Source organism: Colias croceus, chromosome 8, assembly GCF_905220415.1.
Source record: "Colias croceus chromosome 8, ilColCroc2.1".
Lineage (NCBI taxonomy): Eukaryota > Metazoa > Arthropoda > Insecta > Lepidoptera > Pieridae > Colias > Colias croceus.
The window spans coordinates 3,183,643-3,305,538 of NC_059544.1; the positions used below are offsets into that span (position 1 = coordinate 3,183,643).

General features: G+C 32.0%; 5 protein-coding genes across 5 annotated transcripts; 4 read left to right on the forward strand and 1 right to left on the reverse strand.

The window, feature by feature from the left end:
- Positions 1–35,764: 35,764 nt before the first annotated feature.
- Positions 35,765–40,393, forward strand: LOC123693651 (the record flags this gene model as incomplete). Its single annotated transcript, XM_045638836.1, has 2 exons — positions 35,765–37,148; positions 40,200–40,393. Coding segments are annotated over 2 exons (1,578 nt in total), but the record flags the coding sequence as incomplete, so codon positions are not given.
- Positions 40,394–45,604: 5,211 nt separating this feature from the next.
- LOC123693850 (ATP-binding cassette subfamily G member 4-like) lies at positions 45,605–91,437 on the forward strand. The gene is made up of 11 exons (XM_045639090.1): positions 45,605–45,939; positions 74,335–74,452; positions 74,849–75,038; positions 80,042–80,187; positions 82,853–83,012; positions 84,960–85,147; positions 85,740–85,893; positions 86,801–86,969; positions 88,380–88,480; positions 89,607–89,762; positions 90,961–91,437. Exons 1-11 carry the CDS (start codon positions 45,717–45,719, stop codon positions 91,348–91,350), a joined length of 1,995 nt encoding a protein of 664 aa, XP_045495046.1. The 5' UTR covers positions 45,605–45,716; the 3' UTR covers positions 91,351–91,437.
- A 9,697-nt stretch (positions 91,438–101,134) lies between these two features.
- On the reverse strand, positions 101,135–103,064 carry LOC123693935 (malate dehydrogenase, cytoplasmic). Its single transcript, XM_045639206.1, has 2 exons — positions 102,779–103,064; positions 101,135–102,330 (listed from the first exon to the last, which is right to left on the reverse strand). Exons 1-2 carry the CDS (start codon positions 102,779–102,781, stop codon positions 101,341–101,343), a joined length of 993 nt encoding a protein of 330 aa, XP_045495162.1. The 5' UTR covers positions 102,782–103,064; the 3' UTR covers positions 101,135–101,340.
- A 2,139-nt stretch (positions 103,065–105,203) lies between these two features.
- LOC123693620 (leucine-rich PPR motif-containing protein, mitochondrial) lies at positions 105,204–111,266 on the forward strand. Its single transcript, XM_045638804.1, has 9 exons — positions 105,204–105,478; positions 105,566–105,753; positions 106,028–106,226; positions 106,439–106,757; positions 106,835–108,385; positions 108,479–108,715; positions 109,153–109,299; positions 109,424–110,129; positions 110,393–111,266. Exons 1-9 carry the CDS (start codon positions 105,345–105,347, stop codon positions 110,821–110,823), a joined length of 3,912 nt encoding a protein of 1,303 aa, XP_045494760.1. The 5' UTR covers positions 105,204–105,344; the 3' UTR covers positions 110,824–111,266.
- A 651-nt stretch (positions 111,267–111,917) lies between these two features.
- On the forward strand, positions 111,918–120,919 carry LOC123693653. The gene is made up of 16 exons (XM_045638838.1): positions 111,918–112,151; positions 112,226–112,353; positions 112,562–112,610; positions 112,752–112,854; positions 113,172–113,249; positions 114,148–114,382; positions 114,695–114,736; positions 114,810–114,864; positions 115,340–115,442; positions 116,020–116,145; positions 116,554–116,718; positions 117,031–117,258; positions 117,547–117,628; positions 118,336–118,570; positions 119,910–120,064; positions 120,641–120,919. Exons 1-16 carry the CDS (start codon positions 112,021–112,023, stop codon positions 120,733–120,735), a joined length of 2,010 nt encoding a protein of 669 aa, XP_045494794.1. The 5' UTR covers positions 111,918–112,020; the 3' UTR covers positions 120,736–120,919.
- Positions 120,920–121,896: the final 977 nt, after the last annotated feature.

Genomic DNA, 121,896 nt, shown 5'->3' on the forward strand with positions numbered 1-121,896 from the left:
TAAAATTAAAAATAAAATTATATTTATTTGCCAAAAGAGGGTTATTAAAATGAGTACAGATTACGACAGCGGACCCCGCACTAGGCACAGCCTGTCTCGCGGGGCCATAAAACGATTATACAATAAAAATGGAGGTTCACATAGGGTCCAACACGTATAATACATTAATACAATGCAACTTTGAACATCAGTACGGTATGGTCACTTAAAATAATACTAATAATACATAATAAAAGTTATATGCTTATTTACACAATTGTACAGTTAAAGTATTCTTAGAATCTGTTCTGTCTGCTTATAGTCTTTGGACACTAGAATGCTTATCAATTTAGATTTAATATTGAGTAATGTGTATTGCCGGAAGTTAACAAGTTTACTGAATTTGTTATACAAGTATGGGAACATAAAATTTTGAAAACGTTTGGAAAAGAAACATTTGGTCAATGGGGTTGGTGCTCTTAATAGCCGTTTCGATGTATTGGAGTAAAAGTTAGATTTTAAGAGTTTTTTGTGCATTGAGATGATTGCATGTAAAATATAAAGTCCTCTAACATTTAAAACATTAGCATCCCTGTAGAGAGACACTGTAGGATAGATTGGGGGCTTTCGCAGCATAACTTTTAAAATGGAACGGTGAGCTCTCTCTAGTTTGATAATAACCGAGGCTGAGGCGGCTCCCCATACAGAAATGCAGTAGGTTATTAATGATTGACATAATACCTTATATATGGTCATAAGTTGGTGTTTATCGACTTTGGTTCTGAGAGTTTTCATTATATAAATCAGGCGTCTTGTTCGAGTTGACATGGCGTTAATATGCTCATTAAAGGTGAGTTTTTCGTCCAGTATAACACCAAGGTATTTTATAGAATCTGACCTGGTAATTTGATCACAATTACAGCTGCTGCCACGGCTATCGTGGTGAGTAGATTTACCGCACATGTGAATGAAAAATTTTGGGAGAGATTTAGGAGCTGTTGCCCTGGTTTTATGAAAGCATAGAAATTTCGTCTTGGTAGCATTGAGGGAGAGGAGATTATTATTAAGCCACAACATAATTTGGGACATACCTTTTTGGCTTTTATGAAAAACTTCAGCCCAGCTTGGGCCATGAAATAAAATCGCAGTATCGTCTGCATAACATATAATATTTGCATCGGTAGGAGGGAGAGAAATGAGATCGTTTAAGTATATTAGGACGAGGATCGGTCCGAGAATGCTCCCTTGGGGAACACCAAACGTGACGCGATCTGGCGAACTAATGTACGAGTTAATTCTCACACGCTGCGTTCTTCCCTGAAGGTAGCTTCTGAACCAATCCAGTGCACATCCTCTTATACCAACACCTTCCAATTTCCTAATCAAGATTGGAACTGAGACGGTGTCGAAGGCCTTACTCAAATCAAGAAATACTCCAACACATACCTGCCCGCTGTCTAGGGAAGAGCTTATTGTGTTCACTAACTCAGAGACGGCATTTTCAGTAGATTTTCCTTTACGGAAGCCATACTGATGCCCAGCTAGGAGGTTATGTGATTCCAGAAAAGAGACCAATCTTTTGTTTACACATCTTTCCAAAATTTTGGAAAAACTAGGAAGTAGAGAGATTGGTCTAAAATTACTAGGTTCCGAAGCGGGACCAGATTTATGTATCGGGGTAATAATTGAAGATTTCCATACCTCCGGGAAAACACCTGATGACATGCTGAGATTAATGATTGATGTCAAGGGTAACAATATGCAGCTCGCTATCTTTTTTATAAAATCATTATTTATATTGTCGTATCCAGGTGCGCTATTTCTACAAAGACCATTAATGATGTCCAGGACTTCTTTTTCGTCCGTAGGGTTCAAAAAGAACGAGTCAACCGGAGAATTCGATGGAATGAAGTTTGAAGCAAGAGATTCTTCTGTGGTATTCAATTGATTTAGCTTTGAAGTAGCAAGATTTTGACCGATATTTGAAAAATAATTGTTGCAAATGTTTACCGATTCAAGAGGATCGGTTTTGATATTTAAAAGGCCAGAAGAACAAGTTTTTGAGCTATTTAAATGTGCTATGCGTTTTATGGCTTCCCAGTAAGGTCGGGGGTTATTTTTATTTTCAGAAAGTGTTTTGCTGTCGAATTCATCTTTGAGACGTCGCAAGAGAGAGATGTAAAAGTTTCTGTAGCGTGAGAAAATTCGCTTTTTTATGGGGTTTTCGGGGTCCTTTCGCAATTCGGAATGTAATTTGTCTTTGTGCCTACCACATCGGATTAAACCTGGAGTCATCCAGGGCTTTAGAGTGTTTTTAGAACGGCTGATTATGTTCATACTAGAGTGTTTTCCTATGATGTCGGTAATATTCGTCATGAAAGTTTCGGCTGCAACTGATGCTGAATTGCAATTAAGGACCTGACTCCAATCCACCAGAAGAAGATCTTGCTTCACGGCGTCTATATTTATTTTTTTATGAATGCGTTTCGAGTTCGAGATTTTATGTTTACTGTTACTAATCCCCAACATAACAAGATCGTGGTCGGTATCATCTGATTTACAAACTATTGGGATTTTATCGAGTTGAGTTTTAGTGAATATATGGTCGAGACATGTTTTATTGTGAGTAGGGACGTTGATATCACTTTCATAACCTAGTTCAGCCATGATACAAAGATATTCAGAAGAAGTATCTTGTGTTTGTGATGTGGGGAGTATATCAATATTTATGTCTCCGGTGAAGATGTGACAAGGAAAGTTTTTTTGACAACGTAAGGTTTGAGATAAAGATTGAAGGAAAAGGTTTGGATTTAAAGAGGGTGATCTGTAAACCGCAAGGATTGAAAAGAAATCAGATATTTCAATGTATAGGTTTACACAATCGGTAATTTCGAGTTCCCTTGCTATAGCTGTTAAATTATTTTTTACGTAAATCACTATTCCGCTAGCTCTATTACTATGCTTTGACGTGTGGAACGAGTTATAGTTATTCATTTGGTTGATGATAGAATGAGGAGTCAGCCAGCACTCGGTTAGAATTATAACGTCAAATTCAATTTTGGTACGAGCCATAGTTATTAAAAAGATGTCAAAATTCTTATTAAGACTTCTTATGTTGGTTGCAATAACATTGAGGTCTGAATGAGAAAGAATATCTGTGCAGAATTCTGGTGAATCTTTAATTTGACATATTTTATTACTGGAACTATCTATGTCCTGAATAACTCGTAAGTCAATCATTATTATGTTTTTTTATAGTTAGATGAATTTGAAAAGAGAATTAAGTTCCAGCAAACCATAGAGAGATAATACATAACTAAGAATGAGATAGTACCAAAGTGTGATGCAAACAGAGACAGATTCAAGACCACCAACCATTTAAAACCCATAAACACCACGGAACAATTAAAACTAATACAGGGCTTGACACTCAACAGTGTACAAATAACAACAACAAATATAGCATTTTCACATAACCATGGAAGTGTAAATAAAGTGTCAACATTTAAGCTTACAACAGATTCAATAATCAACCAACAAAAGATTAGTACAGTAAACAAGCTCCGATTTATATCTTCATCGGCATTACAAAAATTGAGACAAAAGTATCTATACAATAAAAGACTATAAAAATTTGGATCTAGTAAAACTGTAAATAATAAATTATTGCTTTTAAGAATAATCTGTAGTAGTGTAGAATATACCATTGAATTACTAATAAAATAAACAAAAAAGAAGAATATCAAATTTAAAGTAAAAACAGGAATGTACGCATGGATTGGTTTCCTTAGAGTTATCTTACTATTTAGATTTATATTTTTAGTCTGACTTGGGAGGGCAGATCCGATGGAGGTCATCATAGGAATGAATTGGAATTGCAGGGCTCCCTGTATATTTTCGAAAATAAATAGTTCCGTTTTTGATCCAGCAATATTTGAAAGAGTGGGTAATGGCTGATTTACGCGCTTCACGAAACAACAGTCTTCTATCCCTTGTGAGCCTTTCGTTAATGTATACCCTTCTTTCTTGGCCTTGACCAATTATATCCTTGCTCACGAGATTTCTCCTTGATTTACCGGATTTTAAAAACTCGTCGCGCATTATTTTTCTTGTAAAGTGGATCGTAAGCGGTCGAGGAGCAGTAAGATCCTGGATATTGCTATCGGTCTTCTCTAGCCGTCTGCGTGTTCCAGATCTAGAAACACTGTCAAGGTCCGCCTCTGACATGTTTAGACCAATTTTATTAGCTAAGGTTAGAGCAATATGCACGGGATTTTCGTTAGGCATTTCTTCAATTCCAATCACTTCTATAGATTTTGTAAGCATGGATTGTGATTTATTATCGAGTTGTTGTTTTAGTTGGGATATAGTTATTTGGAGATCTTCGTTTTCACGATACTTGTCTTCAATAAGTTTAATTTTCACGTCTTGGCTTTCAATTTTTGCAGAAATTCCTTCTAGTTGGGCCTGGTAATTGTTCAGTGTGGTAACAACCCTTTCCAAGTCAACTTTAAAACTAGACATGGACTGACGGAGCAGTCTCATTTCTTCGGCAAGAGTTTGCATGTCAAGAGACCCAGCTGGTTGAACGGCAGCCATAGAACCAGACTGCGGGCTACTAAATTTGCTGATTTTCTTACGTTTGGTTATATTGTCCTCCACTGCATAAGTGCGCACCGGGGTTGTTGAGTTATCCCCGCCTTTTTTTAATGTAGCTTGACAATTAGGACATATAAAACGCGTCTTTTGTTCTGTTGTTAAAGCCGTAGGGCTGACGCAGAGGAGATGAAATAGTTTATCACAATTCTCTGAGGCGCAGGTTAAATAGTTTTTATCTCTGATTGCGAGAAGGCAGGCTGAGCAGTTTTTTTGAGAAGACATTATTCAGTTTTTATGACACAATATTAATTATACACTATTTTATCACGTATAAATAGATGGTTTATTTATTAATCGGTTATTATTTAGTCAAGTTATTTTACAAAAATCACTTATTAATTTGTTTTGCACGTACAGTACAGTCAGTATGCCTCACAGTGTGTAAGCACAGTCACGCGGTGAGGTCATGCGCACAAGCGGAGCGGTGAGTCATAAGCGGAGCGACTCAGCGAGTGATCGGCTTAGCAACGCGTTTAAATTATAACTTTTAACTGCACTTAGTTGATATTACTTTATTTATACTGCACTGATTTTAAGGATTGTTGTAGCACTTTAACGATTGTGATAAGTGATAACTGAGACTATGTGGGATAATTATAAACTTGCGAGTAAAAAGTAAGTTACATGAAAAAAGACTGTACGCGACGTGTGGACCGTAAGGCGCGACGGCGTTAACTCCTTACATATGCTTTTACCTATTAGCTTTCAAGTAATATTATTATATTTGGATATGTAATGAAAGTAAAAGGAAATAGCCATATTAATTACGTGTCAGAAATAATGACTAATATAAAATGGTAGGTAAGGTATTACTTATATTAGTGAATTATTGATACAAATGTGAACTAATAATGCTCATAAAATATAAGTATAATGCTTCGCGAAACAACTCCGTGTGGACCCGCCTATTGACATTTCACGTATTAAATGAAAATATAATATTAGCTCAGGATACATCGCCCATTTTTGCAAGTGACTACTATCAAGCTGATTTTCCGTTTGTAGCTTTATTTTGATGAGACACCGAATAATTTCGTGTACGAAACTCTCGATTGTGGTAGCTAACAGAGATAACAAGGATAAAATTTTTTGATTTGATGGTTCTCAAATATTTATTACGCAATTTGTAGGACAATATGTCTGTTGAATTATATAAACATTAATAATTAAGTGAAAACAAAAAAATCAGCTTGTTAGTAATCATTTATGATGACCTCGTTATCGATACACTTTGGAAAGGGGGACTCTTTGAACCAACCATAGATTTTGAAAAATATTTTTTCGAATAATTTAGGTAATTATCTTGAGATTGAACAAAAAAAAATTCAGTTAGTAATAAAATATTTGAGAACCATCAAATCAAAAATTTTTATCCTTATTATCTCTGTTAGCTACCACAATCGAGACTTTCGTACACGAAATTATTGGGCGTCTCATCAAAATAAAGCTACAAACGGAAAATTAGCTTGATAGTAGTCACTTTCAAAAATGGGCGATGTATCCTGAACTATATAATAAATGAAATAATTAGGCTGATCTTTAGTAACTTATAACTTTGATTTACTAAACTCTGTTATTTGGGCACCACCACAACCTATTTTATTAATAGAATTCTTGCAAAAAGTGCTTGGCTTATGAAAAATGTAATTGAAGCAGTATATTAGTGCACATGGTTTTATATATAGGATGGTAAATGAAACATGTTCTGATATTGTAATATGTTATGAGTATAAGGACCTTGTATATTGACATACCTAATTGGTTACGATATGGTATTAATAAAGTTTTGTAATAAACTCAACATAATACAAATGTTGTCTTATGTGTAGGTGTATCAATATTAAATAAGTCATAAACAACCTTTGACTTGATATTATTTGGAAAGTTAAGTCTTAATAATCCTATATTGAAACACAAATTTCTTGATTATAATATCGCACCTTCGGTAGAACAAGGGCATAATTGTCATAAATTGCCAAAATGACTTAAATATGCAGAAATGCTTTAAAAAGGCCCTTTCAACTGGAGGGACAAAGACATTCGTTTAATTCCTACAAAAAACAGCCAGATTGAAATAGTGGCGTTGTCATTTTGGCGCTATTTTGTTTCTCTCTTGGCGAGACAAAGTCTCATTGGTTAGTTGTGCCATCGGCGGGGACTGAGCTAGCTGTCACTTGGAGCGCTAACGTCGTTTATGTAAATATGCCCTATAATGTTTTTGATTTCTGGAACGACAAGGCCATATCTGTCACACTTATGCCTAGTTTACGATTTAAAAATTGGGAGGACAAAGTCGTTCAGACAATTGTGCCCTTGTCTGTCCAAGATTTGTTATACTCCATGGTCTTAAAAGTAACATTTTATTCCGATAATTGCTGTAGAGAGAAAAAAAACAAGTTAGTTTTTTAGAAATTTAAACGATAGGACTGCCAATCAAAATACAACAAACATACCCTCACACCCACAAATCTATCCTCAAAAACTTTCGAGTTTACTTAATAAATAATAATATTAGTAAGATATTTTATTCGTAAATAATTATTTTTCTTTTTCAAATTTGTTTATGGAATGTATTATTTTGCTGTGAACACATTGCCTATAAAATCGATCATACATAAATTAGGGGACCCAGCATAAAGCCGATGCCGTCCATTCTGGAATGTAAAACGTGCAAAAAAAGCTGGCCCAATATCAATATGCACTCCGGCAGAATACATAAGCCTTATAAAAAATGCCACGAAAAAGGAGGAATTATTTAATGTCAATGAATTGAATTATGATTCTTTCTTGTTCTGTTATCTTAATATAATATTATTCCAATTTTTAAAGCGATTCCAAAGAATTTTGCTAGGAAACATAATAGTTTCAGATTGTTGAAGATGTGTAATGGCTGATTAGTAAGTTTTGATCTCTATTTTTGTGATAAAGTACTGCGGCTTTCTAAAGTGTTTAAGAAAATAAAACATTTATACAAAAAAACACGTTATTATCATTCCAAAATTATTAACTTAAAGCTTTAGATATGGCCATATTTACAAATTAATTTTCTTGTTGGTGGAACAAGGGCACAAATGTACACCTACTTAAGAAAAAAATATTATTAAAAAAAAACTAGCAGTTTTTAATATTTGTAAACGATACACCTAAAAGAATATAGTATATAGTTTATGTCATACAAAGCAGAACAACCATAAAAAAATTATTATCATAGCTAGACCACATTAAGTACTACAAATATCTTAAAATGGCTCTCCTGTAAAATTGCAAAAACTGTAATTGTGCCCTTGTTCTACCGAAGGTGCGATATATTAATTCATAATTATAGATTTATAATAAATATTTGTTACTTTTATAAAGGATCTACGAAACAAATTACAACGATTTGAAAATGTTAAATAAAGATTTGAACTCATAGATAGTCTTTTGCATAGGTAGTCTTAGTAATAAATCCTTACGCAAATTTTAACAAAGGACGGATGAATGTCTCCTATAACACAGGTTTTTTTCCTAGCATAGGAGACATTGTTCAAAATGTCACAATAAATGTACCACATATTATAGTTATTATATTATGTAAGTTGTCTGTTGTGTTGTAACCATGTTTGATTGCAAATAAATGATTTGATTTTGATTTGATTTTTCTTCACGAACTATTCTACGCTACATGGACCACCATATTCGATAAAACACGATTTTATAGGTTTCTTTGCGGTGCTGGCAGTAAAGTAGAACTCCAATTTTGGTATTTTCAGTAAAGCTCAAGCTGTCAGCTATTTTAAAATGCTTGTCAAACAACACTTTCTTCGCAACTGTAACTCTCCTATTTTTCTCTATGTCTTCTCTATATGTATGTATAGTTAGTGGAATCATAAACTGCATTTTTATTAATTCGAACTGCGTTTTACTTTTGCGTCAATTGCTAATACATAGTCTTGTTGAAATATACGTTTAAGAATTGACAAAAAAGGAAATATCATATGATTTGATTATCACAATGTCCTTCCTGGAAATCGCTTCGGAGCCAAATCTAATCATTTTCAGGTCTTTCCTTTTATCTCTTAATGGCATTAAATTCACACTTTACGAAGCATTCATCGTCGTGATAGCAGTAATAAGAATTCTTGGAAATTTTCGATATTTCTCAACAAATTTTATTACTTGAGAGAAAATAAACAGCTTTTACTTGACATAATTAACAACAGCCACTAATGAAAGGGTCAAGACTCAAAAGTTTGGATAAATTAGATGACTTTTTGTGATTTATTTAAATGTTCTCTTCTTATCAACTTTTTTAAGTGACCCCAACATTACAGTGAACATAAAATTTATATAGTCGTCGTAATAATTTCTACCATTATTTATCTTCATAATATAGGTAGTTATATTCAATACTAGCTGCGCTCCGCGGTGTCACCCCGCGTGGCTCCGCTCCTGTTGTTCTTATAGCGTGATGAAATATAGCTTATAGCCTTCCTCGATGAATACGCTATCTAAATCACTGAAATAATTTTTCAAATCGGACCAGTAGTTCCTAAGATTAGCGCGTTCAAACAAACAAACAGATATTAGTATTTTATTCAATTTAGAACATACTAAACTACCACGTAAAACCTCCGGTTAAGAAATCTCAAACTCATGTTCGTAAATGTATACTTATTTCTACCTCTCGGAATCGGGTATTGAATGTGATCGTCACGTAGACGTTTAAATTACAACGATTTTACGAAGAAAAATACATTTCAGGGTGAGAAGAAGTAGGTATATTATATGAAAATATTGCTTATTTGTAAGCATAAATTTAAGATATAGGTACGTGCCTTAAAAATTGATATCATTAACACTTAAAATTTTACAAAGTAAGTACGATTCCATTAAAAACAAACTAGTTAGGTAATAATATACACGATTTTGTTATACGTTTGACGCATTCATTCTGTAGCGTTTCATCACAAAAATATATATATAGAGAAATTCTAAAGCATGATTGATTTATAGACATTTGTAATTCAATGTAAGCGGAACGGTCCAAGCGATAAACGGAAAGCAACGATTGTAATAAAGTCTGAATTATTCATATGTATTGTAACCATTGGTTTGAATAACGATAAAGATAATGTTGCTATTTTGAATATTATTGGGCTAATCTACTGTGTACAGATTGAGAGTCTGTTATGAGTTTAAAGGGGCGATATTTGTTGTTAATATAAAGGAAAAATAAAACCTAGTATGTTTCCGCTTCTTTTTCGGTACCATACAAAATAGAATTAACCCTACAGATTTAAATTGATATCTATCACCTAATAGGCCCGTGTCCAAGCAGTGGGAGCGTAATATAAGGGCTGATAATAATGGTTATTAAAATGAGTAATTTTATAGGTTTTTCTTACAGACGTTCAACTGGCCATAAATAAACAACGCTTTTAGAGCATCTGTTAGATTAAAATACTAACTAATAAAAACATGTAGGTACTTAGTAAAAAGTGGATTGAACGCCACACCTTTTACGCTACACCACTGCGCCGTTCCTTAACAAGTAACTCAACGATACTTCAAGCAATATTGCAGGTAAATTGCCATAAAATTATAATAAAGCGCTGAATAATAAAGAACAAAACGTAACAAATTAAGGATATAAAAGTTTTGTTTGTGCTAACAACTGTTTTCCGCATGAACGAGCGGCGCGGTTTGCGCTCGCCTTGTGAATATCAATTACTGGCAAACGTTTCCTATATTAAATTCACTGTGTATTAACAAAGACCGAATTTTCATTACAGCAGCTAAGTTATTGCCCGCCAATTTTTATAGTTTAATTTTGGCAATATATTGTGAGGAATGAAAAATAGAGACAGGAATTATTAATTATGACAGGATTTTAAATGTATACTTCTTATAAGTGTATACTATTCCAAGAGTTGGTATAATTAACAGCCACATTTTGTCGTAATCCTTATAAATAAATCAAAACCACATAAAATTTCTAAATATCCATAGTAGCTTGCTGAAGGAGCATTCTGTTAATATTTTCTGTATTCATTGGTCTGTCTTGTTAAATGTACACAATTCATAACATAACAAGTGCTAGGATAACGATTCATGAGCACATATTGTTATAAATACATGGACATAAAAATAGAACTATATTTTCTCCTCGACGCTGAAGAGTTCATATAGTTTGCAATTTAAATCTTGACGCGAACGAGGAATGTTATTAATATTGCTTGCTCTTTTATGTCCATATAAAACATATTTGTTCCATTCTAATATTTTTTTTTAATTACATTTAGTTCTACAAAGTGACTCCCTCTTGAGGTTTATAATATTATGTTAATTAAAATCAAAGATACAAACAAGTTCCTATACTTAATAGTAAAAACTGTAGTTACAAACTTTAAAAGCAGTACCTAGATAGTAATATACCTAATGGACAACCAATTATATCAATAAATGTCATTAAAGTACATAGAATCTACAGTATTCGAAAGCCTCTTTTTAACGAAACGACAATTCCTTGTAGATATCCTGGCTATGAAGCAATTAAGTCGTTCACAGCTTCTGTGTTAAACGAGAACCAATCTGAAATTCTTGGAAATCCAACGACATCGCCATTGTATAAAGATATTCAGAAACGTCTTGAATTTTATTATTTATGATTTAAGACATTGCTTTTCTCGTAGATTACGTTTTTAGATTACAGGCGTTACCCGGATATTGCCAATTATAATGCTCCCTATCCGATTCAAAAGCTTATCTGCTAATCCTCTATTAGTTGTTAAATTTTTTCTTAGTAATTTTATACACGTGTTTATTTGTTGCGATGGTAAAAGTACCTATACTGTTTTATACTGGTTTTCAAATCGGTGGTAATCGTTAAAACTGTAATGACGATTCAAAAGTGCTTCAAGAAGAAGTCTTATTGAATAAACAAATGTTTGAGTTTGAGTTTAGCGTGTAATGTTAAGTTTTTACGTTATTGTAACGTTAGAAAACAATTAAAATATATGGTACAAACTCGAACAAATTAGGAACAATAACACGAATCGAACATATTTCATCAATTAATACAAAGCTATTTGCGCCAGTTTCGCTTGATTTAATTTCATTTTGAAATATTGAATTTTTTATTTTATGAACAGCTGTAATATGAAACTTAATAAACGGCGTAGAATTTTTGAATAACTTATAGCCTTTCATATAATGTAGTTCTGGGTCGAATTCATTTAGTTTGCACGTTTGAGAGAAATTTATAAACTATAGAAAAAATTTGCAGGATGTTTAATTAAACTGTAACTATTATTTACAGTCAGTATTGTGACGAAGTAAGAAATTGATGAAAATCCTTGTAACTCAATTTTCAGAGCCGGACCGGAATACGAATGACAGCGAAACAATGACTCGACAAGCTCAATTGATTACTCAATGCGGATTTCGTGATAATGGAAATTAAATACTGGCCGAAAAATAAATTATTTCAATCGCTTTTTAAATTTGTATGTTAATCCGCTGTTAGTCGTTGAAATCCGTGTGTCTTATGTCGTAATAATCGAGTTAAATCCTTGTGAAATTGTAAATGGACGCGTATAATATTCCAATATTATTTTAGATTCTGAATAAACAAAACAAAACCTAATTTTCGTCTCCTGTTTAAAAATAAACTAATAAAAGACTTGGAGGAAGTATAAAAAAACTTCCTCCGAGTCTTTTTTCTTTTGAAATCGGGACTGGTTTCCTTTCAGCTTTATGAAATATTGAATCCAAACACACAACACATAATTTTTCTAAAAAGCACTTGCAAACAAAATCGAACCATAAATCCCAATACTTTGCTATACGGAATCTGTCGCTGTGTTAACCAAACATCAAATAATATCACAATGTACGGCCACACAGGGCTCTATTGTAACAATTAGCGCGCTCCAAACCATTATACCCACTATTCTGAATTAACTCCAGTCCATTGTGCACTGAGCTAAAACAAACACTATAAATCTTTGATATGATAATTATTGAAACTGTCCGTACATGCGTATCGATGTTTATGTGTGCTTTATTTTGGATTCCTAATAAAATTGTATACAAATTATGAATTAATATTGTATACAACATATGAGGCAGTATTATTAAAGTCACGTAATAAGGTTTTACAGCAAATTTAAGTACTCACAAAGTGGTTTACTTTTTGGCTTCATATAGTGCATTAAAATACTGCCCTGAATTTTTCACATAAGCGTACATCTATACAAAAGTATGACAACAAACAGCAAGAATGAATAAAAAATAATATTTGTGAACAACAACAACGTCAATTTATATTCGCTTCACTTTCATGTTGCATCATTTTTCAAACTCCCCATTTCACTCTTTCATCTCAGTTCAAACGGAGGAAAACAACCAATCTTTATGAAATTAAAAACATTGGATCGAAACGAATCTTTGTTCTTTTTAACTTGGAATTATTACTATTGGATTTGTCTTATATTTTCGATACCCTACATAATATTGTAAACGTTAATGAAACAGCAAATCGGCATGTGCTTAACATCGCTGTTATGAAGCTGAAAACGTTGATTAAAGCCAATCGCAATTTAATCTTTCGCTTTAATCATTAACTGTAATTACTGGAACTTACAATATTCTACATACACTGCGGTTCCATCGACTGTGACGTCACCTTATTTTCTAGATAGCAATTCAAATATAGGCGGTTGTTAAGCTAACGTGAACTTAGGTTATGATGACGTCTTAAAGCAGTACTACTTCTAGTGTGGAAAAATGACAGCGCTACATAGTTCGTCTAGCGTCTTCACACTCTTACACTAGAAATAATACTGCTTTAAGACGTCATGGTAACCCTCCAGAACTCAACGTGTGGTGAGATTAAGGCTCTTCGCTAAATGAGTGTTAGCTTGAATAGGATAAACTGGAAATTGGAGCGCTAACGTCTTAAAACGCTCTGAATTTTATTACCTTCTTACGACGTTACTGTTAAGCCTGTATTAAGACTTCGGATAATTAAAATTGTAAATACCGAAGAGAAACTTAGCTTTGTTTCCATTGTTTTAATAAATAAATGAATTCTGAAAGGATGAGTATATGCAAGGCTGTTTGATTTTTGATGTGGCAAAAGCTATTCTTATAGTGTTATTTGTTGTTTTTATTTACCTTTAAATTGTATCGCTGACCTTAAAAGAATTCCATTCACAATAAAGCTGATATTTTATTGAATAATATTTGGATTACATGTACCAAATTATGAAATTAATTTACCACCCGTACCACCATTATCATATTAATGTTTTCAGCGGAATTTAATAAAATTATCATTTATGAAGGAAAGGCAATATAAATTTTGTATTCAGTATGGAAAATAGGGAAACTGCACACAAATAAATCCCTCACATCATTTACATCCGCTAATTAAAAATGAATTTTAAATGAACATACGGGTCAAGCACAAAATGATAACGTTGAATATTTTACGGCGTAATATCTGGGATTATGTCAATTCTTGCAAATGTAGTCCTCGGCACCGTTCGCCTGCTTAATTTCAGTGACAGACGAAATTTATCTCAATATTGTTATATCATTCATATATTAAACCTTATAATCTGAGCCCATAAATATAAAGGCCTATCTGATTACGGAATGCTGGGTCGAACCCTAGCCAATAAAGTACCATATGAAATATTATTTCTACTAATCTGAATCGTTAATAGAAGTTCTGCAAATATTTTTTATTCGTCCTCTTTACTTCGCGTAATTATAACATCGTTAATGGAATACAATCTTGGAATAGTTATGAATATTAGATTACCCTTTCAATTAAGTAGAAGTACGAATAGGGCCTGACTTTAGTCAGGCTTATAAGCCAAAGCAAATTTTGAAATTAAATCATCGTAATAAATATGAATTAAAGATAGATAGTTATTTCAGCTACTAAACAGACTTTGCTAAAATTTAGTATGCAGACAAAACATGAAATAATTTGGCTTTGACTTTAGGTTTTCACCCGTTTTCGCGTGGGCGATAGCGTGGGCGTGGACGAAAACTCGATTATGGATGAGACTTATATTTTCATCCAAGTTGAGAATCAATTAATCAAAACTATTAAAGCATGTCTACCGTCTAGTCAATTTAAAAATCCATCCCAGATTTAGAAATTATTTTTGTACCTAAAAAAACATATTTTCGTTCGCCTTAATTAATGATCTTATCCTTTGAGATAGAATTACTTTTCTTTAAATAAATCTTTAAGGTGTTGCAATAAAAAATTAATTAGTTACTGAAAACAAAAATAAAAATTCTTATCTTTAGAAGCTTTTTTGCTTATTTATTTTATAAATAAAATAATATAATATCAGGTAAAAATCCGACAGAGCAATTAAGAAGAATGTCACTTGCCGGATTTTAACTCGGCTACAGACTGACAAAAGGCGCATCAGAAGCAACACATAATAACTCAAAATATGGGTTATGTTTTTCATTCTGACACAGGTTCTACAAGAAACAATAAATTGACCATTTAGGTACATTAAATTATTGAACATATAGAGGTATATACGAATCATCGACCATCATTACAAAAGAATAAATGGACACGTGACTATATTGCAGTGCAAATTGCATATCGATATTGCCCCTAGTACAATTCAAGCACACCAAGATAAGTCCTATAGTTTAATAGGGTGCTAAATTGTTTAAACTGCAATGTATACGGTAAATTTAAGACGAAGCCACTGCGGAGCGGCCGAAAACATAAAAGTCCGTTCAAATATCGCATATCTATTCCTCGAAGGGAAACGTTCATGATAAGATCTTTTATTTATGTTCCACTGAGTTTGCAGAAGACACTTTGGTCGCAGAATGCGCCCCTATTTCGGTTTCCTTAGTGCAAATAGAATGGGCCTGTTAGCTTCTACGCTTTCAAGAAAATCTATTTTCACACTTAGGTTAGGTAATTGAAATATTTAACGGAACGCGCTTAGAGAGAATGACGATGTTTCTTTTCTTTGTATCAGATTATTGCAATTCTATCTGTACTTTTACACGATTGTTATTTTTCAGTAATGTTTGCTTACCGCAATTTTGAACTTGAATTAATTATTATGATGAAAACAGAAAAACACATCTTGTGATTATTTTAAACTAGCTTTCCGCCCGTGGCTTCGCCCGCGTTTTCAAAGAAAAACCCGTTCCCGTAGGATTTCCGGGATTTTTTTTTTTTTTTTTTACAGTACAATAGGGGAGCGCTTGGCCACGATCTCGCCTGATGGTAAGCTGAGATGTGGCCTAAGATGGAGCGCGCTGCCCTAGAATGTACCTGTTCACTCTCCTCTTGAAGACCTCCATATTGTACTCGTCGGGGAACACAGACTCAGGAAGCATGTTCCAGTCCCTCGCGGTTCGAATGAAGAATGTCGATCCGAACCGCTTTGTTCGGGTACATGGAACGTCCACCATATGGCGATGCCTAGAGTCTGTGCGCCTCGACGATCGATGGAAAAACGGGGATGGCGGAATTAAATCGTGCAATTCCGCAGCGCACTCACCAAAGTGTATCCGATAAAAAACCGCTAAACTGGCCACTCTGCGGCGATGAGCGAGGCTCTGGAGTTTTTTGCCTACTAGCTCATCGTCGTTTATTAGCCTCTTGGCGCGCCTCTCTATCGCCTCAAGCGCCTCCAGCTGGTACTTGGCAGAACCATCCCAGAGGTGAGAGCAGTATTCAATACACGAACGGACCTGGGCTTGATAGAGATTGAGCAACTGTCCCGGACTGAAATACTGCCTCACCTTCGCCAGTATACCGAGCTTTTTTGAGGCTACTTGGGCTTTTGATTCAATGTATGAACCAAAATTGAGAGTAGGCGTCAAGGTGATACCAAGAAGCTCGAGGTGGTCAGTTATCGGTATGGATACACTTTGGAAGGACGGAGTCAGGTTGAATGGACTCCGTTTAGCGGTGAATAGACACGCCTGGGTCTTGGTCGCATTGAACTTGACCAGATTGGCTTCGCCCCACTCGGAGACTGCCTGTAAGGACAAGTTCATGCGTTCGACCATCGCCTCCCGTAGAGACTGGATTTGTGCCGAACTGGCTCTCGCGTTGGATGCGTATCTCTCCACAACAGTGCTATCGTCTGCGTACCCATAGATACCGGGTTTCAGCAGATCATACATATATCAGATATCAGATAAAACTTATCCTATGTCCTTTCTCGGGTATCAAAATATCTCTATACCAAATTTCATACAAATTGGTTCAGTAGTTAAGGCGTGATTGAGTAACAGACAGACAGACAGACAGAGTTACTTTCGCATTTATAATATTAGTATGGATTTATTTCAACCAAAATAGGTGCAGAATCCAATAAGCGTCGAATAGGGTGAACATTACAAATTGATTTTTATGTACATACAAAGTTTTTTATGATACATCAAGCATATTATTACTTTGAAACTCTTAATTAACATCGATTGACAAAAACCTTAAATCAAATACCTAACTATATAAATGGACACAAAATAGAATTTTGAAATATAACAATACGACAATTAGTTAAAATTTTCTGGCTTTATTAACGTAGCGCTACGCTGCAATTTAGAAATCTAGTTGAATTTAGGAATGCTATACATGTAGCTGATCAAAGACAATTAATATACACGTATAATAAAAAGGAAATTTGTTAATTTGTAGTATAATTTGTAATTTTAATTTCTAGAATATGACATATTACCATAACTCTGTATTAGAAGACACGGATAGGTAATTATACTAATCTTTTCTATCCTTAAATCTTAACGAGCTTCAAGTTGTAAGAAAGCAACAAATTTTAAAAACGAAGGAACGAACTTCAACTTCGTTGTAACTTGCAAAATTGTATTGTAATCATAAAGTATATAAAATTATTTTTTTTTTCTTATCATCGTTTCATGCAGTCATCTCTCACTATTTAATTGACGCTCGTAGCCCAGATTACTGAGAAGAATTCCAATAAAGCCACACATTCTCTAACAATAACGATAATCGACTTTTAAGCGCATAGTGTGCACACAGCTTAAACTAAAAGTTTCATACATTCGGCAATAGAGAGCACTGGATGAATAGAAAAGTTTAAGCGTGGACCGCTTGATTGCGTTCACCCGGAGTCTGGTAAACAAAGTTGATTAATTTTTACCACGCTTACATTTCGAACTTTATTATGTGCCTATTGAAAATTCATCGCTGGTACACTACGGTCTGGTCATAAATTTAAAAAACGTAAAAATGAATAGGTATATAGTTACTCTGTTCAATTTTAAAAAAGTTTTATTTTTTTTTTCCTTGCATTTGATTATTAAGAATTCTAATATTTTTTTTACATGGTGGCAAATAAAAAATTTTCTATCCAAGAAAGTAAAGAAATTGCTAGATGCAAACGACATCATAAGAGTTCTGGTTTTAAATGTCTGAAGGTACTCTAATGAGAAATAATTACCCTTAATGAGCTTTTAAAGTGGCATGATATAACAGTTTTACACTATCACAGATTAAATGCGGACACAGATGAATAAAATGTAGAGAATTTAGTTGTTGGTGTTATTTTTATAAATATGCATATAAGTATCAATTTTGTTTATAATTTTAATAATGTAAATATGTGGGATTTATTTAAAACGTAATTTCAAGAGACTTCAATCTCATGCCGTAACATTAACAAGTAGCTGCCAGCTGGCTTATGCCCTCTTCAGTGTTGAAAATGCAAAAATAAAATGTTAAATAATATTTTAAAATTGAAACATATTATTTATTTCAAAATGGTTTTTAAATACCATATTATGTGTAGAATGATAAAGTTAAAACTCACAAACTTATAAACTTCTCCTCATCTATACTAATATTATAAAGCTGAAGAGTTGGTTTGTTTGATCGCGCTAATCTCAGGAACTACTGGTCTGATTTGAAAAATTATTTCGGTGTTAGATAGCCCACTTATCGAGGAAGACTAGGCTTTATAATCATCACGCTAAGACCAACAGGAGTGGAGCAATACGGGTGTAACCGCGGCGCACAGCTAGTTGATAATAAATCTAGATTTATTGTAACACTAGATTATTTCTAAAGTTTACAATACATTTACTTAAAATTCCGAAGTGCATCAGTCATATAGAGTAATGTTATATCCCTAGCATAAATACATTGGTCGCTTATTTACTGTACAATAGATACAATGAGTAGGTATTATGGTCCATATTTGCTCAGTTACCAGGTTGACACTGTACGGTAAATATGGGTTTTAACCGAAGGCACCTTTATTTCGCGTTGAATGTTAAAATTATGTATGAGCTTGATATATAACTTGTACAATTACATCATTTTACTTCGTGGAAAGATTAAATTCAAGTGTAACGTAAGTTTCTGAGAATTTCATCCCCTGTGTTTATTTAAATTAAACCTTGTTTACACCGTGATCATAAATAACGTGAAATATGTTTTTTCGTTAATCAATCGAAAATAAATAAACATAAAATATGGAGATAAAGATTGGTGTTTATATTATCTATAAATTAATCTAATATTGTAATACTTAATATATTTTCTTTGTCCGTTTGAGTGTTCACTAAAACTTATAGTCTATGTAACAACGTCATATTGCTATATTTAGCTGATTATCTACAAAAATAGTATTATAGACATCCACATGAGTGTAGGCGCAGGCACTAATCGAAATTTATAATCGACCGTGGCTTTAAACAATAATATTATCCAGTTTTATATCATAGTCACTAATCTCATTCATAATTAAATTCCATTATTCTGTAATACAACAGCTCTTAAAATCAGTGGTTTCCGTACCTACGCTGTAATGAAATCCAACCTAGCTTGATTTACGAGGTCTAGGGTACCTAACATACTATAATGCAACGCTTACCATATTCTGTTAGTATTAATTTATCTCAAAAGACGTGATATTATATAAAGATAAAAGGTGTATGATTTTTATTCCTGCAGCTTTCAGTGTAGGTACCTACTCCTCAAAATAATGTTTATAGGGAACTCAATATTTCAAAACTCAACCGCAACACCGCAAACAAAATATGCAAAACACAGTCTGGGAAATGACAATAAAAACTTTCGCCAAGGAATATTGTGTTCATTTGAGTTGACTCGCTTTGTTCGTCACGTTGAAACAATATAATTAAATTTTAGCTTAATAAGAGCATTCTCTCGTTAGGAAAAGATTTTTGAGGGCATTTCATTAAAACAAACCGACACATTTTACAATTTCCTTCATTACAAGACACTCGCTTTGTCAAATCTTAAACGTAACGAACAAAGGTAAACTCCGATAAACATGGAGCGCTAAGAAAATTAAACACAATTACGTAAACCGTATCTCATCTTAAAAGCTATACGTGTCGACAAATTTCCCTCGAAAATACATTTACGGGGAAACCTTGGAGGTGTTATATAATCTGTATATGAAAGTAAATAAAGATAAGATTGTTTCTAAAGACAATACCGCCACGGTTAATGGAGGTTCACAATACGCAGAGTATAATCTGTTGGACTAATAAAGGAGCCTTGTATAAATAAACTTGGAGCACATAATCGCAAGCACCCTTTGGAAGTAATTTCATATTTCACACGCTATAGTGGCCTTAGACCTTTCGGGTGTTAAACTATTGGGAAGAGTAGTTTACCTGTAACTTTGAGATAAACTCTATTTTGTTAACGACTTCATTTTGATACTAAGATATTGCTTATCCACATTACTCTTTGGTTTATGTTGTAACGTGATTTTCTATACATTTCATTTTGCTCTGTATTTATAGCTAGTGAAACGGCAATGATTTAATTATAGGTAGGTAATATATCTTTCAGCTAAGCTTTTTCTATTATATTCTTCAGCTTGACTCCTATGTCGTATGTTTTATCATTATGGTCTACACCTCCTCTTTCATACATCTCAAATCAAGATTTTTATCATTTTTTAACCGATCACTGAAAGACATGTAATTCACGGCACTATAAAGTCGACAGTAATTCATTAAGGCCATGTACAAAGTCAAATAGCTAGACCGCTTCCCAGTTCTTGTTAAAAAAGTACCGAATCGCTAGTTGAGATTGCCACTGTGCACTCAGATCAGATTAAAGCTGAACCGTAACTGCATACTGGATATGGCTGTAGTTATTAAAACTCAGCTCCAATTCCATTTGGTTAAGAGCAATTCTGGTAGACTTTCTTACGTAATTACTCATTACGTTGAAAATGTTCTGCCGCTCTTCGTGTTTTTTTTTAGATTTAAGTACTTAATGTATAAAATGAATTATTATATGTTCGCAGATGCACAATAAGATTGTTCACAAAAGCTTCAGAAATAATAAAAAACATAATTAAGAATACGAATGCAACATTACTCACATACCATAATACATTTACCGATAAATGCTCACCAATTTTAAAACCACCAACAATAAAAATTTATTTTCATATTACGATGAAGAAAACAAAGCTCTCATTTACCTCTCATAAAACTGTCCTATCTAAAGGATGTTTCCGTTTTCACGGTATTTACTTACGGGACGGCAGCCTTCCGTGAAAGTGATCTTACCCGTATACACTCATCGCATCAATCTGTTTCTAAGAGCGGTTCTATCGGTTTATAATGAACAATATCTAATTTGCTACAATATTACTTTGTAGTGGATTTTCTATGGATCTAATTTGCCGTGGTAACACAGTTTTGTGAAGCCTTTCATCTGTAAGATAGTGTCGAATTGAGAGTACAATTAACTATGGAGTGTTTAGAGAAAATCTTAGTTGCTGTGAATATTATTTTTACGGAACAGTTTGGCAGAAAGCGTTCTAGAAAATATTGATAAATAATGAAATAATTTTTTTTTAGAAATAGGACTCGCTTACATCCAATTACAGATCAGTATTATAACGTAAAATATAGTAACCCATTTTCATAGTTCTTTAGAAGTTACTTTTGAAATTCATTTTTATAATATACGATGTGCTCTCTCATTAGCACTAGTTTATTTTATTTTTTTTTTCATATATCGGTTCCATTCATTAACGAACCGTATTATGTTTAGTAATTAAAAATAAATTCTCCGACTTATTATAAAATACATCATTCCTATTTACTTTCAATTCATTAATTATGAAAAGAGTTGTTTTAATTAATTGCGCAACGTGTTGCCTTTAAATTCGTATTATACTAGCGGTCCGCCCCGGCTTCGCCCGTGGTACATATTAACGTTTTCTCTACATAAGAACCATCCTCGTACTTCAAGGAATATAATAAAAAAAGAATTATCGAAATCGGTTCAGCCGTTCTCGAGTTATGGAATTACAACGAAAAGTGGCATTGATTTTTATATATTAGAAGACGTATTATATTACGATTTTGACGTAGAAACCGCAAACATCCACTCGGTATATAATATTAAATTAAAGAGAAACGAGCCTTAAGATGTTGACATTAGATGTTACATTCTTATTCCATAGTTATTAAAATTTAATTGCCTCGATTATTTAACATAGGTACCTAATATATTTTGTATTCACGACATTAGATGCTTTAATAATAATTAATGTATCTTGAGTATGCTGGGTTGAGGTTTAAAAGTACTTATACTATTGAATATGACTTAATGAGACTTAAAAACATAAAGACGATGCTGCAATTCTGTAATAGAAGAAGCGGTCCTATTTTGACTTTTTGTAAAATCTGTGTCATTTTTATCTTCAGAATATGCAACAACTAAAATACTTCTGTTTCATTAATAAATTGCTACAGAAAATCTAGCACTCTTCTTATTACTCATAAAATATTACAAAACGCCACATTACATAATACCACACAAAATAAAATAAAAATATTTTGCCTAAATTTCCTAGGTAGCCTAATACGATTACTCTGATCGAAGAAGCTGTCGGAAAAAGGATTAAAAAAAAATAAAGCTTGTCGACGTAACGCTCTAGAACCGTTACCACGTTAATATCACTTAACTCAGTTTGTTGTTCAACTTTTTAAATATTAAACCTAATACAGAATGAAGAATGAAAGCAATAAGTAGTAACTCTCGTTTAGATACGGTCTCGTATGTCATTTTTATGACTGCCTACATTATAAGTATTTTTTCATTATACACGCGTAGGTAGCAATGAAATATTCTTATTGAACTTTTTATCTCATCTTTTTAGATAGTAAACAATAAACACCGCCTACTCATCTGTCATTGGATTACAAGATAAGCAGGATTTAGAGCTTCGAGCTGTAACGAAATTTAAAATGAAAAGGTAATTGTAATTTCATATTTTATCACCCCACACTTCAAAAGAACAACAGCAGCAAATTTCAGAAATATGAAAGGATTCATATTTTATTTATTTCGATCTGTCATTTGTTCAAAATATCGAAATAATAATGTATTAACATACACTTCCTTCTAAGCAGTCTCCTTTCGGATTAATCATCTTATGTGGATGTCAAAATATGCAACAAAAAGCTTTGAAAATGTTACGAATTATGTAGAGAAAAATACGTACAAAATCCTAGCCTCGATTGTAAATAATGGGATGAATAATATTAAGTTTTATAGCTTTTTTAACATTACAATTTTTTTCATTTAAAGATGTGAAATGGAAATGTGGACTATGGAATGATACATCAGTTATTTTTGTTTGGGGCCTCAACTACTTTTAAACCGGCCCTGTACTGTTTTGCTCTTAGTCGATAATCTGCTAAGCGCCGACACAAATTAGATGATATTTCACTTTTACCGTTAATAAGAGCAAAAACATAATGAAATTAACTGGAAAGATTATGATTTATTAGTTGTGGTAGATAATAGTGTTGTATACACAATCGTGGAAGTTGCACATAACACATAATATAATACATTATAATAGAGTTATAGTTTTTAGGCACGTTTTTATCATTTGAATGAAAGAGAAAACTCAACAACTGATTTCAAACATTCTATCATCAGTAGAATAGGTACTAGAAAAGCAACGTACTTTATTTTACCGATCGCTCAAAATTATACAAAATATTTTAATTATAACATAATATTATTATGTAAATATTGTTTTACCATTCACCCGATCAAGAGCATTCGTTGTGTACGAATATTTGCACGCAAGTGACTCGGGTTACCACGGGTTTCAGCCCCCCTAGCCAAGTGGCTTTCTGTTAGCGTAGCGTTCAATAGAATAGACTACGAATGTATGAGATTGACGTAAGCTGTAGATACGTTATCTACAGCTTACGTCAATCTCAACAGATCGCTAACAGAAAGCCACTTGGCTAGGGGGGCAGTTGTTGATATTTTACTGTCTTGCAGCTTTTACGAATAATACTTAGGTAATAAACATATCTACTTATAAAGTTTTATCCTTACTTCTAAATGATTCTTACCTCTTCCAGTCTTCTTAAGCTTCAAATCTCAAGTCCTCAGAGAAAACGTAGATGATATCCGTTATCGAATAACCTAGAACACAAGTTACAACGCAACAGATGCGGTGACCGTAAACAAGGCTCTTTATCGCGCCTCCGCTCGCCCAAACTAAGCCATTATTATTGAAGACGAACCCACCCGTCCTATCAGCTGTATTAAATTTTATAACTCCATTATATATTTAGATAGAATGTGTATCTTTTGAATTGTCTTTCGTTTAGAGATAACTATTACGAATCACCTAGTTAGTTTTGATAATGTTGAATAGAATACGTTATTGTTAGTTATTTTGAAACACAATAGCTATGTATAGCTTAATTTAAATACAAAAAAAACTATTTAATGATATTGATTATAAAGCTTCATCTTTATTTAATTTCCTTCTGATTTTAAATGGGAAACCATACCTATTCACTACTAAAGAAAATTCTATTCACTAAATTTTTATTTTAGTCCTTTTAGTCACAATAGGTTAATAATTTTCAATTACGTAGTTATAAGTCAAAGTTAAGAACATGTTTGGCATAATTATTTTTCCTAATGGAAGAAATATCTCAGAGCAAAGCGTAAACCGTAACAGCTTATTACAAGTACAAGATCCGAGTAACAGCAGTGACTTCTGAACAGTCGTGACTTCGAGAATAATCTGAAGATTTAAACGCAATATTTCTTAGCAAACTGCGGTCGAAATTAATTTCTGTTGCAAACCTTGAACAAAATGTACAAAAACTTTAAGACTACATTCGAAGGGAAATGACTCGGTTATTTTAATTTGAATTCAAAATGGCGCTTTAGGGGTAGTCTCTAATCAAGCTGCAACGTTGGAGTTAACTGTACAATGTACATGTACATTCGCGGCAAAAAGCCTGTTCAATATTCCTCTATATTTTTTTTTTTTTTTTTTTTTTCATTTATATAGCATTATTTTATTTACTACCTACTTTACTACATACAACAATTAACTAGGTATACATAAATGTTTAAATTATTAAATCTTTTAAAATAAATATTATATGAAATCTTGTTTTCATTCAAAACATTTTAAGAAACTATACATATAATTATTGATTTACAAAATTTGTAATTATAAATGTGTTTTTTTCAATATTTTCAGAGTTTTTTAATGACCTTAGTTATGATTTCGTTAGTTACGATAAGAAATAATGCTTACAGTAGTCAATTACAAAGGCAAAACAAATATATTTGTATTCATGATTAGTTCGGTGCGATACGATGCAGTTGACCTAAATTGCAACATTGATACATACCCCGTAAAACATGATTTGGTGTGGTAGCGTTTAATTGTATTGACTAAACAGTACCTACCTATACTAAAGATATATCTGATTTTTAACGGTACTAAACAAGATTATTTAAAACTGAAAATTAATTCAATTAAAATACTGAGCTTGTATACTAATAAAAGATGTTTAATATTACCATCACAAACCATATTTGATAATAATTTGTCTCAAAATAAATGATTTCACTGTTAACAATAGAAGTGAATCAGTAAAACCGTTACCGGTTTTATGGCAAAGAATAGGAGTAATTCTCCAAATTGTCGCTATAAAACTTAACAAATCCCCTATGTTACGTCACTTTTACACAGCACCTAGTGAGTTAATAAACCAATTTGTCCCATGTGTTTCTTATCGAGGTAACTTTTACAACAATTGATATCAACTCGTAAACATTTCAGTGTTGTGACTAAAACTGTGAAAACTCCATGTTTTATAGTTATTGCTAAAACAACGTAACGATTGAAAGAATTTCACGTCCAATATAACTGTTTTCGCTGCGAAATACAAAGCAAATTTTTATAGAGGATAAATCAAATTTATTTCGTGACATGAAAACTACTGCAACGTTTTGTTGTATGTCTCTAATTTATTTTATTTTTTTGCAGGTCAAATGTACAGACAGCGCGACCTGATGGATAGAGTTTCAGCCAATTTTTTAGGTGTTCTCTAATCTGTTTTCACCCGAGATAATAAATAACAAAATAAAGGTAAGTAAAACAAAAAATAATAAATGGATGGTTGGTGACACAATTGACAATTATTTAATAAATTTTTACCATGTGATTTTTAAATGTTAAAAAAAATTACCCACATCCTTGATATATTCAAACTTTGTAGTACAAAGGTGCGCTTAAAGGGAACGTTCTTCAATTTTCCTGAAAGATAGCAGGTGTCAAAGCCAGAAGATCTTGTTATAAGAGTTTAAGAAGCTTCCCCGAGACAAAGGAACATTTGATTGTTATATTTTAATTAACCAAAGCTGCAGAATTAAAATTACTTCGGGGAGAAGTGGGCGGCTGTTTTGCCACAAGTGAACGAGTAAATTGCAAAATGAAGATCTTATATAGTACATTAGCTTTCAAATACGTAATTCGCTTCTGGTGCTGTATTTATTTTCTGTGTAATTTGAAAATTGGATCTCTTAAACGTATTAAAGCGAGACGATAGGTATAGTTTTTATCATGTAGACTGTAGAAAATATTCTGGTTACTTTCTTAATGCTAAACATTTAATTATTTCATATTAAATTGCCTAAATATAAAAACATAGGTAGGTATAACGAGCGGTGACTCGCTTCAATATTGAGAGCAGTATCACACACAAGTTTTCATCCACTATTTCATATTTATTTTCATGACAAACCGCCTGCGAATATCCTTCACTAAAATAATATCAATCAATGTAAAAATATTATTTAATGCATGCTTTATTTTTCTGGTTAATGACAAATTGAAACTCAACCTATGTACCTACTAGGTATGCATTATAACAAATCACAGTCTTATCACTAAATGCTATAAATGTATAAAAACGATATCTTCGAGGAATCCGGATATACAGAAAGAGATTAAACCAAAGGACACAATACTTCTACTAGTAGACTAAGTAAGATCTACCTCATTTCAGAGCTTTAGATGTGAACGTTATAGACAAAGGCAATGCAGCATTATTTTTATATTAACATTAAAACATAGGGATTATATTTAATTTTGTTAAGAAAAGATCTAATAGAAACATAAACGAAGTATTTCTACGAATAAATAATACAAGGTTAAATTATTATTTTTAATTATGATTTCAGAGCTTTTCTGAAACAGAAGTAACGTTCATTTCCAGTAGCCTCTTGACCCAAGTTATTTGAGAGCCAGCTAACATTTTTTATTACTAAACACGGTATACTGACACAGATATAAAGAAATTTTTTTTTTACAAATCACACAATGTATTATAAATTAAATATTAGGTAGATATTACTTGTTAATATAAGTTATAAATATCAATAAAAAGTGTACCAATACAGTAGTTCTATTGTTATTTAATGTAGATATCCTTTTTTGTAGGATTATATTTATTCCAATATGATATTTGGTTTTAATAAAAGATGTATATTATCCCATACAATCGATTGTCTATTATTCTAACAGAATACTTTATTACAAATTTCCCTTGAGATGTTCGCAAAAAATTTACATGAAATAATGTAAATCGAAATCAACCGGGAATAGCCGGGTAATAAAGGCAGAACTTTTTACTTTTTGTTTAACTAGTTTCTTGTTTGGTTACTAAGATATTACAATTCTAAAAGTTGTCTCCTTGATGTAGTTTTCTGTTGAGTATTGCGCACGTGGAGGGAAAATAAATGAGGCAGCATGTCAACCTGCTGTGCAAGTCAAATGTAGTTTGGAGATATGACTCTTTATGCATTTTAAAAATATGTGTATATTGTTCTATAACAGAAGTCCGCAGTTTAGCTGATATGGTAACCTGCTTATTAGCTCTGCTAATTATTTTTAACAATCTGTTGTGTTGAAGTTACACATGGGTATATTGGTGCTTACTTCAATCTCAATTTATGTAGACAATCATACGGTTTTGTATTATATTTTAGGTTATAAACTACAGAAAGCGACAAATAACGTTTCAGAAGTCCCTCAAGCATCACAAAAGATGTACCAAACATATTCCACACGCTGCGTTAAAAAATAAAGACAACACAAAATAAATTGGCTTCGTTTCTAAACTATGTTATTTTGAAACTCCACAGTCACAGTCCAATGAAGCGCAGTACAACAGATAATGCTGTTGGATTTTCATTTACAAGGTTTAAAATATCTCGAAGTCGGAAAGCTTTTGAAACGAGACACGTTGCAGTTTTGTATTGTTGAGTAGATGCTTGAGACGACGACGCTTTGTTCTCCCCAACTTTCGAGTTTCGACTGTCGTGTTTAGATACCTACAACATCTTTTGGCCTAGTTTTAAAATTGTGGGTTGCTGGAACTAGCTTAGAGTATATTAAAAGTTTGAATCGAAAGCTGAATAGTTCTGGAGGTCGGAGTGACGTAGTATATTATGGTTACTTACATGAAAAATTTAACGATCGACGGTTCTGTATTGGTAATAGGCCGTTCTTAATTGGACAAGGGAGCAATGAATTCTTAAACAGCAGCTTAATTTTGCATATAAGTTAGTATGTATATGTATGTTAACTAACTTTTATTATGACTATGCATATATTTGAAGTAAAGTAAGCGTATAACAATATGTAAAGTACAAAAGTTCTAGGAGCTGCATAAAGTTCTGCGCCTTCTATAAAGCACGGAGCAAATAACAATTGATGTAATTATCAGTGTACATATAAAATGTAGAGAATTGTATTGTAATATTGAAACAAAATGTAAGCTAATTAATGCAAAATTAAACAAAACAATTACCCCTTCGATTATTTAAGAGCAAAGTTGTTAATAAGCGATTTGAAAACTGTTTGGCTAAATACAATATTTTTTACATGAAACAGACATTTAATTTATAATTATTTACTAATATGTACATATCATTATCAAAAGCTTCGCCTAAAACCCGTATTCGTGTTGACATTTATCTCAAGGGAACTATCCCCAGGCTAAAGATGGCTTAAGTTATCTGTACTGAGCGCTTTATTTTAAAACAAAATGTTTCAGGCGAAATCTTTTTATATTACCATTTTTAAATCCATTTTCAGCCTTATAACTATCAACCCTACCTCACTCAAACGAAAATTATGAACACTGTTTTTGTATGTATTACCCTGTATCACCCAATATTTATAATAGTGCATAAATTTACCCCACATTTGCATAAAATAAAAAAGCACCTCAGGGCTGACATAAAGATAATAAATATGTCAGAAATATCAGACATCTCTAGCGATACGCGCTTATTTCCCACGAGATGTACCCGTTTGTAATTTACATAAAGTACCTAATACCATACTGTCCATGACATAAAACCACAGTTTACGACAACCCTGAATTCTTTGAAAAATCACGCACAATTTCTCACGTTTATAAAGCTGCAAATTACATTTTTTATTAGCTGAAGTCCGGGTCAATATAACCAAACTGCAAACATGTATAAGTAAATGATTCTAAGCGTAAGGATTTTTTGCTACTAGCATAAAAAATGGCTAGCTACAATTGACATTTGTTAGTGCACCTTTTTGTTACATAAGCAATTCATATTGTTTGTTTTTTCCACTTTTAGAACATAACAAAAAACATATTATGCATCGATAGTTATCTTCAATAAAAACATATTATATTTACAAACTGTTTGCTATCACCATTCACACCGTGAAGTTAAAATAAATAAGAATTATGAGCATTTAAAGTAAATGTAAAGATTTCTAATGCTGCAAGGATGAAATCAAACAACCGTTAATAAGAAATCGTGCTAAAACTTCAAGTCTCATATAGCACTATAATTTTATACTTTTAAGTCCATTTTTTATCCCTTCCTGATAATAAATCCGGTCTGAATTGTCAACAATATAAAAGACATTTTTACGTGCTTTTTCTTTTGAAAAAATGAAAGCTTTAGACTTTAACGTGAACAAAACAAATTACTGTCGTTTATTTATTTAAACAACAACGTTAGTCGTTATGAAATTATTATTTTACAAATGAATCTTTTTGCATTTTCATGGTTGTCAAGGCCAAAACTAGGCATTGCCTTTTCGGTCAAATGATGGTTTTTTATCGGTCAAATTATAGAACAATGAGCGACAACTTTGAAGCATTTGCACGTTAATTACTACCGGCTGGTTATTTCTGAATTTAGATTTGAGGCGCTTTTGATAGTTAATGGATTTATTACGTTTCAGAGGAATGATACACACGAAATATATTAATTTCATTTCTTTTAGTCGTCTGTAGCTATTTTATTTCTATAAAAATCTTGAGACTTTTTACCGTCATAATGACGAGCATCATAATATTATAATGTGTAAGTAATTCTTAATTATGGTACAACTTACGCAAAACTAAGTGCGTAAAAAATTTTATTAGATGATTTTTACAATATTTTTCACATTACTACGTTCCGCGTGTTTAATTTGATAATTTGTTCATATATTCAATTGCTTTTACGTAAGAAGTTTTTGTCTATTTGAATAGATTTATTTGGAGAATATTATAAAAGACCAAAGGCGAAAGACAAACCAAAGTTTAGCGTCCGCCATGCACTACGAATTTACAAAACTGACTTCCAAATAGAAGCCCTTTATTTATATTTTTCTTAAATTGTAAACGCATACCGGAACTTGGCAAGGCTGTTATCAGCGATTTAATAAAAATTATTAACATACTAAGTACCCATATTTGAATTACTAGCTGTTGCCCGCGACTTCGTCCGCGATTAGGTCGTTTTTCGTCATTCGTAGTTTAAAAAAAAAAACGTGACAATTTATTTTAAAATGTTCTTAATTATAGTCTCTTATAAATTTAACTACATTAAAATTGAACACTGATAAGAAAATCTTAAAATCTGAAGAAAACATGAATGAATGTGATTTAAATTCTACATTACTTAGTAGTTAGTATCAAATAATAATCTAAATTAAATGTAGATTAACAGTTTGAGCACACCATTATAGAACATGTACCTAAGTACATATTAAATTACGTTAGTTTACATAGTAACTTTACTAAAAACACGATGAATATATTTCGCGCTCGGTACCACAAACTAAGCATGTTTGTGGTACGTTGCCCGCGTCACTTGACCCCCCGCGAGTTCCTCTCCGTTGCTATGCGAAAATACATTCGTCGCCCTACTGTAGGAAAAATTGTAATACTGTGGCCTGGGCGTTATAACACGTCCAGGGAGTTCCTGAGTGCCGATATCACCATCTTGAGGAAAAGCTTCTAATGTCGATTTAAAACTGCATACACACGAATTAACCTGTTCTAAAATTGTGAAATGAGTTCAGTTTTAAATTTGAGAAATATTGATTTCTTGTACTCCACTATTCGTTGTAGTCGAATACAAAATATATTTAAACAAACTTAGGTTGGCCTTCAGGCAAAAGGGATCCTATCAAAAGGTAAACTTGACCTTGTATCTTAAAAGTAAGCATGAACAGACCTTCTGATAATTATTGAGCACCAAAGGATCATCAAAAGTACCGGTGTATCTTCAAACGAAAGCCGACTCCTTACTACACTTTAAAGCATTACAAAAAGAACATACTACGTTAATATCGCCTATACAGAAGATGATCTGTAATCAATTGTGTGAGCAAACCCACTTTTATATTTGTCAGACTACACCACCGAATTCGTAGATTGTTTACCTCATGACGAAATCTGTCTGCAGTAAGACGGGCCTCTCGCTATTCGTACGTTTCCAGAGACCGAATAGTTTCAATTCTTAATCTTTCATTAAACAAACTTATTAATCGTTCTTGTCTCATATAATTGTAATATTCGCGTCCCTACTCTAGTAATTGCTTATGCTCATGTTCATCTTCAAGAGATCGAATAATATTATGATGCACCCTATCATTTGTCAAACGGTCTTCGTATTGAGCAAAGTTTCAGATTCTCGAGATAAAATATGACTGTCGTGATCAGTAGTGAGACGTAATTCCCTCTCAGTGAGGGTTTCGGTCTCACGAGATAGCACAATATGCCGTTTGCGATCAGCTGTGAGACGTCATACCCTCTCAGTGAAGGTTTCGGTCTCACGGGATAGTAGGGGAGACCGGGTTTGGTTGTCTCACGGGTTGGTTGTCACAGCCAGCGGTCTTAATACAATGCCAACACCATCAGAAAAAAGGATTATTTTTAATTGTGAAAAAATATATTATGATTTACACTATTAACACTCTTTTAACATAAAATATAAGTCTGTGAGTGTGTTAAAATAAATCCAGCTAATTACACATCAAACTTATGTTTATAATTTGGTATACGACATAAAAATATATTAATTGTCAAGCAATAATAATACAGATAAATACTGAACATAAGTATAATAGATAATAAGTAGTATTAGTTAAAATATACTTTGACTACTTTGACTGTTAGTCAAAGTTAATTTTTACTAACAACATGTAAATGAAGAAGAAATAATAATTACCAACGAACTTACCTTTTCTATAATACTTAACACGGCACATTTTTAAAATTATCTTGCTCAACTCTACTCAAAAATTGGAGGGTTTTGTTGGAACTTTAATATGTAAAAGTTATGATATGTATATCTAAACTACGATACAACTTGCATGCGGAAATGCTCATTAAAATTGTGAATCTAAAGAATAACTAACAACATACTATTCAATTTTATTGAGCTGATGAATATCTTTTGCCTGGAAGAAATCACCGTCACCTAATAAATATAATGTGTTTTCTTATAAAACCGTTACATAATTTATTTTATCTACAATACTGAAAATGATACATTTATAAAATATAAAACATATTATGTAAAATGATTAAAAATAAATAAATGAAGCAACTACGATTCAAAGAAAACATCTTTTTCAGTGTGAAAATGCTCTTAGCAATCCTGGATGATGAACTGTATATCATGTACTCTGATCCCAGTATGGTCGGTACCTCGATAGCCATAACGATAAATATTATAATCAGATAACCTAACCCAAAGTCAAAATAAAAACATTACTTGTAAAGTTGTGAGTGCAAAATTTACGTTTCATTTGGCAATAACATTTTTTTCGGTACTAAAACGTAGTAGTTTGATATATGGTTGGCTGCCCCTCCTCTCCTTCCTGAAGAATATCCTCCAAAATTTCCCGAGATACTTCCAATGATTGAACCATTGGACGTTGGACATTAACTTCAGTCAAAAATTGACGAAGCGGATGATTACTAATTTCCACTTAATCAAATCATCAATTTTCAAGTGGTGTAGTAAAAATATCAGCAGAAATCGTCTTCCAAAGGCGATATAATTTTATGAGCATTGAATCTGTTAATAAAAAAATCTAAAGTTAACTGTAAATCTATAAAAAAAGCTACTTACAAATAAAATTTTATCAAAAACTACTGTTCCCAATGCACCTCAAAATAATAAAAGAATTCATCATTTATTATTTCATTCTAAAAGTGTAATACCTATAATACCAACAAAAAACATGAATTGCTATCATAAAAAATAAATACCTATAAGTAACAACTTACCTTTTGTGGGAACGCATGATGGTGAAAATTCACAAAACACGAAGATTGCATTTGATATTTTTGGTTTTATGGCATTCAATTGCTTTATAAATTAATAAAACTACATACTACATACTATAAAAAAAAGTCGCTTTCTCTGTCCCTATGTCTCTTTGTATGCTTAAATCTTTAAAACTTCGCAACAGATTTTGATGCAGTTCTTTTAATAGATAGATTGATTCAAGAGGAAGGTTTTAGTATATAATTTATTAGGTTTTAGACAAAGCGGACGAAGCCGCGGGCGGTAAGCTAGTAAAGGAGAATGCCCACGAGTGGTATCGGTAAAATTTGAGTTGTGTCACATGTTCGTTACGTCGATAATTCCTATTTGTATTTATAATGATCATATGTACCACTTTAGAATCTCAATTAAGCCGGGGAAAGTAAAAAAAATAAAAAGTAATTACTTTGAAATGTATGTTTTCCTTGAGTTATTTTTTTCATGGTGGCAATACTTGTTAATTAAATATTTAAAAACAAAAACGTAGCAAGCAATATCAATTATTTATGTGTTAACACATTATTTCCATATAAAAAAATAATACGTATTTTTAAAATGCAAAATACACCTAAGTATCACCATTTCACATAATAAATACTTGGAAAAGCCCCTATATAAATCATCAAATAAGCAGGGTAAATGAAATGATAATATGGTAACACTGACAACCTCGACTGATAGGTATGTGCTAAAGCTATTCAATGTTTCAAACTGTGGTTTCAAATGTTACATCGTCTAACGTTTTAACTTTTAAACTTGCTTTGCACTCAAGTTATCAACAGGGATTCTGTATTTCTTGTAATTTCATTACGGATACGATTGTGCAGTGATTGTGAAACAGAGATTCTTTAGTTATTAGTTCTGAGATATAGACTCCATTAATAGTTATAAGTTTTACCTACAAGTTCAAAATGGAAGGTTCAGTTAGTGCTTCGAGATGTATTAATTGCTCCATTCGTCTGCTGCATTTGCGCGGGCATTCATTACGAGATGTTGATGATATTATTTACAATACTCTTACAACATGGATCTCTCCGACACTGGTAAGCCGCCTTGTTGAATTTACTTTAGAAAAGTAAATATGTAAACACATATACGCCAGCTACCATTGATTAACAATATAATTTATTATTTTAACAGATTACGCGTGATTGCATAGTTTGCACTGAGTGTTTGAGCCTTACAAGATCCTTACAAGATGCACTGCCACTTGGACAGGTACCAGTCGCTTCCTTTGGGCATAGAAGTGTTTGTTTTGCATGTGGAACATCTGTACTGCGTACTCGAACAACAAGAGTACCTTTAGAAAGTGAAGAACGAAATGTCATTCTGAATTGGATATCTCCACACTTGGTATGTGGATAATATTCACTGATTTATTTTTTCATTCATAATAAAGTATTTTGATTCTGTTTAGAACTTAAAATATATACATTTATTCAGAACAATTCAATCAAATAAAACCTATCTTATAAATATCTTAATATTATCAATGTAATGTTAGATATATTATCTTAACACAATCCATTATGTATAAATAATTTAAAATTATATAATGAGTATGTACCTTATTTGATATTCAGGAAGGGTTGCAGGCCTACACTACAAGCTGTCTTAGTGTAGGCCTGCATTTCATATTATCTTTGTTAATCATCTGGTTCAATGTACATATTATTATGTTATGTCCTTGTATTTATTAGAATTTTTAATTAATTAAGATAATGATACACCCTTCGAAAAAATTGAATTGAATTGAAGATAATGATAATATGTATTTAATTTTGTTTTTATGGTGAATAAATGATTATGATTGATTGATTGACATATTTAATTAAATAATTTTACATGACAAAATATGTGTCAACGTTATAGCGTTTTATAAATATTTATAGTTACTACATACATATATTATTCTGCCTCTAGGTACCTCATCTTGATAGAGTGTGCAGAGCATGTTGGATTGCAGCTAAGAGGAACACACTACGGCATTTGCACCAGGATACAAACCGTTCAGTAGATGTTACTGAAACTCAGAATCCTTCAATGGATATACAGGTCCCAGAACCACCACCATTTCCACAAGAAGACTTGTTTCAACCCCAGAGAAGGCAAGAACAACCAAAAATAATCTCCCATACTTATAAACGTGCAGCTGTTACAACCAGGCACTGTGTATTTCCAGATTGTGAGAATGTTGAACGGTTATTGGTACCAACACTGTTAAAAGAAGAGGTTTTAAAACGCTTCAGAATTTATATTCCACAAAATGCACGAATATGTAATTTTCATTTGTATAATGATTTTTGGGATCAATTACAAGTAAACTATTCAGATTTTACTGGTACTCAGATGGACAACTTGCTAGATATGATGGAAAGAATTTCAAATAGAGACATAGATTTCAGTAATGTTAATATGATACCATCTCATTTGTGTCATTATTGGCTTGGCCTAAATGCAACTCAGTTTTATGATTTATTAAATAGTATATCACAATTACACGAAGAGGTCCCAGATGCAAGTGTAGCATTATGTATATATTTAACCAAGTTAAGAAGTGGGGACAGCAATGAGAGATTGAGTGGATTGTTCAATATGCCAAGAAGTACACTGGAACGCTACATGAATAAAACAAGAGTTATCTTGACTGAACAACTTGTGCCTCTTTATTTGGGCCTAAGTCATATGACTATTCAAGATGTTGCACAGAGGAATACATTATTACCAGAAGGTTTTTATGGAAATACCTCAATGCCCGTTGAAACAAAGCCTGCAATCACGATTTGTGATGCTACTTATGTATATGTGCAAAGTAGCAGTAATTACTTATTCCAAAAGCAGACATATAGCTTACATAAAAATACCAATTTAATGAAACCATTCATGATGGTATGTTGTGACGGACATATTTTAGACTGCTTGGGGCCTTACAAAGCTACAATGAATGATGCCACTATTATGAGTAAGGAATTTAATAGGTCAGATGGTGCTATGCAGTCATATTTCCGACGCGGAGATGTGTTTATACTTGACAGAGGATTCAGGGATGTAGTCAATGAGTTACACGGCTATGGCTATGATACTCACATGCCTGAATCCTTATTAGAAGGCCACCGCCAATTAACAACTGAACAAGCAAATCGGTCTAGATGTGTCACAATGTGCAGATGGGTGGTTGAAATTGTAAATGGTCGTTTAAAGCGTGACTATAAATTATTCAGGCAGGAATTTACTAATAGATCTGCCAGGCATCTGATGGCCGATTTTAGAATAGGTTGTACTTTAATTAATAAGTTTCATCCTGTTATTGAGGACAAAGAAGAATATTTTGAATATTTGGAACTAGCGAGGCAACGATTTAGTATGCCAAATCATTTGGCGGGCGTAGTGGAAGCTCAGAATTTAAATAGACGATATTCGGCTTTCAGAAATATCGATGAGGACCACCCTGAACTGAATGACTTTCCGAGGTTAACGATAGATGATTTGAAGAGGTTGGCTGTCGGAACGTACCAATTGAAACAGGCACGTTCATATTATGGGGAACATATAAGAACAAACGGAATATATGAAATAGGAATATGCAATATTATAGCTGACGACATACCAATTATATTGGGTGTTAATGTATATCTTCTCCGTGGCAGAATACAATCTCGCCACGTGAGTAGTCGAAAATATTTTACGTACATTTTGATGAAAAGAAATGAAACCGAATTAAATGCTATTTCAGCATACTATTGTAGTTGCGTAGTGGGCAATCGAACATTAGGTTGCTGTGCCCATGTTATGACGATTGTCTGGTACTTGAGCTGGGGTCGGCATAATAATATTGACGCACCAGCACAATACCTGGACAATATTTTTGAAGAATATGTATATGAAAGTATGTGATTCCTTAATATATATTATGTGTATTAATAAAACCATTTACACTATATTACCTTGTTTTATTATTTCTCTTCGTTCAATTATTTGAAACTAGCTTTCCGCCCGCGGCTTCGCCCGCTTTGTCTATACCTTATAAATTAAACCTTAACCTTATAAAAGCCTTTCTTGAGAACCACTCTGTCTATTATAAAAAAACTCGATTCGAACAATCGATTGCGTACCTACTTAGTTTAAAAGATTAAAACATACATAGAGACAGAGAAAGCGACTTTGTTTTATACTATGTAGTGATGTCTGTTTGCTGGTTTTCCTATTTTAAAGTCAAAAGAGAAATACATAAAAGGAATAATGTAATTTATTCATATGGCCAGAGCCGTGAGCAACAACTAGTAACACACGATTTATATTTTGAGGTTAGGTTCTTTTTTTTTAAATATCTCTGCTCTGCGGCTTATTTGCAGAAAATCTTTTATCATATCTCAAAGTCCTCATGTTAAACTACTAATTTAACTTTGTTTTATCTTGGCACAATAACTTTCATACCGATACTAAGTCCCATAGTCACTTGGGCAATCTCCTTTATAAAACACGAAGATTTTTAAAATTGTAACTAATGAACACAATCATTAGATTAACTGTAGATAATGGTGTCTAGTTTTAGTTTTTATTTTTTTAAAGTGAGGGTAATAAAAATCTACCCTCACTTTAAAAAAATGTAGTATATTTATTATTTACACGAAATATTATATCTTATAGGGAACGGAAGATATGGGTTAAAGAGTTAAATAAATAAATAACATAATTACATATATTTAAATTATTAATTTTTAACATTGTGTTCAGTAGTGTTAACATGTAAATTGATTTGATTTTTACGAAATCTCATAGATGGCGCTGTTACAAAATTAACATTATACAACTAACATTCTTTATACTATGTTTCTCTTCCCAAGTTACTTAAATGGCATAATTGTCCGTATTTATGCAAAATGGAACCACTCGACAAATTTGCTTTTTTACGTTTCTTGAAGAATACTCATTTAAAAGTGGTCTAAATTCTTATGCAAACAAGAACCACGTGATTTTTACCTTGGAAACAAGGTATACTAAAAGCAGAAAGGAACCACCAGCAACAACGAACAATACACATGAAGCAAAACCGAACCACAGCACCACGGGACTGTTTTGTTCAAACAAATAAACGATATTACTATCATGTCATTTTATACAAAACAGATCCGCACATACTTGGTACCATTATACATTACACACATTTCTATTAATAACAATTATTTTTAATACACAAAATGGAACCAGGATTCTGTGGTATGGTTATGCGTAAAATAAATTCATAATTTAATTGTAATTTTTTATTGCAAAATAAAACCACAAGCATTCGGTTCTATCATGCATAAATAAAATTTGTAAAACATTCTGAAACCCATCATCGCTTTAAGGTACCAAATGCCTTGACTTGTACAATGCTTCTCATCATAAATAACGTATTTCATTACTTAAATAGCTTAAATAGCTTAATTAACTCCAATTTTTAAAGTAAAACGTCGAATATAGGTGACATTCAGCGAAGTAGTTCGAATACCTACGTGACGACCGTTTTTTTTCTCCGCGAAGTAAGTTCTATTGTTTTTGTTTAAAATTAAATATGAAAATGTTTAGTAATAAATAAATAAGCAAGCAATTGGTAAGAAAAGCACTGGAGACGAACACCGAAGTTAAAATGAAGATACAACGGGTAAGTAGTACCTATTATTAATTTGCATTTAAGTACTTATTGAATCTGAGATGCAGGTACGCTTTATCCACTTTTGATTCATTCCCGATTGTGGAGTGATTTTACAATTTTAATTTAAATTTAAAACATTAAGTAAGTACAAGAGGAATCTTCTGTGGATTTACGTATTTTAACGACACTGCAGTTGTTGTTCACGAAGGCGAGTCGAATTAAGAGTCATTTTGTTACGATTCATTTGTCATTGTGAGATGAAACTACTAAACCCTGTTTTAAAAATAACTGTCGATGATCTAGGTATCTACCTGCTATTTTGGTAAAATACGTTTAGATTCAGATTCAGTACAGTACATTCAGCGTATATGATTATTTGTTTGATTTTAAAACTCGCGCTGCCACTGTTTTGACCGGAACAAGGCCTTGGCCCACGAAATTCAAAATTTTAACCAGTTTATTTATTTAAATTTTTGCTAGGTTTGGTCACTGTTGCATATGATTTTTAGGGTTCCGTACCCAAAGGGTAAAACGAGACCCTATTACTAAGACTCCGCTGTCCATCTGTCTGTCCCTCTGTCTCATGAGACAGAGCTAACTATCACGGTTCATGAACCGTGATAGTTAGACAGTTGAAATTTTCATAGATGATCTATTTCTGATGCCGCTGTAACAACAAATACTAAAAAACAGAATAAAATAAATATTTATATACAATAAACCGTGCCGTTTTTATAGACAATGGTAAGGAACTCTTGATTGCGCGAGTCCGACTCACACTTAGCCAGTTTTTTGTACATGGTGCATGCACCTACAACATACTTAGTCGTCTAGTAGGCATAAGGCTTTATAAGAACTAATAATATTTTGTTGTCGCCATATACCTACGTATAAAAGCCACGCGGCTTTATTGTTTTGATTTAAAGCTTTTTCTTTGTATTACAGAAGGTAACGAAGAATCTTATACGTCGATGCCTCTGGAAAATTTTTCTTCACCTTCAAGCGATATTCAGGCCATATTACATCTTATTCCACAAGATGCACAGAGTTTTTATAACGGTCTCATTAGTGATGATGCAATAGAAGACCACATAGACACGGTGGATTTTGAAATCCAATTTGATGACAACGTCGAATAAACGTCCTCTATAAGTTTTATTTTATATATTTTTTTAATTAAAGCTTTATAACGATATTATAAATACATAGTTTCATTTATATCATTAAATCCCTGGGTTGTGGTTCTTTTTTGTATAATAGAAAACCTATCAATTGATAAATGTTAAAAGGAACCACATGCACATTTTCTTAATTATCTAGAAAGTTTAAGAATTTTCAGAGCATATTTATATACACATACTTAAATAAGTAATTTATCAATGAATTTAAATAAAATAAACATTAATTTTACTTCATCTAACAGAGCTGCAAATGTTTTTGTAAATCCTTTGATATCTCAGAAGTGCGTTTTTGCTGGGTGGTTCCTTTTTGCTTAAATACGGACAATTTATAGTGTCAATCTAGATATTGTCAAACAACATTTATATATGCGTCATTTGATTATTATTAATTTCCAATATATTTAACGTGTGTTTGATTTTTATAACACTACATAGATGGCGCTGTTTCAAATTTGTCTTTATACTGCTAAGATTCATTTAACTGTTTCTCTGCCCAAATTACGTAAATGACATAGTTTTTATTTTGTAAAGCTAGATAATAGCATGGCTTACTCGAAACCAACATTTAAACATGAGTCTTTAAATTGTACGCTGTCGTAGTACACAGAATAGGTAAGAAAAATAAAGGTTCACAGCTCCTCCCCCGAAGGTGATATCATGATAATATGTATAAACTATCCTCACCCGACCTCTAAGGAATATTCATGCAAAATTTGAAGTAAATCTATGCAGTACTTTCTGAGATTAGCTCGGAAATACATACAGACAAACAGACAAACAGACAAAAATTCTAAAAACTATGTTTTTGGTTTCTATATCGATTATAGATCATGGATCAAGTATTCTTTTAAAAAAATATTCAATGTACAGTTTTGACTTTCCTACGATTTTATTATATGTATACGTATAGATACCTCCTGTGTTATAACGACAAATATTTAATTAAAGATACACGTGTATGTAATTCATAACAGATTATATTTATGAGCATTTTTTAACACAAAAGAAACGTTTAATGGTCTTTATTAAAATGTAGAAAAAAGCTGCACTGGATTCTTTGTAAGTATTTTTTATCATTTACCAAACTCTATAGGATAACTCTACCTATCAAAATAATGTAAATCTATTCCTCACACGCTCACAAACGCGAACGCCAAATGAAATGTTTATCAAAACTGTTGGGTGTAAGATGGAACCGTCCAAAACACAATTTTACGATTCATAAATTTCCCGAATGCAACTCTCAGACACAACTCAGTTACCATTTTATTGTTTGTTTGTTACAGTAATGCTGCGATCACATCTACGATAATATTATTTGGAAATAGAATAATCTGTAAAAAGTTGTCGTTCATCTTTTTTTTTGTGTATGTTTGGTTTATCTTTCCTTGGGGAGGAAGTATAAGTATTGGGAGTGAAGTATGTGCTACTTTTATTAGCATAATAAGCTTTCCGCTAGCAGAAAGAATTTATCAATTTATGACGGAAGTAAAAAAGTGCTCGTCTTTGACAAGATTCAAAGATACCAAAATCGTCGTCTTACTCCATGACGTGAAGGTACTGCCATGACGCGACCTCGGAATTTAATTCTCCACGCGCCTAAAGAAGTTTCATCTATAGATACATATAATAAATCTGTAGAAGGGTCAATTCTGTACATTGAAAATATTGAAAAAATAAATAGCAGGAGGTGTTACTGGATCGATACCAAACCCAAATATGTGATTAAAAAAATTTTTGTCTGTCTGTCTGTCTGTCTGTCTGTATGTTCAGGCATCACGTGAAAACTAACGGTTCGATTTCGATGAAACTTGGTATAATTATACCTTATTATCCTAGGCATAAAATAGGATACTTTTTATCCCGGAAAAATAATAATATAGAAAAAAAAATCTTAATTTTTCTTAATTTTTCCGCGCGGACGGAGTCGCGGGCGGAAGCTAGTCAAAAATAAATAAATATTTCCTTGAATATAAAACGTTATAGATTCGTATATATCTTATGAAATTGATTGTATTTGTTTAAAAATGCATTTATCAAACATACAATAGTTACATTGCGCAGATGTGTCGTCAGCATTGCCTTAATGGATTACATTTATATGAAAAAGTAGATATTCGGTATGATTTAAATCCGAAATGTGAAATTTCTGTATAATTTTCATATTCACGTGAAATTGTCTTCGTTTAGTGCAATATTATTTATATGAGAAATGTTTTTCCTCTTTTTTGCAGGACATTCGGCTGATTTCGATTGAGGTTTTCATCGCAATAAACTTATCAAACATATGCGATAAATCTTCATTCAAATAATATTAATTATAGGTAATTAAACCAGACGAAGCATGCATGTTATTAATTACTTAAATTGAAGAACGAAGATGTTACGAATCTGCGTGTCTTCCATAAACTTTGAGATCTTAAAACCATTAACTATAATTTAAATGTAACATTAAAATATACCTTATGGCTTATACATATAATAATTTAGAGCTGTAAATTCAAAAGTGAATTCACATCACCCTAAACTGTTTCTCAACTCGTATTCAAATTGAATTTAGGTACTCATGTATGGATTCGTATTTTTTCGCCTTTCGTTGATTTCATGATTTACGATGTTTGCCTGCTGTTACAATACTAAATCAAAAGGAATTTTCTTGAAAAAATATTTAAGCTAAGAAGTAGAAAATACAAGGCGAAAAGACCATTATATCTTATGAAAAAACGACGAAAGATTCGACTGTAGACTGTAGTCGTCAACACTTACTACTAACTAATACTTATATAATAATGCTAATAATAATTAATATGATAATGAACAAAAAAAGAGCGTGAGTGCCGAGCACACATGTCAGAATTGAAACTTCTTTGACAAGATTTCAGGCAAGATTCAAAGATACCAAAATCGTCACCTTACTCCCTTTTTTTAGTGGGGAAATCTTGCATAGTTACCCACCGGGGAAGAGGCCGTGGGTTATGTCGGATTCCTACCGACCAAAACCCCACTGTGTTCCGTCAAACCGCAATAACGACAGGGCCACGGGTATGTGTAGAATTCATACGTGACCGTCACCTTACTCCCTGACGTGACGGTATTGCCATGGCGCGTGAATTTTAATCTCAAGGCGCCAAAAAAAGTATCACTTCAAAAATAATTCTAATGAGATAGCGAGACGTATAATGAATGTATTGATTTGGTACCTAATAGAAACATCGCTGTCTTTCAAATTACACTTTGATTTACATCTTTTTAAGTAATTATCCACTTCTACTACACTATAAATACAATATAGATATTATGCAAATAAGGAAAACTGACTCTCATTTCAACCCACAGTCCAAACTACTATGTTTAGAAACTTTAAAGTTTGCAGTATACTTAATAAACTTATCAGTATTATTTTCATTAGGACACTTCGTCTGAATTGAAGCTAAATCATAATTTTGGTTAATTATTTTAATAATTTGACTGTAGGATTTCTAAAAACTGTAAGGGAAAAAAGGACGGCAAAGTTTGTCGTTTTCATATATACTTACTTAAAATTACCCGAAAATTATAATAATATAATTATAATTATAAAATTATATTATTATATTTAGAATCCAAATCCCAAGTAGCCTCAAAAAAGGTTGGAATTCTGGCGAAGGTGAGACAGTATTTCAGCCCGGGACAGTTGCTCAACCTTTATCAAACACAAGTCCGATCGTGCATGGAATACTGCTCTCACCTCTGGGACGGTTCCGCCAAGTACCAGCTGGAAGCGCTTGAGGCGATAGAGAGGCGTGCCAAGAGGCTCATAAACGATGATGAGCTAGTAGGCAAAAAACTCCAGAGCCTCACTCATCGTCGCAGAGTGGCTAGCTTATCGGTTTTTTACCGGATACACTTTGGTGAGTGCGCTGCGGAACTACACGATCTTGCTCCGCCATCCCCGTTCTTCCACCGATCGTCGAGGCGCACAGATTCTAGGCATCGCCATATGGTGGACGTTCCATGTACCCGGACTAAGCGGTTCGATTCTACATTCTTCATTCGAACCGCAAGGGACTGGAACGCGCTTCCTGATTCTGTGTTCCCCGACGAGTACGATATGGGGGTCTTCAAGCGAAGAGTGAACCGGTACCTACTAGGGAAGCGCGTACCATCTTAGACCGCATCTTAGCTTTCCATCAGGCGAGATTGTGGTCAGGCGCTTCCCTATCTAGAGTAAAAAAAAAAAACTAGGATTGTTATCGCTCGGTAAATGAAAAGGCACCAAACATTGCATTGTGGTAAGGTCAAGGCTATAATATGTTTTATATCGAGAAGATTTCCACTGATTTGAGCCATTGATTAATAATTTTTTGTCCTCCTCGTTGACGTATGATATTAATATTAATATGGGTTATAAACATAAAGATTTAATTCGGCAATTTTGTTTAAAAAATAGACAACATATTCGTTGTTATCGACGACATAGTACGACTAGCCGCCTGTCTCGACTCGACTCTCGCTTTTACCGCGTTGATCCCGAATAAAACACTAAAACAATATTCTATAGCTTATATTCATAGAAATCTAAATAACAAGACACTTAGATTACTCCCTAAAAAAGTAGGGGACAATTATATAAAAAAGACAAATAATAGATATGTACCCCATTATAACATTGACATTTGATGAACGGAGTAATAATTTAAAGTAATAAATTATTACTTCGCTCATCAAATGTCTACAATTATCATTAATACTAATTAATGTCTCATACAGCTACAAAATACAAAAAAAAATTTGCTTCCAAGAAATATAATTCCGCTACGTGATGCTAAGCACGGCCGATACAACCAGCCTATTTTAAGCTTTCAATTCAATAAGTTTTGTTGCGATTAATAAATTTACAAATCTCCTGACAATGTGTTTAAAATTTGTTTATTATTTAAAACTTTATGAAATAATTCACCAAAAAGTGGGGACAACAGATACACAGATAGTACAAAAATATACATACCTACCTACGACATTTCTTTAGTTTATAGTTTATAGTAAATTGTTAAAAAAATAAATACAATTTTCTATATTATTTTTACATAGGTAATATTTTTAAATACAAGTTGTCAACTTCCATAATTTGTTGCAATTAGTTCGGCCACCGACGTTTACGCCTCACATTTCATTCAGTGCGCGGGCAGTTTCAAAACAGGCTGCGCGTTCCTCTCACGCGCACCGATTTATCGATAGATCGATAGATCGACCGAAAATTTAAGTTTTGTGTCATGTGTTTTTAATTTAAATAATTGAAACAATGTCAAACGTACCGTTAGTTCGCCGCGCGATTGTTGGAGCTGCCTTGGCACATACTTCCCAAGATACGAGTATACCAGTAGACCAAGCCCAGGAGGATCAATGGACTCCAGCTGCTTTAGAGAGAGCTGGGTCTACTTTGAAGGCGCTAAATCGTATGGCCAAAAGACCTCCTGTGCATATATTGTTTGAAGATGTCTGTTATACTATTGGATCAAATAACGGTAAGTGGGTAGACAAATTTTTAAAATAAACGAAATTTTACCAAATCTACTGCATTTGTGGTACTTACTTGAAAAAATCGAAAACTACATAAGACAGCTTTATTAAAATCTGCTGCATTTATGCTAATGTATAAAATTTCTAAAACAATTATTTAAATGGGAGTTTGGAAACGTAACTTTGATATTATTTGAAGATGTGGTTTGATGACCAAAAATATGGAATAACCGTAATTTTAAAAATAATATAGCGGTTCACAAATTAATGATTCATGTAATAATAATAATTATACAAAAGAAAAATAACGTTTGTGTCAGTTTCTTCATAACGGTTAGGTATAAAATCAAAACCGTTGGATTTGATGTATAAAATATTATAACTACCTTAATTTTATAACCAATACCTGACCTCTCTATTTAAATATTGTAAGGTTAAATTACGATAATAGATGGAAAATTTTATGCAACCGGAATGTAGAAGATAATATATATTATTAATTAAATAATAATTAATGGACGCATTTTGGAAAATCATACAATTTTATTAAAAAGAATAATTAGAAGTTGAAGGTTGTCGCCACATGACCGATATATTTTATAAACAACGAACGAAGATTTTAAATTTCTATTTTTTGTGTGTTGATGTTAATTGGTGTTTATTTTTCATCGATGATATTTAGATGCAATAAACTATTAAGCATATAATTAAATTATAATAAAATTAAAATGATTTCGTTCAAATTTTATAAATATGTCAGTCAAAATTTGGGGAAATAAAATGAATACGATACAATTACCTATTTACTATGAAAAATCCGTACCTTCCGAATCGATAACCTCCTCCTTTTTTTGAAGTTGGTTAAATATTACTTATGTGCGATGATTGTTTTATATGCTTCTTTAGTTTTGTTTTATTTGTACACTAATGATTGCGAGTAAGTATAAAAGATATATTATATCGATGCAAACCTTACAACAAAAAACTAATAGCTTCCTAAGAAGCTGTGAACATTTTATAATTTACTAAACGGTAGAATTTCTATTTTTAAATTAATTTTTTATAGAGCACTAGCTGACCTCTGCATTCTTGATGCTATTAAAAATTGTTTAAAAACATACAAGGACAAATTTGAAACGGTTCTTTAGAGATTACTTTATCCGTTCTTCTTTCTCCATGTTATGAGATAAATTATTTTTGAAATAGGTATATTTTCTTTAATTTAGAGTGCCAAACATTTAATTACCTTTTATTCTGTGAGCTAAAATAAAACATTTAGGTATTTCGATGATTGACAGCTTATCGTCTCCGTACATCACAGCAAATTCAGGTTTCAATTATCACTAAGATCCTAGACACTGGATCTAGAGTCAAAGGCTATCAAACGCTTAGATCAACTTTGACATAAAGCTGTACTCCAACAACATAATAATGAAAAAGACATGTGACGTCAAACATTTTAGGAGATAAAAAACTTGTATGTTGATTGCAGCTTTCGTGAATAAATTAAACTGGATAACGATAATGTATACGACTTATACAACTATATTAGATTGATCCATTATACGCAAAATTGATATAAAAATTTAAAGAATCTAGAATAATGACTATAGCGAAATAAACAAAAAGGCCTCATGAATTTAAATAATAGATTCAATTTGTCACTTTGCGCCCACTGGATTATCATTAATTTTATCTAGCTATAAATAACGTGATTATAGCTATTCCAAAAAAATATTTACTACATATATAGATTAAAATACCGTTATATCGATTAAAACTTATATAAACAACTGTAAATAATTCGATCACATTTAACAACTGTAATTAATAACTGTAAATAATTCGATCTTACAAAGGATACTCTAATATTAATTACGAGAAGGAAAACAGTTTGGGATAATTCAAAATGTTTAAAATGAATCACATGTCCTAACAGGGTATATTATGGTCTTCACAGCATCAAAACTCTCAAGACGTGCAGATTAGTCCATCGGCCTAAGAAATTTCGCCCCTTCTATGGCTAATAAACGGTCTCTAACGGGCTTCAAGTTAACCCTTGTTACAAATGCCCAAGGAAAAGTTGAACACTATTGAGGACTACAATAGGATCGGGTACCTTGCTACTTGTTAGGGCTGACAATGAAATCAATGTCCTATTAAATCTTTAGCAAATATACTTTACAAGGATCCATATTATAGTGCTATGATATAATAGGTTTAGGGTTGATCACGTCGTGTAAGAATCGTCACGTTTTATGTTTCTTTAACATAAAAAGGCAGAATAAAAGGTGTCAATTTATTTATTACCTATACACCTAATATCAATAAACCATATTACACCCTATTTAAAATTCATATTTCTTGTAAAATTGTATACCTAATATTTCAGTATTGACAACCCTAACACCACTCCATATAAGTAATGAATAAAGTTTCTCCATTCACCCTTACTAACGTCATTGTTTAACTTTCCAACTTAAGGTAGCACGCATTGCTAATTTTCTTTTGATTCACCTTAGCTAAGATGTTCGAACTAAATAGAAAATAAAGTTCGAACACTTGAAGGATTTTATTTTGATATATTTAATGATCCTCATTAATTTCATATATTTTATTTCAAATGGACATAATGCTGAAATAAAGGATTCAGTATTGTTTATCTTATATTAACAATAAAATTCAAAGTTTATTTCGGCTCTGTATGGCTAAACATAAATATTAAAACAAGATTTTAGCACAAAATAATGAGACAATGATAACTATATTATTTATTTCAGCTGTAGGTAATTTCCTAAAACCACAAACGTTTTAAACTACGCCATCATCACAAAGAACAATCACAATAATTCACGATAGTGCTTTTCTAGCATTTAACAAATTCCGTTTATTGAACTAAAACAATTCTCACGTAATTTATCGTGCCATAAAGTAAGCTGTTAATTTGCACTTTCGTCCAGGAAAATAAATATTAAAACAAGGAAATGAAAGCGACTTCTTTCGTGTTTATTGTCCAACATAAAAGGAATTTTTAGCTCGAAGCGGCGATAATGATTCAAGCAATTAACGCAATGCCTATTATTTTAATTTTAAGTGGCTATTATAAGGTACATAAATAATTCAACATTTTACCCATCAATCTTGTGACTGATCGATACAACGCATCCGTGTTCCAAACAAAGCATGGATTTTTTAGCTTCATGCAAAATTATCCATTATTGTAATTGAGTTACGAAGTAAATTCGCAAGAAATTATAATATTCAATATGTATCGACTACGCGGAAGATTGTAGAACGAAAATTTTAACAAAGAAAGTCATTTCAATTAAAGTCAGCTAACCTTCATCTCTGGGAGTTCATTAAAATGCTGCGTGTTCTTTGAAATAAAACGGAAATAAAACCTGAAGTAGGTATACTTCATTTTAATGATTAAAACTAAAATATAATTATATTTTTATCGCACTGTACTTTTGGAATATGTACAACATATACCTGCTAGCTACACGATTAAAAATATTTAAAAGTATAAATAATGCAAAACATTACAATTTCAATTAAAAAATACACTTACCTCAAATATACAATACAAAACATTTTAGCTATAATATTCTATTCTCAAACCTAACAAACTTCCAGCAGCCTACAGTAGGTACATTAATTTTCAAACCAACAAAATCCATCAGATGTACAAAAATAACTATTTCCATACAAATCAAATCAAGAACGAATTAACATTTTCAGCTACACCAGATACCGAACACATTATTCGCAAAACCACAAAGCCGCAAATGAACCGCTATCAATTGTAAAAATTTAATTCGAGTTTGCTTAAACATTTTATTAAATTGAAACGCAAGCCTTTTAATACCAATGCTTTAACAATATAATAAATATTCGTGTGAACTCAAAACTAACAACTTTACGCTTTTCTTTTGTTAGTTAGATATGAGTAGGTATTATAAACGTTAACATAAACAAATTTAAACAGTGCTTTAAAACAAACTTTAATTTTACAAGTTACTGAAAGAAAAAATCATCAATAAATGTTTTATTTAAACTAAGACTTACTTGACTAACTTACCATAAGTTAGAAAAACCAAAATTTCTTCCAAGTTCCAATGCTGGACACATAAACAAAAGGATTAACGGGCAGAAAATAATAATGAAAAAAATGACATTTATCCATTCATTTATCGTCGTATTCTGACATCTATCTCGAGACCTTAAACATAATGTACGCTCACGCAAAGAAAACAATTAATCATTTATTTTTTGTTAACATTGCCATTTGTCAAAATTAATTAACAACGTCGTTACTGTTCACTGTCTTGAAAATCAAATTGCATGACTTCGTAAAAGCAAAAGGAACAGAGCAAAAGTTGCCGCTGAAAAAAATCTAAAAACGTTACCTAACGCAATAAAACCCCTATGAATGGCCATTCACGGAACCGGCGCGAGTGCTAAAATCGGTAACTACCGTCACTATTCTATCCGTGATTCGCTATTGTCAACACTGCACGCCTGTGTTCAGCGAATTTGTACAACTTCCGGACAAATTGAAGATTGCACTCGATGTATCAGAATTCAAAAACCGCATAACAACGAATGTATTATGTAGTCGCAATTGTTCAGTATTGTAAAGGAAATGTGGATATTATAATATAATTGTGGATATTATAATATGGAAGAATATTATTTTTAGAATTAGCCTGTATCAAGGTTATAATAAATAATAATCCCAATAATATCACTTTAATTCTCTCTCACTTTAGTTTTCATGTCAGCATTAAAAATACTTAAATCCCAATAATAATTTTATGTCATGAATAAAACAAACGAAAACCGTCTTATTTGTAGGATTAAAATTTTGTGAAAAATATTAGGTATATTAATTACGCCAAATATCAACTTGTTTAAGTAATTTTTATAGTTATAAGATAAAATAAATGGGTCTTTGTATTCTTTTTAATTTTTATGTAGTGAGACAAATTAATTCTGGATTATAATTAAATTATTTATTTATTTATTTCGAAGGTTAAGAACACGAGAGGTCCTAACAATTATTGTCTCTGATATTATAATTGGCTTAATTGGTTACTTTCAGTAATATTTTCAGCCTGCAGTCATCTGTTGATTTAAATGTATAGATAAATTTGATAGAAAGCGTTGAACGATGTAGGTTTATTATTGTCTGAACTCTGAAAGATTGCAAATCGAAAAAGAAAAAATATACCAGCCGAATCGAAAAACCTCCTCTTTTTTTCGTTTAAAGTCGTTAAAAATAGCTTAAAGGTTGTTTATTTTACTGTAAAATACTTTTAAAGGATGTCTATCTATTTATGTTTGGATTTTAGCTAAAAGTTTCAACGTTTAAAAAAAAACGTTTAAACATTAGGCATTGGTGAACCGATTTTGATGATTATTTTTAAGAGCTAGTTCGTTCCAGTTGGTTCCAATAAAAATTTGTCCAATTTTGACCATTACAAGAGGTTTTGTTTTTTGTTAAAAAATAATTAATAATTATTGTAAATTGTTTTATTTTTTGACATAGTTATCTTATTCAGACATAATTTAGAATTGAATTATCTCGTTCTCACGTTTTTCTATGGGAAAAAATGTAATGTATGTTTTGTTTCATATATAAATCATATTAAATAATTCAATTGTTAATCCAGATTGCAAATTAAAAAATAGGTTAATTCTTTTGTCAAATTAGCAAATATGCTTTATATGTGATGGCGTATGAATTTTTATAAAGGACAAAAGGCTTTAAATCCTTTGACTATAGTAAAAACTTCATCGAGGAATCAAATAACGTAAAACCTAAGTACCTATTATAATATTATTATCTATGGTAAAACACACCAATAAAAATCCTTAAAAATCATTCATAATTTTAAACATTTATACTGGCCATAAATATTGTTAGGTAGATACTATAAAAAAGTTAAATTTGAATTTGGAATCTGTCATTGTCATCTGTATATATATATGAATATTAATTTCATTTTCTCATTTCTTCGCGCCAATTAGTACCTACTTAGGTAGCAATTAATTATTTGTGTTAAATATTTTTGTCACAATTTTAAAATTTAAAATATAGTGGTTGCTAGAGAAAACCGGGATGAAGTCGTATAATTATACGAATTTCGAGGTAAGGGTGAACTCGAATTTATTTTTTGAACAAAATGAAAATTTATCATAGTTAAGTTGCACATTATTGCCATTGTTTTTTTTAACAAATTTCATTTATATAGTTATTTATATGGTTATTTCTGCAATTACATATCAAAGTTTGAACATAAAACAATAAATCACAGATTGATATCAAGCAATTTGATTTACTTATGCATTTATTTCAATAATCATTAAATGCGGATAATAACAAATCAAACACAGCATAATGCTACGTCTACACTATTCAAACAAATTTCATAAATTGAAAATACATATAAAGATATTATAGAGCGAAAATTATTTAAAACTTAATTTTTCAATGGCAGTGGTAAATTGACAAATACTATTCTGAATCATTGGTGTAATGACCCGAAATGCTTTTAAACTAAAAAAATTGGTTGTCTGTAAAGTCTATTTACTGACGATAGTTGAACGTGACAACGTCAGATTGTGCTTCTTTGTCGCTCGTTTCGCGCTCTCGCTCGCACTTCAAATCTCATAGAACCACAGCGAAGTAACTATTCTCTAATCTGTGACCACAGATAGAACGCCTCAGATGAGTCAGAGCGAGGTAACGCCGCATGAGTCATGTTTTTTCGTGCGTGCAGCCGGCTTTGACGTTGTCACGTCAAAGACACTCAAATATTAAGCATAATATTTGAGTGTCGCGCGTTTTTTTATTTTATTGTATTAGTTTCACTTCATTTTTACAACATTTTGCATTTTGATAACTTAGTTTCAAATAATTCTATATAGCATGATACGAAATAATATAACATATATATATTATACTGATTAACTAATTAAATATTCCCCATTAAAGAATACGATGAATTGTATTCATAAAGGAAAAATTGCAGATGCTCTCCTCTGTAAAACAAGGATGTGAAATAATTTCAGTGTAGCTCGTTGCCTTAAATATACTTCTCACATAAATATATCATAATAATACATAATATAGTAGCTCTCATCATAATATGAAATTTTTGAAATAAACTACCGCGTTAAAAACAGTGATTCTACATTTTTTTGTAACTCAGTGCTTAAGAAACATTGCATATAATAACAAAGTAATGCGATATAAATCTTACTAATTAAATTTATTGTGCATAATAACTTAGCGAATGCTTATTATAATTCTAAACCGCATAACCGCAGATCTGTTAATAAGATAGAAACGATTTATAATAACATTATTATGTTTAATCAGGAACTTTGATTTTAACTTAACGTGATAATTGGTTTGTAATTTATAATGAAATAAATTAACACGCGTGGTAAGTTATAACTTTCAACATTATCGTTATGTATTTTTTATAAACCATTTATTATAATATGTATGAATATAGACCAATTAAACGAAATTGTTAAATCTTAATTTTATATATAGAAGTGTGAAAGAAGTTTACACTCAAGTAATCTAAAAATAACTTTTCACAAAAAAGATAAAATTTCTTCTTATTTCACCTGCAAAATCTTGAATTTGAAACCGACCATTGCACATTAAAGTTCCAGGCACGTTGTAGCCTCTATCGATAACAGGTTCGCCTTGTTGATAACATAAGAAATCATTAGCTACAGGTATCGAACATTTAAGCATGACATTATTTAAACATACTCCATTAAGAAAATCCCTTTAGAATATTCTATTATGTTAAATAATCATTAAAATATTTAAAATGGAACATCGTATTAAACTTGCCGCGATAGTAGTATTCGTGGGCTAATGCCTAATTTAAATACATTTTATATTACGAACCCATATAAGGTTTTTTTATACTATATAAGAGAAATAAATATCCCTTCTAATACTAGAAAAATGCGTAATAAAATTATAATATTTTATTTGTAATTTTCTTTTTATAAATAAACGTAAATATAATAAAATAATCTTTCTCTAATTGACTAATAGCTACGTAGGTACCTATTTTAGCGTGCACTTTTAGTGTATTTATTAATTAAATGCACAATACTAAAAATATAACGTTACCAAAATATATCTCTCACGTATATTGCCCTCACAGAAACCGTATTCCTTATTGTCTAAAAAAGATTCGTCGATATACCCACGCGAACGAAATTTACGATTATTTCAAGATATTACTCGGAAACTCCAAGATAAGTAATGAAAATCCCCATTTATTTAATCAGTTTGATTTAAATTCATTAATTTATGAAATTAATATCATAATTTGACAGGCATTAAATAAAATTGATTTAAACAGAAGATACGTGAAATGCAGCACAGCTTCCAAAACACAGGTTTTACAAAAATATATTTTTTATGCAAAAAAAATAACCGGCTCAAAAGACTTGTAGTAAAAATTCTCAGCGGGCTTACCCATTGAAATTTTGAGGGCTACCACTTACCAGCTAAGATTTTGAGGGTATTGATATATTATATAAATTAATTATCTACTCATAGAATTAACATGTTATTGATTTAAACAAATAAAATTCACATAAAATATTGTTTCGTAATAGGTATAATATTGTTAAGATTTTTTTATTATTTTATTGTTATCATTTTGTTAAAGTGAAGGTAACGTTAATCACTAGCTTTTTGTCTTCTTTGACAGATCAATGTAAGCTCGCCACTGATCCGACCTTTGACTTTTGTTCCAGGCTGAAGGTCGAATACATTTGTGTCGAATTTCATAGACTCCTAATTTAATTATCCCGGAGTCATATAATTTAGACTCGTAGAATATCCAATTATTTGTTAAAACGATACAAATATTCATTATAATCTATACTTCTATACTAATATTATAAAGTTGAAGAGTTTGTTTGTTTGGACGCGCTAATCTTGGTAACTACAGGTCCGATTTGAGAAATTATTTCCGTTCAAAGACGTAACATCAAAAGGGGCTTCCAACTTTCCAAGATAGCCCTAAAGGTTCATAAGAACTGATGCCTACTTTATTAATTTGTGTCAATTTAAAGCAACCAACATACTTAATGCCTCAGCCCCCGGAATCACAGACACAATAGAAAATCTATTGATTTGTGGGTTAAATACCAACCAATGAAATAATTAACAATCCTACTCAGAAGTTCCCCACTAGGTATCTATAGAACTCGATATCAACTCGGTGCTATCAAAGCATTTCGATATTGTTCAATTCCGTTCCCGATTGATAGGATTAGGACGAGGCAGAACGTTTTTGATCTAAATTCCAAGTAAATAATGAGATCAAAGATTTACATTGAGACGTACATCAACGCAGGCTTTGTTAAAAGGGACCCTTTATACAGTTATGAGATATTTGTATTACGGCTTACATTTGACAATAAACCAAATGGAAATGTATTTATTTTTCTTAATCCCATTTTAATAATGGGTTTGCATTTTTATAAAGACCTTCCAGGGGTCGTAGCTACACTTCTTTCTTTTACTTTTATTTAAAATATAAATTATATATTTCTTAGACTAGCGGACCTGCAGCTTATTTTGTAAATAAACAAAAATCTTGTAACAGATTTAGCATTAATTAGCATTGCAGTTGTTGCCAATTTTTATATTTCACTAGCGGTTCGCCCCGGCTTCGCCCGTGGTACATGTTTACGTTTTCTCTCCATAAGAACCATCCTCGTTCTCAAGGAATATAATAAAAAAAGAATTATCGAAATCGGTTCAGCCGTTCTCGAGTTATGCGCTTACCAACACATTTTGCGATTCATTTTTATATTATAGACTAGCAGTCCGCGCCGGCTTCGCCAGTGGTACATATTTACGTTTTCTCTACATAAGAACCATTCTCATACTTCAAGGAATATAATTAAAAAAAATTAACGAAATCGGTTCCGCCGTTCTCAAGTTATGCGCTTACCAACACATTTTGGGATTCATTTTTATATTATAGACTAGCTTCCGCCCGCGACTCCGTCCGCGCGGATGTCGGTCTTCGCGTGGATGGTTTATTTCTCCATTTTGAGTAACTCTGACAATGACATCTTATAAATATCTATTATAAAGACCAAATACGGCTCGACCTTTAATAATACGCAACGTGTGTACGCGGTTCTACAGAATGTCTATGGATAAAACTGAAAAATTAAGATAATTTTTTTTCTACGTATTTTTCCAGGATAAAAAGTATCCTATTTTACGCCCAGGATAATAAGGTATAACTATACCAAGTTTCATCCAAATCGAACCGTTAGTTTTCACGTGATGTCTTCACATACAGACAGACAGACAGACAGACAGACAGACAAAAATTTTTTTAAACACATATTTGGGTTTGGTATCGATCCAGTAACACCCCCTGCTATTTATTTTTTCAATATTTTCAATGTACAGAATTGACCCTTCTACAGATTTATTATATGTATAGATTTAACGAACGATTGAACACGGAACGAAAATGCAGTTTCACGGATATTATTTAAGTAGTTTAAATTTCCTATCTTAGTTCCTGTTTTCAAATTAAATTTTAATCATTCTTATACGAAAACGTTACAAAGCCTACAAAGTTACAAACATGTCGATTGCTTTAAAATTCAAGATAAAATTTGTATTTACATAAAAATTCCAGCATTTTTACGAAACCACGCAATATTTACGTGAATACTTGTCCCAAGAAATGTTATGAATATTCAAGAAATACTTTATTTATCAGCCATTCCATTTAAATTGGTTTTACATAAAATTTATGGGTACTTTTTTATAAAACAAATCCCAGTTTCTCTTTATTTTTAATTAGGAGAATCAAATTGAACTGTTTAAATTTTTTTGTACTAACTGAGAAGTCTTGGAAGAATATTATAACATAATTTATTACTTTTTCTTTTATAGTTCTTTTTAGTACAAAATTATTCAAAATAAAATGTGTAAACTGAACCTACTTATAAGCATTGTTCTATTTGTAGATTATATCCAATGAATAATATTTGTAAAGAAATAACGAATTTGTGTGCGAATGTCAATACAATCTACGAATATCTCATATCTCAATCACATTATAACTCACGAACTTATTTTAAACAGATTTTAATGATTTTTGGTTTGTTGGATTTGTCTTCGCTTGGAATAAAATAATACCGGTATTCAAAGAAAATATATAAATAATAAGTACCAACATATTACCGTGCTAAGTTGACATGAAAAGCAACACTACACTCAAGCCAAGTACCAACCTACTACCAGTACTACTTTGAGTTTCGATATTATTCAGAATCCAATGTACAACTGTAAAGAACTGCGCTTGCAGTGTTCGCACCTCGTTAGGTATGGAAAAATTAATAAAACGTAGCTTTGCCAGTCACGGTACCGCAAGCACAAACGATTCATATATATTTACTGGAAGAGACTTTAATTCTCAATAACAAAAGCCTGTTAAAATTAGTTTTAGTATATAGCAGAATTATGTATAAATCTATGAGTTGTTTAGTAACTTTGCCATATAAGGATATTATCTAAAATCCACATAATATGAGCATCAATTTATAACTCTTCATTTCCATATATAGAGGTATAATAGGCACTGTCAACGCCTACCAGTGTATAACAATCGTATTTCGTAATATAATATTATTTATAAATATATTCTCAGAAAACTATTATTTTATAATAAAATGAAAAAAAAAATATGTGCGTGTACTAGTACACACGGAAGAAGTGAAACTTCTTTAGAACCTTATTTTTCAAAAAAAATTTACTGTAGGTAATTAGGTATGCAACTTTATACGTCGAATCACGCGTGGTAGGGATAAGAAAAAGATGGCGCGTGACAGAAAAATGTTACACTAAATTTTTTTCCAACCCCAATAAAGAAGTTTCTCTTCAATAATTCACTTCAATATTGGTTCGTAAACAGCAAAAACTCAAACTCTTGAAAAGTGCTTATTATATCTTACATTCCCAGTGGAGAACTAGAAAAAGTCTCAGTCAGCAGAATACAGAGAGATTTATATTATGTTCTCTTATTCACAAGGTATTTTTACTCAGAAAATTGTCAAATTTGTGAGACGTATCTAGTAAACCCACCTCTACGATATACACTGCCAGTATAGCTATGCAATTTGGCAGTTTGTCGGTGCAAAGGAATACAGCATATCCGAGCGCAGGGATCCATATCCGTATTCCCAACGTATCCGCGAAACGAATAAATTCCTTCCCAACGACAAATTTCCTTTTGTTATATTGTTCCAAATCAAATTTCGCTGAAATTGATATCCACTTATATAATGCACTTTATATTCTATCGTTTGTCACATTGTTTTGGCATCTTTAACGACATGGTAATATTTTTCCCTATGAATAGCTGTGTTTCTCTATCTCGTGACTGAAAGTCACATATTTATACAGTAACTAGATTACTATTAGACACACTGAATCGTCATAATATTGTTTAAACATATTATTAGTGTTGTAGATTCCTTTATTGATAAATAAGCAATGATTGTCACTCGCACGTCTGTGCGTCTGCATCCGCTAGGTTTATTGATAGAATTAAAAATAAAGGAAAAAAATATATGAAGTCAGTTATTTAATCTATATGTAAGGATTGTGTTAATTTATATCATGGATGCAAAATAAATACTAAAGGTTAAAGTATGAGGTTCCGCAAATTTGATTCCGTGAATTTTGCGGAAATTTGCATTGAAGTGTTTTGAATATTTAAAATTTTAATTCATATAAAATTTAATTGAAAATTATGAAATGTTTGCATGGAATTTATATTAATATCGTACTAGTTATTTACGCCCATATTCCTTAACTAGCTTCCGCCCGCGACTCCGTCCGCGTGTGTTCGCGGTTCTACGGAACAACGTCTATGGATAAAACTGAAAAATTAAGATTAATTTTTTTCTACGTATTTTTCCAGGATAAAAAGTATCCTATTTTACGCCCAGGATAATAAGGTATAATTATACCAAGTTTCATCGAAATCGAACCGCTAGTTTTCACGTGATGCCTTCACATACAGACAGACAGACAGACAGACAGACAGACAGACAGACAGACAGACAGACAGACAAAAATTTTTTTAATCACATATTTGGGTTTGGTATCGATCCAGTAACACCCCCTGCTATTTATTTTTTCAATATTTTCAATGTACAGAATTGACCCTTCTACAGATTTATTATATGTATAGATTTGAAAAATTGGTGAATTGGTGAATTGGTGATCCAATAAAAGAGTTTAATAAAAATTAATCATTAATGATTAATTAATCATTACCTACAGAATGTACGCTTCCTTTATAATTAATTAAATATAATTACTACATACAAGTGGTCTAAAATTGTTTTTGAAATATGTGAGGTGGATTTAGTCCAATAATGAAGATTCGCCTTAGATTCACCCTCTACGTAGATTCTAACGTCGAACAATCTAGATCTACTAGTGTTAAATCAACATAATATAACTACGTTTATAACTAGTCCATTGAAATGTTACATTTTTTAGGCCTAACCTTGCGTTTTTTAGAGGACGCAATTTTATGTTTTTGATGTGTAGGGGGGGTCAGTGAGAAGCTAAAACCAAGTTTGTGGGGTCGCCACCCTTGTCCCACGGCCGCCATCTTGAAAATAGCGGTTGAAATGGTTTTTACGATATATCTCTTAAACTATTTATCTGATAAAAAAAATTGTTAGCATTATTTGTTGCAAATTAAATTTTCTACATAAATAAAATAAAATTGCGTCCTCTAAAAAACGCAACCCCAAATGTAACTTTTCAATGGACTATACACACTTATTATTTATCATACGAATATGTATTTCTTGGAAAATATATTATTAGTGCTTCTTATCTACCATTCACGTTTTTGCTTGTTAATAAAAACTGCTTCGATTGTTGAAATGCGTGTGAAAATCATTTAATATTCATGTGAGTATTTAAAATAGACGTTATATAAGTATCACGTTTTGGCAAATGATCCTTTCGTACATATTATTAAATGTAATCGATGTTTAATTATTGTAATTTATTCATTAGATCACCCTTATTAGAATACAATAAAAATAAATACGTTACAGGCAGACGTTCTAATTTTAACCTTATCCAATGTTACGGCTAATTATTATTGTGAATGTAATTTTCATGTGAACAACTGTATTTAACTGTAAAGTAATAAATACCTACCCATAGAAATGAAAATAATAAAATTCTATCCAGTAGTAAGCGTGATAAACTGTCAGTTGACAGAGAGACAGACATAAAATCTTAATATATATAAATCTCGTGTCACAATGTTTGTCCTCAATGGACTCCTAAACCACTTAACCGATTATAATAAAATTCGCACACCATGTGCAGTTCGATCCAACTTGAGAGATAGGATAGTTTAAATCTCAAACCGTTTTAGAGAAAGCGGGCGAAGCCGCGGGCGGTAAGCTAGTATATTATAGAGATGAGGACAATTTTTTAAATATCTCGAACTGAATTTAACTTGTTACCTTTTACTATGGTGATAATAATAATTTAAAGTTTTTACAATACGTATTTTTAATTAAATTGTTCTATTGATGGTGAATTAATTTTTACGTGACGTTTTATTAGTGTTAAGGACATAGATCGATTTTATAGCATTAATTTATTACGATTTATAACATCTATATCTAAGTGTTAAAAACTATAAAAGAATAGGTAGTTCTTCCGTTTTGTATAATGTGATCGTCCCGTTATCGCATGGAGCATCAATAATTAACATAATTAGCAAATACTGTCAACCTGACCAGCCTTTTAATGAAGATTATTTTACCAGGAACAAAACAATGTTATAGTTTCATTTCACGTATACGAAATTTGGAACTAAATTATTGTTTTAGAAACAGGTTAAAAACAACTATCTATTAGTACTTTCTCGAATTAATCGTTCGATCTTCGGTTCAAAAACCACTAAATAAAACAATAACATCATACTGTATCCAATAAATAAATATATTTACAAAATAACAATCTGCAATCAGTATGCAATCGATGCACAAAAGTTCCTTAAAACTTTTTAAATGAAACCAAAATTAATCCGTAAGTTATTACAATTGTTGTAAGGTCAGTGTCGCCACGTGGACCCTACCTGTACTTTTGAGGTCATATCAAGCCATTGACCGTGGATATAAAACTGATTTTAAATAAACATTGTGATGAAATGTTTTGAGTTACAGCAATATTTTGTATGTTTAATTAATGGGCTCGCTATAACTGTCAGATCGATTTTAATTTTTAATCTAATGATGCAATATTTTCATCGTGGTATCTAAAATTTTTCCTATGATGTAAATTTAATTGGTATAAGTTCAAACATTCATACTTCAAGTGTTAGGTAATTATTCCGATTTTAATTATTTAAATTATATAATAGTTGTCTTGTAGTCCCTAAATCCTACATTTTTTAAGAATTACGACCATGTTTTAATCTAATAAAATAAAACATTTTTGTGTATAGCTTTCACATTTAGATTAATTAATTGAACATATTTTATTATTTATAATCACGTTCAACTATTGAAAGTTCCAAAAACTTAAAAAAAAATCAAAGGTAAACCAACAAGTATGTTGAAGTTATTGCGGTGGAATGGCCATGGTAACCATTTGTGTTTATTTTTATCTGAACCCCTTTATAAGGGTCGAGTCCTAAAGGTAAAACATTATATAAGTTATGATGGTTTATTTAATTATTGGGCTTAGAATCAAAGCCTTTTCCGCCTTGTGACGTTATTGAAATTATTCTCTATAAATAAACAACCAAAATTTCGTCTATATTGATATCAAACACAATCGACGCATCAATTATTATCATAATATACCTACATATATACACAACCGTTACTCTAAACGTTAGTAAAGCCGTCAGACACTAATAAACGAGAGTAAGACCCGATTTCACCAATATTTTCTAAATCAGAGATTTATTAATCGAGCTTCAAAATAAACATGTATTTTAACATCGTTGTCAACTCTTCAGGTCCCAAGAAGGAAATCTAACAGCCGTTTATCAAATCGACCTTTAACTGAGCGACTCACGAATCATTCATTCGTATTTTAAACCACCCGAAACAAAATGTCATAGTTGACAATGCCATAGTTTCGCACATTAGGGCTATTTGTTCTAGTTGTATAATAACTGTCATGTTTGGTAATTCGACTAAATCGAGATGTTCTGATACAGTACAAAATTTAATAATCATGTAGTAACTTTTACGTTTACTGGTTTATATATGTTCAAACGATTTGGTCGTTACCATGGTTACAAATGTTTGATGTTATTTGGAGATTGTTTTGTTGTGATTTTTCTTGTGTTATTTTAATTTTATTTTGAGTTGAATAAATACAATAATGTTGTAGAAAAATCGCGGTTCAATTTCACTTGGTAGAAGGTAAACTGGATCTGGTTGAAATTACGAAAAAAAATTCGGAGTCCCAAGGAAAGTGGAGAGATATCTCATACTAGAAGAGCAATTAACAAGAAAAATAAAGACAAAGATAAAAGAAAGCAGTATATTAATAGTAAATTCTTGTTCGTAATAACCTAGTATCTAGTTGTTATAACCAATTTATTGAATGATGTTGATAGGTACAATCTAAGGGTACAATAAAAATGTTTTATAAAAACACAAGTTTTATTTATTTAGGTAACTAACATGAAAAATTACATATTTCTATAACAATGTCACATTTAAATTAAATTAGGATCATCATCATCGTCAGCCCATATACGTTCTCACTGCTGGGACATGGGATTGGTAGTGCTAACTTAAATGTCGGTTTCCTCACAATGTTTTTCACCACTGAGCCATCACTACACTGCACTACAATAAGCAGTTGGTCTGTAGGTGAAACTGATTGATTCCTAAAACAGAATTTAAAATTAAGATAAGTAGGTACATTTCATAATCATGAGGAGGCCTGAGCCTTACCTGAGTAGTGGTGAAGTTTACATTTGAAGTACCTATATTGGTATTCAATACTAGATTTGACATGACTCACAGGATTATTATGGTTTAATTGAAAATAATACAGTATGTAGGAAGGAACCCTTTTATGCACATAAATATAAATATTACCTCACGAGATAGTTTTACTTACAGATCCGACGGTTATTCGAGTTTATCTTCAATTAATTGCAATACTTCCAAAACCGATTGTTTTGATAAACGAAATCTTGTACTAAAATCAACATCATCATATTCTACGAAACAATGACGACCTCTTTATAAATTCTGGGCCGTCGCGTTCGCACTATATAATCCAAATTATACAAATCATCCAACACATCTTCATTTTCAAAAATAAAATAGTATGCAGAGTCCATCTTGACAGCAAGAAAACATCAAATCATTTTTTCTAATCGCTTGTTAAAAATTTAAAGAGCCTCTATGCCAGTAATTAAATATGATGCCGTGTTAAGGAAACTAAACCTCGATTAGGTCATGGTGGGACACTCTCTTACATTGATGTCCCGTTAAAAGAGTTAACAACGTGTTAAACTAACTAACAGAGCTTGGTGAAACTGGGCCTAAATCACAAAAGTCTGCAACCTTGAACCTTTTTTGATCCTCGTTCTTTAATGAGACATTCTCGACAGACGTGACGTTGAAACATCAATATTATTACTTATATTTTCCTTTTCTCCGTTCGACAAAGACATTTTTTGTTAACGTCTTCCTTGGGCGGATATCGAAGTGTTGAATTTCATGCTGATATTGAATTTGCCTTTTGTGGAATCAATAACGCTTGATGGCGCTATTTGAGTACCGTCTCTGCACCTAAAACAGAATTTTACCAAAGCTCACACGTTACGTCATACGACACGTCACAAGACTTCAGAGGGTCGTAAACATTGTAAGCACAATATTGAATATATATCTCATATAGGTATCATTATTAATTTTAATTAGTGAAAGAGCCTCAAGATAATGTTATTCAGTTAAAGCAAGACATGCCTTCTGGTATCTTTACATTTCATTATTTATAATTATCGTGAGTTTTGCTTAGACACGTCACACGATAATTATACATATTTTATCAAAAATAATGTACCTACGCTAAGAATGTACGTCACTTATTTCTAGAATCTTCATAATTACAACTTCTTCATTATCATACATGTTTCAGTTACACAATATAAAGGTAAGTTGCTTATTTATATTTATTTCTTCAAAACACTGCTTAATTATAGCCCTTTGATTTTGTGTACGAGGAAAAGGTTAAAGTATACTAATTTATCGTTAAAAGGAGGCGCCTGCCTACGGCCTTAATGAAAATTAGTTTTGCAATTTGTTTTAGATTAGACATATCAAAACGCGTTGGAATCTATTAATTAAGGTTAAATTCCTTCTAGAACGATATTCTCAATTAAATGAAAAGGTATGTGTACTTATACCTACAATTATTGTTTATAGACATTAATTTCGTTTAACAAATTCATTTATACATTTCCATAGGTACTAGAATTAGTTTACAAATCGTTCTGATACATCAAATCTTTATGCATACTAGTTTATACAGTTTCGAATTTGTCATAATTCTGTCTAGTCTTTAAATTACAGGTTATTGAAATTATACATGCACATTAATAACCAGATCCTGAAGGGTTAGACAAGTGACTTTCGTTTAGCGTAACGTTTGATAGAATAGATTATGAATGTATAAGATTGACATAAGCTGTAGATAAATGTATCGACAGCTTACGTCAATCTCATACATTCATAATCTATTCTATCAAACGTTACGCTAATAGAAAGCCACTTGTCTAGGGGGGCAGACGCATAAACCAGCTAAAAATACATAATCGAATATTATATCATAATCGCAGCATAATAATTGATGTCAAAATATTTTACTTATAAAAATTGAAAGCATGTAGATTTCCATGCTCATAATTTGTTGTTTAACTTAAGAATCTGACCAACCGTGAACCGACACAGTTAAAAATGTTAGTACAAAAATTTGATATTTTTTAGTAACTATAGTTAGTTATATCAGTACAAAACTTCAACATCACTTTTATACCCTATAGGTTTAAAAGATCAAGATTTTTTTTACATTTTAAAAAATAAAAATAAGTGAATGTTCTAAACGAATATGTAATTGATAACGCTATCAATAGAGAGGAATATGAACTGCAGAATAGTTTTTAAATTTTTAAAAGCAACTAGACAAATATCCGGTTTATTTTCAAGTATATCTAGAAACTAGATAGACCATCGATAAATATTATACGAGTTCTTACTAATTCTATCAAACTATATTGGAATAAGTTGGTCTACTTATTTATGATTCAGTAGGAATATCGACTAATCTTCCTCCTCCCTAAATAATAAATGATAAAGTTTGTATGTTGGATTGTTTATAGTCGAGCCAATTTAATAGGCAACATTTGACGTCTATCTTTCTCTCTAATTTTATCTTCGAAGAGAGGTAACCTGCTTAAAAACATCGATTAAGGTGAATCAATCGATAGGGATTTGAAACATTTGTAAATCGAATTTATTAATTTATGATGATTTTTATTCACAAGTAATCAATGCATTCGATTCTATATGTCAGATTTCGATTTTTAGAGTAACGTCTCTGGTATTTAAAAAGAAAAAAGGTTTATTGACACAAAATTGTAGTGACGTCAGTTCTTCAATTCAGAAATTGTTTATTATGTTTAGTATGGTTTATCAGTAAAATGAAATCTTAAAATTACTTGTATCGGTCATTATTATTATAAATATGTAATCATAATTGAAAAAAGTTAAGCAAATGTGCAGTTCTAACAAAACGAAATATCATGTTATTCTATGTCGTCGTTACTAGGTTACGTTGTTGAATTTTGTTGAACTGTCAAATGTTGCCTATTAAAATGGCTCTACTATAGCATCTTTATCAATATGAATAATACCTAGCATAATAACTATGGTAATACGTGGTAATACTTAACTTCCAGGAATCATATTGACAAAAATCATTTTAGATCAAGAGCCCACGACGGCCAGACATTCCTTATTTTAGAAAAGTTGAAAGTTTCTCTGTATATGTCTCCTATACATCGTGGGCTCTTGGGTTATTTGTACATTGAAGTATCAACAATGCTTAAAGAAATATATCTCTTCTAAAAATATATTGCTGAGAAAACTTGTGTCCCCAAATGGGACATTATGTGTAGATACTTTATTGATGGATGATATAAATCATAAATCTTATGAAATAAAATGTGTAGAAAATCCCGAAACCATCAGTAAGTAGTTTTATAACTTCTAGGAAAATCCAATAACTCCTTACAAATGTAGCAATACATAACAAAAACTTCTTCCAACCAAACGCTGAAAGAAAGTGCAAAACGCCAGAGACTGGAAATCACAGTAATTTGTTAGGCGAAGTCCGCGAAACGCCAATTTCCTCTCGATATTTGTAATATCGCAAGCGTCTTACTTACGAAGTTTCGAAAAAAACAATGTAATTCCCTTGATTTTGTTCACAGCGATTGATCTCTTTTGTGATTCTTTCCTTCAATCGGCAACAATATTATTTAGATTACAAAAGTCGGAATGTTGAATGAGCGCCGCGTCGAACATTTGTAAGGAATGAGCTAGAAATCGATAAAGCGTCTCACAATTAAGTTCATTCGAATGTGGATTTTGCCAAGAAAATAATGGGAAAATTGAGATGTTCCTATTTGCAAATCCTTGAATATCAATTTGTACGTAATGACATTTCGTGGAAAAATAATGGTTTGACTTCACTGAGCAGTAGGTATTCAAATAAAAATAAACGTTTATCTTACAGATGGTAATAATGTAATGTAAATAAAGTACGAGGATACAAATACTGTAATGCTTTGACTTTACTACGTTATTCATAAGAGTCCCTCGGGTTGAATAGCCAAAATAAGGAAGAATTCACGAGTTAAAATTCGGAACCAATATCCTTGTTTTCGGAAAGAGCATTTCCAGTCACTATGCACAATGCTACGTTGCTGCTTTGTTTCAAACCAGTTAGTGCCTTATTTACTGCAGTGTAGAATGTACCGTACAAAAGTACGTCGAGAGCTGGACTAGTTTCAAAACACGTAAGTACCAGGCAGAGGATAGTTTCTGAGAAAAGTAGGAACGTGCCGATTTAGCTTTCGTATCTGTCCCAAGAGCAGCTAGATCGTAGTCAGATAATTAGGCCTTTCGGCATATTTGCTTATCTTTTCGTATATTTCGGTTACCTTTTTGGAATTTTATATTTGACAATGGTGAGGTTTATAACAATGTAGACATTTTAATTATTTCTGTGTTGTGAATTTTTCCTTTGAATATTAATTATTTTAATATAAAAGATTCGTACTTGCTGGTTAATTAAGAAATAAACAATTTATTTCATTCTAAAAGTAAAACATTGTGGACGAAAATAATCTTGTTGATGTGACAAACTAAAAAACTTAGTAACCTTTTTCTACTAAATTGATGTTGAACGCTTTGCGTTACAGCTCCGTATTCGATTCCTATTTCCTCGTTCAAGTTTGTCCTCATGCTTTTTCATACAGAGAAACAAATATAGAAATGTTTCTTGAACGAATTTTTGTCAAAAAAATGGTAAAGATCAGCTCTAAGACTAAGGATGACTTTATAAGGATGTCAACCCATAAATTGGTACGCAACCCATCCCATCCGTTTACTACCCTCTCCTATCTACAGTCCCGAATGTCACAGCGATCGTTGGAAATGTTCCTCTTTATGGTTGTTAAAATATTTTTATACTTAGATAACTTTTAATACACATAATTCAAAAATGTTAAGAAATTTCTGTTATTTTGTAGAAGTTTAAATTTATTAAATTATGATGAAGTTGCAACAAGTTAAAAGAAAATATGCCAATGTCATTATGCCGATAAAACTGATGAATTATGTTAAAAATTATAAGTCATATTTTATTATACAAATAGCATGCTTAAAAAAATAGTTGTTCTACACACGTAAATACGTAATAATGGAAAATAACGTTCGTTAAGATACTGTTCCATATAAGATGCTTAAAAGCCATGTCATCTTCAGTGACTGGCCATGACAGGTTTAAAATTGAAATGTGGGTGAGGCTAACCACAATTTAGCTTTACAATTTATACTGCATCAGAGACAATATGGTTATAGAGAAATTCGTTTTGTTAAAAAAGCTTTTGAAATTCCCACAAAAACAGTTTACGATACCTATTCTAAATGCAATCCTTAAATAAGAGTTATCCTGAAGACTGAAGTAAGGATACAAATAATATTTTTCATAACAGACCCTCTTACAAAGACATTCTTTTAAGAAAAAGATATAACATCCTTTTTATCCCCTATTTCCAAGTAAAAATCCAATACTTTATTTAAATTTTAAAATATTTCGCACCACTGGTTTTATTTCCTAAAACGATCCTAAATTTAGATACAGTAGACGCCCGATATTTACTGCCTCCGACCGCGCACAGTTGGCATAAATTGTTCTTTTAAACGACTGTCTCCTAACTGAAAAGTTTCGTTTCAAGTTTCGCTTCAATTAATATAAATTATGAATAAGCCTCAACTGCGTCTCCACGCGCGCCGGCCTGACAAATCGTTCCAACTCCCGCCGAGTTTACATTACAAAGTTATTACGCGGTCAGTAATCTTAAATATCATTCATATTCTTATTTTTCAGTTGTAGTTTATCTACTTGCCTTTCATCTCATCAACTATTTGCCCGTATTAATTTAATTCTTTTCATTAGTCAGTTCTATTGGCATTATAGTCAAGTAAATATGTACCCAACAAGAGAATAACTTCTTTACATTAAACACAGGAAACGAAACCATTGTCGTGTCTGTAAGCAGTTAAAATCATGTTCATAAATATTGGGACATAAAAGAATAAACATTATACCTATTTTCTTATCTATTATTAGCATCTAAATTGAATTTTAATTGATTAACAAATAACTCATATTATGATATGAATCGTTCTTCACCAAGTTTTCGTGTTATTAGATTGCGAATGAAAACTTTATCGAATAATATCCAATGAATTTTAGCCATAAATCAATATCGATTTTATATTATACATGTTACCCTTTTCGAAAGTATATTGCAACTTTGTAACTCGTGTATCTATCTACTTATGTAATAAAACTTAATACTTTGTCATTGGATGATTAACGATTATAGTTTCCTAGTTGTTTCATCATCTTTTAGGCGAAGAAAGTTACTAATGTAAATAATTTCATATTTGTCTTAAAATATGCGGTTAGTTCTGTTTCTTTTATTCGTTATTCTTTAGACATTATCGACATTGATCGGCAGTAACAGTTTTTTCACTTTAATTTTAGTAGAAAATCCTATAAATAGTAAATAATTCAAAAGTAATAGTATAGAATAACAAAGTGCAAATGTAATACAAATGTAATTTTTATTCTTTAGACAGGAATTAAATCATAATTTATGAACAACTCGACATTGATCGGCAGTAACAGTTTTTTCACTTAAATTTTAGTAGAAAATCCTATAAATAGTAAATAATTCAAAAGTAATAGTATAGAATAACAAAATGCAGTTTAACTTAAACATTCATTTAATTAAAAAAAATATTATTATTATTTCATTCTCTACCGCGTCTGTCTGTTCGCGATAAACTGGAAAAACTGCTGCATAGGGTGATTCTCGTAGAAGGTTGTATAAGGTATATACATATTATAATATAAGGTGTTGTTTATCGGTAATTTATAGTTCAATAAATCGCACCGCACATTTATATCCTGATATCGAGCAGGCAGTACATGTACGCAACAAGATCAATCCCATTTCCACGACGATTTGATGCAAGCAATCAATAAAACCCTTTCGCGTCTTCACTCCGGTTCCAGCGATATTCAATCTCGAGTAACGTATGTCGGAACCCTTGTTACTTTCCTTCATTTTGGGACACATTTTAAATAGCTGTGTCATTCTGCTCCGCCGAATATTTTAGTGGCTACCGACTCGCAAAGGGTTTGAATATATCGGGCCATGTGAATTCGGTGTGAGCCTTTTGAATTCCGGCATTAGTGCCACAAATGAATGGGAATGTAAACTACAGTAATGGTAGTCGCGAATTGGTTATTTACTGTACCTACTGGTGTTAAACTGAATTATGAGGAAAGTACTTCTAACTTCTTAGCATTTTAGTACGTACCTAGATAATATGTATCTTACACCTACACAAATATGTAGAAGTAGGTAACTGGAGCATTCAATGAATATACCTACTTATGACAATTATATATTTGTGGTCATTGGTTTTGCCATTGTTAAAAACTGATAATGTAGGACAAAACATTAAACACGTTCATCTCATTCCATTAACATTTGCAACGAGCAATTCTACGGTAAATGGTGCTGTATCAAAATAGGAATAAACAATATATAATTACAAAATATGCCTAGCGTATTTCATAAATTAGATTATTACTACAGATAAAAACAAAATAATGCTTGTAAATTATCAAACGCAACAGACCATAAAGGCAATTAGTCTTCATACGACAAATGACAGTGTAATTTGACTATTATAATGCGTTGAACTGCGACAGTTAAACATGATTTCCATCATGGTTGCCTGGTGATGGAGACACGATCAATTCTACCGTGCGGCAATGGGACATTACTCAACTATGACGCAAGCAAAGCCGCAGGCAAAGTGCTTATAATATATCTTAGATCAAATACCTACTATGAGCGAACGAAGTAATATCAATATATTACTTCGATCGCTCACATCTTTATCACATCTTTACAAATTAATGTTATTCTACAAATTCAAAGGATTTATAGTAAAATCCTGTTAGTTTGAAATTCCATATTATGAAATATTAAATCCTATGTTACTGAGAATTATATTCAAATATCAAGTATGCAATTGACACCTTTTGTTAAACATTAAATTTAATATATTAATTATTATTTCAGGTTATTGCTAGGTTTAAACGACTTTTGTAAATATGGGGGTAAGGAATATCGTATTATGCAGTAGGTACCTATTATTCCTTGAAGTTGATAATTGCTAAATATCAATCATAGGGAAAGTAGGGTATACTTATATTATTAAACAATATTTTATAATATTATCATAAATATTAATTCCAGTTATTTCCAGGAGCGTTTCATTTCTTCGAACAATTTTTATTTGCTATAGGTTGTTTCAGGGGAAATTTATATTGTGTACATGCAGGTAGATTAATTTTCTTCGTATTATAAGGTATGATAGTATAAGTAGTTATAAATAAGGATATGTTCACAGTCTGTAGTCCATATAAAAATTTAAAAGCTACTTTCATTAAAATTTCGTTGAAGTGGTTTATGTATATTTCTCTATCGTCCTTTACAAAGCCGGAAATACTGCTCGACAATCGACATCTCATGTTAAAAGAAGAGATGATGAAATCTTTATTCACGGAGGGCAAGTGCAGAAAAAAGGCTTCTACTTAATGTTTTATAAATGCAATGTTTTGCGTATAATTTCAAATCCTTAGAACGGATGTTGCTACAGTCCTCGACCTCATTAGAGTCATTACTGTATTGTCAAAGTCTACATTATTTCTTATTTAGTTGGATTAGATACACTCATGATACTCTCATAAATATAAACTTATTTTAAAGGTAGTCTTACTAATTTAACACTTAACAGTCTATTATGACGCTATTAAAATTGTAATCAATTTGATTGTGCAATATATGTTTCCATCTTCGTTAATGGGCAAATGAATTTAATTGATATGTTATTAATTTTCCTTGGTCTTGCAAAATTACTTAAAAAAAACCCACATTATTCTGAAAAATAATGCAATCATAAAATTGGGAATATGAGTTTTGTGTGAGTATCTAATCACCTGATTGAAAAATATTAAATATATCATTTCTTCGGTTCTTCCATATGCTTGTACAGTACTTGTATCGTGAGAGTTGTTTGTTTACATTGCGTATCGAATTTAGATTTCTTAAATATTTTGTTTTATTGAATATTAGTCGACCGGTTTTAAATATTAATTCACTTATATTTTCGTCACCCAAGACTGGTTCCTCACAAGTGCAGTCGAATTTAATACCTACCTACGTAAGTCAAATTCTAGAGCGCTCTTAACTAATTTTAATTATTATTAGTCTAGCTGTTCTTAGTAATATGCGAATGCATAATATATTAAGTTATTTTTTTTATTACTTATAATATGCTTAAATTATAATACGTGGGAAAATATCAGAGTCGGCTGAATAAATATACTAAATTGTTAATAAAATTACGTTCTTTAATTTTCTTAGACAAATTGCGTAAGAAAATCAACTTTAATGTAGTAAAAAGACTAAAGCTAGTCTGTTGGTAATAATTTCATTATCAGCTTCACCAAGTGGACCGCCTTAACTTCCTTAATATTTAAAATAAACACCACTACCGCTTCCGCTTATAATCTTGCGCTAACTTCACAACAAATGTAGTCGGACAGGATTATGTTTACAACATCAAATTTTCATGTCGAAATAATTGTACACAACAAATAAATTATTATTATTAGTTGGCCGTTAACCACTGTACTTACGTTAGCTATTAAAATAATTTAAACTGATCTTTTCTCCGGGAAAAGGTTAAAGTTCGTACCTAATTATCATTAAAGAAATGAAAGTCATTACGAATTAAATTAGGAAGAAACATAATATCCGCGATAATACCAGAGTTTCTTGTTTGAAAAATAGTGTTCCGAATTTTAATGCAAAAAATAATTATTTATGCAATACCTATACTTACATTATTGATGTGACTTCTTGAGAAAGATAAATGCAATTGAACTACGCAAATCCGTCGAAGTTTTATTATTATTATTTCCATAATTTCAGTTTTAATACACAATTAATAATATTTATTACCTACTGTTATTTATTAGCTTAGCTTATCCGTTATACGAAGCTTTTTCAAATAAATTATTTGATCATACATAGATTAATCACAAATTAAATGATTCATACTTTCTCATCATCTGCATCGATCAAGAACACCTCATAAATTTGACAACAAAATTATAAAAAAACCTTCCTCACAGAAATCGCAGTTTTATAAAATACGTGGAAAATGTCACATCCTCCCAAAGCCGGAAAAATGTACAATAATAATAGGTCATTACGACCACTAGCGTAACGAAACGTCAAATTTAATGACACAAAGTAACAACATAAGAAATTGTTATTTTATAACTGCTTATTACCTTACGCAAGAGTATCGAGAGGGAAAATCTTTTAATTAGTAGATATATCCAACAAATCTAATAATGAATTATGGAAAATAATGGAATAAACAGCGTAATGCTTATTGTTTAATTGGTTAATCCTTTGTGATTTATTTTCTTTAAACATAATGCTATAAATTTAAGGCGTCAAATAAATTTATTACCATTTTACAACTTAATGTTCGCCTTAAGTTCTATCTCTTAGATGAAAACTAAGCTATGCTGGCTTTTATTTCAAGAATATAGATGATTCTAAATACATAGGTAATCGTATGTCAAAGAGCTTCAAAGTCCAGACGATAGTTAACATTAAATTATGTTATATAGACAAGTTACAGTAGTAACGAGAAAAAAAAATATATTTCTATAACGTTCCTATTACGTCTAGAAAATATAATAATAAAACCATGAAAACATCTGTAACAACCGGCTACTGAAATGGCGGCGTTGCACTCACATATGCTTTTATCGTAACGCATTGTTAACACTCCACTTCATAAATATTTGCCAATCGTAGTTAAGCAAATATTATAGTTTGCACTGCATTAGCAGTCATTGAATATTTCCGAAGCTCGCTCTTCCGTATCAGATACGTAAACAGTTTTCTTGTGGTGTACCGAGTTATTTCACTACAAGTAATATAAATATTGCGAAAGTTTACATTTTTTAATAAATTGATGGTTTCATGGTAATTTTATAATGTGTATTTAATTTTCATGGTATACTAAGTAATTGAAATATATAAGGTTTAAAAATATTTATTGAGAAAAAATAAATTGTTTATAAATAAGTGTTGATTACTTACTTTTGCATTGATTAAAGCTATTCTATATCAGTTTATCAGTATGCTAAATCAGTAATTTAAAATACTGATTTTTTTGATGTTGAAAACCTTGATTTGAAAATGCATGACGCTTTACATCTATTTTGTAAAATTTCATGCCCATCTCACTACATTTACTTCAAACTACAGATTCAATCCATTATATACCATTTTACAAGCCTACATTCATTTTAATATCCATACTGTTTGCAGGGGAGCGGCGGATTCTGCACAACGTTTCAGGTGAATTTCGGTCTGGCGAGTTGACTTGCATTCTCGGCCCGTCCGGGGCCGGCAAGTCCACCCTACTGAACATCCTGGCTGGATACACGTATGTGCATATTTGATCATATTACTTACATTTTATCAAAGAGCTTTTGAATTACAGCTTGCGGGCGCACTGCATGGTTCACTGAGGTGAAGTCTTGATATTTGCAGATGGATCTTTAAAATGTATCAAATTACTGTATTAAAAGATATGTTTATTTGTTAGTCTCAGAACTCAGAATATTCGACAGAATTAAATGAACCAAATTTGTTAATTCACTCTATTATTTGAAAGCCTTTCGGTTCGTCTCATTTAAATTTTGTCTTGTTCTTACGATATAATATAAATGCGGTTTAGTTTTTTTTAAAACATAATCATGTTTTTATTTAAGAAAATGATAAAAAGATAATAAATACACATTTATACGTACGTCCTTTTATTACCTTTATACGTGTTTAGATCAAACGGTGTAAACGGAAGAATATCAGTGAACGGCCAAGCCCGTGAGATGCGAGTATTCAAGAAGCTAAGCAGCTACATCATGCAAGATGACTTGTTGCAGCCACGACTCACGGTGCAGGAGTCCATGAAAATAGCAGCCGATCTCAAGTTGGGAAGAGAGCTTGGTGATGCTGAGAAGGACTTAATTGTAAGCTTGTTAAATATATATTTTTTTGACGTGACAACGTCTTATAATTCGATAGATGCACGCACGAAAAAACATGACTCATGCGGCGTTACCTCGCTCTGACTCATCTGAGGCGTTCTATCTGTGGTTCTATGTAAGGCTTGAAGTGCGAGCGAGAGCGCGGAACGAGCGACAAAGAAGCACAATCGGACGTTGTCACGTTCAACTATCGTCAGTGAACCGACTTTACAGACAACCAATTTTTTTTTAATAAAAGGGGGTATTGAAAAGGGGACTCAAAGGAAATGAAGCTGTTATAATTCCCCGTCAACATAAAACAAATTCAAAACTGAGTGAATCAAATTAGAAAATAATCTGTTTTCTATGTTGAAATTTAGGGAAGCCTTCTGTAACAAGAATGTCGAATTTAAATAATTTGTATGAAATGTTTCAGGTTATTATGCCTAATAATCCTATCGGCTCATTAACACTGATCTATTCAACTAATATTTGATTATAAGCCGCATTAGATCTTCAGATCTAATTACAAATACATAGACAACAATGTAGCAGATTACTGTGTGACTGCTACAGATTGCACATATGAAAGAACAATGGTTTAATCCATAACTAAGCTTGCAATGAATGCATTGTAAATGTGACTTGGATTTGTGCATATCCGAGGTCTTCATATTAGTGGTAGTAATATATCCATCTTTTTTACATACAAGCAGACTTGTAATTAGATATCTAAATAAAATCATTAAAATATTATAATTAAAATTTACTTAATAAATTAATTTATCTATGTTATTATAGAGCTGAAGTCGGAGACTGTTTGTAAATACGATGTTCTCTAAATATTATATGTTTAGATTAATTTACCTAAAAATATCGTGTGAACTAAATACTTGTTATTTAATACTTACCAAAACTAAACTTGGCGAAGTTTACAATATGTAGATGCTATTATTTTGTTTTGCATTTCTATTTCTTTTTAGCAACTAATGTTAGGTACACTCCGAAGATTTCTGTCGTAGAGCTGTATTTTCTTACGAGCTTTCGCATAAATTTTCATTCAAATTAATACGAGCAAGGAAATAAAATAATAAAAAAGGAGCATGTTCTTTCTGTTGCTTCTTGCGACTCTCATACTCTTGTTCTCAGAAATAATATATCAAACCGGAATACAATATCTATTAGTAAACAAAATTACCCAGTTAGTTTTTAAGTTTTGTATTAATTCAACAACAACATAAATTAAAACCGACAGATTATAAACAAATCTAACCTTCCCAATGTAGGTCAATGTTAAATATTCAAAGAATCATTTGATTTTTTCCCATTCTACCTTAATATAGCATAATCAAATTTCCGTATAAGGTCAACTTAGTTAATGTAATGAATAATTGCCTTTGCCCTTAATGATTCGTCAGTCAAGAAGCAACTTGATTTTAATGATGTCTAGTAAACTTCAATAAAGTTGACCGTGATTTTGAAATCGTCAAAAATAAAGGTTATTTCGAGATGTATTTATTTTTACTGCACTTGCAATTTAATAATATATGACATAGGTAATTATTCTGTTATGTCTTTCAATTAAGGGAAACTACATAGGAGATTGTGACATTTATTATAATAATTCTTTAGAAGAGGTATTAATCTCAATAATTATAAAAACGAATAATTAAATATGGATACCTATCCATATTTAATTAGGTACCTACCTACATCAACAAAGGAATGAGGTTATAAAGAAAAATATAATTAAGGAAGGAAATAGTTCTTAAAGCCATGACGGAAATAGACTTAACAAAAAATCTTTAAATTAATTTTACAATATAATTAATAATACTGCCTAACTACCCTTACTACTACCCTTACTTTATATTATATTTAAGGGATTAATACAGGGTGATTGGGAGATGGGAGCAAAGCTTTAATGCGAAGCTAGTAAGGACAATTTAGAACCTTTTAAGCCATGCTTGTCTAGTAGACGAAGTCTGACTGGTTTTTTTTTATTATTTTTATGTCTTTTTTACAAAAAATAGCAATTATTTTACTTATTAAATCAAATGATAATTAAGTTTTTATTTATTTTATTTTATTAATAGAATGTGTGAGCAATCCCGCAAAATAAGATTTGACCCTCTGTATCATAAGGATTTTTTTTAATACATAGTTTGAACTTAATGAAAAAATAAAAAAAGAATCAAGAATATCATTTTCAGGCCTCATTTAAAAAAACCGAGTGATTGCTTGCTTCGTTCAAACCTTTTTGAAAACATACTTAATTATTCCTCTTTATTTTAAGGTATCATTTACTTGGATATCTAAATAATTATTGATATTAATCCTTCGCCTTTAAGCTTTGCACCCATCTCTCAATCACCCTGTATAAACTTTAGCGAGTTAGTTATAACTTTGGAAACAAGGATTATATCCTATTTAACTTTAAACGTGAATATGAAATATAAACGTGATACCGGGTAAGGAAACATGCATTTCGCAGGTTTTATTCATGTACAACTTTCCTGAACTAATGTAAATGCCCCTCGGTTTCTGAGACCTCTGTTTATTACGTAGAGATGGATAAGGTAGTAGATCAGTCTCGATTTATATCATAAAAATGGAAAATTTTGTGCACCACGAAGGCTTGTCAAGAACCTATCAAAAAAGTTCGACAATATGTGATATTTGCCTACCTATGCAAACAACATCGTTCGTAACAGTGGGAACAAAATATATGTGCTGATAACCTTATTATTTTTTTTCTTATTAGATGTAAAGACTTTATTATTAACACGAAATTACAGTTGTTTAAAAATAGATGTGAGTTTGTGAACCATGAACAAAATCTATTTTAAGATGTAGGTAGATACAAAATTTAATTTCATATTACTTCCTCATTTATTTTTCACATGAGTTTCTATGGAATGCTATTTTAATATAATTGTATTTCCCACAATGAACCTGTATCCCGGTCGAGGTCGGAACTCAATTCATGTCATGAACGTTGATTTGTTTTATTTACCCACTAGCTTCCGCCCGCGACTCCGTCCGAGCGGATGTCGGTCTTCGCGTGGATGGTTTATTTATCCATTTTGAGTACCTCTGACAATAACATCTTATAAATATCTATTGGACCCAATTCCCAAATACGGCTAGGCCTATAATAATACGCAACGTGTGTTGCGCGGTTCTACGGAACAACGTCTATGGATAAAACTGAAAAATTAAGATTTTTTTTCTACGTATTTTTCCAGGATAAAAAGTATCCTATTTTACGCCCAGGATAATAAGGTATAATTATACCAAGTTTCATCGAAATCGAACCGCTAGTTTTCATGTGATGCCTTCACATACAGACAGACAGACAGACAGACAGACAGACAGACAAAAATTTAATCACATATTTGGGTTTGGTATCGATCCAGTAACACCCCCTGCTATTTATTTTTTCAATATTTTCAATGTACAGAATTGACCCTTCTACAGATTTATTATATGTATAGATTTAATACCGCTTCTGGAGAATTATGGCTATACAATCAATCATTAACTGGCATGCCTACATAAATATTAATATGATAATATGCATACAATGCAATAATCGTAAACAAATTAACTTTTAACATTCTTTGCATGTTTTTAAACCTGTTGATCGAAGAGAGGCAAATAAGTAGGAGCTTATAATGTCTTTAATCAGTTGGAAAGGGAAGACAAAGTAACTACCTATAAGTCATTAAAAAACAGTGGGAGTTCTATCCGGTCGGAGAAGACCGGATTAAGAAACTTTTCTTAGGGGGTAAAACAATTTCTTATTTAAATTCTAAAAATCGAGTAAACAAACACTACAATTTTATTATTGTTTTAAGATTGTATTAAAGGTATACATGTATCAATTATATTCAGTACTTACTATTTCTACTTTAATCTGCTGGTTATTCTTATGTCTATCTAGAAAGTCTACGTTAATATACCTACCGATAGAAACGAAATTCGGAATGTTTTCTTGTTTTTTTTTTTATACAAAATATTTGAGACGAAACTTATTAATTGGTTATACTCGAATAATATCATCTGAAATTAATCAATTTTTTACTTATTTAATTAATCTATATAAATAAGTCAACAGAAGAGTTCAAATTGATGTCAACAAAACATGAACATATTTTTAGTTATTAGTCCTTGGTCAACATAATTATAATATACCTACAAGGACCAATAATATTCCAAAATAATATTTAATTTGGCCATAATAATGTTTGCAAAGTTTAAACGTTTATAAATGGGACACTACAAGTGAATGATATACAATTATTTTAATAAATGATTCCTGTATAGATAATAAATGTGTTCGTAGAATAACACTAATTGAGATTGTTTAAATGCATAGAAGATAATAATAGAGTTGTAATAATCATTATTTATGGCAAAAGTAACTATTTGAATAATGAATTATTTACCTATACATTTTTAAACAATATGAATAAATAGCAATTTTAATGGTAAAGCTAAGTATTTCTAAAACATAAACAAACAATGCTTTTTTTAAACATAAAATATGAAAGCTATTAACGATAACAGATGTACAGACAGAATGGTCAATATTGAGTATTGAGTATTATGAGTACAGGATGAAAACGCTATAAATTATTATTAGGCGCTTATTATACGACAGTCGACACAGATTATAATTAATATTAAATTGTAGACAGACTACCCATTAAAAGATTTACTACAGAAGCGCATAATATGTTGGAATGAAACGTTATTATACTCAGTCATTTTCTTTCTATAACAAAGATCAATATAATATCATCACGTTTCGAAAACTTTACAACGAGCGTGGTCACGGGGAATAAATCGCGTTTAAAAACCGTAAAAAATTTCTAAATGTACTCGCGAAAAATCAAACACTAGAAAATACAATATATCCTCAGTTCAGAATAGACCTTACAATTTACAATTACTAGGCCTAGAATGAAAAGAATCTATGAACTAAGACGTATTCTTTTCAGGTGGAAGAAATCCTACAAACGATTGGTCTATGGCAGCACCGAGATACAATGTCACAAAACCTCTCCGGGGGACAGTCGAAGAGGCTCTCAGTCGCACTGGAGCTTGTCAACAACCCGCCGATTATATTCCTGGATGAACCTACCACGTGAGTAAAACCTTGTGTGGAAAAACTGCAATATTGTGAATATGTGAAAATATTTTTGTAATGAAGTCAAAACTTTCGTACGGATGTAGAGATGATTTCGAAAACAGACCTATATGTTATAGTAAGTAGCCTTTAATAAGCTCACAGGATTATTTTACATCCTTATAATTAATTATATTTATGTACGGGATAAAATGGTGCAAATGAAGTAAGAAGAATATATACATACACGTTATATTATTCAAATTTTAATGTAAAGTCTGCTTTCTCACACACTTTTCAAGAGATTGTAATCTTAACGAGTTACAATTATTAATGTATTCCGAATCACATTAGTGTCCTTCTAGTTAATTTGTATGTGTTCTATACTTAAATAAAATAAAAATAAAGTGTTCTTAACCCTTAACACGGCAAGCCCTGAAATAATGTACCCAGATATGACCTGAATTGATTTTAGTGATAGTTATTGATTAAAAAATACTATAGTAGAGAAAAAAATAAAACAAATTTTCTGTAAGTAGGTTTTTCAGGATGTCCGTTAAAACGGCCTTTGCCAAGAACCCCATCTTCATTGCTGTCTCAAAAAACGGACAACGCTGTCATACAGCTCATAAAATAAGAATGAAAAAAATAAATATTCACATAATATAACACAATTGAAAACAATTTCAAATAGCATTTTATTGTTTTATTGTATCACAGTATTTTCACTATCTATTATAACAAAAAAATCTTCAATTTTAACTAAATACTTAACAAATGATAATTGAGCCCTCTCGAGCTCAATCACACTATTTAGTTGTGTGGAATGTTAAATAATATTTATTATTTCGTGTCAAGCAACCTTTAGTTTCATTGAATACAAATAATAATGGTTTTTTATAAATGTAAAGTGATATTTGGCCGATGATTAGGACATTTAGACGAAATGCATGTAGTTACCACGTGGCATGGGTCGAGGAACTCCCGGTTCTATTTTGTAGACCCAAGGGATTTAACTGATTTTAGATTATATTCGTCATTTTGAACTCAATTAAAAATAATTCTACATAAAATAAATTACTCTAAAGCTAGGAAATCCCATAAAAGTGATATTTTATTAAAGTACGAATCATGGCACCGTCCGTTTCTTGGGACATGCCAAATGGTTCTTAGTTACCTGTATCTACGGCACTGTCCCAAAAAACGGACCAGCTATATTTCAGATGTTTTGTCATAGAATTATTTGAATATTTCATAATCTTTAGAGCAAAAACAACAGTTTATCTCACCTGAAAGTTAAATCAATAGAAATCAAATACGGAAACTATTTCATTAAAGCTATTATTGACCAGAAACACAAACCATCACTAATTCCGGGAATCCCTAAATTCAACAGTCACTTAGCACACTAATCAAATGTTCTCTATAATTGGCATGTAGGAGAAAAATAAAGAATTGTTATCGTTCTTTCTCCAACGTAGTCAATTTTCTAGATTTTTTGGAACGTTCAAGATTTACACGGCAATAAGTACATGTACTAAAAAAGTGACAGAAAAGCTTTAAGGGTTAATACTGCTAAATATACCTACGTTTTTATAGCAGAGCTTTCAAAGCTGAATGCGGATAACTAGCAATTAGTGTAAGACCGAACGTGACGCCCATAGGTCTCTCATCGAATTACAGCAAGTAACATGTACACAATAAGATGTAATTGACTTAATCACAATCGCCGTTACGTTTTATTGCACATAAAGCCGGTGCGTGTTTGGAAAATTGAAACGTTTTTAGTGATAGTCTATTTAGATTTACGCTTGGAACCACTTGCCGGGATGATGCTGATTCTAATAGGCTAGTAGTCTTATCTAAATAATGATGCGGGTTCTGTGAGTCGTTTTGCTTTTAAAAATTTTATAATAATATAAACTTAAATTGACAAATAGGTAAGTTAGCTTGATAGGTACCTAAATCTCGTCTACGTTGTACGTGGAATAAGGTATAATATTATAAGGTTATTATTGTCTACTGTCTAGTAATAAAAGGGTGGTGTAAAATTGAATATGTAATAAAAGTTTTCAAAATTATTCTAGTGCCTAGTTTCAAGCAATACTTTTAAATCACACACAACACAAATACAGTACCTAGTCCAACACAAATGTACAGAAAAACAGCTTTCCCAATACACACTGCAAAATGTCGAATTCACTTACCACTCCTTTAAAATAGGATACCCTTTTGTCAATACAAAGATCAAAAAAGAAATTCTTGGAAGGACGCAGTGACTTTGCGATTTACGCCTCACTGAATCTACGATGCTTTTCATTTGGTTCCAGAGCGCTTTCAATACAATATTGACTAGGTACTTAGTGATGAGAATATCTAATAAACTATACCTTGTAGGTACCTATGTTATGGCTAAGCACTAAGCAGTTTGTTAGAGAACAAGACACGCACGTTCTATACAATAAAACAAGGAGTAAATTTAACAGTATTTAGTCGGTTCAATTCCCGAGTGTGCAAGCAGATTTTTGGAAATCGCCAAATTCAGTTTTCAGTACTTTCAAACATGAATGTTGTATCAATTACACGGCTACTACTTGGTTTGTTGGATATGTGTCCGCTTGGATTAGTATACCTAGTAACGTTCATTTTTCATATTATAATAAGAACCTATCTCTCTTTCTAGAGGCCTAGACATAGTATCAATCCGTCAGCTAGTGGTACTATTACGTCTCCTGTCCCGCCAAGGCCGCAGCATCATATGCACGATACACCAACCCTCCGCGTCTTTGTTCTCGTTGTTTGACCGTGTGTATGTGCTGTCTAGGGGATTATGTTGCTATCAGGTATTGTATTGTAATATATTGTTATTGTTTATATTGATGTGTGTATTAATTTATTGTACAAACTTAGTGAAGGTGAACCTTGATGATGTAGTGGCATAATTTGTACAAGTGGGGGTTTTATTGTAATCTCTACCAGGCAACCTGACTGGAAAGGAAATGTTCATACGATAGTGGATAAAAGTAAAAAAAATATACCAGCCGAATTGATAACCTCCTCCTTTTTTCTGAAGTCGGTTAAAAAATAAATTGTTAATTTTGTATAAAAGATATCGTAAAAATTGATATTGTTTACATAATACGTATTTTTCTGTAAATAAAACACAATAATATATTGTAGACGTAAAATCAAACACTGACTCTCGCTCGAAGCACTTAAATCAAACGCAGCAATTCTTTCATCAAACTTCCAACAATCTTAACTGATCACGTCTTAATTTATATGTATACAACATAAAACGTAGTTTATGACACCGAAAGCCCGTTGATTATAACCGGCCGTACTAATTAAACAAAGTTTGCAGTACCGGATGTGCTCATCAAAAAGTTTTAACCTGCGCCAAATAATTTGGTAATGAAGCTCAAACTTCCAAAGTGACAGTTTGATGTTGGTATTAGATGCCAATTTTGATCCGGGAATAAGTAATAAAAACATGTAATGTTCGTCGTCTAGTGTTTTCCCTATTCACTCTTTTTCTCTCCAAGATCGATACCATAGTAAAATGATTTTTACTACATATATCGATATTTTCATAGCAAATGCACTTTATGAATAATCTATACCCATTCGAGGAATTATTACATCTATACAATATTCCAATAATAAATTTTCTATATAATAATATAAATGCACAAAGCAAAAGCACGCGGATGAAGATTGTCTGAAGATGCCAGATCTGCGGAATCTTAACATGGCTTTGTGTCTGCAAAACTGACAGATACGCAAATTACACTGCTTTGATCCCGTGTGGATCCCGTCATTAATTCCACAGACGATAAATACTGGACCAGAACGGATGTGTACTTTAGCTTTGGTTATGAAAATGGCGATATCAATAATTATTATTTGTTAATTTTTTCAACAGAAAAAGAATAAATTAAGGACTTACGAATTCTTTAATTTGCAATCTATTGTGTGTAAGTCTTTTAATATTTTAAGAATCCCACACCTGAAATTCATAAAAGTTTCACAGCTTACTTTTTTTTTCCAAAAGCGTTTTTTAAATTGCAAACTGAAATAGTTTTGTATTGGAAAATATACTGCCTCCGAGAAACCATCATTATGCAATCTATATAGCAATGTCTTACTTTTCTTGTGGCCATACATTTAGTCGACTAGATTTTCAGCTAGTAAACAAGAAAGGATGTTTGCTGGTGAAACTTAAGAGATAAACTTAGTGATTCGCCTCGAAGCTCGCATGCGAACGATTAAACAAAGATTAGGTCCATCTTTGGTGCTTTATCCAACGGTCACTGTTTCATTGAACTTTCGAAACAGGAATTACGTGGTAACGAAATTAATTCTTTTGCCCTTCATTTATTTTACTTACTTGATATCAAAGTTAATAATGATTTAACTAATTCTACGAAAATACGTGATCTCTATAATAACCCACTTGCTAGGTATAATTCCAGCATGACACCTGACTCTTTTGCTGACAGGGGACGTCCCCTAAGAAGCCATTTTTAAGTTTATTTTCATAAACTATTTCCTTATCAATAGATATTAGTAGTAATCTTGTTTGTGGCTTTGGAAATCATTATGATATTATCGTTCATTGATCTAAGATCTTACGTTTATCTAGTTCTGAATAGATTATGATGAAATTTTTTGCAATTATGATGACCTAGCGAATGTTTCTTAAGACCTTTTGTACAACATTTGTTAGTTTTATTAATTTGTATAGAATTACTCTTATCTTTTTCGTAAATAAATAATCCCCATTGCAGGGGGCCTCGTCAATGCTAGTCCCGTATCTAGCGGAGGTCGGTCATGTGTGTCCCACCACACACAATCCCGCGGACTTCGTGCTAGAGACCCTTTGCAATGACAGGGAAGTGGCAGCAAAGATGGCGGAATTGTGCCATAATGGGAAACTTTGTAGGAGGTTGGACAGAATTACCGCTAGAGGCGGACGGTGAGTTATTTAGATGTATTACCATAAATAGTGAAGTAAAAAGTTCTCAGTTTAATTTATCTCATATATCGTGATTAGCTGAAGTTGATTCAATATGCGGATCCACACAGAGCGAACAGTTTCGCAAAATAATTGCTGCGCAAAGCAGCTTTCTATGAGACGTAGTAGGTACAGCCGAAAAAAACCTCTGTCATCTGTGTTGCCATTTTCCTTTTTTTCCGCACTGTGTGGACCTGCGGCCTGCCATATTATGTTATCATTATTATTTTATGACCATTGCTTTTTACATTATAATTCATCGTCGAAAATATTTCGAATATTTAGTACCTAATTATAGTATACGCATAATAACAAGCTAATTAATTATCTAAACTTAACTAATACCTATGAATAATTAATTATTATTAACTAATATTTCGTTAATATTTGAGTATTCAAAGTTTCGATTATAACCATTAAAACATATAAAGATATCTGAAAAAACGACACATAAAATTGTAACTAACTCGACATCTATCAGCCTTTTAAAACCTGCCCTTACGTATCAATCTACATACATCGCAACACGGTATAAGCCCCTTTTCTGTTTCAGCAAACCGGTTTTACATTCAGACGAGTCCATTCAAAGGATTTTCGTAGAACACGTCGCAAAAGAGCAGTTGCAGAGAATGGAGTTTCCGACCACGTTTTTGACCCAATTCTGGATACTGTTGAAGCGCATGTTCTTGCAGAGTAGGAGGAATTCTGTGAGTATGACTGATCGGGCTTTTTTGTAGGTACATGAATTTTTCAATTAGTTTAGGGATAAGTAACTATTTCTCGGTCAGGTTGATGACCAGCATCAATTTTTAAACTCTTTAGTCTCTACAAATAATTGAACCTAGCCCCTATATCACATAAAACATCCTGATACATTCGATTTATTAATGTACATAATTAAAAAAATAACACTGATAGGAATGAACAGAAATTCTAAATATAAGTAAAAGAATCTATCGTTTCGAAAAATGATCGTAAAAAAGTGCATTAACTTACCCCAATGTTCTAATATGCGGAAAACTTCAACATCATTACAACATGACGAATTACCATACATAAAATATTAACTTATAACATGCAACGTCGTTTACATTTATGTTAGGCTTAAACTACTTTAATACATTCTTACTTATGCAAGTTCCACGAAGGACTAACTCAAACTTGGAAAGAACTCCAACCCAAAAACTTTTCTTACAAACTGCATTAGAATATGTTAAACCTTTTAATATACTAGCTTGAACATGCAGCTTCACTCGCGTGGTAACTGCGTAGAATATATAGCCTATGTGCTAATCCAGATTATGATCTATCTGTGTACCAAGTTTATGAGCTAATTTAGCGTGAAAGACAACAAACATCCATTAATTCTTACAAACTTGAATTTCTTTTATTAAAAGGCTTAAAGTAGAATAATTCTACAAATATTATCAATGCGAAAGTTTATGAGAAGTGGGTGCAAAATATATGGATAGGTAATTTTATGCTATTTGAGGCCTGTCCGACACACTCATAATTAACAGCAATAGAAAATTGTTTATCCTATATTTATTTTTTCCTACAATATTTAGGATTTTATATTAAATCTTTTTATTAAATATTTTATTTATTTTATAGATAAGCCTCTGGATCCAATTTATCCACCACCTCACAGCAGCAGTTCTTCTCGGCGGCATTTTCTTCGGTATCGGCAATAATGGTTCCGTACCAATTGCAAATTTCAAGTTTTGCCTCAGCTGCCTTGTGTTTTTCATGTACACTTATGTCATGATTCCTATATTACTGTGTAAGTATATATTTTTTATTTTAATAGATTTCAATTTGATGTGTTGTATTTAGTTCAGGATACATCGCCCATTTTTGCAAGTGACTACTATCAAGCTAACTTTCCGTTTGTAGCTTTATTTTGATGAGACGCCCAATAATTTCGTGTACGAAAGTCTCGATTGTGGTAGCTAACAGAGATAACAAGGATAAAAATTTTTGATTTGATGGTTCTCAAATATTTATTACTAACTGAATGAATTTTTTTTTGTTCAATCTCAAGATAATTACCTAAATTATTCGAAAAAATATTTGTCCTACAAAATCTATGGTTTGTTCAAAGAGTCCCCCTTTCCAAAGTGTATCGATAACGAGGTCATCATAAATGATTACTAACAAGCTGATTTTTTTGTTTTCACTTAGTTAATGTTTATATAATTCAACAGACATATTGTCCTACAAATTGCGTAATAAATATTTGAGAACCATCAAATCAAAAAATTTTATCCTTGTTATCTCTGTTAGCTACCACAATCGAGAGTTTCGTACACGAAATTATTCGGTGTCTCATCAAAATAAAGCTACAAACGGAAAATCAGCTTGATAGTAGTCACTTGCAAAAATGGGCGATGTATCCTGAACTAATTGATTTTATAATAATATTATGTCATTGAGTCAAGAGATAGGAATATTGAAATGGTAGCTCGTCCCTTTAAATTTTTTAGAGATAATAAGTAGGTATCTCTAAAAAAATTCTCTATATTATATTTAGAGATGACGTAATATTAAATTAAAATAACACACTCAATCTATTATTCAGTATTGTATTAGTTTTTTTTTTTTTGCAAAAATACTTGTGATAAACTTTTACGACTTTACTTTTCAATTTATTTTGCTTTTTAATCAAACGCTCTATAAATAATTTGTACCGTGGTCCAGTTATTATTTTTTTCATAATGTTTGACATTATAATTATTTAATGACTGCGAGTAATATACAAAGGTCTTATTGTTATGAAAAACGACAATTTTGAAGATACAAAAGGCGGCAGTGAATTTTTTTTAGAGAAATAATCGTAAAGTAGGATTTGCAGTCGCCATATTCTTACAAAGACGGGCTTTTAGCACAAAGGCCTAAATAATAAAGCTGAGGCCAAAAGTGGGCCAATGTTTGTAAATAAAAATATTTTGATTACAATTTTTTTAAGGTTTAAATGGGAATGTTTTTTAAACTTGCGTATTTTCTTAATACACGATGCATACACCTACTTTTAGATTAACAGAAAAATGCGAACCTATTTTTTATTAAGTACCTACTTTTCCTTATTTTTAGGGAGCACTTTTGAATATTTTTAACTAGCTTTAGATTCACATTTTAATGTATTAATTACAATTTAACTAAAATTCATTTTCTTAATTGTGTTTTTTTATAGTTCCCATGGAAATGCGTATGTTGCGACGGGAATATTTCAACCGATGGTACAGTCTGAAAGCGTATTATGCTGCACTTACCATTTCATCTGTTCCAGTTATGGTAAGGGATTTTTAATATTATCACTAGGTACATAGTATAAAACTAAGTCGCTCTATATGTCTCTATGTATGCTTAAATTTTTAAACCTACGCAACGGATTTTGATGCGGTTTTTTTAATTACTAGAGTGGTTCTTGTGGAATGTTTTAGAGTATGAACTATTAGGTTTAAGTCAAAGAGTGCTAAGCCGCAGGCGGAAAGCTAGTTAATCAATAATATTTTAGTGTTAAATAATCTATACTATCTATACTTAATATTATAAAGTAATTATGTATGTATGTATGGTGTTCACGCATAAACTACTAGACCGATTTCAAAAATTCATTCACCATTAGAATGCTACATCTTCAATGAGCAACGTAGGCTAGGTTTTATCCCGGAAATCCCACGGGAACGGGAACTATGCGGGTTTTTCTTTGAAAACGCGGGCAAGGCCGCGGGGGGAAAGCTAGCTGTTAATAATATGAAGTACTTAAATGAAAGTTATTATTTTATCTTACTCTGTCAGACATATAGAGATCTGGTGGAACATAATTTGTTATGATTGCATTGTTTATCTTCAATATTACATTAAAGATAATGTGTGATTATTTAAACTGGCTGATATTTAATCATGATAACAAGCTCCACATGGAACGGATTATCTACTAAAATAATTTATATTGCTTATGTACATTAAATAGTACTGACACATATATTAATATGTACCTAATAATGTACAATGTAGAGAGTTGTCCCTAATGATCCAAAATTCAACCTCTTAACGCCAACCTGATTTTTTAATGCTAAAAAAATTTACAAAAAAATATATGAAATTATGTATAGGTGGGTAAGTATTGCGTAAATATTTTATGTTCTCATACTGACTCCTCATACTTCATACACTAAAATACACAGTTATACATATAACCAAATTACATTTTCAACAAGTTTCTTGATTGACACTTGGTTGCCTGGAAGTGATCACTTATCAGTGAATAGACCTTCTGTGTTATCCTCTTATAGCGTGTTTTTCTAATGATATTAATAACTCAGGCCCCGGAATCACAGACACAATAGAAAATCTATTGTGTCCTGGACCGATCGGGCCGCTCGGGACTCAATGAGTTAAAAATTAAATATTTCAGGTAATCCTCGGAATGCTGTTCATCATAACAAGCTACTTACTATCTGGACAACTGCTTGAATGGGACAGATTCATATTGTTCTCTATCGTTAGTCTTCTAACCGCTTTGTGTTCTGAAGGCTTGGGACTGTTGGTTGGAACTACATTTAGTGTAACGGTAAGTTATTTATTTAACTCTGAAATCTTAATATATATAAATCTCGTGTCACAATGTTCGTCCTCAATGGACTCCTAAACCACATAACCGATTATAATAAAATTCGCACACCATGTCCAGTTCGATCGAACTTGAGAGATAGGATAGTTTAAATCTCAAATCGTTTCCGAGAAAGCGGGCGAAGCCGCGGGCGGTAAGCTAGTAAATTATAGATTCAGAGAAAAATCTTAAAAATTGCATTCCACTCCGGTTTCGACTATGATACCTACTTGTAAAGCCTATGTCATTCAGGGATCACGTACTTGGATATCCAATGGTAGTTTTTTTTTTTATCGGTTAGAATCTAAATTCGAATTTAAACAAACGTACAAACTCTTCAGCTGCTGATAATGATGATTTTTGAAGTACCTACTGAGGTATATTATAAAAAGTTTTGATAGCAATCATGAAATATATATCTACTTACAAACAGTCGGGTTAAAAAACTCTTCGTGTTTTTAAAACTTAGGTACCTCATGTTGTTGGAGTATGATCCCAAATTTATCTTTTTAAAGAGGTTTCTGCTTTCTGGACCGGTGGTCCTCAAGTGAAATACTTATACGAGTGTTTGTAAAATTCTTCATGCATGAATAAAAACTTGAGTTTTACGATGACCCTTTTAATTTAAGATAGGTATATTATATAAGATAGGTAAGAAAATATATCATGATATTGTTTAAAAGCTGAAGTATTTTCAATCTCAAATCTAGATTAAAATCACTAAGAGAAAACTTCTCATTTGTAGGGTCCATTTTATAATACGAACACGTAGATAAATAGGCGGCGATAAGCTCGAAATTTATATCACCTACCTCTTCGTGCCTGCTGGGGAGAAAATTCCGCAAACAACCGAAAATAACTCAGATCTACATTTAATATATTTGTTGTATTTATTACTAAAACGTCCTAGCATCGTAATCGTAAAATAATATTTGACACCTTACCTCGTGCCGGTTATGTTCAAAGTCAACTGTAAACTCTCATTAAAACTCTGCCCAAGACTCACGAAGGCAGAGTTTTGCTTGGGACAATTTCAAAGCACAATGTTTTAAGCAACGACGTCATAAGTTTTGAGTATTTTGTACGTCAATGACATATACACATGTGTATAATAATATGTAAAAGTAAGTAAATAAATAATTTATTTTCTTATTTTCAGAATGGCTCAATAGTTGGCCCAGCAACCGTTGCACCTTTACTAGCTCTCTGTTGCTACGGGATGGGTTTCGGTCGCTTCATCGAACCAATCATGAAACTTCTCATGTCCATATCGTATTTACGATACGCGCTATCCGGTCTTTGCCTTTCCCTTTACACCAAACGGCCATTAATGGAGTGCGAAGACGAATTCTGCCTTTACGCCGACCCAAAACTATTATTACGCGACATCGGAATGGCGAACGATAACTATATCATACAAATCGTCGCTTTACTCGCGTTCACGACTTTACACAGAACGGTAGCGTATTTCGCGCTACGATATAGACTAACATCAGAATTCACTAGCAAATTCATGACGTATATAAGCAAATTTTTGAAGCACAGATAATGTATTAGTTAATTTATTATAACGGGTCTAATATGATAACGTTTTACGATGTTCGGTTATGATAACGAACGTATCGCGGAATGCGGATTTTAAGTAAGGTATTAAAGGAACGCAGAGGCGTTTTGTGTGAAAGCTTTAATTTAACAATAGATTTAACCTTGATGACTGTTTATTTCTGATACACAAGTATTGAATTATTTGTGAGAAACGACAATTATCAGAAATGTTAATTAAATGTTTACTTGCAAATTGCAATGCCCCAGAGAGGTGGTTTAAGTAAAAAGTTACCATTTTATTAAGAAATTTTTATTAAGTACCTTGGTTTAAACGGACTCTTATGGAAATGCATTCTTGCCATTTCATTACCGCATTAATTAATTTTAAGAGGTTCAATTAAGTTTAATAAAGACTCGATTTGTATGCAGCAGTCGAGGACGTCGGTCTCCTAAATTATTATTTATGTAGCCTACTGAGCGGCTGAGCCGAATATAATTTTTGAAGACTACATCTTTCAAGGTATCTATATCATCTCAAAAGAAACAAAGTTTATATTTGTTGACAATAATTATTATCATATAAGTATTATGTGACTTTGTAAACTGTAGTTTACAATAAATGCATTCTCGTAATAATATTAATCTTTGTATAGGTACTTATTATAGTCTATTGATCTATTTTGTAGAGCTTGAACAGATGCCTCAAATGGAAATGTTTAAAATTGATTACTATAATTCTGTCCCACCACATCAATATGAATGAAACTACACCTAAGTTTGACTATAAGAAAATACACCTACTATCAATAGTACTTCAGTGCATACGCTGAGTCATGATATCTGTCAGATTCGATGGAGAGTGGATTTTTTATTCGGATTATTTTCAATAAAATAAACGAGTAGGTAAATGAGCGGTGAAGTTCTAAACGTTAAATAAAAAACTCAGTAACGACCTTAAATTGCAAAATATTATGAAACTGGGCCAATATTAGAAAATTTTGGGTAATACTGAGGCGATCAGAATAAATCTTCAAGACGATAATAATTTATCTTGAGTACCTATCATTCAAGTGTCCTTGATAAATCTCATACACTTTAGCTAGGTAGTAAACTGTTTTTAAATCTTTCTTTCTTTCCATCTTTTCATTGAGATCTTTTACTCATTCTTTAAACACTTACCTAAATAATATTGTTTCGTTTTTACTAGGTACCTATGCTTTAGAATGTAAAAATGGGTTATTATTTTATGGTTTGCATGTGTAGAAATTATAAGACTTTCTTGAAGAAATCTGTTATATATTACAAGAAAGTTTTACCCATGTAGGTACCTACCTATCTACTTAAGATAACTTCTTATATATATGGTACAGTAGGTATATCTACTTACGGTATGATTTGTCATTTGATTTGAAATCACATTAGGTACCTACCTACCTAACTATATATCTGAGGCAGTGCCGGATTAGCCACGTAGCAAGAGTAGCAAATGCTACGGGCCCCGCGCCTCGGGGGGCCCCGCGGTCTAATACCTGTCTGACCGTAAAAAAATATCAATTTATAATACACGTACCGTAAAAAAAATACACGGATCTACCACGATAAACGTTGGTATCAAAATCTACAACAATAATTTAAAATTTTACCACGTTTCTACAATTGAGCGCTGGCTACACCAAAAGTTGTGTTTTACTGCTTGCACTGCGCTACACGCAAGTTGGTAGCACGGCAAAACTAACAGGGGAATCCCCTGATATTGTCATCGAACGAGCTAGTCGTAACAACCCGATCAAATAAAATAGGATTCTATCGACTATCAAACCTTAGATTACAAAATAAAAGGCAGATGGAGCATGACAATCATCCATCGCCCTTGTCAAAGAAAATACGAAATCAAAAACGAATACGAACCTCCGCCAGTGCTATAGCGATTATAGTGTCATGCAATACGTCAAAAGGGGAATGCTATTTTAGTAAAAAATATGCTGTCTTGTGATATTAAAACGCTGTAAAATTTGTTCCCGAAAACAAACAAAAAGATAAAACATCGTTTTACAGGTTCTCTGTAGATTATTTGGCTTATTTAATTTTGTATACAAATAATAATTTTACATATACGAATAACGAAGGAATACAAAACTTCAACGTATGCTGCCAGTATTTTGAAAATGAATTTGCCATTTTTATGGGTAAAACGCTAAAATGGTTAAAAGATCTTCGCGGTAGTGCTGTTGGATTTTTCGATCGTGAATGTGATTATTTGTATAGTGCAATAAAGGTCATTATAATGTCATTATAATGTCAATCATTATAAGATAATTTTAATAAGCATAATACTTTTTTTTTGTTACTTTTATATAGCTTAAAAACGTCAGAGTCGTTTTCGTTGTCGTTTTTTAATTCATTTGAACTCCGTGATGGACATGACAATCCATACTATTCCATACTTCCATACTAATATTATAAATGCGAAAGTAACTCTGTCTGTCTGTCTGTCTGTTACTCAATCACGCCTAAACTACTGAACCAATTTTTATGAAATTTGGTATGGAGATATTTTGATACCCGAGAAAGGACATAGGCTACTTTTTATCCCGGGAAAATGACGCAATCCCGAAAATCCCACGGGAACGGGAACTAATGCGGGTTTTTCTTTGACTACGCGGGCGAAGCCGCGGGCGGAAACCTAGTAAAAGTTATTATTATTCAGGAATTATATTTATTTATTATCCAGTAAAGCAGCTGACAATGTGGATGTCGTAAGGTGTCACTGAAAATCAGTGTTAAGGTATTATGCCTCAGGTATCCTGAGTGGCTTCCTTTTTTAGCGCAAGCAACCATACATAAGTTTGTTTTATATTACCTATTATTCATAATTTACAATGCTATTGTTGTGTGTTTGTGTGTATTGGAATAAATGGTTTCTTCCTTCTTTCTTTCTAAAAATAAAATGTCCCGTGTTCTAGACTAAAAACTACCGCTATCCGCATTCATATATTTTGAAAATAAAAAATAATATAGGTAATCATTGTAATTTTGAAACATTTTTTTATGTAATTTATTTAATTAAAAATTTATTCTTTATGTAACAAAAGAATTTTTACAATATTATAAAAAATTATCATATACAAATATTTATATTAAAATTAAAATTAAACCCTGACAGCTAATTTATGTAGAACGTCACTAACACCACTACCATAATAATTCAGATGATTGCAATGTCACCTCATAAATCAAAATCGGTTCAGCGGTTTATACTGCAGGGCGTGCCAAAGAAATATTATACATAGATACACTCGAAAAACATAACCCTCTTTCTTCCGTAGTCGGGGAAAAATTTGGGAAAATTTTCAATATCTGGTAACATAACATCCACACAGAAGCACCGTGTACGTACAGTTTTATTTAATACCCTTTAACTTGAGAAACTATAGCAAACGAAGGGCCTCTTGACAGAATTTGCTACAGGCCCCGCGCTGGCTTAATCCGGCACTGATCTGAGGTGCTTTTTAATAACAGAAGCCACCCATATCATACTTTATTCATGTCAATTTACTACTTACACTAATTATTCAAACTTACTATTCAATACATACAATGTAGGTATCATGTAGTAGGTACCTAGGTATACCTACATTGTATGTAGTTAGTGTACTCTCTTTAAAATAATTATTGAATCATTTTCCTATGAATGGAATATTTACCGAATCATAAATGAAAATACCGAGATAGGTATATCCACTAGAGATATATCCGAACCACGGCGAATAACGGCAACGCGATGAGCAGAGCGATGAGCAGCCGAGGAGCATAGTGTGGCCGCGACCACAGAACATTTTATATGTTCTGTGGCCGCGACATTAGACATGTGAAAGTCTCACAGAAATAGGTACCTACTTATAAGTTGTACAGTACTACAGCACAATAAAAATCATTAATAAGAAAATAATTTGAATTTTACTATTGCTAATAAGTAATAACACACATGCGCCATCAAGCGCTTGGCTTTTGACACAGACTACATTTAAAACTTGAAATTATATCACAAAATATACCTATTAATCTTTAAAAATATTGCCACATTAGGTAATTCGGCAAAATTTAAAAGAAAATTTAAAGGCGAGTTAAAAAAACCTAGAAATTACGTTTTTTTATTAGGTATTCTCTACCTCTGACAGCCCGCAGGCCGCAGTATCGCGCCTAGCCTACCCAGTTAAAAAGCTTCAAATTACATCCGGTCCCACTGTATTTTAAATTTTAATTTTTAACATCGTGTAGATTGGAGGGATAAACATTCAAACAAAGTGTCACGTTCATAATATTTAAAATATTTGAAATTTTAGCGTGCTTCTGTTTATTTTTTGTTTTAAGTTAATTTTAAAATAATCATACTTATGCTGCGTTTACAACCCTGATGAATGTAAACAATTATTTTTGATAATATTATATGTGGTACAGGTCGCGTCAAGTAAAAAGAACGCTTACAGGATGGCTGCGCATTGGCGATTTATCGGTCTATTTGGTGTTATGAGGTGGTTATAAAAATAACAAATAGGTAATTGCGAAGCCACGATTCGCGAGCCTAGTTCAAAAATAAAATAATCGGCACATAGCTTTCGTGCAAAACTCGATCCATGTGCAAACACACCCCATCACTTTCATCCAGCGTTCTTTTTACGTGACGCGTACTGTAATATATAAATGCTTACAGACTCATTATTAGAGGAATAATGTGCAGACAATCTTTCTTCTAAGTTTGGCGACTGTATGAATGTGGATATAAATTATAATTTATTTTAAAATGAATGGTGATTTGGTGAAAATAAATTTACTAAAAAACTGAATCGTTTTTTTTTTTCATTACCTTCTTTATTTAATAGAAATCCTAAGTTCCTTAGAATTAAGAAGATATATTTTTTATATTGTTAGTTAGGTACTCGCTTTACTCCCGTAACTATAATGCTTCAAGGGAAATTTCCATGAAAATGATATGTTTCACAGCTACAGCGCACTATATATATATATATATATATATATATATATATATATATATATGTTTTTAGGCCCGAAAAAGTGACATTCTTGTTTTATTGGAAATATCTAAGGAGCTTCTCTTTTTAAATGCACGAGTAGAACTCCCAGAGTTTTATTTCAAAAACACGATTTTTAAAAAAAATATTTAAAATATTGGAATTTTCGCGGCCGAATGAGCTAAATAAATTCGTATAAAAAAAATAGATACACCTTAGATTAAGGATTGGTCTCCGCGCGCGCGCTACGACTAGATAGTAGATAGTTAGATACCGATTACCGCTCCACCTAAAAACAATAGCTCCGTGAGTGCGGCAACTCAGTTCTGTAGTGTGTGTAAGGCAATTTGTAAGGACGCTAGTGTGTGTGAAGAATTGTACTGCCAGGAACACAGAACAGTAAGAACATAATAGAAGTGCGATGTGGGCGTGGCCCACGTGTCACTAGTAAGGTAAGATCACCCTAAGAGCAATTAACCTATAGAGTACTTGTATCGAGCGTATACAATTTACATATATTTGTTTCTCTCTATCTAAAGAAAACGTCGTATGAAAGAATGAGACAGCTATAGACAACAAGCTACGTTTCAACATAGTCATGGCACCATTTTTACTATAGGTACGTATTTAGATAGATAGAAGGTGATAGTGATGGGATGTGCTTCAATCGATAAAATCGTGAATGTATTTTGCATTTACGGTTTCGTGAAATAATAAATAATAAAAAAACAAAACTTATAATTTATTTCAGTTGAATACATTATTTGTTTAATCCTACGTATATAATAAATGCGAAATTGTGTGAGAAGGGATGTTACTCTTTCACTGCGGAACCGATTACAATGAAATTTTGTACATACACACATAGGTTAGGTTTTATCCCGGAAATCCCACGTGAACGGGAACTGTGCAGAATTTTCTTTAAAAACGCGGGCGGAAAGTTAGTACATTATAAAAGAAATTTTAAAACTTGAAATGTAATTTAAAATAAAGAAGGAAATGATGATAAAGTTAAAGGAGTGAGGAGAAAGGCACAGTCAGCATGAAGGAATCATGCAGCATTTTAACAAGTTAATAAAAGGACAGTCTTAATGAAAACATTTTCCTAACATCCTACTAATAAATCGAAAGTTTGTGAGGATGGATGTTTGTTACTCTTTCACGCGAATACTACTAAACCGATTACAATGAAATTTGGAAAAATTACTTTTGATCCCGTAAATCCAACAGGAATGGGAACTATGCGGGTTTTTCTTTGAAAACGCATGTATATTAAGTATGTATTTCAATAGTAGTTTCTCATCTATGAGAACTGTCATTTAATCAACCGTTTAATTTTCACATAGTTACACATTTAAAGTAGGTAACTTATGTGTAAAAAATTTCAAAATAAAAATTCACTCTCTTTAATCAAATGTATTTATTATCTACAGGAATAAAAAAAAACGTAAGCGTAAGATTGCACAATTCTTCTAGAGTATCCATCTTGATAACAAGTAGGCTCGAAATGCAGTGAACACAATATTGCAAATTGTGGCGGCGTCCAATCAACTCATGTCTCACGTTTTATACCCATTTTTTATTTAGCTCTGGAAATCTAAAACAAAATGAATTTATTAATAATCTGAAAGAGAAATTAATAAACAACAAACGAAAACTAAAACACATAGTGCAAATAAAACAACCACGTGGAATGTTTTATTTTCCTGCGGTAAAAAATTTACATCTATTATTTGCAACAACAACTACATATAAATCTGATTTATGAAACAAAATAAATAAATCTACGTTAATATGAAATAGATTTTTTGTCATAAATCGATAATATACGCTAGATGTGTTACAACACTACGGTGGTAAACAAAATGCCAAACGTGATATTATTGTGACATTTTTTAAAAATTATTTCATTATTTTATATTCCACAACCCCATAAAGTGGGTAAATGTTACAGTTACAACATAAAATTACAAAAAAGCGCTTGATAAAACCTTCAAATAGGTTTAAAACATAAATATTTATCAATTTGCTGAAAATCACTTACCGATGGAAAGATATTTTTACATTGTTTTTATCCAAAACTCCCATTCGACTAGTGATAGCCGGTTGCTAAACATACAATAGTTATTTTAGCACACTGACAAATAAAAAGAAACACTGTACACTTTATATTTTCTAAATATTTCGTTAAAAACACTTGACGCACTGAGCCCACCAGCTGGTTGGAAAACAAACTGACTGCCGGCGCGCTACGTTTGAAGACAGTGCAGATACTCTATCGCTATCTCAATCTGGCTTATGCTGTTATTGACTAAGAGTAAGTAGATTAGAAAATATGTATTTTGTTCTGTCTTAATATAAGAACTCTATAGGTTAATTGCTCTTAGAGATCACCTAACTCGCTCTCAGTTGTGCGCAGAAAAATATTCGAGTCGGTTGTCAACTGTCAAACCTTATTTCCATATTTATTCATTATTTAGAGCGTGTTGTTCGGTATTAGAGTGGAAAAATGATAGCAGACGAAATAATATCAGCAATCGAGGCATTTCATACCATCGGTAAGTCTTATTTTAATTTATTTTAAATATATTTTATGTTACAACTTCGCTTGTCGTAATTTGTCAAAAATTTATAATAATATTAAGTCAAAATGAACCTTAATCCAAAAGAAATAAGTACTAATATAGATTGAACAGCAAACAAGACTTTCTGGAATATTATTGAAATAAAATAAACAAACGAATGTCGGATTAGTGATGCATGTGGCGCATATCGACAGTATCGATACTTTAGAAAAGACAAACATTTTAAATATTAAATTTTATTCTATTTTTCCTTAGCTTTCATTTGTCCTATTTATTTATAGATTTTCGAAAGAGCCTAATTTAAAAGAGAAATGGATAATAAATGCAACGTGACGAGTTAACTGGATGCCGAACAGCAATAAGCAGTCTAACAAAGGCCACCGATACATCAAACCTACGGCAGTTCCAAGATTTAAAATAATGCATATTTTCTGTTTGTTTTGTAAATATAGATTTATACTATTCTATTCCGTTTTTTATTTAAATATAATAATATGAAAAGACGTACTTAGTAGTAATAAACATACTCCAAAATGTGACACATTATCCTGTACTCATATAATAGAAAGAAAAAAAATGCACAAAAATATATTTATTTGTGAATTATCGATAACAAGGCTGACATCCCTTAGAGCATAGCATCAGGTTAATGTCAAGTTAATGTCATTAATTTAGAGTGACACAAATTTCAACCTTATCTTTATGTGTAGAGGTTCAAAGTTATATGTATTGAAAACCAACGCCATCTGTTGTGGAATAGCTGAATGTTTTCGAATTTGGAATTTCTGAGCAAAGAGAAACAAAACAGCTAATATACCTAGGGATGTTATACTAAAATAAACCGTAACTTGGTTCGTTAGGGTACATATTGAAATGCTGAATTTATAACCTAAGTCAGTTTTTACTCAAATTAAGCTGTCCAATCAAAGGCATAGTTTACTTGTAGTGTACTGTATAACTATCGGTTTAAATGTGTGGGTTTGGCGACACTGGTTTTCATACTAATGATGACATTATAGCACTTCTATTATGTTCTTACTGTTCTGTGGCATGGAATTATGATATATATTTATATTTAATTTTATAAGAGGTTTCAAATATTCTGAATCAGTCGTTATTGTAGTGGTCATTTATAAATAATTGATATTTAACTAAATCATGTCTTATAACCATGAAAATAAAATGTTATTAGTTTTTATTTGTTATTAAAGTCGAAATCTCTTTTACTAGCGGCAACAATTAATAATTTTGTAAGTCTATTTCGTTCAGTATCTCATATAAACAAAAATCATTAAATTTCAAATCGATAAAAATCGATTGCGATATTTGATCGAATAAAGGGATGATTGTGTTTACATAGAGTCAATCCCTAGCCTAGATCTCCGCCCCGCGCACGCCGCCTCATGCCACCATTTCGTTCCTAAAAAACGTTCGTGCGCAGCCTTCTGCGCGAACTTCAGGCCCGCCAAGTTACGTTGGCCGTATTGTATCTTTGGTCTTCCCATGAAGAATGAGTAAAGGTTAGGTACTCTATTGAAGTTGGTACCAACATCAAAATTACCTACTGTAGGCACTTTACAATAATTGACTTCGATTAAACCTTATATTTAAAAACCTATTGAACTACGTAGGTAGGATAGGTAGGTACCTAATTGAATTATTGTACTTAGTAAATCCAATTCATTTATTAGAATAATTTACTTAGATAAAAATTTTGAGAATAACATGGAATTATTTACTCTACGGTAATTGAGATTAACTAATAAAGTAATAATCACCTATAATATAATTTTTGATGTAACGAAAGAGGTTAAATACTCACTTATTTTCTATTGATTAACATTGTAATAATTTTTGTTGTTGGTAATTAACGTAACCTCTAACCTAAAAGTATAGCATATTATAGACTGCTATATCTTATTTAATTTACGTCATAATTTCGAAAAAATATCGATCTACTAAATATTAATTGTTTATTATATGACGTAATTCATTATCACAACACTCAAGGCAAGCGTGATAAGTTTTTTCTGATTTCAGATAACCACTTAACCTGTGTATGGGGATATTTATCACAAAATAATGATTATTACTTACATAATAGCAGTTAATGAGTTCGCTTTTGTATGTAATAACAATAAGTAAAAATATTTTCAATTAATAAATAAAATGGTAAAATGTGAATGACATTTATTAGTCTCTAGATAACATAATATATTGATATCTTAATTCCTACTAAATGTTTTATAACAATTAAATACAGCAGATAAGTTTTGTGAGATTACAAATAAACTGAAACTTGTAAAAACGTAACAATTTTATTGCCATTAATATCAACAAAATCTCTTTAAATTCTCCCTATGACTAATCTTATGATATCTACTTGCATACTTCCAAGGCATCGGTCTTTTCCTCATCTAACTCCTTTCCAGTCACATCAAGCATCTTACGGACAAAGTCTGAGATTGTGAGTCCCTCCACAATCTTCCATTTTCCATTGCTGACTGTGACAGGGAAGGAGAACACAACATCACGGGGTGTTCCATATGATCCATCAGAAACAACACCCATACTGACCCAACGGTCACCAGTGCCCAAGAACCAATCCCTCATATGGTCTGATGCAGCTTTAGCTGCAGACAAAGCAGATGACATCTTCCTGGCTGCAATCACTGCAGCGCCACGTTTCTGTACTGTTGATACAAATGCACTCTTCAAAAACTCATCATCATTGATAGCTGCTGGGACTGACTTTTCAACACCACCAATGTTGACAACAGCATTTGACGCATCCGGAAATTGTGTGGAAGAGTGGTTACCCCAAATAATAACATTCTTCACATCTTGTACTCTTACACCCAATTTAGCAGCCAATTGAGCCTGGGCACGGTTTTGATCGAGACGAGTCATAGCAGTGAAGTTTTCTTTAGGAATGGATGGTGCATATTTGGAACAAATCAAAGCATTCGTGTTCGCTGGGTTACCAACAACCAGCACTTTAACATCTTTACGGGCAACTTTGTCTAAAGCTTGTCCCTGTTCTTTGAAAATGCGTACATTGGCAGACAGAAGGTCCTTTCTCTCCATACCCTCTTTCCTTGGCATAGCGCCTACTAAAAATGCAGCAGCTACATCCTTAAATGCTTCTTCAGGATTAGCAGTAGGAAGAACTCCAACAAGGAGTGGCAGAGCACAATCGGCTAACTCCATGACAACACCTTCAAGTACACCCATCATTGGGGCGATATCAAGAAGGTGAAGAAAGACTGGTTGTTCAGGTCCGAAAACAGCACCTGATGCAATTTGATAAAGAAGAGAGTAGGCAATTTGTCCTGCTGCCCCAGTGACAACAACTTTAATTGGTGCAGCCTGAAAATAAAAACATAAAAAAACATTATTTCTGCTTAAAAATAGTTTAGGTAGTTAACTCAATAAGATTCTTAAATAGAAAATTTTGAATGTTACCATAGTTTCAGCCAAAACAACAGGTTCCGAAGTTCTAGATTTGCTACTACCGCAACACAAAAAGGACATTCTAAAGGCAATATTGAGTAATTACTGAGCATTTTAGTGATAAAACATTATCAACATAATATCTATTGATAATCGTTTTCAATTACTAAAACTGGTTAATATCAGTCAACAGTAGAGCATCGAAATCCAAAGTTCATGACAATACCTAATTTTGGACTAGTATCTATCACAGTATTACAATATTATTTAGTAGGTATTTCTATACATATAATTATAAATATTCCAAAAAAGTATGTACTAAGGTCAAGTGAATGTCACTGGAGTTAAGAAAATTAATACATACCATTTTAATATTTTTGATCTCTTCTTGGCGAAAAATAGAAATCAATGTTGAATCCCGTAGATACAGGAAATTATCTGCCGGCAGATCACGATAAAATGTCGAACCGGTTATACGTTTGGCTCAGTTCGACGTATTGTAGACTTCAAACTCTGCAAAGTGCGAATCCACTATCGCAAAGTCATAAAATATACATGTCAATTTGCGTCAACAATTTATCAAAGCAATTTAAAACTAATAATATTGTAATAAAAATAGATTTTCAATGGCGTATTCCAGTCGTTATCATCGCCGAAACCGATGCTTGAAACGGAGGAATTTTATAAAAAAAGATAAGATGTAAATTGTAAAAGGTGTTGCCAATACACAAAAATAGATTTTAATACAAAAAAAAAGTACTTTTGTAATATTACCGGTACTTGCTCTGTGTTGAGTAGATTACAATACTATAACTATAAAATTTTAAATTAATATACAATAATAGTACTAGCTTTCCGCCAGCGGCTTCGCCCGCGTAGTTAAAGAAAAACCCGCATAGTTCTCGTTCCTGTGGGATTTCCGGGGTATGTATTTGAAGTAAAATATCCATGCAGTACTTTTTGAGATTAGCCCGGACATACATACAGACAAAAATTCAAAAAACTAGGTATATTTTTGGCTTCAGAATCTATTGTAGATCACGCCCCAAGAATTCTTCTAAAAAAAAAATATTCAATGTACAGTTTTGACTTTCCTACGATTTTTTTATAATATTATGTATCTTTATTATGATCCATACTTAATATTATAAATGCGAAAGCACAGACTAATAATAATATACTACGTATGCGAAAGTAATCTGTCTGTCTGTCTGTTACGCAATCACGCCTAAACTACTGAACCAATTTGCATGAAATTTGGTATGGAGATATTTTGATACCCGAGAAAGGACATAGGCTACCTTATATTGCGAAATATGTACCACGGGCGAAGCCGGGGCGGACCACTAGTAGATATATATTTGAGACTAGACTGCGAAATATTGTAACACAATTATAAATTAGATTCAATATTTTAGAATTTACGAAAAGGAAGCTGCTTTCAAATTCAAACTGAATATTAAAAGATTTAAAAAATACGACAGGTATAAAATAATAATACCATAACTTTAGGTGAGTATAAAATTTAAGTTTTAAAATTAGTTAAATTTAAATGTTTAATTTTAATTTTCAGATTATTTTTTTATAAAAAATCCTTTTATAAAAAATGCGCTCCTCGCGAAGTTGAACGAGTGTGTACTGCCGCGATAACTAAGAATGCAGTAATCGCAAAATGGCGGTTTTGAGATAAACGCGGGAAAGACATTTTTACATATTTGAGGAAGATGTTTATATTTTATAGCCCTTGAAATCTATCAATAAAATTGGAAAAAATACAAGCTTTACAAAGATAATTATCTTATATTTCATAAATTAGTATATCCATTAATAATGCGTATTATTGCGTTGAGGTTTAGCATCAGGCCATGTGAAAATCACAGGACACTAAGTCTAAATACAGTACTTGCGCTCATTACTGCATTATGTTCTAGCGCATGTTGATTACTGCGTTATTTTTTAGTATTTGATACAGGTTTTTAATGTCCGGGGCTAAGTAGATGTACACATAATATCTTCTCACTTTTACACAGATTAAAAAAAAATGCTCTACGGTTGAAACCTACTGCGGGGATATTACAATTAAACAATTTGTAGAAGAAAATTAAGTTTTATTAAGACAACATTTATTTTAACATCAGTTAAACTGACATGTACATGACTTAAAAAACAAACAGCGCGCAGGAGCAGCACACGTGCCGCACGTCTCACTTCACCGAACGACGACGACGCAGAGATTTGCTTCAACAAAACGCAGCACTGTATCGTACGGTTACGATCTCGCGAACTTTTACCTGTGCTTTTACTACACACAAATGCAGTAATGTGGAGAACTGCGTTTTGACGTAGCAATTGGTCTACAGATACTAGAATAAAATGCTACAGTAATGGCTATTACTGCACTTTGTTTTAGGGTATCTTAACAAGAACTGCATTATTTTTAGCACATGTTTAATACGGCGCTTTTCTTATCATTGATATAGTTTTCATGTAAGTACTGCAAAAATCGTTAGCTAAAAACATACTTCCGGGTACTTTTTTTATGAAATTATTTTTTTTTCATGTTAATAAACCCCTTGGGATCCCATTTCTTGCAAAAAGTAAAAATCCCAAAAATGTCGATTACTGCATTCTTTGTTATCAGGGCAGTCAGTAGTGTAGCACCGCGGACTTCAGTCAACTTCGGCCGAGTACTTCGCCGAGGAACTTCGCGAGTAGTGTGGAGGAGGCATAAGAATTTACTTACTTTCTAGTCTATGCCTAAGTCTATGTTCATTCCATAAGTCATATGTGACATAATAGATATAACCTCAAATTGAAAAATTTTTATCTCCTTTTTGCAGGAGTTTTTAAGTATAAGTTAAGATAAACGAGTTTACATAACATAATTATTAAATATTTTAATGATTGTTCAGTAAATAGGTTGCCTAAAAATGTCCTCTTTACTACGGTCGACCAAATTTGTGCGGTATTTCACTGGTGCGGCAAGAACCCTTATACTTAACTCCGCTAAAACAGCAGAAGCAAATTCTCTGATCAATCCAAAATCGATATGTGCTTCTAACAGGTATGTACTGAAACAACATGCTTATTATAGCATTTAGTTTCAAGAATTAGTCTTGTGGTTGTAAGAGCTAACATTTTCATATTTTAGTATCATTTTACGAGATTATGCTACATCGAAGAAAACAGAAAATCTTGAGCCTTTACTCCAAAGGCTAGATTCTGAAGTTAGAAGATATGGACGGATATCAAAAAAAGATATTGACGAAGTATTTGATGAGATTCGAGCGAAAAATGATATTACGAGTTCCCAATCATTGCTAGTGATTAGGTGTTGTGGTAAGTAGTATATATAAGTTTTCCTATTCAAGTGGTCTACTTTGTAGATAATGCAAATTTAAACAGACCTGAATACTATCAGACAAATACTACTAAATAAGCATAGAAGTTTGGCAGAGTGGATGGATGGAAGCTTCTTGTTGTTCATCTATACAAAAATGACAGTTCAGATCTGGATGAAATTGCGTGGAAGAGTGATATCGACATATTATAAAGTGAAGTCATGATTTCATGAAAAATGTAATAAATATTATCAATCTTATTTTTTATAAAGGTGAACTGGTTCCTGAAGAACTTCCTGAGCAAAGAACTCTCTTGGTTCAAAAGATATGGAATGTATTAACAGAGAGGGGTGTCCCTATGGATGTCTCACATTACAATGCACTCCTACGGGTCTATTTGGAGAATGAACACCCCTTCTCGCCTGCTAAATTTCTAGAAGAAATGGAAAAGAAGGGCTTGCAACCCAATAGGTAATTATGAGAACTAAAATTGTTGTTATAATAGAATGCAAGTCATTTTGTATTTGCTATAATGAATGTGTTATAATTATTGTTAATAAATATTTCTTTATTTAAATTTCCAGATAGAATCTCATTAAATTCCATTTAGTATATGTAAATCTGATTGAAGTCCATTCCTTCACATATCTTTGTATGCTCACTATGTTTACCTATAATTTCAGAGTAACGTACCAAAGATTAATGTGGCGTTATTGCCTAGAAGGTGATGTTGAAGGTGCAACTAGGGTTCTTGAGAAAATGAGAGAACTTAATATGCCAGTTTCTGAACCTGTTCTCAATGCGTTAGTCATGGGCCATGCCTTCCATGGTGATACTGATGGGGCTAAGGCTGTGTTGGAAACTATGTCGGGTGCGGGCCTCACACCCTCTAACCGTACCTACACATTATTAGCATGTGGTTATGCAAAACAAGGTGACATAGAAAATGTCAAAAAAGTGATTGCACTCGCAGAAGACAAAGAATCTATGTTGTCTGATAAGGTAAGCCATATATTGTTTAAAGTATGTGTTAGTAAACTATGTAAAAATCAAAATAACTTATTTTTTATATATTCCAGGATCTGTTAGAAATTATTGAACATATGGCAGTTGGTGGCCACGATGACAAGGTAGAGGAAATATTCCCACATTTACATAAAAGTATTGGTTATAATCAGGAAGTCTGTCACCTAATTTTCAAGCTGTTAAATAGAGGTTGTGATAGTACTGCAAAAAAAGTCATGAAAACAATGCCTAAATCCTCTAATGTTGATGAGACCATGTTTAAAGGGGCTTTCTATGTAAAACATCTAGTAAAATTAAACAGACCGGCTGATTCTATTATTGCATCATGTAAAGAATTACAAGAAGAAGGTTTGGTTCCGAGAGCTGTTTATATTGCAGCTGAAATGTCACTACAGCTTGGACATGCAGAAGTTGCACAGAAGTTATTAAAGGAACTAAAAGCAGAAGGCTTTGAACTTCGACAACACTTCTACTGGCCTCTTCTAGTAAAAAAGGGCAAAGAGGGAGATGAGGAAGGGCTATTACAAATCTTACGTGATATGACAAGTGAAAACATTACCCCCAGTGGCGAAACACTCAGAGACTATGTCATCCCATACCTTATGAAGAATGATAATCCACAAAATGTCATTTTGAAACTACAAATTGCTAATATACCAGTTTTCCATGGTGCCAGAAATTTGATTGTAGAATTATTGCGACTTGGCCGAATAAAGGAGGCGGCAAATGTGGCACTACAGTATCAACCCAGGGGAGGGTTCTCAATTGTAGCACAACCGCTTACCAATGCCTTGAGTAAAACAAAAGACATTGACTCCTTTATAAAAATTCTTCATGTTATTAGTAACAACCCACAATTTCAAGCAGAGGAAGATTCTGCAGCAGATGTTTCACCTGTTAATGATTTAAGTGGTGAAGTGGGACGTGTCATTAAAAATGCAGTCAAATATTTAAAGGAACCATCCCTGACTGAAAAGCTTTTGCAATCTGTGCTTGAAAAAGGACTTCGCATTAGTGTCCAATCTGCAGAAGAGATAGAGCAGTACCTAGGCAATGAAATGACCACAAATATTTCGCAAATTTTGTCCAAACTTACATCTCCTGATCTTGAATATGCTCCGTTAACATCAAAGAAAATGGGTATTAATACTAAATTAACATCAGAAAAAATAGAAAGTTTAATAACCAAGAACAAAGAAAAAGGAAACAATATTACAAAGCTGCAGAAGCAGTTACTTCTGGCTTATATAGATGAAAATAAAATTGAAAGGTTGGATCAGTACCTTGAAGAATTGAAGGCTTCTAATTTTGAATTAACTATGGCAACTCTAACCAGGCTTTATGAGTTTTATGCAGAAAATGGAGATGTTGTAAAGGCTAAAAATATTGGAGAATTAATTAAGGAAAAGGATCCCAATTTCGTAATAAATAGATACAAAAAGGTGTTGATTGCAACTGCACTAATCAAACAGAATAAATATGATGAGGCTTTACAATTTCTTAAAGATGAAAAGCCAGAAGATGATGTCAGCTCAAACTTTGTCTTGAATGCAAAATGCTGGCAAATGTTAAACACATTAGCTGAAGAAAAGGATGTGACAAAGGTATTTTCTTTTGTTATATTTTATAGTCTCTCTCTTTTAAGTAATATTAATTGTTTAAAAGTATATTGTTCTAAATTAATTAATATATTTCAGGTAAAAGAACTTACAGAAACACTGATTAAATACAACTATGTTGCACCATCAAATGTATTACTAGGACCAAGTATTAAAGTGCACATCTTAAGAGATGATCTTGAAGGAGCGCTGAGTGAATTTGAAAATTGTTGCAATCAATATAGAAGCACTCCATGGAAGGGAGAGTTGATGAAAACTCTTATACTGAAGGAAGATGCTAATAAACTGCAATGGCTTGCTGATTTAAGTACACAGGTAAAATAATGTACAATTCAATAATTCTTTATTTGGAACAAAAAAAGTGTTAGTTAACTTATATTACGATGAACACCGTAAACATTTAAAATATGTAGCTGCCCACGCCCACTTAATTTAATTTATCTATTTATACAAATTGCTTATTATATGGCAACTAGATTTTTGCTTATCATAAAAAAATTCCGTGGGAGTGCTATATCGATTATTATATTTTGCATAGTTCAGTCCTTAACTTTAATACAACGTCAATACAAACCTAGCTGCTTGTCCCCGGTTCATCCAGATTGATCTGGAATTAAAACATAAAAATCATTTTATGTTCACGCACCTCCCCAGTTGTATTTAGAGTAAAAAAAAATATTCTTTTTATCGTTAGCCTAGCTACTTCTTATTCATTGTATTTTCTCAGTCTTAATTATTTTATCTGTCAACAGATCCACGGTGAAATAAATATTCTGCACGATTTGGTATTAGCATTTGTCGAATGTGGACGATTGAGACAAGCGCGCCGCATATTAGAAACGCCCGGTCTTCTGACACGCCAAAGAAGACTTAATGAAGCTTGTGAGAGATATGTAGAGGTAATTATAAAAAAAAAATCTTGAAGGTACACCTTAACATAATGTGTTTTTATAATTTAACTCCACTTGTATCAGGATATACTTTCGATCCTCTTATTAATTTATATATTTTTCTCATTAACAGGAAGGCAAATCGGAATATCTTGAGGGATTATTGGAAGCTACAAAAGACTTATCAATTGTTGATCGGTCAAATATATTCTATCATTTACTCATAACATACTGCAAGGCAGATGAAACTGAAAAAGCTCTGGGCTTGTGGACCATATTACAAGAAGAGGGTGAAATTCCCACTGACGATTTCCTAGTTTATCTCGGAAATCATCTCCAATCAAAGAATGTGGAAGTTCCATTTATCATACCTCAACAAAATAATGTCCAAAAAACCAAAAAAGAAAGCTCTGTAAAGAAAGTAGTTGAGCCTGTGAAGCCCTCAAAAAAACAAGTGACAGAAGACATAGAAAAATTAGTGCAATCTGGTTTATATACACAGGCTATGGATCAAACCATTAATTCAATTCAGAGTGGTTCAACGCCTAAGTATACAGTCTTGAAATATCTGCTAAAAAACCTAGCTTTAGAAGGAAACGTGGAACAGATTGAAAGATTGGGGAAATATATTGACAACTCGATGCATAAACTTATCAGTTATGACGACAAATTAACTCAAGCCATTTTCCATAAAGGATCAGGAGAACAGCACCTAGAGAAGTTGCTAGTTGCAGCTAAAGCAGCAAATAATGAAGAAGACTTGAAACAGGTTTTAGTTAGATTCCCTAGAAGCACAACACTGGCAGAAGCTGTAAAAAGCCCAGTGTTAGCTGAAAAATGTAAGTTATATGTTTTCTATAATAATCTTGATTTCCATAAACAAATGTATAAACCTTAATGTTTAAGGATATTATAATAAGTACAGAATATCTAAATCAATGTAATTCTTATAATTGGTTGTGTATTCCATGTCTAATAAAATTATAAAAAAATATAATGTCTACTTAAATAAATGAACCTGAAAATGGCAGTGCTATTCTATAAAAACAAAGACTTTTTTTCATAACCAGAAATTTTATAGTATGATAATATTTATTTACAGGTCAAACAATTGCCGACATTGCAGCAAGTAAAGGTATATATTTACCAGCAAACTTATTGTGGATGGAATATTTACTAGCTGGAAAGACGACAGAAGCACAAATGTTTTGGGATAAATATTTAAAGAACTCTGAAGTGGTAGTTTTCAGAAGATTGCTTCAAGAGAGCCATTTACAACGTAATCCTAAACAAATTCAAGATTTAATTCACTACTTAAAAACTAACACCAAATTGCCACTCTCAACTGTTGGGAATGCCTATTCAAGATTAATTAATTTACACATAGTCGAAAATAAAATTGATGAAGCAAAAACAGTATTAGATGATGCATACAAATTTGGTATAACCAATGAGCATTTGAATAAAACAACCTTGCAAAGACTTCAGCAGGCCTTTGAAGCAAATGGAAAACCGTTTGAGTATTCCTTATAAATTGGTCAGAGTGACATTGTTTGTAAATCACCTAATTTGTTTGCAGTAAAACTTTAAATCATAATGGTTGTAATTACAAATGAATTGAAATAAGGCATTTATACATCTGTAAGGGCTAAATGAATGTTATTTCAAAGGAAACTATTGATACCTGGATATTTTTTTTCATTTGGAGTACAAAAATTACATTAATTTTTATTTAAAGAAAATCCATTCTGATAACATAATTAAATAATAATCCCTCTCAAAATTGTCACACACTTTTTTAGACCAACTTGTATGAATAGATCATCTCATATGAATGTTTACAATTAAATGTAAATATCATGTCTCACCACACCAAATATCTGGTTATTTCTATATTTTACCCATTGTTAATATAGTTTTAATTTTAATCCATGTAGAATTTAATTTAGTTTTAATAAAAAAATAAATTATATGTATTTTAGTCTTTTTTTGCAATCCCTGAAATACAAAACAAATTAGCAAGCTAATAGAGAAATTTAAATATTATATCCAATTTCTATGATTATTCTGATACAAGAGATAAATCTAACGAACCACATTAGAATATGTGATTTTTACTTACCTGCCGAGGACCGTACTTGTACTCTGTAGTGCTGTAGACCAATCTGTAGACGTACAGTTTGTGGAAGTTGACACTTGACGTGTTTTCTATATTATTATCTGTTTATGGAGTAGGTAAATTACTAATCTGTGATTTATGGCGGGAAAACAATTTCCTCTTTCGCGCCATTTTCATAAGTGCTGCCATTTTATTTTGGTTTGTACTATTTTCAGAAACATAATATGCAGTGAGACGTTAGAATACCTAATAATATAGTTCAATAATAACTTTTTATTTGATAGTATCAATTAACTAAAGTATTTTTTAGTATGCCTTGCTCCGTTAACAATAAAACTTTGACGGTGGTTCCTTGATGTTAACCGTACCTGTTATTTTAATTCGATTTTTCGGGTAATTTACACTTACGATACTGGCAATAGTTTTTTAATTTTTTGTCAATAATCATTAATCACAAATAATTTCAATTTTCAGTTTGAATTTTAGATGGAGACTAGAGTTGACTAGAGTTGTATTCGTTTGTGAAATTAGTTCTTTTAGATAATTTTGTTTTTACTTAATTCTATTTCTCTCTAATTATTTAAAGTTGTCCCATATGAATTGTTTTGAATATGTTTTATCCTGTGGAATCTCTGAGACGAGGAGGTAGATTTTATTTATGTTGGGTCGCCGATTCTTGGCCACTTCGTTTTGCCGCTATCAGACAACGCCAGCTCTGGTCTCAAGATATTAGAGAAATATGGTAAGAATAATATATTCCATTACATATGATATGATAAAGCACAACTATCTTTACTTTTTATTGAACCATTTCAGTCAAGATTTACTAGAAGTCATAGTACAGGAGTCTGGCCGTCCCTCGAACAGATTTTCCCTTCGTTTAAGTTCCCAACTTCTGCGAGGTTTAGTCCGCCTATATCAAAGAAAAGTAACTGATTTAGCAGGTCAGTATTAATATTTTAAACATTATTTCAAACAGTTTCTTTAAAATAAATCAGAGACTAGAGATTCACAAAATTGTTATTGGGCTATTGTTTATCATTAATATCAAAATTTGTATGTAATGTTTTGTTTCATTTATGAATTTGATCATGTTTATGTAATTTAATTAAGCAGTATGATTGTATATCTAACAGATACTATTTGTTGTAGGTGATCTTTGTATGATTAATGCACTTGCTATGAAATCTACTCACAAAAGGTAATATTTTCATTATGTACTCCATTGTGATTATTTTATATCATGGTGACATTAATAGTATGATATTTAAAAATTGTTAAATTATGTGTTTGTATGATATATGAATATATAAGGATTATATTTATAATATTACTTTTAAAGATCTCCCGATGAGCAAGGACCTCATGAAACGCGTCGTCATCAAATTCCTAGACTAGTTTTTGAGGAACAACCTGATGAAGAAAGAGTTTTAGAACTCATTCAGGTATATAAAATATTGTTTGTAAATAATTTAATATTCAATTTATGGAGATGCCCTCTATTCTCAAATAATTTATGTTGCATTGAATTGGATGAAATTACCTACATAATATCATTTTCACAACTCACATACATTTATACACATAAATACTTGATATTTACAATTAAAATGAATATAATATGTACAACTAAATTAAATCTGTGGCAGCATGCAGAAAAATATGTTTATGTACATATTTAGAATTTATTTGTAGAAAGGACACTCAAATGAATGTTATGATAATAAATTATATTTAATTTCATATTTAATATTAATTACAGAATAGTGGAAATATAGTTGCTCATGTTGAGGATATCACTCTTAGAGAGCCAACTTTACCTGAAAATAGACCCATTGATGTAAGTATTATCATTATTATCCTTTTTCACTTTTTTATACATTCCTATAAAATGACTAATTAAATAAAAGTCACCACAAAAATACTATCCTTGATTCACTTGACATCTAGTCAAAAGAAACAAAATCCATACCTACTATAATATTATAAATGCGAAAGTTACTCTGTCTGTCTGTCTGTTACTCAATCACGCCTAAACTACTGAACTAATTTGCATGAAATTTGGTATGGAGATATTTTGATACCCGAGAAAGGACATAGGCTACTTTTTTTGTGAAATATCTAGCACGGGCGAAGCCGGGGCGGTCCGCTAGTTATTTTATATTTGCATCTGTTGTAGCATAATATCTTAAACTCATCATTTGATAAACAAAGTAAATGATAAATTAAACATAATTAAATGTCCTTTGATGAAAAAAATGCCACAACTACATTAATTTGAATATCGCGCCATCTATCGTTTTTTTTAAACTGGGGTTGCTTTTATGCATTTCCAAATCTTTTAATTATATAACTCTACAACAGTAGTAACAGACAAACCTCCACTGTTTTCTGTCAAATATCCTTGAGAATCCACAAGGATTTATGGATCTATCACACTACCATTTTTAGTGTTTGGTTGGATTTTTTTTATTCATTTTAACTTTTTCAAGTGATCCAAAATCATTTAAAATGTATCTTCTAAATGAATTTGCACCTTCCAGTTTACCCAAAAACTACAATTTTTCATTTATCTTAGCACTAGCTGTGCCCCGCGGTTTTACCCGCACTGCTCCTCTCCTGTTGGTCGTAGCGTGATGATATATAGCCTTCCTGGATGATTTTTAAAATCAGACCATTAGTTCCTGAGATTAGCGCGCTCAAACTTTATAATATTAAATATAGATTTAATATTCCAGGACGGTTTCGGCGAGCTCCAACCGTACCAACAACTCATGGTAGTAACGGATCGAACACTGGAGATGATGTTAGCGCGCGACACGACCGCTGCGACCAGCGCGCTCGACATACAGCTGGACGTCTCGGACAAGTCGCACGATAAGTCGCGGCTGGTCGCACACGACGGCGCGGCTATGGAGCCGATATCGGAACGCGATTTGTCTGTGCTGGGGAAATGTATGACTTTGATCAATTGTTGAATGATTTTAAATTGATTAACCCATGTGCCATGCAGAATGTTAATATTTTGACAACATTCATAGAGCATCTCAATTTTACACTTTGAGTGAATATTGCGATGCCCTCAGCCCCCGGAATCACAGACACAATAGAAAATCTATTGTGTCGTGGCCCGATCGGGCCGCTCGGTGGTCAATGGGTTCGCAATGAAATTAAGAGGAGAAATGCATTATAATTATGTGTATTTAAATAAAATATTTATATATATAAAAAAAGCGTCTCTTGATTCTGACTTAATTTTTAAATCTGTTTTCTTTCAAATACTAGCAATGGGAGGAGAGCTGCGTACAGTCGGCGATTTTGATAAAGGTAATGAGATTTCCATATAAAGTAATTTTTTTTCTAAATCCATAATCCATACTCACATAACATTTTCCTACAGAAATATCTGAAATATCCGTAATCCCGCCTCCTGAATTGTCTGCTCCCCAAGAAACGTTAGTTTACGTTTTATAACATAATATTTTCCGTGTAACCAAAATACCTATCCCATTTTTATAGAAGTCCCTGTTTCCAAGGTAATGCTTGTATTTGTTTTCTATATTTTGTTTGGTGAGTACAGGTAACCATTACTTTTTTTATAATTATCGTGTAGATTTATTAATCTGAGGAAAGTATTTAAATACATATAATCAAATTGTTGAACATTTGTGCAAAATTGAATAAATATCATTAATCTATAAAAAAAATTACAATGAACACATCAAGACTAGAAAAATACATGACGTAATAGTGTAGTTATTAGGGATTTTAAACCCTCTGCTGCCATTTTTTTTTAATATAATTAAAAGTATGTAGACGTTAGAATATAAATAGACATAATAATATGTTATCTAGTTGAACAATGTACATAGATACTCAAATGAAAATGAAATCAAAAAATTAATTCTATTTTTATTTTTAATTCATTAGGCAAGCTGACGTTGGTAAAAATATGAATGTCGGAGAACCGATTACAGAACAAATACCACAGGAGCAAAGGCCAAACTTGTCCCTGGAGGAAATCGCTTTGGAAGTAATGATTTTAACGTACTCATTTAAAGACAAAAATATACAAATTTCATAATTTTTAAGAGTAGAAGCGTAGCGTGCCTTGGCGGGGCCCCGTATAAAAATTTGTTTGGGCCCTTAGGAAGGGTAAAGATTTGTCACAAAAGCGCACGTTGGGGGCCCCCTTGGCGCGGGGGCCCCGTATAATTGATACGGCAGATACGGCGGTAGCTACGCCCCTGAATTAAGAGTCTCAATAGTGTTCTGTTTGAAATATTAAACATAATTACTTCATACTATCCATTTAGTTAAATAATAGAAAATGTGGTATTTTCTTTTCGGTACAGAATTAAGTTTTTTTCATAATAAATAATAGATATAAATATTAAATACGCATACAAAAATAGTAAAAAATAACAGAGAAGTGAGAGACTGAAGCTCTTTTTTGTTTTTAGTTGCATACCTACAATTATTAATTTTATTGACTGTAGTTTGCAGTCTCAATTTTCTTACTACCCTCAATAAAACATGTTATTTCATAACAATATTGATTTCGTCTGAATCAAATAGTGATATTATAAAAAGATTTGCACCATTTCAAGGAATTGGAACGAGAACGATTGGCGAAGAAACGCAAGCCAACAAAACTAAAAATCGACAGAAAGAAGAAATTGAGTACTGATTATATAAGATCGCGTATAGCTGACAACAATGTGGAGATAAGTGAGGTACAGTTTTTTTGTTTATTTTATCTTTTTAGTACTTTAATAAAAGTTATTGTAGAATTTCCAAACTCTTATGAAAGTTCTTAAATTATCACAGTCGAAGATTCTTATTAGAAAAGTCTCTTTTCGATTGCAGCAACGTTTACTAATCGTTATAAAAACAAATTGAAAAAGTAATTTATGATAGCAAACACACTGCACCTACTTGAATTTTTCACGAAATAAAAACTAGCATATCCCATAATAAGATTAATTAAAACACGCAGTGTTATTCCAATTACAATCTTCAAAAGGCACATTCATAAGCATCAATTCAAAACGAAATCGGTACATACTCAACGAAATTTCAGTTTCTACAATATATTTATTATTAATATTAGTATATTTTATATCAATTTATATTATTACCAGGTAATGATATATGATGTTATCCATGTACCGGCAAATCAATTGTTAGAACGTCCAACTTGTGTGGGACATAAAGTGCGCTGTAATCTTGGACTCACTTTGAGGAGAATGTATCTGAGGAACTTGGGCCATGGGAAGAGGCATTTAGCCCCAGAGGTGGAAATTGAAGTAAGTTTAATGTTGATACATTTGAAAATTAAAAATAACTTCTTTTATGAGACAGTCTTGAAGATTTTTACATATTAATGCATGATATAGCCAGTGTTATAGAAAGAGTTGGGTAATATTATGTAAGAATGTATTTTCGTCTCGATTATTCTTTATCATCTTATGGTTTTTACTTACTTAGTAAGGCATTATGCTTATGAAAGTGAAAAAAAAATCGTACCATAAAGCAGTTCTAAAAATGCATTGTATGTATGTAATGTTTAAGTATTACTGTATTATTCGTATTTTGAAAAAATATAAATTTGATTACAGGAACCTCTGGCTCGGCGAATAACTAGAAATTCGGCTTTAGAAAAAATAAATGAAGAGATAGAACCCATACATGTTGAACCGCCAATTTTACAGCCACCAGAAATTATTCCAGATATAAATATAAAAGATGCTACAGTTGTAGAACATATGGATATAACTGACTTGCCGACGCAAAGGATTCGCACTTTAACACAGACGGATATACAAACTGAAGATATGGTGTCTCCTGTAAGTTTATAATATGTGGGAAAGCTGTGCTCCACTCCTGTTGGTCTTAGCGTGATGATATATCGACTATAGCCTTCTTCGATAAATGCTGTCTAATACCGTAGTTCCCGAGATTAGCACGCTCAAACAAACAAACTCTTCAGCTTTATAATATTAGTATAGATAATATAGTGTCTGAATTTGTATGATTGCTATAAAATGACTTGTTATTAATAAATATGTAATTTAAATATGTAATTCAAAAATTATTATTCATAGTTTTACTTTTATAAACATTTTTGTTTCTAGCCCAAAAGAATGCGTACAGGCCAACAGAATGTGAAGGGGTCGTTTAAAAAGAGTAAAAAAATTCAAATGGAAGAAGATTTAGGTATGTAAATGGAAAGATTAGAATTAGCATTAATTCTTCCAGGTACTTACTAGAATACAAAGTACTTATATGCGCTTCTTGTGCATTCAAAAAAATTGCGTTTTAGTTTTAACTGGGTAACTTTATTTATAACTAGCTTTCCGCCGGCGGCTCCGCCCGCGGTTTCAAAGAAAAACTCGCATAGTTCCCGTTCCCGTGGAATTTCCGGGATAAAACCTATCCTATATTACTCGTGGACAATGTAGCTTTCGAATGGTGAAAGAATTTTTAAAATCGGTCCAATAGTTTATGAGCCTATTCATTACAAACAAACAAAGTTTTCCTCTTTATAATATTAGTGTAGATTTATAACACAACCAATGTGCTGTTATAATTCAATGAAACAAGTAATAACTGCGTTAAAAACAACCGACTTCAAACTTGAACTTGCAAAATTCACAAATACCTACAGACAAAAATGCTCATAAAATAAAAACTACTGGGCCTATCCGAATAAAATTTTTATGGGACCAATTCGACACCATCTCGCATCGAACAAAAAAAGAATCACGTAAATCGGTTCAGAAACCTCGGAGTAATCGGTGTACATACATAAAAAAAAAAACATACCGGCCGAATTGATAACCTCCTCCTTTTTTTTGAAGTCGGTTAAAAATATCAAATATCTTTTCTTCAGTGTCCGTATCGTAACTTTATTTACCTTCCAGATACCAACAAAGAGAACGTACCTACAGCTGAGCGAATAGAGTCTCTTCTACAGGAAGCCGGTTTAGCCGATATGCAGGACAAGCCGTACACGCAGACAAACATACAAACGCAAGCAAACACACGGGTGACTCGTAAAGACACGAGCGATAGTGAGACGCAGCTCGGCAGTTTAGATAGAACTAAAGTGTCGCTTGGAGAGTCTGTACGGACTACGGACACGGGACGATTTATACGGTTCGTTTTAAAAGATTCTTAAAGAATTGAGAATAATTTATATTAATTTACAATGCACTATTTTCTACAATTTTAGAGTAAACAAGTTGCAATATGAACTGATGGACGAAAATATGAATTAGGAATGTCTAAAATTAAATGATAGTTTTGAGTTAATTACCATATTCAGTTTTTCTTATTATCAGCGTAGGAACTTTGAATGAATACCTATATCTAAAGGATATTTTGTTAAATTTGCGACACAGGCTCGTGAGAGTTTTAGTCGTGACAAAGGATCACATAAAAAATATGAATTAAATCGATGGAATCATTTTCAAGTAATGTCGCGAAGAAGCGATACAGGAATTGATTTCATTTAACACATACTTAAATATGCATTACCAGCCTGAAGTACCGAAAAAGTAATTATTTTGTAAATTTTTCAATAATATTCATAAAGTTTTAATTGTTATCTTCCTCGCCTTAATTAAAAATAATTCAAACTCAAACATTTATTTATTCAATTAGACTTCCTATAAAAGCACTTTTGAAACGTCAGAACAGTTTTTTTTACATTTACCACCGATTCCGAAAGCAGTATCTATGAAGAAGAATCGGCAAGAAACTCCATAGTTGCTCTTTTAAAATCATGTCAATATTACAATTTAATTTAACATAGTAATATGTAACTACATTATATATTATGTTGGTATCTCAACCAATTTTTTGTTGTTAATCATCTCAATAGATGATGCGTGGTGTTTCCCTTAGACACATAAAACTGAAAGAATACATTGAGATACTATTACTACGTACGTAGTAATTAGCTCAATGAAAGAATCGAATAAATTCGATCGCTCGGGCGGGTCACGAGTGGCCGAGTTGGTCAAGCATCCGCCCCGGTTTGGCGCGAAAGGATCTTGGTTCGAGTCCCGCCTCGTGATCGAATTTTTTCTATTCTTTTAAAATTTTAATTTATATATGTAAACGGAAATGTATGTAATCCGTCATTGTATAAAATTCCTAGGAAATTTATGTAATTCCTAAAATCGCACGGAAACGTCTGAAATAAATTATTTACACATTGCCTAGGAAATCTATACATTTCCTAAATAGCAATCGGAAATGTAAAACATCTAAGATATTGGAAGGTACGCGGGACGAGGGGTATGTATGTCGCAGTCGGATTGTATAATCCGCCGTATTACAAACGGCCGGCATTTTGTAATATACCGAAAATTCGTAAGCAGAAATTTTTGGTTTGGATAAGGGGGTGGGTTAGGTTGGGTTCGTGTTTTTTAAAACTACACAGAAATAGGAGCTCCACGAAGAACTGTACTGTAATAAAGTAACATTCCAGGGACGAATGGGGCACGCAAGGCACAATGACCAAAGTGTACCAATGCATACGACGCAACCTCCACCCGCTCTCAGTACAGCGGCTGCTGGACCACGGACCCGTGCTATCGGGACACACGAGGGCTATAGCCGCTAAGTGCTTCTATTCTTTGCTTAGTGAGTATCTATACTAATATTATAAAGCTGAAGAGTTTGTTTGTTTGAACGCGCTAATCTCTAGAACTACTGGTCCGATTTGAAAAATTATTTCGGTGTTGGATAGTCCATTTATCGAGGAAACCTATATTATATCATCACGCTAAGACCAACAGAAGCGAAGCCACGCGGGTGAAACCGCGGAACGCAGCTAGGAGAAAATAATGCTTGCTTGACTCTGGTTATGGTTTTCATACGGGAATCGAATTCAGGGTCGCCATGATGGTTGTTAATTGTTATACTCTTTATTCTAAATTTTGTTATAAGAAGAAATTTTTAATTTGTTTTGTTTATACTACTATCCTACATCCTATTAATATTATAAACGCTAGTTGTTCACTATGTATGTGTGTTATTCTTTCACACAAAAACAGTGACTGATACTATAAGAAATTTACTAGAGTGATACTTTATTATATTATGCCTTATTAGCAGAATTAAGTAGTCTATGACTACTTAATTCACTTTTTAATTTGAAATTGTAGACGTTATATGAACACGAAAAACAAATTATAATTTATTATATCTTTGTTTCAGAGCTAAAACAACACCAGTTTATCAGCATTTCTAAAGATCCGGTAACTTTAGAAATTATAGACATTACTTTAGGACCCAGACTGCAAAAAGCATAATTTTTATTGTTTTCTAGAATTTTGTTTAAATACATGTATTTTATAGTATTCGCTTATTTGTTTTGTCCTAATATTATTATTACTAATTTGTTGATTATTATTTTGGTTGTTTAATTTTATATAAGTTGTTTTCATTTGTTACATTTGAAAATACCTTAAGTAGATTTTTATAATATTCTTGAGAATAGTGTTTAGTTTTTTGTAATAAATATGAATATTCTAATTTTTATTATTTTCTAGAATTTTGTTTAAATACATGTATTTTATAGTTATTTGCTTATTTGTTTTGTCTTTATGTTATTACTAATTTGTTGATTATTATTTTGTTTGTATGTTTAATTTTGTATAAGTTAAGTAAGTTTGTTACCATTTGAAAATACTTGTCGATTTTTATAATATTCTTATGAATAGTGTTTAGTTTATTATAATAAATGTTTGAAATATGAATATTCTATTATTTCATTTGCCTATCATTTAGAACCTTGCGTGTGCTATTGAGATATAATTATAATAATTAAATAACATAATATCTCCTTTAAAATGACATGAAAAAATATGTCTATCGCCACTACACACATTTGACATTTAACTTGCTAACGCTACACCAGCTGCTAAAGCAAAATTACCAATCTTCTATTATAGTCCTTTCCACCTAAGATGATTTCTGTGACACATCGATTTTTGACACGTGTAGAGATGTCTGTACTGAAATTGTATCAATTGTTTCCGATAATCGATAATATTTTATATGGAAACGAAATCGATTTGAATAAAGTACCAAAATTAGTTTTTTCGGCATTTCGCCAACAATTAACTAAGGAAACTTAGCAAACAACAGCAACAAAAAGTCAACAATAACAATTAGTAACAATAACAGAATACCACGTAAAGTATCAATATAAAAATGCAACTTGTATACAAGGCTGACGCACTCGTACAGACGATTGACTCGATTGACAAACGATCACAAGATGGGCGCCGATTTTATGATTTTCCAACTCTATGATTTTTCAACGATCCATTTCATGTACAAGAATTGCGTAGGTATTATATTTGTGTGTTATTTTATTTTATTTTTCATTATATTTAACTAAACAATACTGTTTTTGATTTATAAGCTTAGGATGTTTCATTTTTATATTTTTGGCAATAATGCCGCCA

What these genes read in the sequence shown, in the direction of transcription:
- LOC123693850 (XM_045639090.1), top strand. Translation starts at nt 45,717, where the DNA reads ATGTCAAACGTACCGTTAGTTCGCCGCGCGATTGTTGGAGCTGCCTTG. An exon ending in GGGGATTATGTTGCTATCAG is followed by an intron (nt 83,013 to 84,959) that starts GTATTGTATTGT and finishes TCCCCATTGCAG; the next exon opens with GGGGCCTCGTCAATGCTAGT. An exon ending in CATGATTCCTATATTACTGT is followed by an intron (nt 86,970 to 88,379) that starts GTAAGTATATAT and finishes GTTTTTTTATAG; the next exon opens with TTCCCATGGAAATGCGTATG.
- LOC123693620 (XM_045638804.1), top strand. Translation starts at nt 105,345, where the DNA reads ATGTCCTCTTTACTACGGTCGACCAAATTTGTGCGGTATTTCACTGGT. An exon ending in AAGAAAAGGATGTGACAAAG is followed by an intron (nt 108,386 to 108,478) that starts GTATTTTCTTTT and finishes AATATATTTCAG; the next exon opens with GTAAAAGAACTTACAGAAAC. An exon ending in CCCAGTGTTAGCTGAAAAAT is followed by an intron (nt 110,130 to 110,392) that starts GTAAGTTATATG and finishes ATTTATTTACAG; the next exon opens with GTCAAACAATTGCCGACATT.
- LOC123693653 (XM_045638838.1), top strand. Translation starts at nt 112,021, where the DNA reads ATGTTTTATCCTGTGGAATCTCTGAGACGAGGAGGTAGATTTTATTTA. An exon ending in CTGAAAATAGACCCATTGAT is followed by an intron (nt 113,250 to 114,147) that starts GTAAGTATTATC and finishes TTAATATTCCAG; the next exon opens with GACGGTTTCGGCGAGCTCCA. An exon ending in TCAAATGGAAGAAGATTTAG is followed by an intron (nt 117,629 to 118,335) that starts GTATGTAAATGG and finishes TTTACCTTCCAG; the next exon opens with ATACCAACAAAGAGAACGTA.